Source organism: Amphibalanus amphitrite, unplaced genomic scaffold (assembly GCF_019059575.1).
Source record: "Amphibalanus amphitrite isolate SeventyFive unplaced genomic scaffold, NRLGWU_Aamphi_draft 001093F_arrow, whole genome shotgun sequence".
NCBI lineage: Eukaryota > Metazoa > Arthropoda > Thecostraca > Balanomorpha > Balanidae > Amphibalanus > Amphibalanus amphitrite.
The window spans coordinates 1-123,799 of record NW_024882587.1 but is presented as its reverse complement, the minus strand read 5'-3'; the positions used below and the strand labels follow the sequence as shown (position 1 = coordinate 123,799).

At 51.1% G+C, this 123,799-nt stretch overlaps 7 protein-coding genes and 1 long non-coding RNA gene across 15 annotated transcripts; 3 read left to right on the top strand and 5 right to left on the bottom strand.

Moving 5' to 3' along the window:
* Positions 1 to 6,000: 6,000 nt before the first annotated feature.
* On the top strand, positions 6,001 to 13,525 carry LOC122370047 (suppressor APC domain-containing protein 2-like). 2 transcript variants are annotated; one of them, XM_043345305.1, is made up of 6 exons: positions 6,001 to 6,094; positions 8,067 to 8,236; positions 8,674 to 9,380; positions 9,606 to 9,758; positions 11,880 to 12,146; positions 12,537 to 13,525. In XM_043345305.1, exons 2-6 carry the CDS (start codon positions 8,107 to 8,109, stop codon positions 12,660 to 12,662), a joined length of 1,383 nt encoding a protein of 460 aa, XP_043201240.1. In that variant the 5' UTR covers positions 6,001 to 6,094; positions 8,067 to 8,106; the 3' UTR covers positions 12,663 to 13,525. The 2 variants fall into 2 exon arrangements, with proteins under 2 accessions (XP_043201240.1, XP_043201239.1); XM_043345304.1 differs by lacking the exon at positions 6,001 to 6,094 and adding an exon at positions 6,203 to 6,345.
* Positions 13,526 to 14,042: 517 nt separating this feature from the next.
* Positions 14,043 to 17,157, bottom strand: LOC122370048 (RNA-binding protein 8A-like). Its single transcript, XM_043345306.1, has 5 exons — positions 16,896 to 17,157; positions 15,268 to 15,411; positions 14,906 to 15,042; positions 14,631 to 14,755; positions 14,043 to 14,295 (listed from the first exon to the last, which is right to left on the bottom strand). Exons 1-5 carry the CDS (start codon positions 16,954 to 16,956, stop codon positions 14,262 to 14,264), a joined length of 501 nt encoding a protein of 166 aa, XP_043201241.1. The 5' UTR covers positions 16,957 to 17,157; the 3' UTR covers positions 14,043 to 14,261.
* Positions 17,158 to 19,146: 1,989 nt separating this feature from the next.
* On the bottom strand, positions 19,147 to 27,851 carry LOC122370058 (intraflagellar transport protein 74 homolog). Of its 2 annotated transcripts, none has more exons than XM_043345320.1 (11): positions 27,733 to 27,851; positions 23,435 to 23,554; positions 22,800 to 23,037; positions 22,341 to 22,537; positions 21,836 to 22,012; positions 21,488 to 21,613; positions 21,022 to 21,174; positions 20,557 to 20,702; positions 20,031 to 20,187; positions 19,800 to 19,916; positions 19,147 to 19,623 (listed from the first exon to the last, which is right to left on the bottom strand). In XM_043345320.1, the coding sequence occupies exons 1-11, from the start codon at positions 27,811 to 27,813 to the stop codon at positions 19,420 to 19,422; spliced, it is 1,716 nt and encodes a 571-aa protein (XP_043201255.1). In that variant the 5' UTR covers positions 27,814 to 27,851; the 3' UTR covers positions 19,147 to 19,419. The 2 variants fall into 2 exon arrangements, with proteins under 2 accessions (XP_043201255.1, XP_043201256.1); XM_043345321.1 differs by lacking the exon at positions 27,733 to 27,851 and adding an exon at positions 24,869 to 25,061.
* LOC122370057 (glutamate receptor ionotropic, kainate 2-like) lies at positions 25,656 to 51,402 on the top strand. The gene is made up of 18 exons (XM_043345319.1): positions 25,656 to 26,608; positions 32,724 to 32,924; positions 37,506 to 37,664; positions 39,555 to 39,739; positions 39,976 to 40,136; positions 40,425 to 40,566; positions 40,979 to 41,146; positions 43,409 to 43,561; positions 44,455 to 44,664; positions 44,891 to 45,182; positions 45,469 to 45,607; positions 45,993 to 46,130; positions 46,393 to 46,447; positions 47,335 to 47,477; positions 47,935 to 48,164; positions 49,447 to 49,556; positions 50,084 to 50,239; positions 50,590 to 51,402. The coding sequence occupies exons 2-18, from the start codon at positions 32,837 to 32,839 to the stop codon at positions 50,782 to 50,784; spliced, it is 2,724 nt and encodes a 907-aa protein (XP_043201254.1). The 5' UTR covers positions 25,656 to 26,608; positions 32,724 to 32,836; the 3' UTR covers positions 50,785 to 51,402.
* A 65-nt stretch (positions 51,403 to 51,467) lies between these two features.
* LOC122370056 (plectin-like) lies at positions 51,468 to 60,290 on the bottom strand. Of its 2 annotated transcripts, none has more exons than XM_043345318.1 (8): positions 60,179 to 60,290; positions 59,359 to 59,445; positions 58,917 to 59,107; positions 58,322 to 58,450; positions 54,340 to 57,882; positions 53,027 to 53,203; positions 52,467 to 52,649; positions 51,468 to 52,230 (listed from the first exon to the last, which is right to left on the bottom strand). In XM_043345318.1, the coding sequence occupies exons 2-8, from the start codon at positions 59,399 to 59,401 to the stop codon at positions 52,108 to 52,110; spliced, it is 4,389 nt and encodes a 1,462-aa protein (XP_043201253.1). In that variant the 5' UTR covers positions 59,402 to 59,445; positions 60,179 to 60,290; the 3' UTR covers positions 51,468 to 52,107. The 2 variants fall into 2 exon arrangements, with proteins under 2 accessions (XP_043201253.1, XP_043201252.1); XM_043345317.1 differs by having other exon boundaries at positions 60,141 to 60,269.
* A 1,175-nt stretch (positions 60,291 to 61,465) lies between these two features.
* On the top strand, positions 61,466 to 73,936 carry LOC122370055 (multivesicular body subunit 12B-like). Of its 3 annotated transcripts, none has more exons than XM_043345316.1 (8): positions 61,466 to 61,738; positions 65,486 to 65,740; positions 65,994 to 66,186; positions 66,807 to 66,936; positions 71,645 to 71,734; positions 72,083 to 72,156; positions 72,511 to 72,620; positions 73,272 to 73,936. In XM_043345316.1, the coding sequence occupies exons 2-8, from the start codon at positions 65,633 to 65,635 to the stop codon at positions 73,311 to 73,313; spliced, it is 747 nt and encodes a 248-aa protein (XP_043201251.1). In that variant the 5' UTR covers positions 61,466 to 61,738; positions 65,486 to 65,632; the 3' UTR covers positions 73,314 to 73,936. The 3 variants fall into 3 exon arrangements, with proteins under 3 accessions (XP_043201251.1, XP_043201250.1, XP_043201249.1); XM_043345315.1 differs by having other exon boundaries at positions 61,724 to 61,765; XM_043345314.1 differs by lacking the exon at positions 61,466 to 61,738 and adding an exon at positions 61,795 to 61,990.
* On the bottom strand, positions 73,391 to 111,073 carry LOC122370054 (protein FAM102A-like). 2 transcript variants are annotated; one of them, XM_043345311.1, is made up of 8 exons: positions 110,994 to 111,073; positions 110,230 to 110,447; positions 104,132 to 104,252; positions 92,850 to 93,040; positions 80,976 to 81,085; positions 78,222 to 78,378; positions 75,740 to 75,918; positions 73,391 to 74,192 (listed from the first exon to the last, which is right to left on the bottom strand). In XM_043345311.1, exons 2-8 carry the CDS (start codon positions 110,373 to 110,375, stop codon positions 74,137 to 74,139), a joined length of 960 nt encoding a protein of 319 aa, XP_043201246.1. In that variant the 5' UTR covers positions 110,376 to 110,447; positions 110,994 to 111,073; the 3' UTR covers positions 73,391 to 74,136. The 2 variants fall into 2 exon arrangements, with proteins under 2 accessions (XP_043201246.1, XP_043201247.1); XM_043345312.1 differs by having other exon boundaries at positions 110,934 to 111,019.
* Positions 111,074 to 114,433: 3,360 nt separating this feature from the next.
* Positions 114,434 to 118,348, bottom strand: LOC122370053. Of its 2 annotated transcripts, none has more exons than XR_006254505.1 (3): positions 118,170 to 118,348; positions 116,253 to 116,393; positions 114,434 to 115,680 (listed from the first exon to the last, which is right to left on the bottom strand). It is a non-coding gene; the product is annotated as an uncharacterized LOC122370053 (long non-coding RNA). The 2 variants fall into 2 exon arrangements; XR_006254506.1 differs by lacking the exon at positions 118,170 to 118,348 and adding an exon at positions 117,446 to 117,952.
* Positions 118,349 to 123,799: the final 5,451 nt, after the last annotated feature.

Genomic DNA, 123,799 nt, shown 5'->3' with positions numbered 1-123,799 from the left:
GCCACTTTCGCCTCCTGCAGCTACTATTTTCTTCTTGCGCAAAACTGAAAGATTTTGCGCGAGCCTACGTCACACGTGTGACGTCATACGCCGAAGGGCGGAGCTTGGCACCCGACAGACCCCAACTGCGCATGCGTGGTGCAAAATTTTGCAATAGGATGCGCTGTCCGAACAGGGCTCTGCAACCAATCTAGGGATAGCGTAACGGTCGTCAAGTTAGATATGTAAGTGAATCCTAATCTATAATCTAAGATTCGGAATCAGGTGAGCCCCTACGATTTGGACCAAACTTGGTCAGTGGATAGTACGTAACGTCCTGATTACGATGCACCCAAAATCTAAGCTCGGCCCGCCATATTTACGAAGTTACGGATGTTTGAATTTCAAGGTCATTCGGGAGAGCCCCTGCGATTTCCGTGAAAATTTGTGTACGGACACTCTAGATGCTCCTCATTACGAATATCACAAAATTTAAGCTCGGCCCGCCATATTTACGAAGTTACGGAGGTTTGAATTTCAAGGTCATTTGGGTGAGCCCCTGCGATTTCCGTCAAAACTGGTATACGGACATATTACATCCTCCTCATTGCAAATATCATAAAAGTTAAGCTCGGCCCGCCATATTTTTCAAGTTACGGAGTCACAAAGTTACGGAATTTCAAGGTCATTCGGAGAGCCCCTCCGATTTTCGTCAAAATTTGTATGCGGACACATTTCATGCTCCTCATTACGAATATCGTAAAAGCTAAGCTCGGCCCGCACTATTTCAAAAGTTACTGACGTTTGAAACTCACTGAAATTCAAACATCTCTAACTTTTGAAATAGTGCGGGCCGAGCTTAGCTTTTACGATATTCGTAATGAGGAGCATGTAATGTGTCCGCATACAAATTTTGACGAAAATCGGAGGGGCTCTCCGAATGACCTTGAAATTCCGTAACTTTGTGACTCCGTAACTTGAAAAATATGGCGGGCCGAGCTTAACTTTTATGATATTTGTAATGAGGAGGATGTAATATGTCCGTATACCAATTTTGACGGAAATCGCAGGGGCTCACCCAAATGACCTTGAAATTCAAACCTCCGTAACTTCGTAAATATGGCGGGCCGAGCTTAAATTTTGTGATATTCGTAATGAGGAGCATATAGAGTGTCCGTACACAAATTTTGACGGAAATCGTAGGGGCTCTCCCGAATGACCTTGAAATTCAATCATCCGTAACTTCGTAAATATGGCGGGCCGAGCTTAGATTTTGAGTGCATCGTAATCAGGACATTACGTACTATCCACTGACCAAGTTTGGTCCAAATCGTAGGGGCTCACCTGATTCCGAATCTTAGATTATAGATTAGGATTCACTTACATCTAACTTGACGACCGTGATAGCGTACGTGACAGTAATGCAGGCCCATGTCGTCCCCTATCTCCCTGTGTGTCCAAGTGCATAGATGACGTCACACGAAGGGGCGGAGTCGGGGGCGGAGCCTAGCGCAACGGCCGCCATATTTGAATTTGTTTTATAAGAATGTTATCTATATTTTGGCTTTCAGTCAATTGTTATCGATAGTTTTATGAACGGTTAGCTGTAATATAAGTGATTTTTAAGGAAAAAACACATATTCTGCTTGCAATTTCGGTTTGAGTCCGACCCGCGCCTAGATTCGAGCGCACGACCTTTGGATCACGGTGCAAGCATCCTAACCACTACACTATCGCGGCGGCGCAGCGGCCGGCGGAAGGGAGGCTGCGGAGGCATGGGGGCTTTTTTACGCATTTTCGGAAAAACTAATGGGTGTAGTGAAAAACCGCTCTTAGATAATTCAAAGAAAAATGTCTCGTCTTTCCGATGAAGCACTTAGTTTTGTGCTAGCTCCAACAGAGTTTGTTCTACAGCGCTTCAAAAATCGCCCATTTACATGGGACTCAAACGGGGCTTCAAGACTTGCCCCCAGATGACGTCACAAGCTGATGTCACGATCAGGGCCCTGTTTCACCGGTGATAGCAGCACGCCACTATCAAATTGCGCGAGCTGACGTAATGTGATGACGTCATACTGCTGACGTAAGGGATAATTCTGGCGCACGATTGCCGCAATATTGTTTTACGTCATCAACTAAATGTTCGAAGTTAACGTCCAAATTTTCCTTAAAACCAACTTTTTTTTAAATACATCATATTAAAAAAATATATATATTGAAAATAAATATACTATCATGACTGCATAAACTCTTACTTTTAAAGGCTCATACGTCACTTAATGCCGCGGCCAAGGTCGCGGCAATCGTGCGCCGGAACTGCCCATCACGTCAACAGTATGGCGTCATGACATGACGTCAGCTCGCGAAACGTGATAGTGATAGCAGCGTGCTGCTATCACCGGTGAAACAGGGCCCAGGTAGAATCGCCGGACGACCCTACCTGGTATATAGGGCCTTGCAGTAATGGTGCAGCGGTTGCAAAATATTACATTGTTATCAAAAAAAAAAAAAAAACTGAACTCATTGTTATTCAAACGGTTTTTGCTTTTAGGGCCTTGTTAGATGAGGATGAGGTTAGATTAGATGAGGTGTTGATGAAGGCAGGTATTTTTTTTTAAATATTTTTTTGACAATTTTTTTGCCCTTGTTTTACTTAATAGCTGAACCTGGGACCACCTGAAGTCTAAACCTTATTTTATATAACATGTCAATGCTGATGCTGTCTTGAAATGTGAAATTTAGACAATGGTAATAGGAATAATGAATATCAATTTCACCAACAACATTTTAATCTCTAGGAAGTGCAATTAAAATTAAAATCACTGTCTGCCACACTGCTCCATCCTGGTCATGCAACCAACGTTCATGGGTGGTGTTTCACGGCAGATCACGCACTGCAGTGCTCAGCACTGCAGTGCGCTGCGTGTGTCAGAGCATTGAGTTTCCATGGCAGTGTCAACAAACTTCACTGTGACGCTAAGCTATGACAGCATCCCAGAACGCTAGCATGCTGCGGTACCAGCACCAGCAGCATGCTAGCAGTATTTGAACTCAAACCTCTGTTCTTGGTATGGTTTTTCAGAACCTTTTACTCTGTTCCAAACGCGATTGATCATAAACTAAGAGATCACATGCAACGTCATTTGAGTGATGCTATGGTATGCCGTAGCTACCAGTGCACACAGTGTCTGGATGGTGAAACAGGGCCATTATTAATCACATTTGCTTTGCTTTGTTTCAGCAGAAACCTGTCTGCACATGGGAGGAGCGCAACAAAAGCCCATCAAGTTCATGCATGGCAGCGGATCTCAACAGGAGAAAACCAGAAAGAACATGGATGCTTGTAGATTGCAGTTGTACACTGCTGCTATCACCTGATGTGTGTGGCTGGCATTGCTCCTGGCAAGAACCACCTGCAAGTGATGAGATGGTGCCTCAGTCGTTGAGTGTGCTGCAGTGTGAGAGGCGCCCTGATCTCTACTTTGTGATGGGTTTCCATTGGAGGTTCAACTGAGAAGTGAGAACTGACTGTGACCATGCTTGAGCATGCCAGTGGAGCTTTACATGCTTAGGGCAGCTTTTGAACAGATGCTGACCATGGCATGTCCCATCCAGTTATCACGTGCACAGAATGGTGGGGGGAGGGCAACTCTGGGCTCTTGAGTCAGCCCTACTGCACAGGGGTACAGATGGCCGCTTACGTTTGGTGTGTCCTGCACTGCATTATCAAGCCCAGTCTGCGCCACAGGCAATGGGTCGGGCTGCACTATATTAAAGGCAGACTATCTTGCAAAGGAGGCTGGCATCCTCTCCCATAATGACACACCAATTGGCAATCATCGCTGCGATGATCACGAGGGTGTCCGCTTATCTAACATGGTGAGGTGGAGAGCCAGTTCAAGCTGGCCTGAGGGATGGTTTTACTTCATCTGAGGCCCCCTTTCCCCGCCTGCCAGGTCCGGTCAAACGACCGCTTCACAGTGAACGACTTGCAGTGGATGCCGTCCCACAGCGCAACGAGCTCGCCGACCAGAGGCGGCGGCCAAGAGGCGCCCGCGCTCCCCCAGTCGACGGTCCCGGTGGACGTCGGCAACGCCCACCGCGCGACCATCAGATCGGCTCGCGACAGCGCCGTCGCCGACTGACCGCATGACTGGTATCTGTTCTTGATGTGGGACCGACTGCCACTGCCGGTCGCGGAAGGGCATCGCTCATCGGCCATCGACGTCCGCCAGCTTCGCGTGGGTCACTGTTCGGGCTGCCACCAATACACCGAATCGGATGGAACCCTGTCGGCGAATGCCGGCGGTGCCCCGACATCGACTGCGCGGCGGCCAGTGCATCGCGTGCCGGGAGGAGGCTGGCACCCCCGATCGGTCATTGGTCACAAACCGTGTCCCAGCTCATGACTGCATCCAGCGCAGCTCTGTGAGATGTTCTGCAGCTGCTGCAGTCTGCCGCGTGTGTTGAAAGAAGAATGAACATGAGAAAACCTCAAAACTTTATGCCTATTCGTAATTGACCAGTATTGGAATAAGTTTGGATTTTGAGAATTTGTGTCCCTGTGCTTGTGCCTGTGTGGAAAGGCATGCTTTACGGTGTACCATCTCAATGTCAAATCCCGGCTGCGCTGTGCGGATTTGTGCGGCTGCTGACAGGCCACCTGGGTGCCAACGTATGTGCGAATCCGCGAATACGTTGTGTTTCGTCAGTCAGTATCGTTCTGAAAATATTGACTGCAATAGGCTATATAGCGTATGACGGTTCAGCCCAGCAGTAATAACTGACCATTGATTGGGCGATTTTTGGGTGGTGGTTCGCTAATACATAACCTAAAGAGTGTTTTGCCGGAATCGTTTAGTAGCAGAACTGACCGGAATATAAGTAGAATGCAACGGTTTGAATCGTTAATTTGTTGAAACGATTGTTCTCTGAGACCACTGTGTAACTTTTGACCTGAGAATCACCAATTATAACGACAATGGGGAAGCAGTAGGCTGTACTGTAGAGTGAAGGCAACACTATATAGTTGGCACACTTACGGAAGCACACGACTTACGCAGTGGACATCTGCATCATGCATGTTAAGGTTTACTGGGAAGAGTGAGAAATTAGTCAGAATATAACTGACTAAGGAAAATAGGCGACATTTCCTATTGAGCTGGGGCGGAGAGGGGGAGGGGACGTGTGGTCAGCTATGCCAATAATTCATTCTCTTTATGCAGCTGTGTAAAAGGGCGTCCGTTTTTGGGTGAGACATTCCCCATCGGCCATTTCCAAGTTAAATCGTGGTGGAGAGTCTGGAGACCTCAGCCTCGGTAGTCAGTACCCTGCGCGCTGCGCCACCTTGCGAAACATAAAGCAGCAGTCCTGACATCTACAGGCGTGACTTTTCATGAAAGCGCGGATGTGTTCGCGCTTATGCGAAGAAAATTCTTCCGAGTATGGTTGATAATGAGATTAATTGTTGTCATTTATTTATTACTTCATTGGCAAAAGTACCCTAATAAATCGGTAAAATAGCTTGAACTGTATCGTATTTCCTTGGGAAAAAATGACGAACTCATCCTAAGACATCCAGATTATTGGATGCGTTCGTCAGTTGTAAGTAGTTCAAGTTTTTGGGAAAATTTGCTTGTGGAAAATCATAATATTTCAAAGATATGCCTATTTTCGAATAATTTATGCATTTATCTGCATTGAAAAATGATTGTAAAGCAAAAGTGCAAAAGATTATTGTCAACTTATTTTCTCAAATCACGATTTACGAACGCACAAAACTCCAGCTTTTAATTTAGTGCGTGTGCGAATTGCGGTCAAGAAAAAATATTTAAACTGTCTATATTCCTCTTAAAACAATGAAGGATGAATGAGGAAAACGCTGTTTTGAACAATTGTATATTTATTTTTTCTTAATTAAGCAAAAGTACAAAATTTTCAACTATTATTACATTTGCTCTCACAAAACCCATCACTTTTTAGCATGACGTCATGTCAGCCAAATTTACTAGCGCCATCTCTGGAGAGCATCTTTCGAAACCTCCAGACGATAGAGAGAGCCCTAAAGAACTCCTGTAGAATTCCGCATTTATTTTTTCTCCGTTGTTTTTATGTGGTAAGTGCTAAGTATACGAGGTCATCAGTTAGTGAAGCTTTTAATTTTGAATTTTTTCATCATGGTTTACGCACATTTACACTGTACACTTGCACACACAATCCAAATCATTTAACACACATTTTGGTCATTGCATTGAGCATTCTGGCTTGTTGTTTTGCTTGCATGATTGCTCTTTCTTGTCTGTTTTCTTGCCCAACTTGTGTATACTGTAGATGCGACAGCACATCTCATTTATGCAAGCACATCATGTAAGTTCTATCTCTGCCGACGCTTTGGGAGAGAGCTGCACCAGTGACTGCCGCTGATGGATGACATCCATGCCTCCATGGCCAGTGTCGCCTCCGCGCAGCGAACCCGTAACGTAGTCAGCTAGTGGACCGAACCAGCGACCCTATGAGGCGAGGCAGGAACAACACTGATGGTCTCTGGTTTACCAGGGAACGCCGAGGCGTCTTGATGAAGTGGCGCGTTGTCCCCGTAATGGGTCTGATGGTTTGGGTATCGACACAGTTTCACAGTACATTCACGGTCAGGAGGACAGGACGTTAGCCGTGTGGCGAACTGGCAGTTCGAAATAGGAATTACACCATTGAGCTTGGACAGCTAGGGGACTGGTGCTGAGGCAGCGGAACTGTCATCTCTGCCTCTCAAACTCAGATTTTAAATGGGCTCAGAAGCTGATTAAATGGTGGATTTTCAGCAGGGGCGCGGGAACTACTTTCCGACTGGGGAGCACACCATAATAGAGATCAACCTAGGGTACCCCCCAATCTAGTTTTCTCACCGGTTCTAGGCCACTTATTTTTCACCCCTCTGCTTTTTCAACAAAAAAAGAAGACATTTGCAAAAAAAGTGTCGTATTCCGTCTCAAAACTGTGGGGGCACCGCCCCCACGGCCCCAGAGTTGGGGGGCAAGCTGCCCCCACTGCCCCCCCCCCCCCCCCGGCTCCCGCGCCTATGATTTTCAGTGTGACTTTGCCACAACCATTAACCTTTATCTGAGTCTTCCTGCTGTCGAACAGAGAGGCTGCTGGGATTGGACTATTGTTCCAGTCAAATCCCAATGTCTGGGACATGAGCCAGTCTGGTTTTGAACTAATACGACGATACTTTTCCCACATCCAGTGGCCGGAGTAACAGTAACTTCGCGGCTCGCGCTCTCGTTGGAGTGGTCCTTGACACGATCGTGAAGGCGGACCACATTGATCTCACCTAAAACCCTCGAGCCTTTCCACTGTTGTCTGCTTGATGTTTGAGTGGGTAGTCAATCTTTGGGTGCTCGGAGTTAAGAAAAAATAAAGCCTTCAGTTTTCATTTCACCGGATTCGCAGGTGTTATCGTGTAGCGGTCGTTGGGCTGTCTTCACGACTACAGTTCCGCTCCATCATTACTGAGACTAGAGTTGCATATCTGCCGATAATAACTGAATGGCGTAAATGAGACCCAGAGGAGATTGCTTTTACCAACGGTAGATGATGGCCATTGGATTGACTTCTTCAAGCAAACTCGGAGGACTTGTATGATAATTGATAATTTGAGAACCAGCATGCAGGAAATTTATAACACACCCGTTTATGATTTTCCATCAGCTGGCCCAGCATTTATTCCATAAATTTATCGTTAATCGTCCGCCTTTACATCTTGCAGCTCGTGTCTACATGAATGCATAAAGTGCGTTGCAGCAGAGCAGTTGCTGGACCCAGCACTCCAATCCATACGGCATGGTCCTGTCCTTGTCCTGTGACGGCCGATAGATAGCATGTCGTCCTTCAACTCGCACCGCTCTGGGAATAAAATAAACAGTTCACACCTATTTAGCACGTGGAAAGGTAAACGACAAAAACTACGTTACCAACCACTGATAACTGTCTGTCCTTGTAGTCAAGTCAAGCGTATGTAAATGAATGCGACGTGTGCATGCAATATGAAGCCTGATCACACCTGGTGCTGTCCGATTTTCGGTCCACAGACTGTCAGTGTGTTGAAGTGGTCGCCGGATCCTGAGCAAGATGTCGGTGAGCAGCGGAGAAGGGGGCCAGGCGAAGCCTCTGGACGCCCTTCCAAAGGTCTTCGTGGACTCGATGAGAACGCTGTTTGATATCATGGACGACAAGCGCACCGGCTTCGTGCACTACTCAGGTGGGATTCTCATTTTGTTCATAGCAACCCTTGCATGACAATTTTTGCACCAGTTATCGAGCTACTTTTTATGAATTTTGCTCCGTTTACTAAGCACACTAAACACTTAATTTGGCATAATAACACTTTATGATCCAATATTTGGAATTATCTCTGGCACTTTCAGGTATACAAAAGTGACATTCTCGTTATGTAGAGTTGGTGCTTCTGGAAAAGTAAGGAATATCCGTACGTAAGCGTGTGTCACATCTGTTATGCCGGAGATGCACGTATACATCTCCGACATAACATATATCGGAAATGTCTGTTATGTCGGAGATGGATCGCTGGATCAGACGTGCAAATGTTTTCCATCGATCTACAAAACATGTGGATCGATATGTTTTGTTTTACCTGCGGCTCTGCTAGTGAGTGCTAACTGCGCCGTTTGCCCGCAGACATTGAACAGCGATGGAAAGAGGAGGAGGGCGCCAACGTGCCCAAAGGTGTGCTCGAGTGTCTACGCAAGGTGACGCCCGCCAGCGGGATGCTCTCCTTTGAGCGTTTCGTTGCCGGTCTCAAGATCTGTCTGCTGCGCAGTCGCGCCGAGGCGCTCAGCCAGCAGCAGCAGCAGCAGCAGCCGTCGCCGCCGTCCCAGCAGCAGTTGCCGCAGCAGTCCCAGCAGCGGCAGCCGCGGCCGCCGTCGGCGCCGGCCCTGGACCAGCTGTCGGGCGGCGCGGCGGCGGCGCCTCCCCCGCCTCCTCCCGCCGCCCGGCCACACTCGGTGATCGGCCAGCAGCGCACTCTGAGCATGCCGCAGCTGAGTGGAGCCGCCGGGGGCGACCAGCCGCCGCCCAAACCGCCGCGCGACCGCAGCCGGGACGTCGGCGGTCCGGCCCCGCCGCCGCCGCCGGCACCTTCAGCAGCCAACCTGAGCCGTACCCAGATCCTGACGGCGCTGCAGCGCTGGCACCGGGAGCGCGTACAGCGGGGCCGCGGTGACGGACGGGATGTGCTGCCGCCGGCTGACCCGCCCTCCAGCTCTGAGGCCGAGCACGAGGCACCGGCCGCGCCGACAGCCTCCAACCCGGCCCGAAAGACGGCCGGGCAGCGCAAACGGGAGCCGCGCCGACACACACTGCAGAACGGCGTCGATTATAACATGGTGAGCGTGGCTTGTAATACCGTTATTTAATTAGAGGCGTTGCGCAAAGCAGTGATATAATTTGTATTCATCTGTCTCTGCCTATGCAAGGATGATTTTTTTGCGTTGAATGGCATTTATGTTAAATGCTGTAAATGATAGTGCTTCCACTTCGCTTTGGGATCCGCGTATTGTGCATTATTCATTGCCCGCTGCTTACCTAGTCTGCGCTCTATATTTTTGCAGCTGAAGCGTATGAAGCAGATGGAGCAGGAGCGCGACACGCTCACCCAGGGTCTGAAGATGGTGGAGCGCGCGCGCGACTGGTACACCCGCCAGCTGGCGGCCGTCTCTGAGCGCGCCAAGTACCTCGGCCTGGGACGCGCCCACCAGCCCAGTGTAAGTCGCATGCCTGAGTAACGTTGTACTGCCGTTGTTCGCCGTTGTAACTAGAGGTGGAAATGAATATTAGTCATTAGTCAAAAAGTAGTCGACTAACGTTAGTCAAGCACTTTTTTAGTCAGTCAAAAGTCAGTCAACCAAAATGTTTGTTAGTCATTAGTCAGTCATAAGTCAATGATTTTGTTGCATATTAGTCGACTAATTTGTCGTGATTCGTGAGGTGACTTAACCCTCGCCCTGACAGGGGAGGGGTCGATGCGACCCCCCCCCTGAGTTTTTTTTTTGCGATGCGCGCTGAACTATTAGTCGGATCGTGCTGAAATTTTCAATAGCCTCTGGGGTATCCTTTGCACAACTTTTGCTAGACAAAAAAAAAATCGGGTCATGTCAGTTCACCGAGCTATGACGTCATAATAAGTACAACCTACGACCGTTTTTGACAAAATCGTACATACCGTAACTGGACGTGATCTCATCGACAAGAACGAAGCTATTCCGTGTGGTTTATGTCAGAATTTGACTGGACATGATCTTTACATTGTATATTGACCTTTCTAAGGTCAACCAAGATGATCTCGCATGTTCACACGCTGACCTCCGTGATATGAGCTGTGTTTAGTGTCCGTAGTGGGGTTTCTTGAGGTCCTGAATCCAATTCTGCGGTTCAATTTCCACCTAAACGCCTTCAAAACTGTTCCTACAAGTGGCAGTGAACTCCCCACTTCCCCAGGTCTCCGGTTGACGGGCGGCCGCTGCTGCTGCCGGTCAGCGAGCATAGCCTTGCGGCTTTTTGGGCCAGGTACCGTGGTACGTGACGTCATTGAAAGCCTTTTTTATCACCATAAAAAGTCATAAAAAGTCAACAATATGTAATTTTGCAGCTGAAGAATACGCTCTTCTGAGGAATACGCTCTTCGAAGTTGCAAGTCTCTATCTTTCATAGACGCACCAATGTTGACTCGATTAGTTGGAAAGCTCTCGATATTCGCAAACGTCCTCGCCAGCGGCGGGCGTGGCCTCCCATGTTCCCGGGGAATACGTCACGCCAGTAATGACTGAAATGCAGTCAACTATTCCTCATTTTGTTGCTAATTCGTTGCGAAACGCGTTCGTGAAAGTTTCATGACGCTATCTTTCATAAATTCGCCAATATTTGCTAAGTAATTTGGAAAATTATAGTTTTTCCACGAAATTTGACCTTTGACCAATGACCTGTCATAACTGGGTCAAATATTGACCCATGGTAAAAATATACCACCAATCGCGAGTACTCGTTGAGACCAATCGCTGGTCTTTGTTGCGAAACGCCACGACGCTTAGTTTCGAAACGCCAGAAGGATCGCATCGACCCCCCCCCCCCCCAGCCAGGCCGCGTTACGAAAAATGCCCTGCCAGGGTCGGGCGAGGGTTAACCCGCGCCCCACTGGGGGTCGCCGGCCGAATGCGCCCGGCTGGGGGATAAATTTTACCCCCCCCCCCTCCTCCCCGCCTGTTATCTCCCTAACCAGGCGTCGTAGCGGCCGACAAGATATCTTGCGGTGGCTTCGCATCGCCTTGGCCATAAAATGATTAGGGAGAAAATTTGGGATCGATTTGTGTTTTTCCGGTGTCGATCGGAATTATTTACGCAGTGCTAACAAATTCCGAAATTTAGTCAAATATTAGTCAAAATCAAGAAAAATGGCGTTAGTCATTCATTAGTCAATCAAGCCTTTTGAGACCAAAGATTAGTCAGTCAAAAGTCAGTCAACGAAAATTGTCATTAGTCATTAGTCAGTCATTAGTCAAGATTTTGGAAAACGTTAGTCATTTCCACCTCTAGTTGTAACTCCAAACCCATGTCACATGTGTTCCAAAGTACCCGATAGATTATATACCATTGACAGCAACATAATGACTTCAGTTTCCCCCTGTTCTCTGCCGTATATTAGCATGCCTTTCAAGTGCAGTCAGATTAGTTTTTTTTTCGCTGCACTGCCTTGTTAGCTGTGTTTTTTCTTCTCTGGCTGGCTTGTGAGCTGTTCCTTCCCTATCTGGCCAGTCTGGCAGTTGTTCCCCGTCTCCCTGGCCTGTCTGTTTCAATGTGTACTTACCACCTCCCATTGCCCGTCTCCACAGGAGCACACCACAGACGCCAATGAGGAGCGTCTCAGCTTCCAGACGGCGCGCATTCACGAGGTGAACCAGCACCTGTCTGCTCTGATCGACTCATCCCACCGCGGCTTTCCGCTGCACATGAACCTGGCACTGAGCCCGGGCCGACCCGCTGCTGCGGCGGCGGCGACGGTGGCAGCGGGCGGGGGAGCACCGGCTCCGTCCGCCACGTCACCGACCACGGAGCGCACCGTGCGCCGACTGCGCGCCCAGAACACCCAGCTGACGGAGGTGGGTAGCGGTGGGGACAGGACGGGACACTGAGCGTGACTGAGGTGGGTCTGGGGTGGGGATGGAAATTCCTACTGACTCTGGGTGGGCCGTGGTCGGGTCCGCCTGTGAAAACTGAACGCTCAATAAATAAGTAGAGGTGGGGCTGGTTGTGCTGCGATGGGGAAGGGCTTTGGGACCAATGTATAACTGACAGCTGGGGCGGCTGGGGAAGAGCACCGGAATGTTAGCTCTCATGATTCAGTCATGGGAGAAACCGATCGTGAAACCGGCTCTTTGCTCTATTGTGACATCCCCCTGGACCATTTTTCATTTGTGCCGCCCTTCTATCCATACCACACTCGTCACTCTCGCATCGTCCCCCGTGACACCTCCCCTCTCCATCAACAGGAGGTGGCCCAGAGGTCGGAGCGGATCACCGCACTGGAGCGGGAGAAGGCCAGCCTGATCCGCGAGCTGTTCAACGCCCGGTCTGAGCCGCGCCGGCCGCACCCGGATGAGACCACTTTGATCTGATCGAACGGCGACGGTGACGCTTCCTCTGTTTGAACCAGGTGGGCTCTTCGGCTGCTCGCCTGTTTTGCCTTAAGAATAGAACACCGATTCGAGAGTATGGGACGGTGGATAGAGAGCAGACTAGCTTCGTCGGACCATATGCGACTCTGCACTGCTCGCTGCCCAGATGAACTGTGCAGTCTTCCTTTTACAAGCGATCCCAGTCTTCCCGTCGCATTTTGACGCTTTTGATGTCGCATACTACCGCCTGCTTTAGATAACGGCTGAGTTCCAACAGGGTAGAAACACCCAGCGTGAAGGTAATTATCATTGCGGCATTGAATCTGAGAGGCATTTTGTTTGTGGTTTTGTGTATACGGCCATGGAGGTTGGGTGTATTTTCGCCATGCTGTGAGTGGATCTTCGTTAACAGAATGGCTGGGTCTACTAACGATAACGATGCTATTGTGTCTTTTATACGTCAGCCACCACCAGCGTGTTAGTTTGTCGTCGCTGGAATCGGGTTGGTGAGGCGTGCCGCGAATCTCATTACAAATGCTGCAGCTGTGTCAAACTAAAAACGACGCGAAACGATGTGATTGATAAGACGTTAGTGAGTATATCGTGTAGAAAGTGCCTTTTATTGTAGAACAGTAGCATTGGGACATAATTGTTCATAGTATTTCCGTGCGATGTCGACAATCATAGTGCCACAGATAGCGGAGGGCTGACCGCAGCTTCCCGCGATCGCATTCCATCAGTCATGTCTACATTCCGTCCGGCATTCCGCCACGTGCCGTAAACCCATTCCGTCCACTCCGTGCATGCCCTTTTGGGCTGAATCGTATGCTATTTTTGACAAATATACGCAGTGCAAGGTTTTATTTTATGGTCTGGTTTGGGGATGTTGCGTTGCGGTGATATACTCACTCAAATGTGTACGTACATGATTACGGTTCAGCAACGTTATGATAAAACGGGGTAATACGAAACGAAACAATTGTATAGATTAAATTTTCACTTATTTTATTCAAGATTGTTTATCGCGTTTCTGCTGAACAGGCGATTTGAAGATCACTTTTACATGCCCTTCAGAGGATGTAGCGTTTTTCCACATCTGCTGATCGGAAGGCAGCATCTATCACACGAATTCGAGAAATGTAAGTGGTAAAATAGGCAAATTCGAGCACTCATGAAGGGAAAGTCGATGACGAGCGGGATGGACGCGTGCCGCACGGCCATTGGGTCAGTCTGGAGGGAAGGGCAAAATCAGCATACGGTGAGTTGATCTATCCACTTATATTTCACTGATGAAACGGACTAGGGCAAGACGTCGCGCTCAGAAAGGCAACCGCACTCACAGTCACATTCTTTCCGTTCATGCCGAAATAAAAAGCTCGGTTGACAAGATGAACTCGTGTATTGTGTTACGTCTGTGCATCACGTATGAATGGAGAGCTATGAGCGAGGGTAGCAGGCGCACACTGCTTCAAGTCACGTGTACAAAACCAAAAATTGTTAACACAGCTCCCGCAGCCGTCACGAGCATACGGGCGGGCGAAAGGGACCCACTGCCCTCTGCCGACGGACCTTGGAGACTGACGTACCGGGGGTGGCCGCTCAGCGGCGCCTCCGGTCGCGATCCCGACGAACCCTGCGACATCACACGCAAAAATCAATGTCAAAGCCTTCTGGAAAATCAGGCTGCGATAGGAATTCAACGTTCGAAATCTAGAAACACAATGTTGACCAGTGCTGAATGAACGGGTGCTGAGAAGAAATGGAAACGAATAAAATACAATCCTACTTATTTCAATTCTGGAAAATATTATGAAACACATGAGCAACTGCGGTAGAGTTCTAAGTTATAGTTAATTTTAGTTTCATCGAGTTCCCTAATGTGTGCAACACTGATGCAGGCGAGTTTAGCTGGGGTTTAAATTGCCGGGCGCAGAGAAATTAACAGGTTTTATTTGTATCGACACTTACTTTTTCGGTCCTTTGACGAACGCCCAGTCGACACTAATGGTCTGGCCGAGAATATCCGTGCCATTCAGGGCCTCAATGGCAGACTGGGCCTCCTTGAACGTCTCGTATTCGACGAGCGTGTAACCCTGACAATTGAACACGATGCGTCGTTAGCACAAATAAAAGTGACACCAAATAAGCAAAAATTTACAAGCAGTACAACGTAAGCCAGCGTATCAGCGAAAACGTATCAGCGAGCAAAACCCCGTTCGATAACTGTCCACGATCGATCATACCTTTAAGAAACCAGTACGCCGGTCCATGTTGAGGTGAATGTTCTTGATGGAGCCAAAGTCGGCGAACTTGTCATGGATGTCGTCCTCCTGAGCCTCCTCGTGGACACCGGTCACAAACAGGATCCAGCCCTCCACCGCTGGAAACAGCAGCACAACGCTCACTGGACTGCCGTCCTCTGGACTCTGGAGTGATAACGAATCTACCACAATTAATAGTTTTGAACTTCAGTTCAACACCTCACGCCACATCCACCAGACATCAATACATCACCCATAAATCAGCAGCCCCCTGCTCCTCTCCACAGCTCCCCAACGCCTCCGGACAGACTAGCTAACAGCGTCTGACCACAACGGCCACTCACAGCGGCACGGCCCCGGCTCGCCGTCGTTGTCTCCTTCGACACCCTCGTAGTCGCGGTGGCGCGTGTCGTTCCGAGCCGCCCGCTCGCCGTCAAAGCCGCGCCCCTTCCGCTTCCGCGCCTTTTCCTTCAGCTTCACAATACCCTCTGTGAACAGGTTGGAGAGGGGGAATGACTCATACCCTCTGTAAATAGGATGGCATAAGGACAGCAGCACATCAAATGACAGTAAACAGCAATAGGTTAGCGAGTACAGGGCGACATTCTCTCCTGTTCATTGGCAGATCCAGAATGGTGGTTAGGGATCCTGTGGGGAGCATACCCCTCAAAAGGATTCTGAACAATCAAAGAATTCATGACATGACTGTTCGTATTACATTAGTCATAAGATGCATCTGAATTAATGAACACTGAAATAATAATTAGTTATCAAGCATAACATAATTCATATTCAAGAAAATTACATGAAATGCCTAGTGTTATGTGTAGGTCAAATAATCCACTTACTCTAATGCATGCAAAACCTTTATTATAGCCTGGCATCCCTAAGAAATAATTGGGTTCAAGTGCAACTGCCATTGATGCAAGAGCCTTCATATTTACCTCCAATTTATCTCAGAACATTTTTTCACAGCTTTCACAGATTCTATGGATTTTCTCCAAACTATGCAATTGAAGGGCAAACACATGTTTAAAGTTCAACTTCAACTCCATTCTACTTAGGTTTGCTAGATTATAATTTGCATTGGCACATCCAACAGAGTGGTAGCCAAAGGCATTAGCCAGTGAAAGCCAGAAAAGGCATCCAGTTTTTATATTTCAAAACTTCTTGTTATCAACTTCCTTAAACCAGACTATGCAATTCAAAGCTATCTTTAATTTTCCTTATCACATTCAGAATATTATTATCTAAGTGAGGGGAATTGTAAGTCTTCTTAAGTTACAGATGCTGCGCAAGGGCACATGAACCAGTGTTAAAAGGGATAGTCCACTTTCTCAAAATTGTTTTTTTTTTGCAATGGATTTATGATTTTTTTCTGCTCAAAATGATCAGGAAAGAACATAGAACCTGCTGATAAAAGAAATCATTTTCTATATTTTAATGTAGGAATGGTATATTGCGCCTAATATTGCTTGATGCGGAAGCATTATTACGCATTGACCAATCATATTGTGTAGAAGAAACCCATTGGCTGTAAGCAGCATGCTGATTGGATGACGATGACGTGGCTGCATTCCTCAGCAAGGCATGCATTCTGATTCCTCTGCAACTTGCAAGGCACTTCTGAATGAGAAATGGAATATCTTAGTCTAGGCCCTAGGGTGATCGTTGGGCCATAAAAGCTTCTGATTTGTGCTAGTCTCACCTCAAGCTATAAAACTGCTATTCTAATTCGAAACCCCATGGTAAAAGAGAACTATTTCCTTTAAGCCCCCAAAATCCAGTCACAGACCGGGCTGACGTTCACCATGAACGGAATTTGATTGGAATGGCTTTAAAGCTAGTATTACTGGTATGGTGCAGCATTTAGCACTCATTTAAAAATAAGCATTAACGTATTATCCAAAAAGCTAAAAGAAGCCACCCTAGGCACTTGCACTGGGCGTGATTGTGATGCGTGGAAACTCACGGTCTCCCTCCTCGTCCACCTCGAACTCTTCGACATCTTCCATATCCAAGACGTCAGCCATGATTGGCTTGAAAAGAGCGACTTTTTGGGAAAAGTTTCAACCAAAACACCCCAGCTTACAGCAATTTTTCAAACTTTTCCGATATATTTATTCACAGTGTCGCGACGCCGCATAACACACACGGCGCCAGGCACGGCGCTCGCGCGTTGAATTTGTCCTATACGCAACCGAAGTGTGACGTCATGACTAGTGGCTGGGGCATAATCAGCTGACGGCCCTGTGTTAAAGCAATGGGACGAAATTTTATCAGCATTTTTAGAACAAACTGGACCTAGTTAGATAGTTTGGGGGCCAGTTTCTAGGTAAACTGAGTATATTCTATTTTTCTACGCCCAAAAAATGCTATGTTTCAAAGCGGAAAGAACCGAATTTCGCGAAATTGTTACGGGCGGCGAACTTGACGCACCAAATACATGACCTTGAGATGCGAACTGTGACCGCGTCGGGAGGATTTTGATGCGTAAGGTTTGACATATTTGAGTTTGAGCTAGATAAATATTTGTTATTTGTAAAAAGCGAAGGAGAAAATTCACCATATAAGTTATTTTGAAAATCTTTTTTATTTTAAATCCATTATTTTAAACCTCTTGATCTAAAATGTTTTGTATTTCTGCGTCAACTTCGCCGCCAATTAGGTTTTCACGAAATTTTGTGCTTTGCGTTGTTAGATTTTGCAATATTTTTTCATAGAAAAATAGATCATACATCGTTGTCCTAAATTCAGCTACTAAAACTATCTAACTAGGTCCAGTTTTCTTGGGAAAGATCGGCAAAATATTGCCCCATTGCTTTAGCACGGGGCCGTCAGCTGATTATGCCCCAGCCACTTATCGTGACGTCACGACTTCGGTTGCGTATTCAAAAAAGTGACATGGATGACTGCTAGCAGCAAACGCAAGTAACTATAGCTACCTGAGCTCTACAGCTGACCACTATTCCACTGCCAAACGTGCACGCATACTAAAAACGGCAACCAGGTAGATCGGTGATTCGAGAAGAAAGCACTTTGTTTTCCTGTATATGATTTGATGAATATTTTGGAATGTGGTGACCTCAGGTGACCTTGAAACACAATCTAGACGCTTTCGTTTTGTGCAACTATCCTTTTCCATGTGATTTTTATAAGAGTTCGCCAGCTTTGCATATGGTGACCTTATGTGACTTCAAAAACCTCTAAAAGTCAAAGTGACCTTTCCACCTATTGCAGCCGTTCTTTAGCTCAGCAACTACCGGGTCGATGAAATTTTTTTTAGATTAAACGATTCCACTTCCACCGAATGCGTTTTAATCAGCCGTTTGAATAGCAAGACATGGTGAACTGAAGTGCTGAGTCACCTCGAAATGTCAACTAAACGTTTCCACTTCAACGCATCCTTATCGTCCTGATCGAGGCTAAGATCGCGACTAGACCATCCGAAAGTGACCGGTCTGCCATCATTTGATTCGCTGGATGCAAATCCATCAGCTCTTTCAACAATGCAGACTCAGTGACCTTGAAGCATAACTTTGAAGTCCATTCGTGCATGCATGGGCGTCGGACGAATTAACTGTGATAAAACAGCCAGTTGTGGTTACCTACAATACTTAGCTTATGATGACCTCTAGTTATCCGACCTCTGGTCTGACTTTGGATAAGAAAAGTACTTTCATCCGGTGTTGTACCTACTTCAGGTACTTCAGATGTTGTACCTAAAGTCACCGTGCTTTCTTCGAGACTGTATGACAGGGTATAGTATATTGAATTAGGCTGTATGATCTAACAAACGTCACTTTGTGAGATTAGAGGCTAGAGCCGAGATAGGAGCGAGCGTTCAAACGCCTCTCTTCCGCCTCCATCCGATACGATCGGGCCATCGCTCTAGGCGCAAGCTTACATCGTGCAGTGCAAATTGAAATAAATACGGTCAACGCTCGACAGTAGCTGGGCTGCTGAACTCTCAGAAGCGAATTTACCTAGCTCATAGCTGTATAGCATAGTTGTTTGGATTCAGGTAATATCAGGCATCAGCGATTAGCGAATGAAGATTTTGAGCGTTTATGTTCCCTGGTATATACCGTATGTAAGTAGCTTACGAATACGCACATTGACCTTGCTGTGTCGACTCGCATCATTATTATATCTTTCTTCCATATATCTTGTAGGCATATATAGATGGTAGGTAAGGTATACCTTATCGATTTCTCTACAACAAAGCCAATGAGCCGGATGTATTGTTCAGAGATCAACTTCGACATACAGCAACGGCATACCCGACAGTCCACGTATCGGTCCATGCATCAGAATAGTCATGGAAGGAACATATAAACATGCTGCTTGGCACAATAACAAATTCGCGCATACAGTCACACTCATGCATCAAGAGGCACATATGGAAATCGCAACATGGTTGATTCCCATATTTTCCTGTACCGCACACATCGGTCATCCATTGTGTAGCCCTGCAGTGATGCACCGATCACATATCACGTCGGGATCTTGTTGTTCTTGATGAGGTCCACGAGCCGCTTGTTGATGTCGGCGCAGACGGCGATGGCCTGGTCGCGGATCGGCTCGTACTCGCCGAGCGCCCGTCGGTCGGCCGCCGTCTCTTGCAGCGCGAAATTGTTCCCCTCGATAGTGGCCAGTTTGCGCTCCAGCTGCGCCAGCGTTGAGAACGTCTCGTCGCTCTGCAACACGCAACGGGGCGTAAGTACGCGACCGGAAACGTTTTAGTACGATGAGTTTCATCTCGAGCTATACCATCAATAAAAGATGTTGCATTAGGAGAGATCTAAGGCTGTTTGACAATTGAATGTGAAACGTTGGATAAAATATGAACGTTAGATTCAAACTTATCACTTACATTTAGCTTGGACTGCATCTTCTTGTTTTGGTTTTCGGCCGTTTCGCACTCGGCCCGTGCTTCCTTGGTCTTCTCCGTCAACTGAACATGCTCTTGATGAAGTCCTGCCTGGCGAGCCTGCTCAAACAATATTGGGTATCAGCGGGTGTTCTTTTATTTTTAAGAGGCAGCGGATACGTCTCGGAAAACATCTGATTACAATGTGATTTACCTAACAAAAATGTAAATTACCTGACACTCCCTCTTAAATCCGTCCAGATCAGCGAACTTTGCGGCATCGTCCTTCATTCGTTTGATGCTGTTTTTCAGCGAGTCTATTTCAGAGTAGACTTGCATTTCGACTTCGTTCAAATGCTGCCATTCTTCACTGTCAGCGAGCCCTTGGTCCCTGCGGACGAAGCCGACGCCGACATTCGCTCAAACCAAGGCAGATACATGCAACTCGTGAATACCAAATACGGGACACTGAGGAGGCTGGTGACAATCCACAATACGTCTTCAGTATTCATGCCACCGTGACGGTGCGAATGCGAAAATATAACAACAGCCAAGCTGCCGGGTTCAATAAAACAGCCGATACACGAAGTGCGAAGGACGTACTCATAGTCATAAGTTATATAGCATACAATATAAGCACGAGCCCACATCACAGCGTAGCTCTACATATGAATGTTGCATCAGATAGCTACAACAGTCACGATAAAATATCAATATATTTTAGTCGCAAAGCGAATATCTGTCTGGGTGAAGTACTCACGCATTTTGGTCGGTATCGGACTTGAGACCGGTGCTGATGCTCTGAAGCAGTTTGACTATCTCCAGTTCCGTCTGGAGCACCCTCCGCTCCTCGTCCGACTTGGCCTCACTGATCTGATTCATCAGCTTCTCGGTGTCTACCGAGTCCTGTCAGATATAAGAGGAGTACGTCAGCATTTGATCTTAGGTCGGCTTCGGCCCCGCCTGATCGGCTTCAATCTATGGAAAACGAATAAAAATTATTTGCGTGAACAGCACCATAGGCTGCTCTATATATGTAGACTGTAGAGAAAGAGGCGTCTGACATAACATGCCGATGGTTGGTTGTAAGGCGGATATGGTCGAATCGATACTAGAAAGTAAATAAGTCAGTGAAAAATGAACGGCACACAAAGTTCACGAGACCATCACGCATAATCCAGGGGCTAGCTGTCCACTGGCTGCCCTCTAACGGCATCGGGCTTACCTGTCGGGCCTGAGTCGCTGCAGGAGGGGCGTCGTCGTCTCCTTCATCCTCATCATCCAGGTCGTCCAGCTCGTCGTTGGCGTTGGAGATATCCTCGCAAAGAGCAGCCACCTTCCTGTCCATCGTAGCAATGGCGTCGTTGTTCTCCTTGACCTAAACACACATACACGGAGGTGCCAGTGATATCAGGTGAACCGTGAACTTTATGAAGAGAGCAAATTTACATAATTTTTTAAGAAGTGAATTTTGATATGCAAGAGTTAAAAGCGTCCTTTTAGATTCAGCTTTGTTGAACCAAATAGTACATACTGTATGTATAAGCGGCTGTAAGCTGTGTATGACTGTTCAATTCAACGAATCGCCCAGTCGGGCAAGTTCGATTGAATGCGTCTCTGCAAATTCTTAAATGGGTGACGCCGCGCCATGTGATAGATCGAAGATATGATCATGCTCTTTATGGACAAACCTCTCTCAGAAGTCTCTCTCGCTCTTCGTCCGGAGTCTCTTGACGATCTACTTGCTCCTGCAGCTCAGCCTTTTTCGCCTCTAGCTCCTCCAGCTTGTTGTACAACGAGTAAGCCTCGGCCTTCATCTGCGGTAAATACGTGTTCGTTGGTCGATGATCTCGAAAACTAAGTACTAAAAGATTAATCCGAATATAAATTTTTGGCAGACACGTTTGCACCACATCCATCGCTATTGGGGTTCCATTTACTTCCGGAAATAATTGGTGAGAGACATTTGTATGCGAGTGAAATGCGGTAAGAATCACTACCTCAAAAGAAATCGACGCCATATTAATTCATGGCATTACCGAAGAAGCGTTAATGATGTCCATGTTTTTCCTTATTTTCAGATCCTCGTCGTCCATGAGCTTCGCAATCTTTTGGATTTCTGCTTCAGCGTTCGCCGTCTTCTTCTTCAATACTGCGAACTTCTCCTTCATTTTCTGAGACATTTCGTTGAAGACCTTATCGATGACGGCTTGCTCCTAAAAAAATTTCATTGTTTAGTGACAAGCGGCCGTCGATATACACAGTATGTACATTAGAAGGTGATTATAGAGCAGGGTTTTGATTGCCAACAAATTCAGTGCACATACATATTAAACAAAAAAATTTGTGCAAGTTGACAGCTTAGGTACACCTCCTTTTCCACTTGATAAGACTATGAAACAATTCAAAATTATTTTTTCATCATACCCCTTTACTTAGTCCCATACATAGATGCTAAAAATGAAAGACACGCGTCATCTTCAGATTCAACTTCATCAATGAACCAGTTGTCGCTATAAGAGAGGGACCATAATGATAACACACCTTCTCTATATCCCTTTCAAGCTGCATCCCCTCATCTTCCTTTTGCTTTCTGGTGAGGTACAGACTGTCAACTTGCTTGCGATTCTTCTCATTCTTCTCGTTCATTGCTGCCGTCTGTTCATCCACCACCTGTTTTTCCGAGTCCATGTTCATGATTTCCACTAGCGTGTTGTAGTCCGCCAACTCAGCCTGAATGCCTGTTCCGTCAACAGCGAGAAACGGTCAGCGTTTCGAGAAATACGAGATCAAAGCTGAAAAGTCAACGTCTCAACTCAACATGGTGAGCAAAAAAAAGAACATAACGTAACATGGATATCCATGACTAGTGAGAAAGAAAGGGGGAGCGAAGGGGGCAGATAAAACAAGATGAAATAAATGGGTTGCTGGTCGGTATCAATCATAGCACTACCAGTCAAACGAAAGGTAATTCTTTAAAATAGCATAACAAAGATAACTTGCCGCTCAGTTCGTTGGCCTTTTCCTTGGCGCGTGTGTCGTAGATGACGAAGTTCTCCTGGTCCTGTCCCATTTTGTCACACTCTGCAGCCATGCGTCGTATCTCTGTGGTCATCTCCGTGATCTTGGTACGCAGTACTCCCATGAAGTAGGATTTGTCCATAACGGCCCGGTTGCGACCTCCAGTGCCTCCAGTCTTCAGACCAAGTCCTCCTCGTGTCATCGGTCTGCCTCCTTCTGCCTGATGACGGAAAACACATCGTTTAAAGCATCAACATGGACAGAACATTGACACAAAATCGCCATAATCGGCACTGTCCCAGCACAAACAGCACAGTCGCTGGCCTTGTTTGGAATGTCATCGACCACCGCTATCTCAGCAAACACGTGAGTGAATAGTGAATTGCCGCGCCGACTGAATGGCAACGAGAGACATCAATGCGAGGATAAACGTCGGTGATAGGCACGGTTACTTCGCAGAGACAAGACGTAAATAATTCTTGTCTGCCACTTGGTACGATGGTTTGAGCTTTTAGGTATATAAAACGGTATGTGTGAATCTAGTCCTTCGCTCATGCACTTTTAAGTGAATGTCAGGTAACGGTCCAGGTTGTTGGTGACCGTCCTGCATTACGCACCCCTCCTCCGAAGCCCCCTCCTGCCGCTCGCTGAGCGCCAGTAGCCAGCCGCTGACCGGCGGTGGCCAGCCGACCAGCAGCCGTGCCCTGGCGGGCCTGCGTACTCGGACGCTGCGCCATCTGTTGGTCAAAAACAGCAAAGGTGACGACTCGGGACCAAAGTGCAATACGGAATAACGGTCAACGAAGAGCAATCGTTGTCGATTAAAATCAAAGAGACTTTTCGGCGAAGAATAAAGACAACGAAGTTAGTACACCGGCTTATGGACGTGATTAATCCTTAACCCTCGCACGACCAGGCCATTTCTCATAACACGAACGACCAGGGGGGTTGTTACGACCCCCCCCTGGCGTTTCGAAACGGAAGGTCGTAGAGCTTAGCGGAAAAAACCAACGGATTGCTCTTAACGAGATCTCGCGATTGGTGGTATATTTTTTGGTCCTAGGTCAACATTTGACCTACTTTTGACCGGTCAAAGGTCAAATTTTCGGAAAAATAGACTTTTTTCAACTTTCGGCGGCGATTGCGGCAAAACGGTGGGAGATATCGACTTGAAACCTTCACTATCGTGTTCCTTGATCAATTCTCTATCGTTTGGTATGTATTTCGTTTCCCTAGCTCTAAAAATGGCGCGTTGGGAGCGCCGGAAGTCGGCAAGGTCACAGTCGGCGGCAGAAATTCGAAAAATCAAAATTTAAATTTTTGAAATCTGATTGTATTTTTGGATTAGGGAGGTCCATTTGCTCCCTATAGAAGCTAATATTGCTGCATATTCCCATTGAGGTGACAAGAATTAGCAAAATAGTGGTTCGGACGCTTTTCAAAAATAGTACCGGACGCTGTTCCTCTTGTGACGTCATAGCTCCGTGACCTGACCTGACCCGGTCAAGTTTCTTATACCATATGATAGCCAATACTTGCCCCAACATGCATGGGAAGTTTCATCACGATCCATCAACCGATGTCCGTACCACCGGCAGGAAACCTCGGGCGTTGGCACTCAGTTTGTGAAAATCCGGCCGGAGGCTGTTCCCTTTGTGACGTCATAACTCCGTGACCTGACATGACCCGATCAATTTTTTTTCGGCAAAAGATGCGCAAAGGTTGCCCCAGAGGGTATTGAAAATTTCAGCCCGCTACGACAAGCCGTTTAGCGTGCACTTTGAAAAAACCTCAGGGGGGGTTGATACACCCCCCCCCCCCTAGGCGTTCTAGGGTTAAGTTTAATGCTGAGAAAACTAAAGAATGATAAGAACAGGAGCTGAGATGCAAGAGTCAACAGCCGATCACAACCACATAACTACCTATCCAATTAACGTGCACTGCCAGTGCACATGGTAGTTAATTATTTGGCTAAATCAATTTGTTAATTTATTAATTAATTTCGAGTAAAGTACTGAGTGAGTGTTGTAGGTGTGAACCTAGCTGCTTACCTCGGGTTAGCAGCTTCGCTTTTATGAAATACAAGCAACTGGCTTTTACATAAGACTTATGCAACATTCAGCGATTTAATGTGCTGTCTTCAATATATTTTTACGCTTACAATACACAAATTAACAGAACAGAACGGCCCAGAGCTTCAGCGCCCGCGCCCCGCCGCTGAATGAAGACGCGTGGTTGCTAGGCAACAGACGCAGCTCTTTCAAGGTTGTTGAATTAGCACCGCCCTTACTCCGCACGATTAAATTGCAGCTAAAAACAGCGTGCGACGAGTAAACGTGTTAATTGATCGGTTATGGGGTTATGGTCCATTCCAAACGTTAGAAGTGCGACTATGGCTAAAATATGAAAGTAGATACTTGCTACCCACTTCCTACCTACCCACACAACTTGAAATGATTCATTTAACATTTCGTCAACCATGGCATTGACATACAAAATATGCGCTCCGAAGAGAATGCAAGGCATTTTAAAGACATTTTTAGAATTTAGAGTGGGCGCTTTGCACCTCGAAAATCTTACCCCAATATTCTGATAAAGATCTACCAGTAACATTTTATCTTAGAATCGACAGTACACACAATCCGTCTCGCTGTGTCTCGTCTCGTCAGTCAAGCGTCGTGGCCGTGTCGCCCCGGGGGCTCAGTGACGCCTCGACCTCCGGCACTCCTGATGTAAACAAACAGAGCGTATCGCCCGGTCAGTCGTATGGCGCGGGTCACTGCCGTCCGCCCGGCCCTCTCCTCTCCCCGTCTCGCCATGAGCGAACACCAGCCTACCGACGGCCGTCCCCGCGCCCTCCGTCTGCCCCGCCACTCGCTACTGGCCTGGACTTTGTCAGCCGACAGCCATCCCACCAACCATGTGGCCATCTTCCGTCTGCCCTCCATCTACCGTCCGTCCACCTGCCGCCCACCGTTCGTCCACCACCGTCCGTCCACCGCCCACCGCCCGTCCGCTCTCCACCGGTTTCTGTGCTCCGTTTACCCCGGTCTACGCTTAGTCCACCCTCCGTAGGCTGTCCAGCTTTTGCGCCGTCCGTCCACCCTTTGTCCACGGTCTGTTCCAAACTTCGCCCGGCGCTTTATTACGTCCACCATCAGTCTGCCTTCCATCTCTCTCCAACCTCCTTCCATTCTCCGCTGTCCCTCCGTCTATCCCTAGCCAGCCCTTTGCCCCCTCTCCTCTGTCCACTCTCGGTCCACCATCCGTCCACCTTGTGTCCACCCTCTGTCCACCCTCCGTTCATTCTCGGTCCACCTTCCGTCCACTGTTTTTCCACCGTTGGTCCTCTGTCCACCCTCTTTCCACACTCCATCCACTCTCCGTCCACAGCCACATCCCGGGCCAGCCGACGACGTGACAGCAGGCCCAATCGAGGAATTAGCGCGGCCTGCCGGAAAACTAATCTTCCGTACGCGAGGAGCACAAAGGTGACGGGCTGTGACACCACGACCACCGACGCCGCCTTGTCCGCCGCCGCCGGCCGGGGGGCGTCCAGGAGCGACGGCGGGGCGGCGGCGGGGTGGCAGCGGTCGCTCCTTCGGCGGACGGAGCTAGGCGGTCAGTGCCGCTCGGTGGCGACTGGGAGCCGGAGGGCTCGCCTGGGGGTGGAGCGTGTCGGGCGAGGAGAGTGGAGACGTGTGGTTGTGGGGAGTGGTAGGCGAGACGGTGATAAGAGCTGGACGGTAGGAGTGGAGGTGACAACGGACTGAGAGGTCAGATTGGTAGAGGTGAGTGAGGAATGTTTCCGTGTCGCACCATGACATATAACTTGCGGCAGACCGGGTGCGATGGCCGTAGTCGCTAGATACACGTACGAGTATTAACCCTAGAACGCCTAGGGGGGGTTGTATCAACCCCCCCCCCCCTGAGGTTTTTTTCGAAGTGCACGCTAAACGGCTTGTCGTAGCGGGCTGAAATTTTCAATACCCTCTGGGGCAACCTTTGCGCATCTTTTGCCGAAAAAAATTGATCGGGTCATGTCAGGTCACGGAGTTATGACGTCATAAGAGGTACAGCCTCCGGCCGACAGTTACCAAACGTGTGCGCCGAATCCCTAGGTTTTCTGCCGGTGATACCCACATTGTTTGATGGATCATGATGACACTTCCCATGCATGTTGGGGCAAGCATTGGCTATCGTGTGGTGAAAGAAAATTGACTGGGTCAGGTCAGGTCACGGAGCTATGACGTCACAAGAGGAACAGCGTCCGGTACTATTTTTGAAAAGCGCCCGAACCACTATTTTGCTAATTCTTGTCACCTCAATGGGAATATGCAGCAATATTAGCTTCTACAGGGAGCAAATGGACCTCCCAAATCCAAAAATACAATCAGATTTCAAAAATTTAAATTTTGATTTTTCGAATTTCTGCCGCCGACTGTGACCTTGCCGACTTCCGGCGCTCCCAACGCGCCATTTTTAGAGCTAGGGAAACGAAATACATACCAAACGATAGAGAATTGATCAAGGAACACGATAGTGAAGGTTTCAAGTCGATATCTTCCACCGTTTTGCCGCAATCGCCGCGGAAAGTTGAAAAAGTTTGATTTTTTTCGGAAAATTTGACCTTTGACCGGTCATAAGTAGGTCAAATGTTGACCTAGGACCAAAAAATATACCACCAATCGCGAGATCTCGTTGAGAGCAATCCGTTGGTTTTTTCCGCTAAGCTCTACGACCTTCCGTTTCGAAACGCCAGGGGGGAACAACCCCCCCCCCCTGGTCGTTCGTGTTATGAGAAATGGCCTGGTCGTGCGAGGGTTAATATTTAAAACGTTTTGTAGAAGCGAAAGTTTTTGGTTGAGTTTTAGCACATATAATCGTTATCTAACTAGTAACTACGGATACTTACCAAGCGATGTATTATTCCGGGTCGTGCTCTCTGCCCATCTGCAGAGGACGGCTTGCTCTGATACCGGGACAGAACGCCCATTTTAACTTCCTTCGTCTCTTCCTTTTAGTGAATTTTCTGTAAATGAGTCATTCATTTTGTCAGCCGTGTTATGGAAACAAGTGTTCATCCGTGGGATAAGCATGCACAAAGTTGTGCGTTGTTGTCCAATATCCATTAATTTGCGAACCGGAACAATCACGAACTTTAAACGTTTATAAATGGGGCAAGTCCTGCAACACTATATGGATTAGCATATAACGACTTATGGTCCAAACTCTCTGCAGTGTCCAGATATGACTGAGATGGTGCGAGCATGCGACTCGCTGCGGTGTTTAGTGCGATGAGCAGTGATGTCAGTCGGCCCACAAATAGTGGTCTGTTTATTAGACAGTCGGCAGTGTTTCTGCGGGAGTCGAGAGCTCACTGCGCTGGGGACCCACGGCTGTCGTGATACCGGCTCTCGGCTCATCCTTCTCGGAGGTCGTCCTCTATCGCGATATAAGACGGATACTTGAAAAAGTCAATCGTCAGACATCGCCGTAGGCCAGTGTTTCAGAGTATAGCTATGCCGTAGGGCGTAGGTATCTCATTAGGCATTGATGTTAATCTTTCCTATTTTCTTATGAGAATATTTAGGTATTTACACGCAATGATAATCATTGCTAATGCCTAAAGTATACACGTAAAATTGAAAGCGTATGTTCCTGCTCATTTTTATATGTCTCGTCCCTTTAGAGAGTTCCGTTAGGATAAAGTACTAAACTTAGAGAAGTTCTGAGAACATTCATGTGAATGAACACGGATACCAAGATACATGAACCTGAGCCTGGCATTAAACCGACCTCGGTGGTGCATTGGTTCTTTGGTGGACAGCTCGGGCGATTCGTTTGTGACTTGCGTGATGCTCGTTTCGAGTTCTTTTGTCTATCGCTGGCTCACCGTTTACTTTTAAGCTTAACGGGAATGAATGTATTATGTAAACGGTCAGTTGCACGCGTCTGCACTGAGCTGCGCCGGTCGTGACCTCGTTAATCAGTGACCTCGTTATGCATATCTCAGCGACTGAATCGAGCAGCTTTCAGCCTAAGCATATCGGTAATATTCCAGGCTGCCAGTGCCGGCCATTGGCCATTGCGACTTATGTGATAAGTGTACGTGAGTCCTGTTTGATGGCTGCCCAGTAAACTTAATACCACTACGTGCGACTTGGCCGAAAACATTTGTTTTCACGACCTCGGTCCTTGTTTATTTTCCTCCTTGCTTACCGGCTAAGGCCCGGGTGGAAAATTCAGCAAGGACAGCAACCATGAAACCTTAACCCGGCAGGCGGTGGGCCTACCAGCCACCTTCCGCGCGGTGGGGGGGGGGGGGGCATTTTTTTGCCCCCCCCCCCTATCTCCGAAACTACTGGACGGATCCGGAAAATTCAAACGGCGTTCGATAGCCCTGTCAAATTTGTCGAAGGAAACCAAATTCCATTGACCTCGGGGTCACCGATGACGTCACAGGTCAGGTCAAAGATAAAATGTTTCACCGTTCACAGGGCTTCTAGGGAAAGCGCTATAACACCGAGTAAAACGCATTTTGTCGAAAATCAGCGATAAGGCGTCAGTTGTCTAGTACATATGTTGCTATTAACCCTCGCCCGTAAACGGCGATCTGCCACCTTCGCCCATGCAGGGGGGGGGGGTTGGTGCGACCCCCCCCCCCCCTTGGCGTTTGAAAACGGAGCGTCGTAGAGCTTAGCGGAAAAGACCAACGGATTGCTCTCGCCGAGATCTCGCGATTGGTGGTATATTTTTTGGTCCTAGGTCAACATTTGACCTACTTTTGACCGGTCAAAGGTCAAATTTTCGGAAAAATAGACTTTTTCAAATTTTCCGCGGCGATTGCGGCAAAACGGTGGGAGATATCGACTTGAAACCTTCACTATCGTGTTCCTTGATCAATTCTCTATCGTTTGGTATGTATTTCGTTTCCCTAGCTCTAAAAATGGCGCGTTGAGAGCGCCGGAAGTCGGCAAGGTCACAGTCGGCGGCAGAAATTCGAAAAATCAAAATTTAAATTTTTGAAATCTGATTGTGTTTTTGGATTTGGGATGTCCATTTGCTCCCTATAGAAGCTAATATTGCTGCATATTCCCATTGAGGTGACAAGAATTAGCAAAATAGTGGTTCGGACGCTTTTCAAAAATAGTACCGGACGCTGTTCCTCTTGTGACGTCATAGCTCCGTGACCTGACCTGACCCGGTCAAGTTTCTTATACCATATGATAGCCAATACTTGCCCCAACATGCATGGGAAGTTTCATCACGATCCATCAACCGATGTCCGTACCACCGGCAGGAAACCTCGGGCGTTGGCACTCAGTTTGTGAAAATCCGGCCGGAGGCTGTTCCCTTTGTGACGTCATAACTCCGTGACCTGACATGACCCGGTCAAATTTTTTTATCAAAAGATGCGCAAGGTTTGCTCCATAAGGTACTCAAAATTTGGCGGCGCTGCGCGCCGCCGTTTTTGCACTATTTCCGAAAAACCTCAGGGGGGGGGTTGCACCAACCCCCCCCCTACATGGGCGAGGGTTAAAGGTCACTGGTCATACCAGGTCAGGTGACAGGTCAGGTCACCAAAGGTCACCAAGGGTCACCACATGAGCCCAACTTTACTAAGGTTATGTGATGCATGTTTTATGACCAGTTTTTCATTTCCAACTCAATGGTGTTAGTTATAAGACCATCAGGTACGGTTGAGGTCACTTTCTGGTGGAGGTCAGGTCAAGGTCAGGTAAAAAAGGTCAAATTTCAAAGTTGATATTTTTGCATAAAATGGGTATCGATTCGATGCAGCTCGTAACGGGGAGTCTAATGTTGGTCTTTGTTTTGCGCTACGAGGTCTGGAATTGCTACAAATCGAGTTTGAAAATTTGACGTCATCAATTTTGAACAGATTTTTCGCTATAACTTGGCCAAAAAAAGAGGTATCGATCTCAAAGTTGGTATGTAGATAGAAGGCGGTAGGGACTATCACATATATTCCGGTTTTTTCGAAATTCAAAAAAAAAATGATTTTTTGGCTATTATATTCAAAAATCTATTTTTTGATTTTTTGGGGGTCAAAATCCAAAAAAATCGAAAAACCGAAATAGCAGTTTTGTGGGCCTTTTAATTCCACACCTTTTATGTCGAAAACGTTTTTCTGTATCTCTAAAGCTGTAGGCCTGACAGCTCTTCCCGCGAAACCTTTTTTTGGGTCGAAAATGGCAAAAATGACGTCACTCTGACGTCATTAGCGGCCAACCTATAATAGCCTTTGGAAAAAAAATTGGTCACCATGTGCGCTAGCTGCTCCCGGGAGGGTACTGAAAGTTTGGTGACGATCGGCGCAGCGGTTCTCGAGATATATTGAAAAAACTAAGGGGGGGGGGGGCAAAAAATGCCCCCCACCACCGAAGGTTTACCCTCGCCGGCACAGGCCATTTTGAGTCCTTCGACGGCACAAGGGGGTTGGTACGACCCCCCCTCGCGTTTGGCCCCTGATGGAGCTATAGAGCTTCGCGAAAAAAAAACTAGCGTGTTGCCCGTCACGAGACGAAGCCAATGATACCCAATTTTAAGGTCCTAGGTCATCGGTTGACCTTCCAGGTCAGGTCAATGACCCAAAATCGGGAATATTGGGACCTGTTAGAAACTCGTAAAGCATGGCTGCTAAGGGGTTTTCCGGGGTGCTGATCACGAATATCGTGTTAGTTTTGATCACAGATGATGTCGTTAAGCGTTTAGACCAGGTCGGGTCAGGTCAGGTCAGGTCAACCGGTAGGGGTCGTGACGGGTATTCGTAATACGTGTCAACCGCCTCTGACAGCTTCGTAACATGTTACGAAGGCACCAAAACTACTTCGTAAATGTTCAAATGGTTGCTAAATTCGAATTCAGCTCCAAAAACTAGCCTAGAAACATGTAAAACTCGAAAAAGTGAACCGAGGTCACCAAAGGTCAATGACCTGACCTGTCCTTCGGGTGACCTTGACACCCACCCTTTTGTATAGGAGCAACATCAAATCACATGTTTGAATGTTTGAAACTACGAAAAGCTTGCAAACGCGCGGCTAATGCGAGCCGACATACGCCGAATCGCGATTTCGGCCAAACATGGTCACGGAAAAGAGGTCACAGGTCAAAGGTCATTGGGGTCAGGGTCATGAAATTTTGAGGGTAGGTGTAAAATGATCAATGCGAGGGTACTGAAAGTTTCGTCGCGATCGGCCGCTTTTCACGCGAGTTATTCGCGAAAAACCTTAGGGGGGTTGCATCACCCCCCCCCCCCCCTCCTGTGCCGGCGAGGGTTAAAGGGGTAGACGGATAATAAACAACAAAAAAGGCACAAATGACGCTTCTCCTTCTGACATCGTAAAAGGTTACTTAAGCTGTTTTGATCATGTGTCAAGTCAAGCATAATGCCATCTTTTCGAGAGCACATACATGATGGCATCGGTACCTACCTCGGATGTATAAAGCACATCCGAGTGTATTGTACTAAGAGCTGAATTAAATTTTAGTGCAACATGCTTAGGCAACAGGGGCCGGGCCAGTGGCCAGGTCAAAGCTATCTTTGGTTACGGATTCGATAAGGTCATATGTGATGATTTAGTCCCGAGCTGTGGTCTGATCATTAGACTGAACTATTCATATGACTTTTATTTATCTGATCGATTCAATGAACGTCGAACGATTTATGTATGCTGATCGCTAAAAGTGTCAGCACAGACCCTTCGCCTCTCGGTTATAGTTTAACAACTGCTCCTGCAGCTGTTGCCAATTTTAACCTCTCGTTTCCTCAGCTCCCTCGGAGCCCCGAGATGCAACGAATCAAGACGTTATTGTCGACATTTCATGCATTCTGAGCTCCTGAGTGCGAGACATTCCGGACTGATTTGAATAATTTTCCGGCAGATTCCCCGAGAGTGGAGGGAGAGAGGAGACATCTGGGGTGGTGCGCGTCCGTCGGTCCACCGGCTCGAGCCCTCTCGGGTGACCGGGAGCGGTGCAGGTGGTGAAACAGCACCATGGCGTGCTCGTCACTGGTGCCACTGGTGCTGCTTCTGCTGGTGCTAGAGCGTCAACTGTCGGACGCCACCAACACAATCACAATCGGTAAGTGGGCGGTCAGCTGAAAATATCGCAATAATAAACTGCTAGATGTTCTTTGTTTTTGCCTATAGTCAAACTGTGAGTTTGCTCACATATTTTTGCTAGCTGTTCATTCCAGGATATTCCTTTCCTTGTAATTACTTAATTCATCGCGCTTTTCCATTGTTTCTTTCAAGCTTCCAATGACTCCGATCTTCTACATCTTCTATGTAGCGACAGTCGCCAGTCGCCGCCCCACTCCGGTCCCTCCTGCTATACCCTTCCCGTCCATCTGACGCCACCTCATCAAGTGCCATCCACGTCCAGTGCCGTCTCTGCCGACCACCATCGACGGGGCGTGACAATATCCTCCCCTCCGCCCCTCCCCGTCCGCTCCATGCCGCGTCGACGTCGTGGTTCGGCCGCAGGGACCGAGTGTCGAGGACGGCGGGCGGGACGGGTGCCTCAGGGGTCCGACTGCTGAATGATCCATGGATATAGCGGCGAGACAAGTAGGGCAGAGACGGCCTTGGCACTGGCCCTAAGCTATTGACCATGACAGGGGGAGGATAGAATCGTCCACTGTCCCCAATCCGTCCCATATTGTGTATGGAAGAGGCGAGGTGAGGTCGGAGGTCGTGATCACCCAATATTTACACCTCAATGCCCCATTCTCCAAGAAAGGGGAAACGGGTCGGGAATTTCCCTTTGATCCTGTCTTATCTAATGTAGCAAAGGGAGAGCTGATCAAAGTGTTGACTACTCTTTAAGGGTACAGCTTTCTGTTTTCGTTCGGAGTTGCAACTGTAAAACGTAGGTATAGCACAGTTTCAATCTGAAGCCACAAACGTGTCAACCCAGCTTCAGCTCAAGCTTCTAACTCTCCTCCTCGGTCCTTTTCCAGAACTATGTAAGCCCAGTGAAATCCTCTTTTATTGGCGCGCTCAAATGAGACAGTAAAGGCGGATAAGTCGGCCACAACAGAGAAAGCAACTGTCCTCTTATTTGTTCTCCCTTATTGGACTCGTCTCTTCGCGACTACAGATGTGAAGCTTTTTCTCATCACACCGCACACCATATTATCCCAAATCCCCAGCCGTCGCCATTCCGATCGGGAACCGTCTTCTCTGGTCGTCGCAATTCAGCGCAGGTCGTGCCGGACCCAGAGGGCCGATAATTCGGCGTGAAGAAGTGGTCGTCCTCGCTTCGTTAGTGGCGAGCGACGCTGACGGCCGCCGCCGCCGACGACGACGGAAACGGCCCGCCGGCCGGACCCGTCGCCGTCGGCGGGAAATCTGGGGAGCGGGCCGGGGCTGAGGAGAGACGAGACGGCAGGAGGAGAGAAATCGGGGAAGGCAGATAATAAAATGGGACGGCGAATGAAGTCGAGAAAGAAAAAGAAGATAAATTGGGGAAGAAAGTTCGAAAAAATGGACTTAAAGAATACCTACGTAGACACATTATGCTTCTTTAGACATGATTAAATATAAATAAATAAACACGCGATATAAAGACACGATAAATAAACAATAATGATGAATGTATTTTCATTCACGCTTCCAGATAACTAAAGCGACCCCGTCATCCTGACTTGTTAAGTGGATACCAGAACAACGTTGAACAATCCGTGCAAACAAAACGTTCGCTTGAACGAAACGCTTTTCAACTATTAAAGAAGTGCGCTGCAGACCGGCGATCTGCAGAGCGAACGTCAGCAGCATTTTGGTGTAGCTTCAGTGTCGAGTATCATCCCATTTTCGAGGGCTGGCTGCGGCTCGGCAGCTGCCCCAGGATTCCCAGGACTGTCATCGTGCCGGTCGGGCTCAACGGCCGTAGCTTGACGGTCGGGGCTCGGTCGGCTGACCGGTCGCGGCTCGGCAGGTCGGTCACCATTCGTTACAGCAGCTCGGTCACCATTCGTTACAGCCGTCAGCACCAGAAGTCCGGGTCGCGCATCAACACTACACAAAACTTTTTGCCGGCGGCCGGGCGGCCGGGCCGACACCATCTGCGAGGATCCATCATCTCGGTGGCAGCGGTGGTGGCGGCGGGGATGGGGAGGGACGCCTGGGAGTGGGGGAGGGTGCGGGGGCGCCGCTGGCGACCCGGAAAACATATGCACTGGGGGGTGGTGAGCCTGGCATACTTAGCACCCGGGCGTAGCAATATGTGGGTCGGGAATCGTGTGCCGGCGATCGAACAGTGCGAGAAAAGGACACTCCGCAGACCAGCTGTGTGAAGGGATGAAACATGGCATGATGGCAGCACGAACCCATAACTGACCCAGAGATCCAATTATGTCATTCACTGTCCCTGCCTCCACTAACACCCTACCCCAGTTTTCTCCGTATTCCACACGCTTTTTGCTCCGACCGTTCGTCGAAATCAATATGGCGCCGGCGACTGATCTCTGGAGGCCGCTCGCTCGGTCCGGCAGCTCGGCCCGTCAGCTCTGCCGGAGCGGTCCCCAGGGAGCTGCGGCAGCTCGGCGCTCCCAGAGGCTCCGAGCTGCGCCAGCCGAGCGGCGAATGAGCCGCTATCGCCGCTTCCGCGCCGACGAGTTGTTTTCCATTGATATGGCGCCTGTTGGGACTGGGGCGATGGGCTGTCTGTTGCGCTGCGCAGTCGTTCCGTCTCCGTTTGTGGACTCTGACGACCAAGAATAGACTGCTGTGCTGGTATTAAATGCAGATTTGATGAAGATGCCGTTAATATTTGCTTTTAGATGAAAAAATAACTGACATCGAAGTAAATAAAAAGAACGTTTATCATGCACACATAAAATAAATGTTGCAAGATATACCTAAAATATATAAGCTCAGGTCAGCTCAGCTCCTCCATGACATTAAATTTTATGGAGGGCTCTTCGTGAAATAAAAACAATTTTGGCCACAATGTCATCATTAGTGGAAAGTGAGAAAGTGAGCATAACGTTTAACATGATCGACGGACGGTTAATTTATAGTTCTTAAGTTTCACTGCGTACAACTCGTGTGAAATAATTGCATTATAGATAAGCTTCACTCTATCACCGATTATGACATTTTAGATTCGTTTGCATGTTTGTCAGAACTAGCAGCCTTTTCAATCCGCTTCTGACGTTTTTTCCTTCATTCCTCGCAAGAGTCGATTCCGGCTCTCTTATAATACCCATCCCTTTTCTGCAAGTCCATTTTCCAGCCCCCCCCCCTCCCCCCTCGACGCCTGCATTCCTGCACGAGCAGTCTTCAGGGGACTGTCAAAGCGTCTAAACCAGCTCATTCCACTTTATTAGACTTAATCACCCAATTTCAGCACTTGGCTTCGCGTAATTTACGCAATTCACATCGGAGACTGCATCTGACGTGCAGCGCGTTATCCAAGCTATCCGCCTCGTTACCCAATTAGGGACTGGGGCCCTTCTGAGAAACACAGGCGTCCATACGGAATACTTTGTTAGGATAATCGGGTTAGTAGTCTTATTGGTGTTCGATGAGCAATGATTCTCTCAAGTGCATCTGTAACGCAGGTGCGTGGCTGGTTTATTTTTATACGGAACACATTGATCTAAGTTGACGGCGTGTATGTCGATATATGTCAGCTATTCAGTTGGCCTTGGTCTCCCGTCTCCACTTCTTTGCAGAATGCCGATGTGTGACCTTCCGTCACACAGTAATTACGCAATGGCCTGACCCGTTTCTAATACTGTCCGGACCTGGTGCAAAACATGGTCATTTGCATCTCCGACCGCGATACCAGTGATCTGCGCGTTTGTAGTCGCAGCCCAGATCCGTTATTCACATTACGATAAGTAGTGCACGTGTGCACTCTCTGGGCTGGTCTGTGACCGTCCACGCGCCCGTGCTGGTCCGATATGTGTTCACTGTACAGCAGCCTGAGCCGGCAGGAGCGTGTGTCGTCCAGACTTTGTTTATTTCTCTCACACGAGAATCGCGGCTGGCTGGGGGGGGGGGGGGGGACGGAGCACGAGCTGAACTCAAAAACAGCCGCGGAGCGAAGATGACGTAGGTACCTACTACCTATGTACCTAGATAAAAATGTGTCGCTGATGCCAATCATTGGATGCCAATCGCCAAAAGGCCATTGCTTCTTGCGACATGCGCCTACCTGCATGCCGAACGATCTTGTTTATTTGTAGATGTGTGATTATGAAATGAATATCCAAAATAGTTTCAATAATGTAAAACAATCACAATATGCCAGCCTGCTGAGCTTGGAAAGCTGACTTTACGTTTTTATACCGATGTCTTAGTTACTTCTAACCAACGTTTCAAAGACCTCGTGCCGGTCGGTATCTGACTCCATCGTTAGGCTACTGAACCTATTTATCAACATGATTCTTGGCTTAGTGTCGGGGTCAGATAAGTTTGTTTATAGACAGCGAGTCAGGGCACGGCATGTACCAATCCGTATCTCCGTATGTATGGGGAAGGAAACTGACCAGGCAGTAAAAGCATCGGGTTATTCACGATATGGCATCCAGGTACTGTGCTCGCGCTTAACAGGTAACGTCTGTATTTGTTTCAGTTTTAATGGCAATGAACACTGACTGCCGTTGAGGTGTGCCATTCATGACGTCACCTCACGTGTCTGTGCCGCCCCCAGGCGCGCTGTTTGACCAGTACGAGTCGGACCCGGCGCGGGAGCTGGCTTTTCGGTACGGCGTGGAGCGGGCCAGCAGCAGCATCAAGGCTGAGGGCACCTCCATCGTGCCGCGGGTGGAGCGCGTGCCCGCCAGCAACGGCTTCCAAACGGCCAAACGAGGTAACGCACCGTCCACACTAATAAACGGGGTAAAACGGTTTCCCACATGGCAAAACGGGGTAAAACAACGGCCACAAGACCAAACGAGATAGCGCAGCGACCATACGACCTAACGGAGTAAAATGTCGGCCTCTGGCCGAACCAGGTAACGATCCGTCCACACGGCCAAACGGGGTTACGCACTGACTACACGGCCAATAGGGGTAACATGTCAAATACGCGCCCAAACGGGGTAGGTAAGCCCTCTTCATCCCGATTGCACGAGGTAAGATGCCGCCCACATGGCCAAATACGTCGTCCACTCCAGAAGTTTTGAGACTGGCCTCGCAAAACCCTTATGAACAGTGCTAGATACTTGTTGTTCTCACAAGTCCCTACCACAGTTGTTATAAACGTACTTGCGTAATTTTGCTTTTCTACGTTGCAAAAGACGGCAACGGTGTCACCCTGAACATGGCAAGTCGCACGCGGCTTGTCACAGTGACCAGTGTAGAGCACAGTCAGGTTGTTCATGTGAAGACAACTTGGAGGGTCGCTGTGCAATAAAATTTTGGGATTAGCTTGGCAAAAATGCCCGAGAAGCATAGCAAATTGACTCTAAAGTGACTTGAGACGAAAGCTCGATGTATTTTTACCATCATGAGACCAAGAGACAGAAGGTCCAATGAAAACGCACTGACTCCTTCAGACCCAATAAAGAAAGGGGCGCAGGTCCACTGGGAAGCTCAAATTAATCCCTTACTTAGAACAAAAAGGCAAAAACTTGAAACTTCATAACATGGGTCCCCTAAACGGCCAGATGGTCAACAAGGAATGATTCGTGAAGGTTCTGAGGGAGTTGAGAAAGAGATTTCGCCGCAAGAGATCGGAACTCTTCAACTGTGGCCAGGGGCTCCTGCACCAGGATAGCGCACACACCCACAAGTCCACCATGGAGACGAACTATCTGACACAGATGAGCGACAAAACCGTCCGTAACCTTCCCACTGTCCTGATCTGGCCCCCGTGGCTTCTGGATGTTCCACAGACTGACAGGGAAGCTCAGGGGCGTCTTTCGGAGGATGTGGAGGAGATGAGTGAGGCTGTGACAGAGGCCCTGGGCACCTTCACTTTGAAGGCCTATCAGCAGGCCTTCAGACAGTGACAGGAGCGCTAAAGCAGGTGCATTAGACTCGGGAGGTTCCATTTCGAGAGTCATACAAGTTTCATGCTTCTCTGAAACAGACAACTGTCTCTACTGAAAAAGTCTCAAAACTTCTGGAGTGCACCACGCACTTACCCTATTTGTGATAAATCCCCTGAATGAAACGCTCCGTCGCTGCAGCCATTGCATCGGGCAGCAGCTTGCAACAGCCCAGCCATTTTCAGCAGTTTGTATTCTGATGAAAACATTTGTGTTAGCAGTCCTAATGAAATGGCTGGTGGCTCAGACAGAGGTTGAATGACTGCCATAAGTTGCCGGATAGGATTGGATTTAGTGTTGTTACGGTGCTCTAGCAGTTTGCAGATGCGAAGTGTCATCAAGGCATTTCAAAGGCTCTCGAGTTTTAAGAAGGATAGTCAGCTTGTCGTCTGTGACCTGTCTTATTTCTTTAAGACCCCGACGTCATTCTGGACCCGTCTATCATCTGACGGAACTCGCCTGTCCTTTTTAAACTCGTCTGTCTTCTCTTTGTCTGTGTGACCCAGCTGTGACCCTTCTATGACCCATCTTAGGTCGTCTGGTCCACCAGTGTGACCCAGTTTTGGTTTGTCCTCTTTAATCCGTCTATCTTCTGTCGTTTGTCGCCTGTAACCCGTCTGTCCCATCTGACTCGGACCCGCCGTCTGCCCGGTAGTCTTGTGTCGTCTGCGACTAGTCAGGTGACCCTCCTGCTGTCTGTCCGACAGTGTGCCACCTTCTGAAGGTGGGTGTGGGCGCCATCATCGGGCCGGCCACCGAGCCGACCGCTGCGCACGTTCGCAGTCTGTGTGACACCAAATCTGTGCCGCATATGACCACCTCGTGGCGGTACCGGCGGCGCAGCGAGCCTTTCTCGGTCAGCCTGTACCCCCACGCCGAGACACTGAGCCAGGTGAGATAAGGTCGCCGGTCAGTAAATTCAGGACTTTAGTCAGTATGAAGGTCACAATGAAGGTCACATCACAATGATTTGCTCCAGATCTACGTGTAGGCATGTATGTACTTTTGCCGCTCGGGACTGGGATGTACTCGATTTTAGAATGTTAGCCATATAACGTTGCTTACTTTTTCAGACTTTGGTCGTCGTCCAGCTGTTCCCAGCTAATATGCAATATCGATTCGTTTCAGACCTACGTCGATATTCTGGAAACCCTGCGATGGACTAAATTTCACGTCCTCTATGAGGACAACAACTCTCTAGTCCGTCTACAAAGGGTTTTGAGAATGATGAATACAAATAATAAAATATCAATGACCGTTCGACAACTACCGGCGAATATGGATTACAGGTAAGAATGAGATAATTAATTAAAAACGGACGAACCTGGCCTCCCCAGAACCATGCACTTATTAGCGGACACATAACACCAGCCATGCGTACGCAACGGATCCTTTTATCGACTAGGGACTAGGGTCATTGGTTTTACAAACGTCATATTTCTTTGGCATGTTATTGTACCATGCAGTTTACACTAAAGACCTTACAATCATTTATTTGGCTTCTCTCATTCGTTTCCATCCGTCAGACTTCTGTCAACAATCCAATGAATGTCGTTTATTTTTCATTTTCCGTGCAGGATGCTGCTGAAGGGAATTCAGAACTCCGGCGGCACCCATTTAGTGGTGGACTGCTCTGCAGAGAACATTTACCAGGTGCTGAAGCAGGCGCAGCAGATTGGCATGGTCACCCGCTACTACCACTACTTCTTCACCAACCTGGTCAGTAATGATGGGGAGTGAGGCCTAAGGCGCACTTCAGGCCACACAAGTATTCTTATTCTGTTTTCTGGCACCTAGATAGTTATAAAATGACGAAATGCATGTGCTCACTCACTCGCAGATCCAGGGGGGGGGGCATTTAGGGCCATGGCTCCCCCCGCCCGTTTGCCCCCCCCCCCCACCCGAGTTTTAACATTACGCCTATGGCGGTGCATGGAAAGAAACGGACCTTTTCGGCCATTTGCCCCCCTTCCCTCCCCCAACATGTCCGGCTGGATCCGCCATTGTGCTCATTGATGTGATTTTATGAAGACATAGAAGCGAAACATAAAAAAGGGTAGAAGAATCCTCTTTCTTAACGGTTTTGTATTTAGTGTATGTGCTCAAATAAATCCCATCGTCTCCTTGGCAGGACCTGCACACGGTGGATCTGCACGACTTCCAGTTCGCGGGCACCAACATCACCGGTCTGCGGCTGGTGAACACGGACGATTATGACGTCATCAGGCAGGTGCAGAGCTGGAAGGAGGCGGAGGCACTACGGGGACGGCACGTGACCGTCTCCCCCAGACGGCTCAGCGTGAGTGAGAGGGAGGGAATGTGGTGCAGGGGTATACGGAGGGAGGGGTGATGAACAGTGAAAGCTACACTATAAAGAGTCTGTATGGAGGAAGTTTTTTTTCGGTGTGAGATGATGCTTCAACAATTATTGCTACTTTTTATATGAAACTATCACTCTATAGTAGCAAAGAAATGGCGCGGCGATGGCATATTGGCAACTGCACCCCACTCACATGCATTCCAGAATCGGAAAATCGCAGGAGCGGGCGGCCGACGGCCGACACCCATCTTACCATGCTAGCCAGGCTAGTCAATCGACATAATTTAAGACAGTTTTGATATTCCGGAAAATTGGATAGGATCAAAGCGGTAAAGTCGCAGAAAGACCGGCGACACCGGGGACTTACTTGATTGAAGTTGCGTAGCTCCTCGTCACCTGTGTTGCTCCAAGCGGTGTCCACTCGCCTGTGGATACACTCGTGCTACCGTCCACAACCGATTGACCGGTGTCGAGAGCCAAATATTGAACGAGTGAATGGAACCGAAAAACTGACTGAGTCGAATATGCCTAACTCCAAACGAATCGCTCGCCTGAACCGAATGCCTCACTGGTCTGCGTCGTCGTTGGTTATATAGAGGTCCCTGGACACACGGCTCACCTGGCTCGGACAGAATCACTCGCTCGAATCGAATGCCACGCACTCGGCGTCGTGGCTGCTTATGTAGGGGACGGCGGCCCGTATCGATTGTCATCGACCGGCGTCCGGCTCACATGGACCGAAAGCGACTTGATGAGGGGTCGTACGGGGGGAGGGGGTGCGGGGTGCGGGGGAGGTACCGTTCGAAGGGCGGGGTACGGAGATTGGGTACGAAGGGAGGGTACGGAGGGAGGAGTATGAAGGGAGGGCCTGTGCAGAGGGAGGGGCTGTACGTGTAGTCTGTACGGAAGGAGGTGTTGTTCGGAGGGCTATTGAGGGTGGGATATCCCACCGTGAATACGTAACGGTGAGCGGAATACAGTAACGGAGAGTGGCCCAGAGGTGTGTTCTGGGCAAATATGACTTTACAAGTGTTCAGCTGTGCCACTGAGTCAAGCCTCAAACGACAGAATCATCACGACATATGTAAGCGACGAAGCCATAAACAGTGAACACGAATTATGTATTCACAATAAGCGTGCGCTGAATAACAATTGAGCTGTAGTAGGTAACTTTGCCAACACTACCATTTTCAAATCTTGACAATGCACTTTATTCCCGAGCCGAGACCTTCTCCCTCACACCCCACGTCAGCTGTTTTGGGACCCAGGTCGCCGTTTTGGGGCGAGTACGCGACGTCGGCTGGTGCTGGAACGCCGACAGCCTCTCCAATATCGTCGCTCGTCCATTGTCTGGCCGAGACGTCTGCCCGCCGCTGGCGACAGCAGCTCTCAGCCCGGCTTTATCGGCAGGCCGCCGTCGCCGTTTTCTCCCCGCAAACCGGCGCCGCCGGCCGGCCAGCCCACCCTCGACCATCGGCGGTCGATGCTGCTGTATCCACCGGCTCACCGGCAGAATTTCGGACGTTCCCGGCCTCCCGGGGTGTATGGAGCACCCTGTCACCGACCGGGAGTGCTGTCCGTCAAGGTGTCAGGCTGTAAAACACCGCCCGATGGTCGCCGGACACTCCATAAAATCGGCGTTATGATAAACGAATAACCCCAGTTTGAAGCATGAATGTCGCCGACACGAGTGGACTGGTGGCTGGCTTTGATTTATGGGCCAGCCACTGAAGCTAGGATTGGGCGATGGTATACGACTTGGAAAATGTTGAACGGCCTTTTTTGCTCCTTTGGAACCGCTTACAGTTATTTATTTTCGACGGTCGGATTCCGCCGAATCGTCCATCTAACTCAATCTGAGGCCTAAACGACCGTTTAACGGCCTGGGGCTGGTCGCGACGGACTGACCTTTGCAGACTTTAGTAGAAGAGCCTGCAGAAAGGAGAGTAGCCTAGCCCTGTGGATTATTCTCGGTCACTGCCATTAAGATTATTAAAAAAAAAAACGTTTTATGCCGTTTTATACTACATGCCATTAGTATGCCTTTAGTAGCTACCTCATATTACTTTGCTGTTGAATGCAACAAGCATAACGTCAGTTCGTAAGGCTAAGGAATCTGTGCTATATAGCTGTAGCCCTCAGCAGACTTGTTTTTCAGCCAATTAACGAGATGTTTACCGCCATAGATACCGCACTATGACTGCTGACAATTCATCACGCCTCTGATGTGCGCTGTTACAGACGGAGGCAGCACTTCTGTACGACGCCGCACTGCTGTTTGCCAAGGCCGTCGATGACCTGCACGTGTCACGTGACATCCGGGTCATGTCACTCAACTGCGACATGGACGACCTCTGGCCACATGGAGAGAGCGTTCTCAACTACATGAGAAACGTGAGTGTAATTCTAATGACAGCCCAGGCCCCAGACTATGATTAATTATGTAAGGTAGGTATGTTCATTTTAGAGACGCCAAAATATTCAGAATAAACGATTGCCATGTTGCATCGATGCTTGCTAATTCAATCATTGAGAAGTAGTGTGGATATGAAAATCCAAACGCACACCCTCGCACATAAAACTTTCCAGCCATTGTTACAAAACATGGTCACTTATTTCGCCAAGCGTACACCATGGTTACAAACCATCCGTCTTTGAAATCTGTCTTTATCTGATTTGCATAGCATGCAAATATGTATCAATAATGCACACCGCCATGTGCTACGTCTCAAAAACGGGATATGGATGAGGTTTCTTCCTCCAATATTTCACATAATCCAAGGATTTCGGTGCTGTTCTCGAGATATGGGCGCTGCTGGTGTGGTGACTGGTGTGATAAATGGGATTTAGAGTGTCTCATTACGGTACCAGGATGAGATAAATGGGACAACTCAAACTCAAAAGGAGCTATTTGACTTGAGTCGGAACAATGGCTGCAAGCTGAAAACTGTTTCAAAGAGATGATACTGAGATATTACTCAGATATGGGCGGTGCACAGGAATAGTTCGATCTGCATGCAAACGTTTCAGCAGCAGACGGATAGTTTAATTATTCTCTATATTTCTATCCGACCTTGAATTGTTGTCTCATCGCTTATTTTCGGTAGTCATTAGCCGACTTCTGACTTTTTACGCACGAAACCCTATGTCGGAAGTTCAAGCCGTGGCATGGGACACTCTGCTCCTCAAGAACAAGTTCACAGTCTATCCACTGACCTATTACACCCGACGTCCTCAGCTGAAGCTTTAGAAGCTAATCCCTGACATGACTCACATCACACCCCCAGGTGGAGGTTCTGGGGCTGACGGGTCTGGTGCGGTTCGACACCACTGGTGTGCGCTCCCACTTCTCGCTGGATGTGGTGACGCTACTGGACGAGGGCCTGGTGCCGCTCGGCCGCTGGACGCCCGAAGGGTTCAGCGCCTCTGGTGCCGACAACAGAACGCGCGTCGTACCCAGCATCAAGAACCAGAACCTCACCGTTACAACTCTGCTGGTGAGCTACCGTGATAATTGTAATATAAATGTTAGTTTTATTTATTGATGGTGTAATTAATGTTATTATTTGGTTTTACAATTTTACATGAGATATATTGCAATAAGAAGGCTTTGTGTGGCCCGCTCATATGTTGCGATCATATTTAGGTTCATTCAAACGCAACTACCTCCTTAGAGACGGGCTAAATCTCAGTTGTTCGGTTGTGTCCCTATTTACTCCTCAGAAAGAGCCATACACCATGCTCAAGGAATCATCTGAGGAACTGGAGGGTAACGACCGATACGAGGGAATCTGCGTCGACCTCATCGAGGAGCTGGCGCAGGCTCTCCACTTCAACTACACCATCAAACCGGTGCCCGATAACGCTCCGGGCAAGTACGACCCCGAGACGGGCCGGTGGAACGGCATGATTGGCGAGCTCCTGGAGGGCAGGGCCGACCTGGCCATCTCCGACCTCACCATCACCTTCGAGAGGGAGGCCGTCGTCGACTTCACCATGCAGTTCATGAACCTAGGTCAGTCGGGGAACGATGCGGCGTCGGTGGGTGATGGTGGTGATGATGAAATGTAGCGAAGTGAAGACCATTGCGTAGTCGATTGAGACAGTCTATGAAATGTTAGCTCAAAATGTCGATCTCTTCAGTCAAATATTGGCCTGCATTTTTTCATGTATGTACATGTTTTGGACGCAAAGGTCATTTGAAAAACAATGTAGTACGGCCATTTACATCTCCCTTGCATATGTTTACAACTTCCTGGCGCTATGTTGGCTTATCAGCAGTGATTTCGTTTGCATTTCAGGCATCAGTATTTTGTACAGGAAGCCGACACGGGAGCCTCCGTCACTCTTCTCCTTCCTCTCCCCTCTGTCTCTGCGTGTCTGGCTGTATATGGCGGGCGCCACCATGGGCGTCTCATTGCTCATGTTCGTCCTGGCCAGGTATGAAACGCAAACAGCTCGACTGTGATTGGAAATGTCGTGGACAAATGTTACACAGCAAATATTACATAGCCGCCGAGAGATGGCGCCAGTGGTAAGCGCCTGCAACTAGACTGCGCCGCCATCCACCCGGAGCCGTGCGGCACAGTATACTTTCAGGCGCGTACTACTAGCGCCATCTCTTGACGGCTGTGTGAAACTGCGTAATTTTGACTTCGAATCACATCTTATGCCAGCAAAACATAGCTTTCTCTTGCGCTGTCATTCAAATACATTGTTTTCAACTAACTTTATCACAGATTATCTACACAATACCAATACAGCCTCAACGGCCCATTTGATGCCGCTATATGTAACCAGTAACCACAGCACTTTTTCTTGTCAGGTTCACACCGTATGAGTGGGAGCCCCCGCACCCGTGCGCTCCCGACCAGGAGCAGCTCCAGAACAACTTCAACTTCCTCAACTGCATCTGGTTCTGCATCGGCTCCCTTATGCAGCAAGGATGCGACTTCTTGCCGAAGTAAGTGTAGTGTGTCGTTCGAACGTGATTGTTACTTTTTGGTGCGATGAAAATTTCGTGGAAAGTTTTATGCGCACTATGCCCATTGCCCCGACTCGCTACTGCTCTGCTCTATTAGCTCTGCTGCTTTTACTTACATAGTCATGGTGATAATGGAAACACTTGCAGTTACCGGAAGACGATAATGATAATTCATTTAAATGAATTTGCTATCTAGTTAGATTTGGCATAACTAACTTAAATCGTTCTTTTCATCTCACAGGGCGGTATCTACTCGAATGGTCGCTGCGATGTGGTGGTTTTTCACTCTTATCATGGTAAGTCCATTCAATTGCCTATCTCGATTTCTAGACACACTAAAGCATATGTAATGTATAGGAATTTTTCTCTCGCAATTTAATTACCAGTATAACGCCTTTTGGGGCGACTAACGGAGCGAGCGAGAGGGTGGGCCTTGCACGTGCGAAATTTCGAGGGGGTACCTCCAACTGACTTGTGCACGGCACTCTACTAACCGGTCTCTAGCGATGTGCCAAATTTGAGCACAATCGGCCTAGCCGTTGTCGAGATCTGAAAGCGGCACCCTGCTCGTGCGCACGTGCAAAATGGGTCCCAACTGACTTGTGCACGGCACCCTACTAACTGGTCCCTAACCGTGTACCAAATTTGAGCGCCATCGGTCCAGCCGTTCTCGAGATCTGGAAACGACCCCTGCACGTGCGCACGTGCAGCAGCACCCCAACTCTGGCACATGGATATGCACTGCCTAGTGGGTGCCTACCTACATGCCAACTTTCAGCGCAATCGGCCAAGTAGTTACCGAGATATTGCAACAATTACAAAACTGACACCTCTTCGTTTTGCACGTGGCACGTGCATAAGGGGTCACCCACATGCATCGGGAATAGTCCAATACTTGGTAGAAGGAATGAAGCTACCCTACAAAAATTACCGCGTGTAAATCGGTCAAGTGGTTGCTGAGATATAAGCCTCGCAAAAGCGTCCGCACGGCCGGCCGGCCGGCCGGCCGCTCATACTCAGAAATTTCCGTTAATCTAAGGAAAGACTACGCTCGCTTCGCTCGCTCCGTAACAAAAGCTATATTTGAGGGATTAGAAAACTCAAAACAAATAAGAAACCCCAGCCGGAAACATGCGTAGGTGCCAGTTCCCGATTTTCACCGACCACGGTGCGCTGCCTACAGATATCTTCGTACACTGCCAACCTGGCAGCGTTCCTCACGGTGGAGCGACTGGTGTTCCCCATCACCTCTGTAGAGGACCTGGCCGCGCAGAGCTCCATCAAGTACGGACTCTACGAGAGCGGTTCCACGGCCACCTTCTTCAGGTCAGCACGCAACGAAACCCGGCTGTGACAACGGTGCATCTATATTCAGATTATCCGTGTGAAAGACTGCCGTATTTTCTGCTCACGAAGGGAAGTCGAACATTGGCAGGGAACATCTGCTGAACCATAGACCCGTGCCCATAAATGCAATTATTGCGAGGAACAGCTGCTGGCCCGTAAACCTTGTATGCCCGTATGCCTATGTACCTATGTACGGGTAGATCGACCTCTGTTTAATAGATATGCATCGATTTATGATATTACGTACTTTGCATACGGTCGGAGTTTCAGCTAAGACATCGCCACTCAGCATTGCGACTCACTGCTCTCCTAACCCACACCCTGAGTTAGTAGCGCCTGACCAGCCTGGCAAACGCACAATCCTCAACGCTTGACCAGCCTGGCAAACGCACCATCCTCAACGCTTGACCAACCTCTGTCGAATCACCACATCCAGGACCTCCCAGATCGCTCCGTACAACAAGATGTGGCAGGTAATGGAGTCGCAGTCTCCCACCGTGTTCCACGACACCGAGGAGGGCATCCAGCGCGTCAAGAACGACAAGGGCAACTTCGCCTACTTCATGGAGTCTTCGTCGATCGAGTACCACGTAGAGCGCGACTGCGAGCTCTCCCAGGTCGGCGGACTGCTCGATAACAAAGGATACGGCATCGCACTGCCGCCAGGTATGTGATGGAGCGAGAAAGGGGATCAGTGGTACTGAACTGACCTGTTGTGAGTGCTGGACTCAACCGGCCCGGACTTACATGATACTCGGACTCGGCCAGTACCAAATTCGTCATAAAAATGACCGGATCACCGCTCCTGCTACCTTTTCTAACCATTAACACGCCTAACAACCACGGGCATTGAGCGATGAGCATGGTGTTTACACGGCACTGTATCGTTGTGGTAACTGCTACTGCTCCGCTTCCCGTTACCTAACAGTCTTCGGGCATCTGATCCGTGTCTGACTTCTGAGACCTGAAGGCTTCTGGCTGGGGCTTCCCTAAAAAGTTGGTAGATAAACCGGGCCAGTCCCACTAACATGTCTGTACTCAGCGCTACTTACTAATCTGACCTCTGCCATAATCTGCTTGCCCTGTCCTCTGTCCTGACCGCCGTGACCTGACCTCGGTCACCTGCCGGTCAGGCTCGCCTCACAGGGACCGGATCAGCTCGATGATCCTGCTGTTCCAAGAGAAGGGAGTGCTGCAGCGACTCATCACTCGCTGGTGGAAGGAGCGGCGGCTCAATGATAAATCCGAGTGCAAGGTAGCTCTGCAGTTCTGCATTCGTGTCGGGTCTCAGCGGCAGCCTGATCGCCGCGCCGTCACGAACTGCTTTCGTCCTAGACAATTAGTGTTGTTCGGTAGTTTGATGTAGCACAGCACACCCTTTGGTTCGTCACCTTTTCAGCCTCCAATTTTGTACGGCCAGTCCTAGCGCGAATATTTTTGTTTGTCCGTTACTCTTTTATGTTTGCATTACCGGATCATCATGCCACTACTTTGGTTGACTGCATTATGTACGTACCTTGGGTGCCCTATAAAGGTTCTGGTGTTGGAATATATTGCGCTGTTTTCAGTTTTTTTTTTTCACAGGCGCCCGTTTGCCACCGCTATTATATCGATATGTTTTCAGACTTTCAAGAAGCAGTTGATTGATGTGTAGCTGATGCACATATGTGCAATGTGTGTGTTTGTATACTGTATTGTGCGTATGTGTCGCTCCTTTCAAACTATATAGTTAGTCACAAACAGCAGTTTCCAGTTCCTAAATATTCTATGTAGTTACATACTCTCCTTCTTAGATTGCACGGTTATTATTTGTGTTCACTGTTCTTTGCTCAGTAAGAATGACTTGCCCTCGTAAGATCAGCATGTGCGCGTATGTAGCCTGCCCCCGCACGGAGTCTACTCGGCTCAAACAAGCATCTGAACGTGCTGCATCCCTTTCTCTGTGTAGATTCGCCTTGGACCAACCAGCTCAACGAGCGGCTGGTCTACATGCAGGAACAGGGCAAGCTGGCAGAACTCAAGAACAAGTGGTGGAAAAACGACGGTGCTCAGTGCTCTGTACGTATTTGCGTTTTACGGCTCGTTGTTAACGGCTGACAACCCGTGGTTATGGCGTACAACTCACGATGTTACATAACTCACAGTTCATGGCTTACAGTTCACGGTGGCGACAGTTCATGACCTGGCGCATACAGCTGTGATTGATTGCGTCTCACAGCCCACAACCCCGTTCAGTGCTAATAGGCCCACGGCTCACAGTTTTGTTCACGACTTACTCTCATGGTCTACAGCTCGATATGTACTATGTACTCTCCTCGATCATGAATCTGAATCGCATGCATACTGGATACAGCAGACAGTATCTGGTTACAACAGGTCATCGAAATAAAAACCGACAAGCGAAGAGCGAAGTAATGTAAAATCCCACGCACTCTAAAACCAGACGTTCAATTTGCAGAAGGTAGTTGTTTCGTAACTCGATGTGGCTTAACCATCGACTGTCTCCTTTCCAGTGTTCAGGGCCCACCTTGATACCGACACCCGAGGCCTGACCTGCCCTCCCTCCCTCCCCTCGCCACCGACAGGATGACCGTGGTAGGTCCAGCTCGGCGGCCAGCGAACTGGACCTGGAGAACGTGGGCGGAGTGTTCGTCTGCCTGATGGGCGGCATGGTTGTGGCCACGCTAATCGCCGTCGTTGAATTCATCTTCCACCTGCGGGACCAGGCCTCCGACGATAACGTGAGTTCGCTAGTGTCAGCCAAACTGTGCGAGGATCGATCATTCTCCAGAAGCGACCAGTGTTGCATGGGCCCTTGAGATCCACTTTGCAGTGAAAGTATAAGTATAGGCGATCCGTTTTCATTTTCCAACGTTACGCCTACGGTCTTGACGGTGATTCTCAAAGTGTTATTCCTTGAGTTTGTTTTCTATCTGATGGCTCTTGGAAATAGTTTCGTTTGCCAATTGCCACACGGAAGTCTTTCTGCTCTGTGTTCATTGACCTGGGAACCTGTCCCATCAAGTGTCCAAACGTACTATTACCTTCCTGTGTCAGGAAATTTGACCTCTAACCGTCCCCCACCCCACAGACCTCGGTGCTCTCCGAGATGGGCCGCGAGCTGCGTTTCATCCTGCGGTGTCACGGCAGCACGAAGCCAGCGCGCGCGCCGCCGCCGGCTGAGAGACGCGGGTCCGGCTCTCACGGTCTGGTGGCTTTCAACGAGGCGGCAGCGCGAAAACACACCGCTGCCTACGGAGACTTCGGGACACCGGCTGTCTCCTGACCGGCGGCCAATGGCGTCAGGGGTCACTGACAGATCAGTCGGCTGGTGGACCACTGACGGGGCCTTCAATGGAATCAGAGGTCACCGACAGATCAGCAGATGTTACTGAACAATCAGCAGCATCACTGACAAGTGGGGATACCGAGAGCGGATGTGGAGACTGACGTTCAGTGACGGTGGCCCGCGGACGCCAGTGACTCGACCTGGAAGAAACACAGTTCTTTGGCCAACGGCCGTTTGAACCTTGCCGCTTGCGTATGTGTGGTGTGAGCACTCAATGGACGGGCACAGTGCCCTGGCGATGGGTTTACTCTGTCATATGTGAGCTCGGCCGCCGACGGGCTCAGTTGGATCCCTGCTTGCGCCAGATGGAGCTGGCCAGTGGAGTGCCGGATGATTGGGTGTATGACCGAATGTCAACTTCGGGATAAAGACTGGTGTTATTGTAGGTCACAATGCAAGAGTTTCTCCATAAGATATCTCGATTTACGAAATGCGTTGCTCGTACATCTTTTTGGATGTTATTCTTGTAGTTGTAGTGCGTGTAAGAATACCTGTTTCCTGTAGTGCTTTGCATGCAGATGTAATAATAAACCTGGCGTTGCGCTTGGCGATTTCTCTGCTTGTTTTACAACAAAATACGCGTATTGATATTGGGAAAGGCCCCTGTGGGTACGCACCACTTCATCCAAATTTATTTATTGTCAACAGACGTTTATTTTCTTCTATGAATGAATCTATCGGTTTACTAGTTTACCGTCACTTCCCTCGGGCTAAAACAAACCACTTTTTGGTGCGTTTACATTGGCTGTGATGATCATTACACTCATGCCGCACGCGTTATTTCCTAAATCTAGAACCGTGAAGTCGTGAATTAAAACCGTGAAATCTTAAACCGTTATGAATGATTTTCTGTAGGTCAACATTTCAAACAAGGCGAAGCTTACACAAAGCCAGCTTGTTATAAGTGAGATCACATGAAAAATCGTGGCCGGGTCCCAAATTATAGGGATTAACCAAAAAATAATGAGTGGTTTTTCTTCGATAAAACCGCACACTCACAATACAGGAAGAGCGACGGAAGACGACAGAAAAGACGAGGAAGACCGCACGCTCGACTACACTATCCCACGTTGGACGCACTCATTCACAGTAACGCACGCACACTCATCGGTACACATGGCATTAATCACTTTGTCCCACTTGAAGTGAGTTTGACACGTTTGACTCCGTCCAAATCCTCACCTTACTTCTGCTAATGCGAGACAGCAGTCTGCTGCAGTGGGCAATGGGCAACGCGGATATTGAGCTGGGAAGACGAGCTTAGGTAAACTTGAGCGAGCCACGAGCTGACTTGAGCGACGAGCTGGCCGCGACTGGGGAGCCCATGGCGCGGTTGGTGGAGTTCTCCTTCAGGGGGGTGACCGCGAGAAGCGAGAGGCCATCCTGGAACAAAGCAAAGCACTGCTTAGGAGATGAGCTCCAATACGCGAGCCACAGCAGCTGGGCATGACTGTGGTCTGTGACATTCCCTGATGCACTGTCAATTGTGATGCAGGAGCGATTGAGCAGAACAAAGACCGCTGTATCTCCAACAAATGTTGCGGGTCAGTCATGACTGACCACCCTCCAGTTTCACATAAATATCAACAATCCGTCTGACCAGTGACCACCATGCTTACCTTCATATGCTGCGGGTCCGCCACTGTGCGCGACAGCACGTCGTAGCTGGCGGCTCGCGTCTTGGACTTTGAGCTGACGGTGGCGTTGAGCAGGGTGGAGTTCTGGTCGCCGTGCAGCCGGTCCTCCAGCTGTTTGACCAGCACCCGCTGCCGCTGCACCTTCTTCTCGGCCGTGGCCAGACTCTGAGGGTGAGGAGAGGGGTGCTTCTCAGAAACCGAGAAGGTAGGGCGGAGAGGGAAAGAAAGGGAGAGAAAAAGAGCGCTGGTCGGTTATTGAGGAGTTTGGGGTACTCATCTAAGAAATAAACAAACAAATGCTAAGAAAAACTGCGGCAGCTGAAGACCCGACAATCCCTCGGTAACCCGGTAATCCCGAGACCAGTTGACGAGCCAGTTCGCAAAAATAAAGCAACGTTAACAATTATTATTTTCACGTGACCTAGTAAAGTCAAGCAGACAGCTGTCATATGTCAATCGACCATTAGACATTCCGACACGCTAGCCGCCTCAATTTGCTGGCCCGACATCTAGCTGCCTACTGAATGCAACAGCTGACCCACCTTCTTGAGCTGCAGGTTCTCCTCCTTGAGCTGCATGATGTGATGGATCTTCTGCTTCTTATTCTGGTGTCCGAGCAGCTGGGAGTACTGGCCGGCCAGGCGCTCCAGTTCGGCGCGGGTGCCCTCCGACTGCTCCAGCAGACAGCGCCGCTCGGCGCGGTACAGCTCCAGCTGAGTCTGCGGGGACGACAGACCAACGGTCAACATCGCATACGCAGCAGACACGGTCAACAGATAATCCACGGCAGACGGCGCCGCTCGGCGCGGTACAGCTCCAGCTGAGTCTGCGGGAAGACGGACAAACGGTCCACATATGATTCACAGACCAGACAGCATACAGACACATTCGAGCAAGTTCTTAAAAACTGCTCGAATGTGTAGGATGATGTGATGGACTACAAAGTAGCAGTGCATCGGCTCGGACGATTCATCCATAGCAAACACTGTTTATTCAAAAACACATTATGAAAAGCTGTCCCATTGCCCAATTGTGCGGAATTCTGGCAGTGTCCATTATATAGCTCGGCTTGTATAAACGATAAAACGACAATATTCCTAAAATCACGGCGGAATGTGGACCAATACCCGTTAGCTCTGTCGGAATCACCCATTGGTCTCGCTGACAGTGGGGCGGACACCATTATGGCAAGGGGTCACCATTACGTCCTCGGCAGCATCATTGACGACTGTCTGCTGTGCCAGCCGCCTAATGGGCGCCATCGAGACGACCATTATCGCAACGAGAGCGGCGGCAACGGCGATGGATACCGGCGGCGAGGGGGGGGGGGGATCGGCCGAGATTGAGGATAGATATGAATGATGGGGAATGGGCGTTGAAAGAGAAAGGGTACCGGCAAGAGCGTCACATCTTATGCCTACGTAACGAGGAATGAGAGAAAGGGTTGAGTTAGGTTAGGTTATAAGAATATCAATGCATAGATAACATAAATCTATGCATATATGCAATAATGCATATGAAGATGAAATGTGATAGATGATTGGCTGCACTGTCTGTCGTTACTTATTGACCAATAATCACATGCAGGCTAAGACCTGCCGGTGGCCAACGGCAGCAATCACTATTCCACTTAGTAGCAAATACACTTTCAAAAAGAAGAAAAAAGTCAACGACCGCAGAGCCAGGCATTCGGAAGTCGAAAAAGAGGGCGACACCGCAAAGATAGTACTCAAGTTAACAGCCACAAAAACGGAGACAAAGTTGTTGACAGATTGATGGTCCACGGTCGTATGCCGTCAGTCAAACACATCGCACCGGCGCAATGTAGTAGCTGATGAGTGATGAACCATCTTACCTGGAACGGCTCCACCAGCGCGAATAGCTTCTCGTACTTGTCCTTCCACTCGCTCTGGTCCTGCTGCTCTTGCAGACGGTTCTCGGCCTCGGCTCGCGCCTCAGCCTGCGCGCGCACCTCTCCCTCAGCCTTACGCAGCGCCTCCTGCAGGCGAGGGACCTCCTGGGCCGCCTCGCGCAGCGCTGCGTCCTGTCGGTACGCCTGCTGCAGCTTCTGGCGCATGTCGGCAAAGTTGTCGTACAGCTGGGAGAGGTCACTCTCGTGGCTCGCCTCCATCTGCGCGAGCCTCGACTCCAGCTCGGTGCGGGCGGTGTCAGCGGCGCGCCGCGCCTCCTCTACTTTGTCCCTCTCCTCCCGCACGGCTGTCAGCTCGGCGTCAGCCGTCTTCCTGCCCGCCTCAGCCGTCTCGGCACGCGCGCGCCACTCGTCCCGCTCCGCCAGGACGGAGGCGGCGTGACGCTGCTCCTCCGACACCAGCAGACGCGCCACGCGAGCCTCCTCCTGCTGGGTGGCAGCCCGCTTCAGCGCCTCGGTCGCGCGCGACTTCTGCTCGACAGCCGCAGCCTCGGCAGTGGCCAGCTGGTCTTGCAGGTCACGGGTTACCTCGGCATTCGCGGCGATCGCCTTCTCTCGCTCAGCTTCCAGGTACTCGATCGAAGAGCTGGTCAGTTTAATTTCGTTGCGCAGAATGGTGCACTCCTCTGCGGTTTCCCGTCTCGCTGCCTCAGCTTTCTCCAGCCTAGTAGCAATCTCCTCCCGCGCCGCCAGCGCTTCTGTAGCCTCTTCCTTCCTGGCAGCCACCTCGGCGTCCAGCTGCTCTTTCAGATCCGCCGCGTTCGAGTCTTTCTCATCAATGATTTCCTCATACAGCGACTTCATCTCCTCCATGTTCTCCCGCACGCTCTGCACCAGCGCCTCGGCCTGCTTGTGCGACTGAACCGCCTCGGCGTTCAGCTTCTTCAGCCGGTCGACCTCCTGCTGACGCTGCGTCAGCTCAGTCTCCCGCTTGACCAGCTCGTCAGCGGTGCGCCGCAGTTCGGCCGCCCTCGTCTCCAGCTGCTCTCGGGACTCGTCACAGACCCGGGCTAGGTCCGTGTTCTGGGCGCGCAGGTCGGTCACTTGACGGCGCGCCTCAACCAGCCGGTCCTCGCGTTCGTTCAGGGCGGTCTGCAGCGCAGCGTTCTCCCCACGGAGCTGAGTCAGCTCCAGGCGCGCCGCAGCACCGGCCTCCTCCAGCTCCTCACAGCGCTGCTGCAGACGGCCTGTCTCGGCAGTGGCGGAGGCTAGAGCATCCTCTCGGTCGGCCAGGGCGGCACGCTGTTGTTCCAGCTCGCTCCGCAGTTCCGTCAGCGCCGCCTCCTGCTCATCGCGAGCGGAGCAGAGCTCCCGCAGACCCACCTCTTTCTCCGCCAACGCGGCGGTGGCCACGGCCAGTTCCTCAGCCCGCGCCGCCGCCTCGCTACGGAGGCCATCCACCGTCTCTGTCAGGGTCCGATCAGACTCTCGCAGTTGCTCCAGTTCGGCTCTGTTTCGACTGTCGTCAGCCTCCAGGTTCTGAACTCGGGCCTCAAGCACGGCAATCACGTCCTCCTTCTCGCATATCTCAGTCTTGAGGCCACTGAGCTGGTCGTTTTTGTTCCTTAGCTGTTCCTCATGCTCTGCCACAGTGCCGCTCAGTGCCTCTACCTCGGCCGTCCGGCGAGCCACGCTCTCGGAGCTCTCTTGCAGCTCAGCGCGAGCCTCCTCCAGAAGAGCTTCGGCGGTGTGGCGACGCGTCTCAGCCGTTTCCAGCTCCTCCTGAAGCCGCGCCGCGCGCTCATCTGCGATGCGTACAGTGCGCGCCAGCTCTGCTCGGGCCGCGTCCAGCTCGCAGCGAGCATCGTCCAGTTCGGCCTGGCGCTCGGCCACCGAGAGAGTTAACGCAACCTTCTCACGCTCGAGCAGGGCAAGCATCTCTTTCCTGCCACCGTCCAGCAGCGCCAGTTCTTCGGCGCGCATCCGCTCCGCTTGCACCTCCGATCGCACGTGCTCCAGCTCTCGGGACGCCTCCTGGATGGCGGCGGCCATTTCGTCGGTCCGGCGCGCCATCTTCTCCAGTCGAGCCTCCTTGTCTCGGCGCGCCGCGTCCAGCCGCCGGATGGCGCGCTCCTTCTGAGCCACCGTCTCGCTGAGCTCGGCGGCGTCCTCAGCCGTCAGCCGCCGCTGCAGGCCGGCGTACCACAGCTCCGAGCGAAGCGTCTCGGCGCGCTCCGTCTCGCCGCTCAGCTGGTCCGCCACCCGTCCCAGCTGGCCGCGCGTCTCAGCCAGTTCCCGCTGCACGGTGGCTCGCTCGTCAACCAGCGCGGCGGCCGCCAGCGCCGACCGCTCCGCCTCGGCACCGAGCTTCGCCAGCCGCGTCTCCAAGTCAGTGCGCTGGGCCCGCAGCTCCTCGGCGGCCGCCTGGCTGCGCTGCTGCTCGGCGTCCCGTTCAGCCAGCTGGCGGTGCAGCTCGGCGCGCGCCGCCGCCAGCTCGTCACGCTCCTGTCCGAGCGCAGCCAGACTGCCGTCGAGCGCCGCCAGCTGCAGCTCGGCCTCGGAACGCTCCGCCTGGGCCGCCTCCAGCTGGGCGCGAGCCTCTGCCAGCTGCGCCTCCGTCTGCTCAGCCCTCTGTCGGCCCTCGCCCTCACGCTCCTCAGCCTCACGGCTGCGCTGACGTTCGGCGTCCAACTTGTCTCGCAGAGCGGCCGCCTCCCGCTCTCTGCTCGTGATTTGGTGCGAGGTGCGCTGCAGATCGGCGTCTAGGGCGTCACAGCGGCGGCGCAGCAGCAGAGCCTCGCGCTGACTGTGCTCACGCTGAGCGCGTCCCTCATTGAGCCGCTCGACTGTGTCGGTCAGCTGGTTGAGCAGGTCATCGCGCGTCTCCTCGAGGGCGTGGCGTTGCCGCTGACTGTCCGCCAGGTCGGTCTCCAGCACCGAGAGTCGGTCGGACAGACGGCAGGCGTCCTCGTGGGCGTCCACCTCACTCTCCCGCGCCACCTGCAGCAGCAGCTCCAGCTCCTTCATACGCAGGGTCTGGCTCTCGGCGGTGCGTTTCAGCACCATCACCTGCTGTTCGAGCTGCAGCCGGCGGCGGGCCTCCTCTTCAGCTGTCTGCTGGTAGCGCTCCAGCCGGCCGGCCCAGCCGTCCAGCCGCTCCAGGTCGTCACAGACAGCCAGCAGCTGCCCGCGTGCCGCCCGCTCCTGCTCGTCCAGAGCTGTCAGACGGGACTCCACCTCACGGCAGCGGCATGCTTCGCGCTCCTGACGCTCCACCTCAGCCACTAGGTCTGACACGCAGGCCGCCGCCGCCTTCTCTGTGTCCAAGGCCGTCTCCGCCGCGGTCTGCGCGTCCGCCGCCGGCCGTTCGCCGCTCTCAGCACCCGTGCCGACGGGGGACGGCACGGCGCCACCGCCGATCGCAGACAGGATGACGCCGTCCGATCCCACCGGGTGCGTCACCATCGACGCTGTCAGCTGACTGATGGTGTCCAACAGGGCGGCGTTCCGAGTGCGCAGCTCCGCCACCTGACGACACGACAAGCGACAAACTGTCATGGCATGAGCCGAACATGATAGAGCAAGCAAAAAGGATAGCGGACTTGTGCAAAACAGACGTGGAAATGACAAGGACGGAGGTCGAGCACTCACTTAGCTATTCACAGCAGCACACACATGAATATGCACTGCATGAAGTTCTGTGCTTTTTAGTCCGACACTACAAATAAAATCTTAAGTTAAGCTTGCTTTAATTTGATTGCAAATGTTTCAAAAGGTTTCAATTAACATTTGACTCAGCTATCAAGCAACGATGATTGCCGAAGTCGATAAGTCGATGAGACACAGTGACTCAACCATAAAATGCCTATTCCATCACGTTCTCTAAAAATATCGCCACCAAACGAGTACAATGCCCAATAAACTCCTTGTCAGGATGCGCCCATATGTGCCGCCGTTGTTTTCTGACCTCAGCCTCCAGCTGTTGGACCGGCGAGCTGCTGCCGCCGTCGGAGCGCTGTGACGAGTTGAAGCTCGGCTGGGACAGCTGGCTGGTCTGACCGTTCGACTGAACCGACTGGTGGCGACGCACAGAGCCCTGTCCGGGAGACAAATCGTACCGGGTCAAACACCGAACCTTGTACTTGACAACTAACAATAACATAGGTGCGATGTGAAAGCGTCCTGTCTGTGGCAAAGTGGCGAACGGCACCAAACACGATTCGAGCACGACACACGCCGTGATACAAACGCCGAACGGGGTCAAGCAAGATGTGTCCGTGACAGAACACCGAGCGGCGTTAAATACCGAGCCCTGCCTCTTACAAAGCACAGCACGTCGTCAACCATAAAGTCTTCTCCGTGACCGACACAGAGCGGTGTGAAACCTAAGCCCTATCCGTGACACAACACAGAACGTCAACGGCAACGAGCAAAGAAGCAAGCCGGTGAAACAACATTCAGCGTTGTCAAACAGCCCTGGTCATCAGTGTTTTCATATGATAACCCTAACTTAAAATTGAAAAGCATAGCAGCTTCTACGATAAAATAGTTGATGTACCCACCGTGCGTCTCAGGACCGAGGATCCGCCCGCCCGTTTGCTGGGCGTCGGCGGCAGTCGCGGGTCCTGGTACTGGTTGGGCGCCGGCGGCACGAACTTGGGCTCCACGAAACGGTTCGACTTTGGCATGGAGAAGGCGCCAGCCGCCGAGCTCTGGCCGCGCGGCTCGTACTGGGTGGGCGCCGGAGCGCAGCCTGCCGGCACGGCGGACATTCCGGTCAGACGACAAATACACTGCCATTGTTTCAGTGATGTTCACAATGTTGAGTGAACAAAGTTCTGAACATGGTGAGAATCGGACCGATCACTGCTTTATCGGACCGATCAGTGATCACTGGCGATGATGTCCATGATCATGAAGAGTCAAGAGATGAACTCTGACTTGAAAAGGCATGAATCTGGACCTGTAAAGGAGGAGTAGGGTTGAAGTACTTTTATTACTCACCAACTTCATCATTAAACCTCTTCACTGGTGCTTTTGAAAACATTGCAGCAGTTTATCCACAGAACTTGTTCTTAAGTCCTCTGGATTCTGAAACAAATACCATGTCAGTATCAGTATCAGTCATCTTCATATGTATGCACATGCATAGATTAATGAAATACCTATTGCAAACAGAACTCAAACTATGAGCTTAATTTACAGCAGGGGGCTGTTCACGGGCCCTGTGTGCGGTCGGACCGCACACAGCCTCCAAGCTCCGCCCACTGCGTCCCTACGTCAGCCTTCCGTCACCGCACACAGCGACCGCTGTGGCCGGTCGGGACTGGCCACAGCGGACCGTCCACCGCACGCAGCCGTGACGTCAGAACCGCCTGCCCATCCCCTACCCCCACGCCTGCTGGACGCACCGCACACACCGCACGCAGCAGTGTGCGGTGCCCGTGAACACCCCCCAGTTCTGAGCTATTTTCTGATATATTTAAAAGAACCCTGATCCTATCAGAACTGAAGTGAAAGAAAGGAATCAGAAATATTGATATTCATAAGTCAGCAATTAAGCAATTTCAATTTCCATTTTTTATCAAGCATTTTGATTTCACACTTTGCATGTCCAGAGATAGCAAGAAAAGCTGTATATTAATATCAAAACAAGAAATCACAGGCTGGGATTTGAACTGTCGCAAAATGAAGCCTGAACCAAAAATAAAAAAGAACTGAGTTCAGGATCAAGGACCAGTGACAGTCGTTTCAGTTTGAATTCAACCCCGTATAGTTCACCCCACCTTGTATATGTAACAGAAAATAGAAACTGTAAACGCACACCGCTGATCATCAAACTGAGACGGGTGCGCAGCCGCAGACACAATACAAATCGAAACGGCAGCGCGACTTGAGCGCGACCTTACGACGCGACGCTGACGCAGCGACGACTTGTAAACACTTTCAAAAATCGCTCTGCAGCCGTTACATCAGAGGGGTGTTCACGGGCACCGCACACTGCTGCGTGCGGTGTGTGCGGTACGTCCAGCAGGCGTGGGGGTAGGGGATGGGTAGGCGGTTCTGACGTCACGGCTGCGTGCGGTGGACGGTCCGCTGTGGCCAGTCCCGACCGGCCACAGCGATCGCTGTGTGCGGTGACGGAAGGCTGACGTAGGGACGCAGTGGGCGGAGCTTGGAGGCTGTGTGCGGTCCGACCGCACACAGGGTCCGTGAACAGCCCTCAGGAACTTCTTATAACATAGGATGCACGGATATTTGAAGATGATGATGTCTGATTTGTCATTTTTCATTCTAAAATGGGTTTGAAATTCTTTTAAAGAACAAAAATACATATAAAGTGAAAGTAATCTCAAGTGCAACACAAATAGCCAAAAAATAAAGTTCGTCTGATTAGAGCAGCAATTTATTTTAAAATCGAAACCGGCTGAGTTGTTTTCCCTTAAAGGAAATAGTTCACTTTTTAACATGGGTTTTGAACTGGAATAGCAGTTCCGTAGCTTGGGCTGAGACGAGCATAAATCAGGAGCTTTTACAGCCCAACGATCACCCTAGGCAAAGATATTCTATTTCTCGTCCCGAAAAAGGTGTCTTGCGTTGAGGATGTGTGCCTTGCATATATTCGCATCCAGTATGAAAAGAGCATGGGTCCCGAAAATTCTTCAGAAACTAGTGAAATTATCTACGAGAACTCAAGAGAAATTCTCGTACTGATCAATAAGGACATTCAGCAGCAGCAGATCGCCCAAATGCCGGTGGCCGCGATAATTTCTCTAGTTTCTGAAGAATTTTCGGAACCCATGCTCTTTTCATACTGGATCGCCTGTGCCTTACAGAAACTGAAAAGTTCTTCTTATATCAAAATATAGAAAATAATCTTTTGTTATAAATAGGTTTTATTTTCTTTGCTGATCATTTTGAACATAAAAAATCATAAATCCATTGCAAAAAAAATAATTTCGTGAAAGTGAACTATTTCCTTTAAAGAAAAATATTTTATGGTTATTTTTAAAAATTTAAAAAAATTAGGGGTCAGCGAGTTACTAAATAAAATATTTTAGGAACCCTTTGTTTGCCAATGTCATAACATGGATGAAATTCACATCAGTCTGCCATCATCTGCCATGACCCATGATGTCTGCTGTAAACGTGAAATTGCATAATAACAAAGTTAGTGAATTACCGTTGCTTACTTTTGACTTTGCTCTGGAACAAGTTTTGATATAAAATCAAATTAACACAACAACACATCACAATAAGTAATAACCAAGATTCTTACAGATCTTTTATTCATGATGTCATTTTAGCCTTCAAGCCACTGTTGCACTTTAAACATAACCTTGAGTCAAAATTATCACAAATTTTGCGAGAAGTGGCGCAGCGGGTAAGTGGCGCGCGTTGTGAGAGGGGGGTATGCATCTTTTTTGTTAATTTTGATCTTTTCTTAGAACGGGTGAACGTAATGTGGGCTAAATCCATGTGCCTGAACTCCATGAAAAATTGGTTAAATAACACATTGAATTTTTCAGTTCTGGCCTTTATTGAATTACAGTATGACTGCTACTTCCAGCATTGGCATCAGCATCATGATCACACGCCTTGACCTTGCCTAAATCAACATATCTCCATCATCTGTGTGGGTGATTTGGGCAATTTTAGGGAAATTTGATACTCCTTCTTAATTGCTCAGTTGTCAAACAATGGCGATAATGCTGAATTTTATTCGGTTTCATGAATCTGAGCCAGACAGGAAAAAAATATGTACACAATGCCGAGGCCCTGTTTCACCGGTGATAGCAGCACGCTGTTATTCCATTTTGCAAGCTGACGTCACACTTCTGGTAGTGTTGGAGGAATAGGCTTGTTGACATCTCCATGGAAACCCAATTTGACACGTATAATAGCAGCGTGCTGCCATGGATGAAGTATTCCTGGATAGGACACTCCCTATTCCCCAACACTAGCGCCGGCGAACAAGCGGCCGCCCTGGTGGCGGAGCTCCGAAACATCTGCGGCGAGTGCGCCGGCGGCCGCCGCACCGGCTTGCGTGCTAAAAACGCGGTAATGGAGGGCGAAATTAGCGAACTTTAGCTGATAAGACACAATTTCAGACACTTTAAACATAATTTTTAGTCCTTTCTTATAATTATTATGGCTCCATTTAGTCACTATCACTTACGGAATCATTACCTGATGCCCATAAACTGAGCCGGTATTCTTGACTTCCCGATGCAATTTATCATCAAATATAATCGTTCCTCGGCAGTCAAACAAGTTCCTATTGATGATTGGTACAAATATCAACTTATTTTCATGTTATCGCATAAAACTTAACTTTATTCCAACATTGGCTCTTCGGCTGTAATCACGAACCCTTACTTGTCAGCAGAATTTAAGCAACTTATTAAATCAAAACTGGGAAAAGAATATTTCCATGACATTCCTCAATTCCTGTTCTACCTGGTTCACAAAAATTTTCATCAAAATCGGTTATAGGTAAGTAATAAACGACAAAAGTATACAAAAAGACACGCTCCGCCCATAGCCCGCAATGCTAAAATGACGCCAGCGCCCTCGCCGTCGGGAAATCCGCCGCCGCCGCCGGGTGGTCGGAAAATCGGCGGAGTGTCCGATCCAGGAATACCTAATCCATGGTGCTGCTATCACTGGTGAAAGCAGGGCCCAGATCAAGATGCCTCAGAGACTTGGGGTGGTCCAGAGGTGCTGACGTAACATAGTATTTTCATTGTAGGCCTGCTCTGAAATTCAATACCGTAAAACGGGGCTATAAGGGACAGGTTTTGACTTTGACAACCTGTCATTCAAAGGTTATTGCTTACACAGGCTTCAAACTTTGTCACTTTTCAGGTCTTGACTAGGTCTGTCTTTTGGCATAATATGCATTTTATTGGTATCATAGATGTATGATTTTTTTTTATTTTTGTTGCTTGTCCCTTATAGCCCCGCACCGGGGTTTTAAGGGACGAGCACTGTTAGGGCCTTTTAAACTCTAGTAGCACCATCAAATGGGCTTTAAGGGACACAGACTATGTTTTTAAAAATGTTTACTGCTTTCCTGTGCAAAATATTTGTTTTTTAAGTGCACATACAATGGATTGGCATCCATCAAAGTTTCCAATGGAGGACGGAAAAGGTAACTTCCTTTTTCAACATAAATACCATAAAGGAAACTCAAATATGGAAACATAATAATGTGTTATTATCAAAACACAAATGATATGAGTACAACCACTTGATAATGAGGCATTCTCCTGCCATTCTGAACTCCAGAACACCATCCACCAGAAGACTGCAGAGAGTCTCTGGCAGCTCCTTGGAGCTGGAGGTGTTTGATATCAGCTCACTCATTGTATTCCTTGACCTCTTTGATTTCCATGATTCCCCTGGTGAGGTATTTGGGTTCTTGGATCTTTTGCACAATGTCTGAGAAGGGGTACACCACAGGACATCCTCTGTCCTCTCCAAGGAATGTTGGATGGCCCGGTTTTCAGGTAGCAGGTGCCTTATTGTGCCTACATGACACTTTTTGGGATCCCAAACTTCTGCTCAGCTACCCTGAAAGGCATCCCTCTGTTCACTGCATCCACAGCTTTCATGATTACATCTTTCGAATATGTTTTCCTTGTTTTAACTCCTCGCTTTGACTGGTAATGACGGTGTCCCTTAAAGCCCCGTTTTGACATCAAAATCTACCTGAAACAGAAAAAAGCGGAAATGAGGATGAGGCAAGGAGGATACATGGATGTAATTTCATGGGCATCTTCAGGATACATGTGGTCATTGACTATATCTTAGTGAAGGTCCCAGAGTCCGTGGTTGTGTTTCCACAAGCAAAGTTTTCGGGGTTACAATTTTGTTGCGAATTTGGCACTTTTTTCAAAAGCTCATAGCATGAGAACAACAACAAGCATCTTGGAAATGGTGATGTGGCATGCATGTCCAGACATCAGTGTTTCATATTGTATATCTATTTCCTTTTGTTTCTCGTTCACTGTATTACCCAGATCCCTCAAAACTTTTTCCCGAAATTTGTCCCCTATAACCCCACTGTCCCTTATAGCCCCGTTTTACGGTACCTTCATGGAATTTTGTGTCAAATTGTTGGAAGGATCTGCACAGAAAGTAAGGACTTATTTCACATTTGAGCCAAATTTAATGTACTTGCCAGTTACCACTGACCTGAGATCATACATAATATCTTTGTCATGAATGCCAAGAAGTTGGATAACCATTAACAAAAAGACTGAGTTAAAGCAACTTGAAGATAAATGCTTTACATTACAAGCTCTTCCAAATAAGATATGTAGGTCACCACTACCAGACTGGTATGTGGATACAATCCATAAATATGACACATTTGTGATTTGGGCATGCCAGGCATTGCTTGTTTAGCTTATCTTCTTCCCAATTGCCACTACTACCAGCTGTGGGCCTACAGCACAGCTGGCCAGCTGTGTTGCCAGCTACCCAGCTTCCTTGTGTCCACGTGTGCTGTGTGCTGTGCTCATCCGCCGGGGATCCTGGGCTAGCTCGGCTCTATGCTGCGGTCTTTTGCAGTGGTGTTGAATTGCAGGGCTGTCTTATGGTATATAACTCCAGGACTCGCATAACCATTGGGAGTATCGCCCGGTATAACACCAGCATGGGATCATAGACAATCATTCGGGACACTTAGCTTCGATGATCTAACTGTCCTGGATGCAAAACTTTGATGTACCTCTTCAGCCGCCTCAGTGAACCAGCTACCTCCCAGACGTGATCACATGTTACATTACACTGCCTGGACAGGTCCCTCAGGCCTAGTTATCTTATTAGTCTTCTTGAGCCCAGCAAAACCTCCCTGAAAGACAGTTCACAATGTCAGTTGCCTCACTTGGGTATGGTCACTAAAGATACTTCAGCTGTCAGCAATCAGTGTCAAGAGTATTGTATAAATACAAGTCTCACACACAACCATCCTATACTTATTACTCATTGCTATCAACAGCTGATTGATAATCACTATATATGCAGCGTAATAACTTCTGTTGCTCTGTTGATATCACTATCATACTTACATTAGTAGTGTGAATGCATCACCAATTACCTACCAATGCCTGGTATGTTTCAGTGCTCACATTTCCTGACATCGACCATTAGAAACGCTGAGTGACAACCCAAAGGGCTGTCATCTGGTGTCACCTTTACCCACTGCTGTCTGGTGCCTGCTGCACCCGCTGGATAGGTATCTGGCAACTGGCCGGCATCCTGTGACGTCATGTACACGGGCGACCTGGTGTCGGCGCTGCCGCTGCCCGACGAGCGGCCCGTCACCTCTGTGGCGGTGGTGGAGTCCGTCACCGGCTGCCCGCCGGGATTCACAGTGGTGAGCTGAGAGCATTGCGGCGGACTTGGCGCGAAGGCTATCTGATTGAGCCCTAGATCCATGATGTAACTGATAGGTAGTGTGCAGTGTTAGCCTCTGGATTATTATTCATTGTGTGTCATCAGACCACGACATGAGCTAAAGTCATCTCAAGTACCTAATACCTACAATGATTTGTGTTCCAATAAATTCTGAAGTGTAAATTTATACCAGCTGTTGGCGCTCTTTAACCTGACTGGCCTGAACCCGACAGGTGGCCAAGACCTATGACCAAGACACAGACGCTGACCTATGGAAGGATGGCTTCTGGCGGCGCGAGACGCGGTACTTGTGCCTCTCCAAGACGGAGGGCAACAGCGGCCATGTGGTGGAGGACGTGGCTATCGTGGGCGAGCGAGACATGCCGCCAGATAGGCACACACCCATCCCGCACACCACTGATACAGGTGGGTGGGAGTTGTGTCTGCCGTCTGGTGACTCAGTAGTCAGTACCAATGCTGGTAGGTGAGAGCCGCCTCCCCCATCCCACACGATGCTTATACCGGTGGGTGAGAGCCGGTGTCCCTCTTTCTGCGCGTTTCTGATTTCGGTGAGTTATGACAGTGCCCCCCCCCCCCGCTCCACATACTGCCGTTACTGGTGAGTGAGAATCCCATCCTCCTTTACACCGCTGATGCTGATAGGTGAGAGCTGCAGTGCTACCCTCATTTCTCATACTACATTCCGCATTTACCGATTCTGTTGGATAAAAGACAGGTCTTATGATTCGAGAGGTTGCAGGATCCTATGGCAGCGAATGCCATCGGTGACATCAAAATGTCCAATTTCGTGTTAAGCGCAGCTGCATGTGGGGTGTTTACTGAGATATTTGTAAAAAGAACGCGGCATTTTCTGATGCTTCAGTTAGCAGTTCCTGGCCAATGTTTATGACGATGAGAGATTAAATGAGATGAAACGAGATATGATATACTATGTGCCGCTACTCACAACTTTTTCTCTGTCCACCTCGACTACTCCTCTGCTATTGACGTGGCCTCTTTGACAATCACACTCTTCCTTCCTTTAGGAAGCCGCGCCTGGAAGAAGAAGCAGATCGTGTACAAGGTGTCTCCTGCCGAGACCGCCATCCGATTCGTGGTGGACGTGATCGTCCTGAGCCGGCAGCGCTCCAATCCCGACGGGTTCTCACTGATTGGGTAAGTAATGGTACGCTCCGATCCCGACGGGTTCTCGTTGCTCGGGTAAGTAATGGTACGCTCCGGTCCTGATGGGTTCTCGTTGCTCGGGTAAGTGGTGCTTGGTCCAGCCTCCAACCTTGACGACTCTCACTGCTTTGGTAGGTAGTAATATGACCGAACCCTGACGGGTTGCCTTGCTTGGGTAGGTACTAGGTATATAATAGAACGCTCCAACTCTGACGGGCTCTCGTTGCTCGGGTATCTTAGGATCCCACGCCTCTGAACCTGACGGAATCTCACCATAGGGACGGTTGGTTCAAACCGGTGAGAAGGAATTTTCCTTGGTCGGGTAGGTCATAATCGGTTTTACTTTGAGTCTGATCCCTACTGCTCGGTTTGGTTATGGTCTGAACTGATACTTTCCGCGGCTCCGGGATGGTTTGATCATACGACAGGAGATCATTTTTTTTTCAGACGTTTTTGTATTTCACATTACCACAGGGTACATTTCGATGACACACTAGACACTACCACTCATATGCCGTTAGTGCTTTGGTTTTGCACCAAATATTTCGCCCCATGGAACCTCGAAGTCGCTTGGGGCTAGCTTTCTCCCATTCTCGATGAGCTGGCCAAATACGCTGGATTTTGATGAAGAAGCTGGTGGAGCTACTTCTGCGTCTACGGCTGAGTCCGACTCTTCTGCCGGGCCAGACGCGCGTCCTGCGACACACCCAATGTGATGGGGACCAGCTTCAGGAGGGGCTGTGGCGAGGATAGCGGCGGAGTTTCCCCGGATGATTGCTATCGAGACTCTTTGTAGAAGCCAGGACACTTCTCTGGGGTCCTTAGTCGCCGCAGAAATCCGACCGCCGATATCCCGAAGCAGCTTTGACCCTGCTTCTCCGACTACGCCGGTAGTCTCCACTGCTACTGGAGTGAAGATGTAGCGGTCTGCAAGACTGGCGTAGCGCATGCGCTTCAGGTTCTCGGCGGCGTCTGCAGCTGCGCCGGGATCCACTGCACACTTCACCACGTGTGACTCAGCAAACGTGTCAACGCATGTGGCGTCCCATGTGAGGCTTCGACCGGCACTGAAGGGGAACGTTGTCAGTCCGTCGGGGCGCCTTCCATCTCCTCTGTCTAGCCCCACAGGTTCTAAGACCGATGGTACGCCAGCGCTTGCCAGTGCTCGTTTAATGACGTCATTTAGGGCTGCGTGCCGTGGGAAGCGACCGGCGCTCTTCTTGCATGATAGGCCGTGGTGTCCCAGCCTGTCCACAGGGCATCCACATAGCTTGCATTGGTGGGGCTCACAGATGGGCAGGCCTAGTCGGAGGGCTACCGCTATACGAATGGTCTCGTCATCAATGTACAGTCCCAGGCTGGGGATTGGAGGTGCTTGCAGCCAGGCTGCAGTATGCGGCATACAAGCAGCACCGAGACGAGCGCGATGTATCTGATTGGCTCCGGCGATCAGGCGGTTAGCGGTGACAGTTGACGCGATGTCGTCCCAGGTCTTTTGGAGGCTGGCCGCCGGGCGTTCTGGAACAGTCTCGATGCCAGTTGCAGCCATGAACTGCTCCGTGGCTGGTTGCAGTGCCGCTGGCTCAGGGCCCGTGAAGGTTGAAGGGCAGATAGATAAGACCAGCGGTGCTGCTGCGGTGAGAGACGACAAGTAGCAGGGCAGAGCGAGAGCGTGCACGGAGCGCACGCCGAGCCCGCCATGCCTCTGGGGCAGTGCAGCCTGCTCCCAGGCCTCGTCTGTCAGTGCCACGTTACCAACTTCCTGGAGCGTGAGACGAACTGTGCTGTCGATTCGGGATAGCTCTGCAGGCTCCCGATAGGCTGGCGATGAACGTAATAGATATTGCACTCGCGGGGCAGCTACGTACTTCGATAAGAAGAACAGAGCTGTGTGTCGATCGAGGAGGCGGAGTCGACTGCACAGCAGTTTGATAGTCGTGTGGGCTGCTCTGACAGAGTCGCCAAGCCCAGCCTCGTGTAGCGGTGAGCCGAGCAGTGTGAGCTGTTCAGGAGGGGTGGTTTTGATGCCGGCGAGGACTGACGAGATGGTGCTGATAACGCTCTGGCCTTCGGCTGGAGTGCCACCGATGGTGGTTAGCTCGCACTTTGATTTGTTTAGTTCTAGGCCGAGCTTTGGAAGTTCGGTACATAGAGTTCTAAGGTCTTCCTCCACTGTTTCCACTGGTCCTGCAATTGTGGCATCATCCAAGTACCAAAGGTTCAATGGAGACTTCAGGGATCGCGCGCAGCCATCCACCACCAGAGCGAAGAAGGCTGGACCCAGTGGATCACCCTGTTGGACTCCACAGCTGGACATGATGACGTGATCTCCGAAGTGGAGCGGCGATGGAGCGCTGTAGGCTTGATAGGCAAGCGGGTATACCTCTGGGCAACGAGTTCGTACCGCATTCAGCATCTGGTCTCTTCTGACCGTGTTGAAGGCATTGGATATGTCCACTTTGATAACCGCTGTCGGGACTGACACATCAGAAGTGAGCACCTCACGGGTGGCGTGGACAGCCGCCTCGCAGCCGAGGGGTGTGCCAACACCCAGCTGAACTGGTCTCAGCTCTGGGCCGATGATGCTGGCCATGTGATGGGCTGCCATGCGACTAGCTAGTCGGCGGTAGACACTACCGATAGCTATGGGTCTCAGCCCTCCATCCTTCTTCCTTAGGGCGCAGAGTGTGGCTCCGAAGAAGCTGTCCCGGGCATGATCCGGTACAGCACCTCTGAGGGTCATGTTGATAAGATTCGTGATGGATTTTAGGAGCCGTCTTCCTGGCTCGGTGGCTTCTGCCGAGGTGAGCTGCTTTAGGTGCATGGGTCGCATTCCGTCCAGACCGGCTGCAGATCCCGGTGGCATGGTCCTGATGGCAGCCTGAACCTGCTCCTCGGTGACGGTGAGGATAGGCAAGTCCGACGTGTTGGGTGCAGGAGGGAGGACCTCGTCAGCGGGCACTGGTGGATGTTTCTGTTGCAGAACACTCAAGACCTCGGGAGAAGCCTGAGTGAACTCTTCGGTAGACGTAAGGATGCGGAGAGCGCCTTTGATGTCTTTATCTGCGCATTTCCCATGGACTCTGCGAGCAACCGAATCATCACCGGTCTCGCGACCAGGCTGAGTTGACGTCATAGATGTCAGCCGTGCAGGTGGAGGACACGACTGGTGGTTAGCGTTGATGTCATTGATTTGCTGCTTGATAGCGCTGACGATGGAAGACCGTCTGCCCTTGTTGGGTGCTCGAAGAACCACAAAAGCGAAAGACAGAAATCGCGACCATGTTTCAAGGCTGGATTCTGAGAGAGCTGTGTCTATGATGGAGGATAGGGCATCTGCGACAGAGGCACGAGCTGCCTTGGGAATCCGCTTCACGACAGGACAAGAATCACGCAGTTTTGCCAGTCTTGAATGTAGTTCTGTAGGCGTAGAGCCATCGGGGGACGGTGACGGTCGTGTACCTTGTGTAATGGTATGCTGTGAGAGCTGCAATCCGAGGTTGACATGGTCTGAGCGACAGTTCCGGCAGTGCCAGACCGGCAGTGTCTGCGCTTCTTTGACCTTCAGGCCTGCGCACGCAGTGTGCCATCGCGTGCCACATGCGGAACAGAGGATGGCCGCCTTCCTGGCCGATAGGCTGGTACAGCCACCACAGCTGCCCGCAGACTGAGAGCCCAAGCTTGGAGGCCCGCTGACATCGGCTTCTGAGAAGGCGCAGGCCATGCTTTCCTTTGAGTTGTGAACGCTGTGTCTTTGGCGTATTTCCCGGACAGTCCATGAAAAGGACCATTCGTGATCATCTCTAGGTGGAGGCCGATCTGTTTGCATGTATTTATCTTCACTTGTTTCTGCCGAAGTGGCAAGTGGCAGTGCATTGAAATTAACTGATAATACGCTTTGATGATACGCACGAGAATAACCGTCAAAAATCAAGAACACGTGAAAAGTTCAGGCAGGCTAAATTATTACGTTTGGGCGCAAAATATTACATTTTTAACTGCTTATAACTATCCAACCGCTCACAGTTTTAATTAGCAGAAAGTATCTGAATGATCTACGTTAAATTACGAACATACGGTACATATTTTTACCGCATGACACATCCTATCTTAGGTAAAATACACCAAATCACGGAACACTGTCAAACACGTCTAACCCAAACCAGACTATCCGACCGACTCCGACCAGACTAACCGCAGGTTGTTTGAAAAGACAAACACTATTCGTTAGAATTGTGTTTTTCTATTGAAAAACAACCGGAGCGGTCCTTCTCCGGGCTATGTTTGCAAAGTTGGCCTGAGATTGGGGCAACTTGACTCCAGGAGATCATCCCTGCCCGGGTCTGTTATGGTCTTCACTCGCTCCTAGCCCAGGGATTGTCAGCGCTCTGGTAGGTGGCGTTGTCCAACTCCGTGGGATTTTCACTGCCCGGGTAGATGGCGGTCCCTACAGGCTTCAGCCTGGGGTCCTTGTACGGTACCAACTGAGGACGGCTCTTGAACTTGCTCATTCACTAAACTTTTGTATTTATATAAATTAAGTCCGAACCGTTTGATAGGAAGGATTCACAAGGATAGAGCCACCGCTAAGCGAAGCTTGTTGCGGAGCCCCTTAGCTCACATTGTTCCCTTAGCTGAACGGGCCAGCCGTGCGTTGTGTTCACAGCTGGGAGCTAACGATGTCCTTTTGTGTTCACAGGGAGCTGAACGGCCTCACCGTATGCTGCAAATACGGCACCAAGGCGCGGACACCGCGACGCTCGGCCCCGGCGCCGCCCCTGCCATACACGTGAGTACGACAGCAGTGTCAGCCGTGGTTGCTGTGACATCAGCTGGGGTACGCAGGCCCCCTGCACACGGGTTTGGGTCTGCGCTATCCGGTAATCGTACCTCCGCGAGGGAATAAGTTGGACAGTATACCACCTTGTTTTCCGTTCAGTATTCGTATTGTAGGATGAAGTTTGTCGCTTAAAATGCCAAAATTAACGTTCCTTCTAAAAAGTCCACTTAATCACTTCTCGCTCCATTGCTGGCGCTGCCTCGTTGACTTTTACTTAGTCATCATTCATTTCCGAGCCGGTCACCTCCCGGCCTTACTAGTGCGGCAGTAACTAACCGACCCTGACTCGTTCCCCAGGCCGTCCCCCGGCAGCAGCAGTAACGGTCTGGCGACGCCCAGCACCACGGATACACTCACTCAGGCGCACGGAGGTCAGTGCCTCTGACGGGCGGTATAATCTCGTGCGGGTCAACTTAGGGCGGTGCAGTTTCTGACAGATGCAGGGAGGTCAGCTTAGCACTGCTACTTTGATGTCTGTGTTCACTTTGTGGCCCAAGTTTGGGTGTTAAAAGGTAATATTTTCATTGAGTAATAACTGCTCGAAACTCGTTATGAAAAAGATTAACAAAGAACATACCTTGCAACCATTTCGATTGCTAGATATCGTTTTTAATATTTGAAGTGTTTGCCATGCACAATTTATTGGTCGTCATTTTAGTATTCGGTGCTTCGATAGAATGATTTCTACAACCGTCATGAAATAATATGTTTGCTGTCTGTGTCAGGCATTGAGGGAGTTCCCTTTGTGATCAACCCCAAGCTGAGCAAGTCCAAGGAGTTAAAACACTTCACTTTGAACACCAGCTCAATGACACTGGAAGAGCTGGAAAACCTGGTGAGTGGCTGGCGAGCCAAGTTTCCAGTGCCTATTTACCGTGGTTACGTCAGTTGCATTACAATTTACATTGTTTCAGATATCGTTAATTCCTCAGGGTATTATCGTCCCTTCGAAAAAAGACATAATGACTGTGGTGCGATGGTGCATTGCTTCACTTTTTTCTCTACTCAGTTGACCTTCAAGTCCGCATTCAAGCTTCTCGCCCCATCTAGATATTCGCCGTCTATCGGTAACCTCTTTCATGCTGGAAACGAGATAAGGAAACTGTTCATTTATCAATATTTATTTACATATCAGTGGGATTGTCAATATTAAAATGATCAAACTCTGATTGAATGAAACCGTATGGAATTCCCCCCCCCCCCCCGACAGGCTTTAAATGTTGAGGTTGCAGGTGGATGTTCTATGGCACGTTACCTAGGAACACGCCGCCTTGCCCTTTTCCTCTGAAAGGGTTGGCAGTGTAAGGGCTTCGAGACATTGTTGGATCTCCTATCCGATTGGCGTTTGTAGACTAGGGTCGACTAGATCTCGTCCCATATTTGCTGGCGACTTTTATATTCAGGAGTTAGGGTGTCGTCAAACACACCAAAAATAATTTCCTTCAGCGAATTGTGCATGTTTCTAATCGTGTCTATCCATTGGCAGACCAACTACGATTTCACGACGGAGTACGCGACATTGCAGTAGGCTCTCCCGACACCTGTGACCCCGCCCGCCGCTGTCCAGTCGTCTCCTCTGCAGCACCAGCCGGTCAGACACTGGAGTCTGTCGCGCGTGCGAGTATATTGTACGGCAGCACGCGACATGTGTGATATATACACAACAATTGGGGGCGAGACGGTACGACGAGACAGTCGGCACGAAGCGGCGCAATCCGCGTACACTGCATACTCACCGTCTTTGGCACGGAGTTGACATTCGGAAGCGACAGTAACCACTGATGGCAGGCGCTAGACGATGCGTCGGGCGCGTGCACCGATGGCCCCACCGTAATGCGTGTAAATGCCTCGAATCTGTACACAGGCCTCGCAGGCACACTAAGCACGGACAAATGCCATTGATAAACGGATAAAATAGCGTAGACAAGAGCAGCAAAATGGAAAACTATCGTCTCGAAGACGGGGCAGGATTGCGAGACGCGCGCCGAGCGTCCGCCGGGGAGGGTGTGACGCGCTTTCACGTCACCGCCATCGCGCGAGCACGCGGGTGACGCTTTGTCCAGGACGCCAAGATGTATGACGTGCGTCAGGCTGGACCCGATATGATGTGTGATCTTGTGATGATATATGCCAATATACTACGATGAGCGGTCCGGCGTGTCTTCCCGAGCCCGCGGCGTCTCGCTGGCGGTTCGACTCCACCCCGGCGGTGGTAAGGACGATCACCGACCCGTCCTCACCCACCCACCACCGGGCGGAGCCGCAGCTGCCCCTGTCTTCTCACTGGCCACGGCCGGCCGGCGCGCCGTACACGACTAGATGGGCTCTGACAACGGGTGACACCGGCGTCCCTAGCTGAGCGTGGTGCTGCCGTCCCGCGCCACGAACAGCTGCAGGCCGGATGACGCTGTAAAGAGACAGACGGATAAACGTTAGAAACGACAGTCGTAACAGTCAGTGGATAGTACGATACACACACAGTATAGGGCGGACAGGACTGCGCACAGACAGACGAGCAAGCGTCAGAAACGGCAATCGTCGACGGACACGCTGGGAACACGGCGGGGTGAACACACGATCCGAACGGAACAGACGGAAATCGCATGGGTTTACGCCGTATTTATAACCGGACACGGCAAATATCCAAGAGTCATAATGCAGTTTAGGCATCAATAAATCTGCCAGCACCCCACCCACGCACTAGGCATGCACCGAGCGATAACAGGGGACGGGGCAGCCCTAATCTATTGCCACACGCGAGCACTTTGGGTGGCCGTCGCCTCTATCCGAAACCAGCTGGGTGGCTGATTCACTCTGTCACCACGGCGCCGTGATAAGGTCAATGGTCCATAAAACAGTCACCAAGAGAGCCACATGGACAGGCGTGAGAGCGTCCCACGTGCCAGAGCCTGACAATCTCCCGTCCCAGGGCGTCCTATGTCCCCAGCTCATGCCTGGCAGCATCCAATGTTCGTGGAAGATTGGCGGTGGGTGATATAGTAGGCAGCGCTGCGCGGTCCCCATCCCGTCGGCGACCCAAATCACGGGTTTACGAGCGACTCTCAGGTCACAGCGCAGTGAGTCTCCAGCCGGAGTTCATGCAGGGATTGCAACAGTTGGTAACACGAGGACAAGTTGACAAATACATCTTGTTTGGTAGGCGGCAGACCAACGACAATACGCCACAATGAGGACAACGTCGGGACACGAAAGCACCACCTGTCTCTGATTAGGATTGGTTTACATATGCTGATGTAGGGTTCATCAATTCAGGCTCGCCTCGGGGATCCCGCAAGGCCGAAATCGCATATCGCAGAGCTACTATTCAGTGAAAATATGCAGTTGCAGTCGCGTAAGATGTGTTGCCAAGGATGCTCGCATAATGTGGAAAACATACTACGCAGTACGCTGCGACCTCATTCCAACACTATCGCTAAAAATACCATATTCAATTATGCGACTTCGTTATTTGAAATGATATCGACGCCATTGCGCAGCTCGTCTCGTTTTTTGGTCAGTGCAATGCCCCTAAAGTCGGTAATGGGTCCTATCGATTGGATGTCGCAGTTATCTACCCTTTCTTGCGGCTCTCCCTCGTAATTCAACTTCAAGGTGGCCCGAGTAGAGGTTGATATATCTCTTCAAGGTGTAGGCGTGACTGCTGGGGTCAGTATGTAGCCCCCTACGTCGGTGTTTAGTCTCTGAGGTTAGTGTCTATCCGCCAGGTCGGCGTACCATTTCCTGACCTTCCCACCCTTCCCCCAGCACTCATCCTCTGCGTGGTCCGAGTTGAGGTCGGTGACAAACCCCCAAGGCAGGTGTCCAGCCCCCTGGGTCAGCGTCCCCTTCCCCAGCTCACCCTCTGCGTGGTCCGAGTTGAGGTCGGTGTTTCGTCCCCCCCCCCCCAGGCATGTGCCCAGCCCCCTGGGTCAGCGTCCCCTTCCCACAGCTCACCCTCTGCGTGGTCCGAGTTGAGGTCGGTGTTCTGTAGCAGGTCGTTAATGACGTCCTCTGGGTTGACCCGGGTCGCGTCGAACCGGCAGCTGGCCGCCGCCTCTTTCTTGCGCCGCTCGCTGGTCGCCGGCCGCTCCATCGAGTTGTAGTCGGAGAATGCCGAGCCGCTACTGGCGTTCCTGAAGGGAATAGAGTGGGCAGTCAGGTGGACATTCCTGTCGAAAGGATGAAGACGGTTAGGGGTGGTGTGTTGGTGAGACTGAAACGGCTGGAAGCTGGGTGTTGGTGGCCAGCCGAACCGGGAAAAGATGGCGCTGCCGCTCTTTACGAAGCGTTTGGGAATCTATCAAGCTTGCGCTATGGCAGGTATGCAAGTTATCCGTCTCAACTACTGCTGCATTTTTGATCGTCCAGTTACTAAGTCAAAAGCTTGTGTCTAAGCTCTACCACGTACGAGCGATTCAAGGCTTACCAATCAGCGCTGCGTGCTTACATAATATGTGACGCCGGTTGGCTAAATCTCTCGCAGCAACTGTTATCGTTCTACCCTGACAGTCACCACTCTGAGATCGGCTCGGACGAATGTCCTGAGCACCTGAGCCGCTGTCACGTTCGACAATGTGAAGCGCGCCCTGTGTCTGGGTGCCATATCACTGGAGATTGGTCAATCGGCCACGCCGCGGGTAATTGAGGTCACGGGGAGTGTCGTCGCGTCGCGGACAGTCCACCCCTTAGATTCATGAGCTGAACAGCGACCGGTCAGCAACAGGGCGACCTGGCGGCTGACACTTAAAGAAAGCCTGATGCTTCACAATTAAGCGTATTCGCTACGTGCGCACTGCGCAATGCCTGCGATTAAATAGCAACTTAAGCAGTAAGAACCGAGTGCTAATGGAAGCGCGTAGCCCCGACTTCGAGTCAGCACTGGGGAACGACACGCTGATCCTATGCTTAATACCTCTGAATAACATAGTGCCGCACTCCCTGGCGTGATAGTAGCAGGACTCCATCTCAGGGCCGGAATAAAACTAGTGGTGCTTCGCGACTCCATGAATACACAATCAAACCGACATTAGCGTTGGTAATTCGGATTTGTTACGTAAACACAAGGGGTCAAAATGCTAACCATGAGCCAGCCCCACTTCACAGGACTAGGTACCCAGAGCTTCCTGTGCGGCCGCCCGCTCGCTACCCCACGCTCGCATGGCTTACTGAGCATCACAGCTCCATGGCCCCGGCTCCGTCTGCCGCGCCATTAAAGGTCCCCACCCACCAGTTGCTTCAAAGGTCTAACTGCAGCCGACACGCCACATGTGGCCCCTCCATCGTGTAACGAGACAGCCTTGAACTAACGCCGTCCGGCAAACGCCAGGGTTGTGTGCGGGAAGGGTCGCTTCACAGACGCTCGGTGGGTATCTTTGTGCGATAGTCGTGGGGGTATTTTAGGAGCTACACGCTCGTATCTCTACGGATATACTCGCATGAAGTTCATCGTAAAAACAATATACAGTGTTTTGTGTAGCTTCTAACAGGACGAAAATAAACCTTCATTGACATTTGACCAGGGTCGCACAACATGCCATACATTCCTATTTTCGTCGACAGGTTGCGCAAGTCCGGACGCACACGTCCCATAATGCTGTCACTACCCAGCGGAGCACACAAACAGCCCCCAACTGGGGCGTGCATCGCTGTGTTTAGGGTCTGTCCCCGGGGAGGGACGTGGGTCCCTGTATTTCGGGCCTGTCCCCACTGTCCCCTGGGTGTGGCGTGGGTCGCTGTCTTTAGGACCAGGGGACACGACGTGGGTCCCTGTATATCGGGCCTACCCCCTACTGCTCCCGAGGTGCGGCGTAGGCCGCCGGGTTCCCAGCCGCGTCACAAGTGTGGGCGGTCGTGGAGTGGGGGTGGGCCGTCGGCCGGTGGCTATTTCGGGGCCGCCGGATGGGCCCGACCGACAGATCTGACGTGGCAGCCACAGACAGCCGGCGGGCGCTCCCACGGACCGGCGGCGCAGTCAGCGTTCCCGGTCCGTCATCGGACACCGTCAGCGCCGTCATCAGCGCCGTCAGCACAGACGGTGAGCCGCGGGGCACCGGACGTCACCAGCCCGGTGACCTATCCTGGTGACCTATCGACCGGTGACGGGGACAGCCGGGCCCTGACATTCACATGGCTAACGAAGGCGGGCGTCGAGCACCGGTGTAGGCCGCAGCGGCGGCATTAGAACAGCGACAGGCTGCCGAACGCGATAGAGTGACGATAGGCCAGCGGTTTGTGACAGATTATTAGACGCCCGACATTTGATGGATTTGACCATTATAACCGGATTATCACGACCCGCAATCTAACAAGTCACTAGGAAGTGTCAGGCGCGATAATGCGCTGTGGGGGAGGCGCCATAGGAGAGCCGTGACGGGAGCGAATTTGGAGATGTGTAGGAGGGGGGGGGGGGGGGGGGGGGGGAGGGAGTTTTCCATACCTGAGGTGTCCAAGCTCGGAGCCGCTGCTCTGCCGGCTATGTGACGGCTGCGAGGCCAGGCTTCCGTACCCCGACTGGCTGCTCGAGTTCCGTGAGTGGCCCGGCAGGCCAGCCTCCGAGGTAGTCTCCAGATCGGTCACAATGCCCGCTCCGTCACCTGAGGGACACACAAAAACGTGGTGAGAACGAGACAAAACCAACACGAAACACGGATACACATAGCACGACGGAGGCCAGGTCACAGCCCACCAGCACGGCGCAGCTATTGCCGTCAGTCGAGCGGCGATGTTGAATGGGGCGCCATCCGTCCGCCCGTTAAATGAGACGAACTATAGCACTACTCAGCCACATCCAGCGTGAAATATGGCGTAACTCGCCGCCTGGCAACACACCCAGCTAGATGAGGCAGCTGCGGATGTGCTTTGGTAAAACAGATGACTGGAGCGAGCCGCCCGGGCAAGCCACACGATGAACACACAGCAAAACACGTGCCGCTCGGCTGACTGCAATACACAGAACTGGACGCCTCGTGAGATTGACCCGTCGACGATGGGTCACAGTGTCAGTTTATAAATAAAGAACTCTACGAGTCAGTGGGGCTCCTGAGTCATAGGGTATCTATCGTACATTTCCGGACCATGGAGTTCATCCCTCTGAGACACCCGACATGGCACAAGAGGCCAGCGTGCACCCTACTGAAACATACACACATCCCGTCCCAGATCTCAGCAGCTGCGGGCTCAGAAGGTCCCAGGCTTCGCTCATGCTCTCACCTCACTGAGCAACAATAACAAACCACTGCGTTTTCATAACAAACACACCCGCATCTGCCAATCTCCCCGCCTCCCTCAGAGGGACGGCAGCGTTCCAGGAACAGTATGCACGCACGGCGCTGCCAGCGGCGCCGGGCTGGCCGACCTCGCGCTGACACCCCTCCCCCCCCCTCCACTGCGCGGCTCTGGTCACTGACCGACCTCGGCTTTTGCATCTCCTGTCCGATCGCCGAAGGCCACCCAGGCTCTAGTGATAGCCCGTGGACCCTCACCGCTTGGTGATATGGTGATCGTTCGCCGTACAGAGCCGAGCAAACCTCAGATGGATCTCCGATCTGCGCAGAGCTGCGCCACACCGACCGCCGCAATCCGTCACCGGGGTACGGAGCGCAGTGTGCGGACTGTGGCTATGCAGCAGCGGTCAGCTGACCGGTATCCGATGACGCGGCGGCCGCCGAGCGCGCTTCGCATGGCGCCGGTACCGGCCACCCGATCTGGCCCGGTGCACCACTCGACCGGCTCGATACGCCGCTCGGTTGGCTCGAAGCCTCGACTCGAATGGTGGGCTAGTGCAAACACGGCCAGTCTGCCTGCCCCATTTGGCGCCGGACTTGCCAGTAACCAGTATTCAGTAATTACGGATCAGCCTCCATTTCGAGCTACGGATCTACGCTGAGTACTGAGCTGGTCAGACTACTCTGGCAAAGTCTAACCAGTCCCGAGGCGCTACGCAGCATCACCAAAACAGCGCAGAATTTCGCCCGCATCTACCATCCAGCCTCCTCTGCAAGCGACCATGCACGTCCTCGACTGGCTCTGTCCGCTCCCGGTTCCTGTTCCGCCCCCTCCCCTCCCCTCCCGGGGGTGACCCGTCCCCATGGTCACCACTCGACAATGGTTCGGTTCGGTGACGTGACATTTGCTGCTAGTGCTGTCGGCGTCCGGCGGAGATCCGGGATTGAGCGGCGCGCGTCAGAGCGAGCAGCCAGCCACGCCCGGTTCGTCACGCTCGGGCGGACCGCGTGCGCACTGAGCGCGGAGAGCGAGCGATTACGGTCGAAGCGGTGTTCAGAGGTTGCTGCTCTACCAGTCCTGGCGTATAGGCGGTCTAAGAGCTGCCCGCTGCAACGGGTAGGCTCACAAATGTCAGAATTCGCAGTATGGGATTATACTGTAGTGCGCTGCAGCGGCTCCCAGATACGTTGGTAATGCCACCCAAAGACATTCACCATGCCCTTTCGATATTCCCTACGACGGGATCCCTAGCGCCGGGTCCCTAGGACCGTGCTACCTCGGACAGACTCCCCAAGCCCGTGTCGAGGCGGCCCGACCGACCACGCCGCGAGATTCCGAGCTGCACGATCTGCACCAAACTGGTTCTCTCACACTAATTAAGATCAAGTATGCAATTAGCCCGCGGCAACACCGCGACTATCTCACAAGTCGGACAAATTCCAGCGACCGAAGCCGGTCGCGTCTTTATCGGACGGCCTCAATGGAGACCCGGTATCAATTCTCGGCGAGATTATACTCCTAAAACCTGGCCACTGACCGGTCGACGAAGGACAGCATAAAAATGGAGGTCGGCCGACGTATAACCGGTTATTTTAGTAGAGTCGCGCGATAAAAACGTCCCTTGAGCCGGTCTGACAGCGACTGTGTGGTGCGACGGTCGGTCGACGATCAGCTCAGTTTTGGCGGACGGACACACGACTCGTGTCACCCGAAAGCGGACAGCGGACAACCGACAGCGCAGCAGACATAGGACAGAGGACAGCGGACAGAGGGAAGCGCACAGCGGCGCCGCCTGGCTCGCGTCAGGGCTGAGAGTGACCGATGGCAGCTCTTCGGCCACTGTCCACCGGTCATGTGGCTGGCTGCGTGCCGATCGTGACACGTCACAGTGACACCGCCGTCCGAGAGCGTCACGTCACCGGTCACATGCAGCACGTCCGAGAGAGGGAGAGAGGGGTACACTGACCTCTGGCCTGGTCGGAGGGAGGCGCGCGGCCCGCCTCCCCCGGGGTGGATGCTTCTGATGCTAGGTCACCCGACTCGCCGGGTAGGTGATGAGCTGATCGAGGTGTTAGCCTGCCGACAGAGAGGGAGGTGGTCACAGAGAGCTCATACAACGCACGGAGGAAGGCCGATAGAGGGGCGGAGTATTCTGCAAAAAGACAGAAGAGCGCTCGTATACACAAAAAGGGAGTGTCAACGCAGTGCCAGAGTGAGCGACTGAACGACCTGACATAACGATCCATGAGAAGCCCATCGTCATAAGCAAACGTCATCTGATCACATCACGCATCAGTAATTATCACACATCCCGTCATACAACCACAACACGCTCAGAGGTCACTGTCAGACGCCGTCACCGACCAACCATCCATTCCGTCCTAACCGGACTGGGGACAAAACATACAGCGTCGGCTCTCAGAGACCGGACCTCGGGCCGACAAAAAGACCCCCGACGGGCCCGGAGAGACCGCACGGTGGCTCGGCATGTCATCGACACTGCTGTTGGACAGCGCTACTGGCGGCCGGACGACCCATGGTGATACGGTAGGTCCACAGGGACGGGAGGTTAGGTAGGCTCACAAAGAAGGCTGACCGGAGGGGCTCACGGAAAAAGAGACACGACAGGTTCAAGCAGAAACTAGTGGTCCACAGAGACAGAATGCAATACCGAGTAGCAAGAGACAGGGGCACGGTGGACTTACAGACGGAGACCCCATGAGCCCACGTATCGACGGGAGGAGGCTGGGTAACACAGACGGAAAGTTGATAGAGATGGGAGACATGGCTACATATCTCACACAGACGGGAGATGCGGAAAGCCGGCACAGCTGCAGAACCAAATGCGATGAGAGGCGATTGACCCCACCAACTACAAGACGGATAGACAGCTTCCTGTACTAAGCTATCGCAATGTCGTGCAAAACAAAGAGCTTGCCGAAATAATAAATAAATTTTGCGGACATAAACAAATTTTGGCATTGCAACCACAAAGCAACCAGCGATAAGCTATGGAATAGAGACAGCAATTGTCGACATCACCATGCCTACCACGGTTCTTCAAAGGACCACGGAAAAACGGGAACAAAAACAAGTCACGGAATTAGGGATTGGCAGGCAAGACATGCACGTCAAACAGTGTCTATGACTGATGTCTAGTAACCCTATCATAGCGGTAAATCGAACAGCGACTGTACCATGCAAGCGACAGTGAATAAAGTGAACGTCTTGTGAGCGCCAGTCGAGGACAGGCTAGCATTAGCCGGTACTAGGCACGTAACCGGACTTTTTCACGGTGCCGACCGCTGCCTGACGAGTTATTGCAGGCGAGAAGATGCCTCGAACACGTTTATTACCATAGCGCGCCCATGGTCGACGTAAAAATTATGCGAAATTGCATATACATGTGCCTGTTCACCGGCCAGAACCTACGTCCTTGGCCAGTGCCAAGGAAATCGGGCGATGGGCTAGGTTGGTATCTGGAAAAATTTGCCCGATGCTTGCACGGGGACTGAGGCGCGCGTGCCAGTAATGTTATCACGGACAAATCGACAGTTGGTCGTAGCGTGAACACAGGGCGTGGTGTGGCGACAGGCCACCGCGACACGTAATAATCAGTTCACAGCGGTGCCACCCGAACAGACGGACTGGAGCCGGGACTGGCAGGGGGCACTGACAGCCACGGCAGCACTGGGTGTGACACGAACCGGTCCACTGTAAACACAGCCGGCACGGCTGGCCACGCGGGAGGCCACAACTGGACAGAGTTGATCAACACTGGTCAGCAACCGGTGCCCGAAATGGTCACCGGGAGTTTACAACATAGGAGCTGACCTGTGGTCGGTGGAGTAATTGGATTGCATCAAACTGGTGAAAATAATTAGGACTAGAGATCAATGCATTCACTCATATAAAACTATAAATTCTAGCCATGGATGCCAACAAGAATATGTAACCATCTAGCAGCATCAGTCACCACATGAGCCTGAATAGTGTTATGACTCGAATCACTTGAACTCCTAGCTCCGTGCCTGACTGATCTCCGAAGCCCAAAAGCCTAGCCATGTTCCGGCAACGTGCTCTCGCATCCATTCTCGCTCCATTCTTTAGGCTCACTTCTCACCCGTCCTAAAATCGCGGGCGGCCTTCGTGCCTAACCACCCGTACCCCGTATTTTCCATCACATGTTCGCAGTAACTTTGTCTCGACATCAGTATGCAGTGCAGGTTCAGATCGCCATCCACCATTCTGACTCGCGGCAGTGAATGTGACTGTGGCTGGAGTGAGCCACAGTGCCGGGCCACCGCGTTCGCGATAGGCCGCGTCTGGGACTCTGGTTATCACTGAAACGTGAGTTTGTGACGGCCTCTTACCTGTGTCGATCACTTGTGGATGGTCGCACTAGTTAACAAATAGCAGAAACACCACGCTACGGCAGCTTAACAGGCGCAGGTACCGCCACGTCGACAGCAAAGACGGAAGCTTACGACCCTGTCGGTTATCATAAGCCTGCTGTATCGATACGGTACCAAAACCGCAAAATTGTACCCATACACCGCCTGAGGTTTGGTGGATTCCGTATGTCGCCAGTGGTTTTGGTCTGTGTCGCGGTGGATGGCCGTTGACCCACCCTCTGTCCACCGCGGCTGGTCCGAGTCATGACTCTGACCGGGACTGGAGAGGGGATAGGAGTCACGACTGACCGCTGACCACGAGAGTAGGTACGCTGACCTCAGCAATCAGCGGTCAGCGCAGCGGTCAGCGAGACGACGAAACATCGACTCTCAACCATCAAGCCGCCGTGGTCAGCTCCAGCATCCGTGTGCCACACCGCTCGCTGAACCAAAGACGATGAGAAGACGCCCGGTTCCCACCCTACTAACATGACCGAGACACGGCGGCGGGTCGGGGCCGGGCGCCCTGTGAGGTCGACTCGCCCACCGAGCGATAACCGAGCGGTCGCAGGGCACCTGCCGCAGGTCTCGGGTGGCTCGGCGTGGCTGGATCTAGGCCGTCGGAGCGGGCGTATTGGCCGTGTCGGCCAGCTGGCCCCCTGCCCAGCGGCTCCAGGCCACGGCGACCGGGCCCGCGAGCGCCAGTGACCCAGTGCCAGCTGGCCGGGCTGCACCAACACCAACACGGCCGCCGCGCGGACGCCGCAGGCAAAACAGCCGCGCCGGGCGTCCGTCACCACCGGCAGAGGTCAACCCCGTCCCCTACCCTGCTGGCAGGTCGGCCCGCTGCCGACGTGGCGACGGTGCGGCGGAGTGACAGCGCCGCAGCCCGCTCTTATGAGCCGTCGGCAGTTAATCACAAATGCGTGAGCCTGCACGCAGCCGTGCAAAGGCCGCACGCCTACGCACGTCCGGCCCGAACCAAGACCGAGTGGCTGCAGCACCGCACCGGTACCAGTACACGCACAAGTACCGGCAGCACGGCATAGAACAGCGAGACAGAATATCTAAAACACAGCTGACAACACAGTACCGGTATCGGCGCCAGCGAAGACGGAGGGGAAGGGTTATGTCCGTGTCGGGGTGTGCCGCTAACGGACCGTCCGACGGGGAAAACTGGAGCTGACGGTCCTCGGTGGTCGCGCCCGCCGCCGGTACAGAGCCGGTGTTTCCCGTTCAGAAGGCCGACTCATCGCAGGACGATGCGACGAGGACTGACCGACGAATGTTGGTGGAAAGATCGGTAGAACCATGGCCAGGACCAGCCGATGAATATTTGTAGAACAGATCGGCGAGACTACGGCCACAGTGCTGAATGAGTCTGAGCAGACGGTGCTCGGAATTCTGCTCTAAACAAGACCCGTGAGAGACGGCCAGGGATGTCCGGTTTGGGTGTAACTATACTGCGGAAGGGATTGGAGTCGCAAATACGATAAACAAACACTCATTCACTAGTGTTCCCAATACCGTCCGGTTCATGTGATTCACGAAGCGCAAGGAAGTAGCATCACCGAACACGAAACAGGCTTTCGACTGATTTAAGTTATAAACGAAAGTTGACGGTATACTATCAACACTTCTCTTTTCACTTTTTCAATTTATTGTACTGCAATAAATTGCTACTAAAAACTACTTACTGAAAACGTTAATCACAGCAGTTGCAATAATTATTCTGTGGATAGCAAAAGCTCTTATCAGCGAATGTACGTTGCGAGGCTACCTCTCGGCACGACCCGGGCACGACATAGGGTTCACTGCAGTGCACACTGAACAGGGCGTGCGGGCGTGCACCAAGTCAGTCGTGAGGCCCGTCAACAAACTGGGGCAATTCCAACGGGACTGGCCACGAGTGCCTGTCCAGTGGACTTTCCCAAAATGGAGGTTTGCGCAAACACATATCGTGCGCATATGCTCCACGAACTCAATCAACTAGCCGTTCCCGCGATCATTTTTTTTCAACACCGCACGCAAGCTGTTGAGGAAGTTTTGTCCACAGCGATGGCAAGCCCAGACACCACTTTAGTTTAGTCCAATTACGGGCCAACAGGCAGCCACACGAAACTAATCTTTAAAAGCCGCAGGTCTGGGTCTTCCGGCAACGAGCAGAGATTCTTGTAATTTTGGGTCGCATACCGATGCACGTAAAATTCAATGCCGACGACCCAAGGTAGACAGGGGAACGAGGACAACAGGAAAACCAACCACCGACCCTTTCACTTCCAGCGAATTTTATCAAGATAGCGCTGGCCCGTCCCTGAACAGGTCCATGACAGAATATGCAATCGGGCGGTGACTTACAAAAACCAATCGTGCGGAAATAAGGAGGGTGAGGGACGAAGCGGAGCTGGGTCCAGTAGCCAGCTGGGACCTTCGACTACTGAGACCGGAAACAGCGCGGTTACCGCGGCCTTGGTGTCTGGGTCGACAGATGTCGCGGATTTCGGAGACTGATTGACGGTGGCCAGTACGGCATTACATTGGCGCGGGACTATCACTGCCTTCCGCGCGTTTGACCTGGACTTGCCTTGCTTACCGGATGGATTGTCTGCAGGATTGGCCCCGCAGGGGGTGGCAGTGGCCTGGGTCGCTGTTGGACTGGGCTCCTTGGGCCCTCGCCCCGCGGCGGCCCTGGCCTCGGCCAGCAAGGGGAGTAGCGCCCCCTCGGCCCCAGCTTGACCCATGCTTGCTTACGATTTGCTTTTGATCACTGGATGGACAGATGGTACGGCCCGACTTTTCTTGGTTTCCGTGGTTTTGTTTCTCTTGAGCGGTCTTTGTTTGCTTTTGCTTTGCTTCTCACCGGATGTCTGCGTTTCGTTCGATCACAGCTTTCTGATTCCTTTCCCCCTTTTTTCGTTGTTTTTTGCACCCGCAGGAACACAGCCGAGTTGGGCTAGTGTAAGGGGAGTGGCGTCCCCTCGGGTACCAGCCGGTTTTACTAGGCTAGGCGAGCCGACCCGTACCCCAGGACAACGGGATCCTGGAGGTTGAGCCCCCCACCGTGCGGAGCCAGTCGCGGTGGCTGGGCAACACGCCTCTTTGGCCCTGAGTTCTGTAAGGGCGGGACACTCAGTGGGGCGCCGCACTTGAGGAGCCATTCCCAGTCGTGATGCCGCCGGGGGTGGTGTTGGAGAGGTGTCGCCGGCGGGGTTCGGGCACTTGTGCTCGTCCTCCGTCGGTGGGACTGATCTGTCGCTGCCCCTGGCGGTGACTCGGCGAGGCGTCAAGGGAGGAGGCGGTATCCGACCGTGGGGGGTGGTGAGTCTCTCTCTCCCCCTCGGAAGGTGCCGCCAAGTCCCGTACAGTCAGCTCGGCCGTCCTAGGCCTTGTAGCGGCGCCGTTGCGGAGCGTCGGCGGCCGAGCTGGCGGAGACCAAGCACACTTACATGGATGACCGGACCAACCCCCCTTCCCCTCAATCCAACCCCTCGGCTTCGGCCGATTCTCGCCCGTTGGCCTCGGCCGGCGGGCGAACGTCACACGAGAAGGTTCCTCGAAACCCAAAGATCCTTATCCTAAGGAGCAGTGACAAACAGCTGGGTGCGCTGTCCCCCTTCCAACGGAAGGACGGCTGCGACCGCCTCGGCAAGATCCTCCGCTGCGATCGGATGCGCGATGGGGCTTTGGAAGTCGAATTCGAGAAAAGTGAGGAGGCTGCAAAAGCCTTAAGTGCCACCCGATTTGTGTATACCGAGGGACGGGCCTCCGGCAGGAAGCTGGTCTCTGTCTCTCTCTCAGTTGAGCCGCACAGGTCAAAGAACTCGAGCCGAGGGGTCATCAACTGCTTTGACCTCAGAGACGTGAGCAATGACGACATCGCAGACGGCCTCGCCGACTTTGGCGTCACAGCAGCACACCGCATCTTGGCGAGGAGAGGCACGGTCCCCACGAATAACATTATCTTAACCTTTGACTCCACCGACATGCCGAGCGAGGTTCGCGTGGGGTACGTGAGGGTTCGTGTGCGACCTTACGTCCCGGCACCCATGCGTTGTTTCCGCTGTCAACGTTTTGGTCATACGAAGGACAACTGCCGAGGCAAACCCGTGTGCTCCAAGTGTGCTTCCCAGGACCACACTGACGACACGTGCAGCTCGGAAACCCCTCGATGCGTCAACTGCGGAGAGGGGCAGACACCGCACTCCGCGTATGACAGGTCCTGCCCTACATACGTCAAAGAGAAGGAGATAAACACCATCAAGGCTACCAGAAATCTGTCGTTTAAAGAGGCCCGGGAGGTGTATAACCAAACTCACCCGAAGACCTCGTATGCCCAAAAGGTGAGAGTGACAAACTCAACCGATGCCTCCCAGATGAGTGTTGCACAGCTTGTGCAGCTCCTCAAGCGATTCGGCCTCACTGTCGTAGCCACTGATGGCTCAGCGGACCCCCCGGCGCCTCGTGCGCCGCCGAGCGACACGGAGCAGGCTGCTCAGGAGTCAGTGTGGGGTCCACCCAGTCCGGCTCCAGCCGCGAGTGGAGACGAGTGGACCGTCGTCCAGCGCCGACAGGGTGGTCGGCGCCCCCCGGCGCAGGGTAAGGCGCCACCCACCCCGCCCCGCCCCCGACCGTCTACGGCGGTGCAGGAGGCTCTGCGGCGGGGGGAGGAGGAGAGGAGGGCGCGTGAGGCGAGGAGGGCTCGCCTCGTCCAGAAGGCCCTCGAGGCTAAAGAAGCCTCGTCTGCCGACTCCGCCTCCGGGAGTGCCAACGCGGCCGCCGCCGCTGACACCCCGGAGACACCTGAGGCGGGGACTCGGCCCATCATGGGTCCCCCGCCGCCTCCTCCACCTCCGCAGCGGCGGCCACCACCGCCGCTGCCAGAGACGCCTGTGTCGAGGACACAGGCCGCCGCCTCGACATCTCCGTCGGGGCGGCAACAGTCCTCCGCGGCTCCAGGGCGCCTCGCCAAGCGGCAGACGCCCCCGAGCTGGTCGCCCTCGGAGGGTGACGCCCCTCGGGCGAAAAAGCCCCAGCAGGGCTCGAGCCACGCCCGATCTGCCTCCGCTGAAGGGAGGCTTCACCGAGAGGGCTCGGGGCACCCCCGCATCCGTTACGGGGGGAGCGCCTCCTCGGAGTTAGAGGACCTAGTCTAGTCTTTCAGTCTAGTCATTTCCTCTTTTATCCTTTTATCTTTTTCGCGCTATTGCGCTTTTTTACCAGGTGCATTTCTCTCGGTGTTTTTTACCTTTTTTGTGGTCAGTCAGGTATCTGCGTGCGCCTTTGCCTCATGTTATACGCGCCCTTTTTGCGCCTTTTTAACCACGCCTTTTATTCTACAGTGGAACTGTAGAGGCCTCCGGGCCAACTACCAGGACCTACAGTCTCTTATCCGTTGGCGCACACCCCTTGTTTTAGGTCTCCAGGAGACCAAGCTTGCGCCAAATGTCACCCTTGCCATCAAGGGCTACTCTGTTTTTAGGAGAGACCTGGACACCCCTACCATTGCCCATGGAGGTGTGCTTCTGGCGGTTCACCACAGCGTACCTGCGCGCCAGGTGCCGCTGCAGACTCCCCTGCAGGCGGTGGCCGCCAGAGTTGATTTCAACCACCGGGAACTGACTGTGTGCTCCTTATACCTTCCACCAGGTATAGCGCTCCCGGTGGTTGAGCTTCATCGACTTGTCGATGAGCTTCCACCTCCGGTCCTGGTAGTCGGCGATTTTAACGCCCATAGCCTGGCGTGGGGATGCGACACGACTGGCACTCGTGGTCGACTTTTAGAATCTTTTATCCGCGATGAGGCGCTGTGTATTTTAAATACAGGACAGCGCACCCATTTTACAACACCCTCCGGTCAAACATCGGCTCTGGACCTGAGCTTAGTCAGTCCGCGGCTAGCTCAGCTTTTTACCTGGTCCGTCCATGACGACCCACTCGGGAGCGACCACTTCCCAGTGTGGCTGGAGCACCAGGAGTCCCCAGTGTCGGGCAACCGTCCACCTAGGTGGAATGTTCGGAAAGCCGACTGGGGCGAATTCCAGGCCGCTGTAGAGGCCTCTGTTTTAGCCAGAGCCGACGCCTCTGTGATGTCTACAGAGGATTTTACATGTTTACTCAATGACTCCGCAAACGGGTGCATACCCAAGACGTCGAGTCAGCCTCGTCGTCCTCCGGTCCCGTGGTGGACCAAGGAATGCGGAGATGCGATTCGTGCCAGGAAGCGCGCTTTTAGAAAGTTTGACCGGAGTAGTACTACTGAGAACCTCATCGCTTTTAAGAGAGCGCGGGCTTTTGCCCGACGCGTTTTAAAGGAGGCAAAGGCTGTTTCATGGCGCACTTATGTAAGTTCCTTAAACCGTTTTACTCCTACGACCCAAATATGGGCACGCATGAAGCGCATTGAAGGCCGGTTCAGCTCTGTTCCGCTTCCGGTTTTAAGAGTGAACAACACGGACATATCTCACCCTTCAGACGTCGCAGAGACGATAGGTCGTGCACTCTATCAGCGCTGCCGAGGAGAGCCGTCCTCACGACCTGCACCAGCCGCCGTGGACTTCAGCACAGCTGAAAATTTGGTGTACAACGAGCCTTTCTCTATGGCTGAGCTCACGTCTGCCATCAGCTCGTTGCGCAGCGTCTCAGAAGGTCCGGATGCTGTCCACAACGACATGCTCCGTCATCTCCCAGCAGTTGCCCTCGAGGCGCTGCTAGCAACCTTCAATTCGCTTTGGGAGACTGGCACTTTCCCTGAGACCTGGCGGGAAGCCACTATCATTCCTATCTTGAAGGCTGGCAAGTCGGGACATGACCCTCTCCATTATCGGCCCATCTCTCTCACATCATCGCTATCAAAGCTGATGGAGAAGATGGTCAATGTGCGTTTTAGCTGGTTTCTGGAACATCATGGTGTTTTTACAAACGCCCAGTGCGGTTTTAGAAAGCACCGCAGCCCTGTTGACCACATTTTAGCCCTTGACACCGAGATACGCACCTGTTTTACTGAAAGGAAGCACCTTGGAGCACTGTTCTTTGATATTGAGGCGGCCTATGATACAGTCTTACGACACAGCATACTTTTCAAAGTGTATAAGTACGGCATACGCGGCCGGATGGGCCTCTTTATCGAGAACTTTTTATCGGGTCGTCGGTTTAAAGTCCGAGTCGGTAACCAGTTGTCTAGCAGTTTTATCCAAGAGAATGGAGTCCCTCAGGGAGGGGTGCTTAGTGTGGCGTTATTCGCAGTGGCGATTAACGATATCGCCGATGATCTCCCGGTCTCTATCGGCAGATCGCTTTTTGTTGACGATTTTGCCATCTGGTTCGCCGCTTCCAGCGCTCGGCACATGGCCAGACAACTGCAGCTTGCAGTCAGACGGCTTGAGAGATGGAGCCGTGACAATGGTCTCCGTTTTTCAACGAGGAAGACTGTTGCCATGCATTTCTGTCGCCGCCGCTGCGCCGACCCTACATTGGGTATCCGTCTGTACGGACAGACGATCCCCACGCAGCCGGTGGCGAAGTTTCTTGGTATGACGTTTGACGGACGTTTGACGTATAAAGAACATTTTAGAACGCTTCGGGAACGATGTTTTAAATCCCTGAACGTTTTAAAGTGTGTTGCCCGCACATCATACGGTGCGGATCGCAAAACTCTGCTCCTCTTGTACCGGTCGATCATCCGATCGAAGCTGGACTACGCGTGTTTTGTTTATGATTCTGCAAGTGAGTCCAGCAAGAAGTCCCTGGACGCAGTACATCACGCTGCGCTCCGCGTTGCCACCGGGGCTTTCCGCACTTCTCCAAAGAGTAGTCTTCTGGCTGAAACGAATGAGCCACCTCTAGCTATTCGTCGCCAGATGCTGGGGATGCGTTACACTTTGAAACTTCGCCAATACCCAACGCATCCGACGTACCCGTACGTCTTTTCACGTCACGCTACTCGATCTGACGGGAGGGTACGACCGTCGTTTGGAGAACGCATGGGAGGTCTTTTTTCAGCTGCTAACATATCCTTGCGTGGCGTTCGGCGTACCTGGGACACGCCCCCTCCACCCTGGAAAAACGCCAATCCGCAAGTGGACCTCTCACTATCGACTGTTAAGAAGGACAACTTGTTGCCTGCTGAGGCGCGAGCCAGAGCCTTAGAGCACATTGCCGTTTATGATGGTTTTATCACGGTTTATACAGACGGCTCGAAGACAACCGAGGGAGCGGGCTGCTCTTTTGTCGCTGGTCGTGACACCCGCTCGTTTTCTCTGCCACCTTCCGCCTCGGTGTTTTCTTCAGAGCTAGTCGCTATAGAGAAGGCTTTGTGTTTCATCGAGGTTTCTGGCAGTCCCTTTTACTTGATTTTATCTGATTCTCTTAGCAGCTTATTGGCCTTACGTACTTTTAACTCAGTTGACCCCATCGTGCGGGACATTTTAACTCGGCTTACGTCGGTGGAGCAATCTGGAAAATCAGTCCGTTTCTGCTGGATTCCCAGTCACGTCGGCATTGAAGGCAATGAACTTGCTGATGCTGCTGCCAGACGCGCCGCCGCAGCACCCTGCACTCGGCGCTTGCCTCTGCCTGCCCGGGATTTTTATCCGCTGGTGCGACCCTTCATGCTTTCAAAGTGGCAGGCAGAGTGGGATTTGTGTGTAAGGAACAAGCTGAGAGAGTTGAAACCAACTCTAGAGCCTTGGCAGTCTTGCCTGCAAGGCAATCGTTTCCAGGAAGTGGTCCTCTGCAGACTCCGTATTGGTCACACATACGCGACGCACAGCTATCTCCTTTCAGGAGGTGAGCAGCCTTTGTGCAACAGGTGTTCCGTGCCTCTAACCGTCGCTCACGTTCTTTTATCTTGCCCACTCTTTGAACGGAACCGGACACGCTACCTGGGCTGTATTGCTCCTGGTACCACTATCCGCCACCTACTGGGTGACGAGTCACCCTGGGTTTTATCCGGCAATATTTTTTCCTTTATCCGTTCGGTCAACTTCCAGGTGATTTACTCAACCTGACCCAATTCCTCTCTAGTCTACTTGTCTAGTCAGTTGACTGTTACGACGCTCTTGCGTTGTTCTATCTTACCTTGCCGTTTTTATCAAGTCTTTTACTTTCTTAGCCTTGGTATATAGAAGGTCTCTTGTTTTGAAACACTTGTTTTATTAGAGTGACGTTATGGGCGCAAAATGACCTTCGCAGTCGGCGCGCCCTAAAGCCCCAATAAACAAACAAACAAACTGCCTTCAATAACTCGCCACGATACAATCATGCGACATAACATGACGATGTTGCGATCCAGTACCAGTCACATGCAATACAGCACCACTAATCCTTACCAAACACGCCCAACCGAAATCAGATAAAAATACAAGTCACAGCACATCTTCACATCCACCACCAGACAATGCCACTATATCCCTCCCAACCACAGCGCCCCTCTCTCCGCGTGTACTCACGTCCTGAAGCATGGGTCGCCACTGAGCAGCGTGGTGGACAGCACCACCTTCAACATGCTGTTGTCCTGCCGGTGTCGCAGGTCGTACCCCTGCAGCAGGTAGCGCCGACACTGACCCACGCCGCCAGCAAACTCAGCCAGGTCGATATCGGCGAAACCGAGCTTCTGGTACGAGCGGCCGCCCTTGGCCTCCTGTGGAGAGAAGAGGACGGGTCAGATGTGGAACGACGGGTCCAGTTGGGGGAGGACGGGTCAGAAGAGAAACCAGTTAGCAGGAGGTCTGGTGACAATGGGTCAGCTAGGAAGGACGGAGACGTCTGGTCTGCTCCTGACCCGTACGCATGGGATTTCAAACAACCGAAATAGCCCGATCTATTGCTTGCTGACATTTTATCAGAGACAGCAGCGATACATCAATATCATTTGGCGCCTGTAGCCGATATGTTACGGCCCAGAACACTATGTGACAGCGATGGGAACACAGACCATGAGAACAACCGCCTGAGCTGCGTGCGATCGGCTTTTCTGGCGTAACGACAGCTGGCCCGTTCTCGGAGAGCCATGGTCGGAGAGGCGCCTAACCTTGAACTGTCCGTCGAGACGCATTGATTTCCCACGCCCACTGCAGCCAAATCCGTCCAGCATGCTGCTGGTTTACCTGCACAACTCCGGAGAAAGTGAACGCAGAGGTCAGGTCTGTCGGCCAGCTTTGATCGACATCTGCTAACAGGTGACTCAAGGCCCCGCGCACGTCCGCCGCCGATGGCAGCGTTATTAAATTCTCAGAGCCGCGCGTCGCGTTATTAAATTATGTATATGAGCACTACCAAGAACAAATAAGGCTGATATTTCAGCCCCGACGACTGGCAAATTAGTCCGTCAGGATAATGTAACGCTGCAATGTAATCACGCCAAGGCTCTAATGATCACCCCAGTTGTCAGACACGCGGCTGTTACACTGTAACTCCAACCCGGTGAGCCGAGCTCAGCCCAGTCTTTTTCCCCTTCAACAGATACTTGTCTAACGAGCACCAGCCCGGTGCGTGCCATCCGACCCCAGTAGCGCGCCATCCGTGTCGAGGGCAAGCCGTCCTCCAATTAATCCATCCGCCCCCTCCCTCAGGTGTGCTTAGAAACGGACGTGGAGCAGTTTGGGCCAGGGTAAACGGACTCGCTTACAAGACCGTCCCAGCAGGGAGCCTTCGAAAACGCGCCGTGGCAGTCGGTCGTTTCCCGAACTGTTCCCAAGGTGAGCGTTCGGCCTGTTTAGACTACCGTCGCCAAGCGTACACCGACAGCGCCAGTTTAGACACAGGGAGAGTTTGGACTGGTGAGGAAGTTGAACACCTGAGCTTGAGCAGCTCCCGGAGATGCAACTACGTAAAGCGGCTACGGGAACTGAGCAACTGCGCATGATCCACTTCAGAACTAGGCGAGTGAGTTTGGGTCGCTTCTAGAGCGGGCTGTAGGTGCGGATTTCGACAACTGAGTCGTGGAGGAGGGCTGGAGGGGGGGGGGGTCGGCCTGCCAGGAGGGAGCGTCCCGGCGGCGCCAGTGTCGTCGCTAGGGACCAGGACAATGGTCCAAACAATAGACCGAACTGGCGGCGGAACGCGGCTGAAGCAGGGTCACGCGTGAATGGTTCCGCCGACCGGGGCGGACTCACAGTCGGGGGCGCTCGCCGGCGCCGGGCGGAGGTCGCTCGGATGACCTCGGCCCCGGCCGAGACCTGGCCGGCCGCCGCCGCTCGGCCTTCCCCCTGTGACGTCACGACGCTCCGCTACACGGTGGCGTGCAGGGAACAGTCGCGTGCCGCCTTATCGCTGGCCGACGCCATACCCGACACCCGCCGCTCCCAGTTCAGCGATACCAGCTCCCATCGACGATCCAGAATGGCGATTTTTCTCGCAGCTGTTTACCCCGACTGTGCAGCCAATTGAAAGAATCGGCGCCGCTTGCAGCCGGGCCGCACGCCAGGTTGGACCGGCCCGGCGCCGGCGAGCGGGGAGTCCAGCCGGTCTCGTGCCCGTCCAGCCAGCGGTCACTCGCCATTGGCGCTCACAGGTTTCCTCAGAGGCTCGTGCAAGTCGGCGACCTTGCCTGTCGGGCTGAGTCGCGCCGCACCGGACCGGGCCGGCCCCAGTTGCGTAACACGTTGTCCCTGCACACTGCACCTTGCAGGTTCATAACCCCACCATGGCAAGACGCCGTCAGACTGGAAACGCAAAGTCCCAGCTGTGTAATTCTCGGATTCTGCAGTAACCAGCTGCCAAAAGACCGCTCCGACGACTTCCCTCCCTTTCCCCGTCCCACCTGGACCAGACCACTGTCGACCTGTCCGACACAGAGAGGGTACCGCTGATTAACAGGCACCAGCCGCCGACAACTTCGGAAAACATCACACAGCTCGCGGAAGACCTCTCTCGGTGCGAGCAGCTCGGGGAAAAGGTCGCCATGGTATTACCATCTCGGCCACATCAGAGAGACTGGTTTATTGCCAGATCACCATTCGTGGAAGGAAGACTGTGGTAACGATCAATACTAACCGGCTAGTGAAATTTCCCAACGCCAGTCAGCATGAGCGGGTGACGGTCCCTAATGCCGTCACGATCCCACATCACCACGCGTCGGCACGTTGTCATCGTACCGGATCACGTCACGCTGTCATCGCGTCACGTCACGTTGCCATCACGTCACGTCACAGCTGACCACCGGTCATCATCAGTCAGAGACGTCGGACGGTGAGACGCACGATGGGCACGCACACCTTTCGCCGACCGTGCAGTGATGTCATGCCGCGCACTCGGCCCTACGTCATCGCTGTCATCGGGATACAAAGGGTAACCGCTGACGATGTCACGGGAGTGTTGTCGGACTAGGGTGCATACTGCATGGGCTCTTGGGCCTACAGCATCCAGGGGACTTACTCTAGGACTTATTGAGCCACCTTCGTCGCCGGTTCGTGGTTCGTGTTGGTTTCGGCGATTGATCGGCAGTCGTCTGTCGCGGCGAGCGCCCAGACGAGAGAGCGGATGTCGGGTGAAGGGCCGCCCGAGCCCGTCTCCGCTCTCCGGGACCCAGGGTAACGGATGGTGCCTCTCAGACAGATTGGGAGAACGTAAAACAGATGCCGCCGCCGGCGCGACTCTCTCTCGGAATGACAGAACAATGAAAACAATGCCAGTTACGCATTGTCACGGGATTGCACCCGTCACTCTCAGGTTTGTAAGTAAGCTGGCGATGAGTTGTACACTCAACAAATGAGCTGACAGGCTGATAAATGAATCTGGATCATCACTGACGACAGTTGCCAAATAGTGCCGACAGATTCTCTCACGATATTAGTTATCACATGTGGTAAATTCCTGTGAGCACTGGTGATGACGTCAGCAGGAGCGGCACTGACGTTAATGACGTGAGGGCGGCACGTCGGAAATGGCGAGATGCGATAACACGGCTCGCTCGATACTGATAACGAAAACAGGACGGCTGCTCAAGCAGGTGGAGATGCTGGAGCAGGCCGTCACCAGGTTATCAGAAATCGTGGTAAGGGGATTTCGTTTCCGTGGCACGAATGAGAAAAATATCTTAAATGCTGATGCTGTCAGTCAAGCGCTAGAACTTAAATATCACACACCTCATACATATCTGATAGCTTATGGGACTTCACCCACACATTATCGCATCAGCGCAGCTCGAATACCAGCGCGCCCTTGCGATTCGCGCACTTCTCGCGTTCGCCCGCACTAAAGCTCCCACATTCCGCTCAGCCTACGTCACACACTCACGTCATAAGCGACGCCGCCTCCTCACGGTCACGGCTATTCCGGCGCCCAATGCGGCCCGGGGCGGCCCGGGCGAATCTCCACTGTGGTGGCTCAGCGCAGCTTGGTGCCGCTGGGGGTCGCCGGCCTTCCCACGACGGTAAGCCGCCGTCGAAGGTCGACCATAGATGAGGCGACGCCTTGGAGAGACGAGCGAAGACGAAAGAGGAGCCAATATGGCGGAGCGACGAGCTAATTGGGAGACGAACTGTCATCTCTTTTTATAAAGACACCAAAGTTACTGGTAAATGAGTGAACTCGATGGAAGGACGAGCTAGCAAATCGAAAACTGAACAGCGTCTCCAAATAAAAGGCTGCACGACAGAGCTAAAGTTTCTTTGGGATAAACTCATAAGGTTTGAAAAGAGTTAAACTATGCAAGCAAGAGTCGAGGACCTAAAGAGTTCTTGAAGTGAGCCATGGTGTTAGGGAGACGACCAGACAGCTCGGAAGAAACAAATACTAAAGGCGAACAACCTAAGAAGAGCCCTGACGATAAGATGAGGCGAAACCGGCTGATGATAAATTGAAGACCATCAGCCCCTGGGAGGCTGCAAGAGCGAAATGTCTCTGGCGGACGCAGCACAGCCGTCTGTCGTCACAGACCATATGAGACGGAAACGAGCCGGCTGGAATGGGAAACGAGACGAAAACAAGCTACGACGGACCTACTGATGGAGAGGCACGGCTCACGACAGACAGCCGGTACGTATGGTCCAATAACGAGAGCTTCAGCGGGAACTGAATTATTGGTTCTAGTCCGGACAGGGAATTTCAGTTATCGGAAGGAGGCAATTTGCTATCCAACGTTCTCCCGCCATACCTCTTCATGACAGAATTGAAGGGACATCAGTTTGCTAGGCGGGTGGGTAAAATATGGCCGAATTAATAAACGCCGACATCGTGATGACAATCGAACCTCAAGAGAACTGCACCTGGTTCCCTCCCAGCTCGATCAACGGTCAATACTCCCCATGAGCGGCGGTAAGGTTCAAGATTATGAGCTCATCGATCTAATCAAAGACGAGCGTTCACGGGAAGACCGATAGCCAGACGAAGGACAAGATCATTCGCCGACAAAGTGGGCCATTGTTCTAGAGTGACCTTGCGGCCGGCTCTCAAAGAAATGACGTGGCGAACTTTGACTGCAGATGAACGCTCACACATCTAAGCTCAGGCCATTCCACTCCACGCATTACGATTAATCCGAACTCAACAAGATCACCGTTGTGCGGCAAACAGCCGTTCTAAGAGAGCTTTGGGCAGGGGTCAGGTCAAACACGCCTTTCGCCCCAGGTGACTATGCGCACTTCCCCGACAGTTTTAAGCCTATCAACCGGCCAGGACGGGAGAACCGAACTACAGCAGCAAGGACTATCGGTGACCACTGGACCGTTCGACTGACGACGGCCGGACTGTAGCCCTCGGCATGGTAATGACGCCATCCTGAGGCCGCCATCGACACGTGCCGCCTGACGGCGTCCGCCGGCACCGGCACTCCCACGCCGGGTCGTAACGGTGATCTCGCGCGGAGACCAGAGGTGCTCCCAGCGCTGCGGTGACGTTCGTGGTGCGGCTGAGACTCTCCCGGCGCGGCCTTGCCTCTGGTGGTCGCCTCCACACCGCCGTGCTCGCCCCAGTCGGCTGGCTCCAGCACACCCCGCCCAGAGACCGTTAGGGTGCCGCCCAAGCTCAGATGCTGGCTGTGTCGCGCTCGCAACGGGATGCGTCGCTGCACACTGCGGATGTCTCAGGGGTTTTGCAGCTTGCAGCGACAGAAACACAAACACCAGCGAGACAACGAGCGGACAAGAACGAATCAAAGCACCGACTTTCAAATGACTCCGCCTCAAATCTAAGAACTGTTGCGGAGTCTGCCGCCTTGTTATTCACAGCTGAAAACAAAGCCCGGAGTGTAAGCACCATGCGGTTCGGCCTTTGAGTCCTTGGAGATTCCTCGATCAGAGCCGTGTGTAAATAAACATCTGGCGAGTGTCCGGGATGTGTTTGCCGTTCCGCGAAGGTTGTATTTGCTATTACTCTAGTGTATCCGCTCGAGTTATCTCAAAAGCCGCTAGACACTAACGGTAACCTATCAAGCTGCGCTGCTAGTCGGAACTCTCGAGCACAAGCATTCCAATCCAAACGTGATCTCTTGCCATCCTGCAGTCTAGTCGGGTCGACCGTGCTCTCCGCCTCGAGCTGAAACCTCCACAACTCAATAAGACACGTCCCATTGGGCACAGCGGCTTCCTTCAATGCCTTCATTGGCTGTAGCGGCACCGTCTCTCAGGACAACGGCGGCCGGGGCCGCGGGCGGAGCCGAGGGCCCGGCTCGGCCTCGGCGGACGCCCACACGGCCACATTCCCGGTGCCAGTCGACCGGAACTAACTGGTCGAGTGATCGGCGGTACGGCGGCCCCGTCAGCACCGCCGGCCCACTGATCGGTGAGCAGCGGACACTGATACGGCCAGCGGTCAGCGTGGTCAGAAGGGGCCAGTCAGCGCACAGACCGGAATGGTCAGATAGGAACACGGTCAGCAGCGCGGTCAGAGTGGTCAGACGGGGCCAGGTTAGAGTGGTCGGACGGGGCGCATCAGTGCGACCGGCAGGTCAGGATGGGTCAGGAACGAGGGGAGGTGAATGGGAGCACGTTAGCTGGCTTGACCAGTTGGGCAGTCGGAGCGAAGGCAAGATCGGATATACCGGTGATAAGACTTGATCCAGCTCTGCAGAAGTCGCCGACCGGACCCAGAGACTATAGCGGGCCCCCCAAAAGCCTGGAAATAAAGCTCTGAATCCAGCAATGCTTGCACAGGTTCACAGCTATAGGCATTAGACACGACAAGCCCATAGGCCTAGGCACGGCCGTAACTCTTCAGACAAAAAAAAAAAAGCGGAACGGAATATCATCTGTCTAGCCCTAAGCGAAATGTTTTTGCCAAGAGGCACGTCCACTTCGTTAGCATAAATCTGTTAGCACTGCATTCATAAGAAGTTATCTTGCATTGCACTTAATGAAGCCAACCAGTCGAACCGGGACTATGCAGCCAGCCAATCGTACTCAGAATCCGACCTCATTTCACGCCATGCAGCAAACATACATCATTAGCATATCTTCTGCCAGCCGTCACAGAGGAACGGCTTCTTCATTACATATGCTGGGGAGCCTGCCACGCCCGCAATAAACATTACATAAATCTGCACTCGGCGTCTCACACTCTCCGTCATAAACATCCTGCAGTGCTCACCCGGCGCCCCCCACGCCCTGCGCTGGTGACAGTCGAGGACGCTGCCCGCATGCCGACAGCCCCGGGCCGGGCCGGGTCGTGTGCCGAGCGCCCCGGGCGGCTGCACCCACCCGCTGACGTGCCGTGTCACCGTGCCGCCGGCCGTGGCGCCGGGGCCGGGGTCGGGGTCGAGGTCAGACCGTCAGCCGGCGCGTCACGCCAGTCACATTACGTCACGACACGCTCGTCAGCCGTCATGTCACGGTTGGAGTCGACATGCGGTCAGCCCTCCGTGTCGGTACTGACGGGGTGGCCGGCTAGCAAACCCAGTGGCAAACCTAGTCCAAATCCCCTGCAGAATCGACACAACTGACTACCGGCCATCAATGCCCCAGCATCGCTCTGGCCCTCTGCTATTCCACGGCGTTGCAGCACCCTGATCCGAGCGCCAGCCGACATGCTCCGGTTCGACCAAAGTTCAAACGCCTTTTGGCCCTCCGGTCCCCTGCTATACCGGGCGTCCCAACATAGCTCGCAACCACAGACATCCGGCCGATCGTGCTCCCGTTGTCGGCTGGCGACTAGGCGCGCGCCTCTGACCGCCACACCGGACTTCCTTCCCAGCTGCCCCGCCCCGGTCGGCCCGCAGCCGCGCGGGCAGCACAGACCGACCGGAGGCTGCTTCCGTCTGGCCGGTTTCACCGGATTACAGCTACTTGACCGAGTCCGATCATAACACAACGCTCCATATCGGGCTGGGCAGTACGGCAGCTCAGGCCTGACCGGCTCAGCACGCGCTGACCGCCCTCCGCGGCCGGGTCAAGAGAGGATCATCCGGTCAATGGGTCAGTCTCGGTCCTAGTGGGTTTGGTTGGGTCCGCAGCGGTTCAGAAAGTTCGTTTACAGAAAGTAGGAAAACAGGCAGCAAGATCTCACGACCTGATCGCCGACCTACTCATGAATAAACAGATGGGACTCTTATCCGTATTCCATCTCTGTGCTCACATGAAATTTCATCCAGGAGAGCGTGTTGTAGACAACAGTCATAGATACATCCGGAATAGCGATGCAAAGTGCAAGTCCCTTACTTTGCACATATAAGAAAATCATATCGCTAGGCAAGCATGCCAAACATTTTCAATGGAATTCATATACGCAGCAAGCATCCCTGACAAGGTTCACCCCTCACCCGGTAAGGTTTGATCCATTTACATCGTTGAGATTCACCAAAATGAGGAAGCTACGACTGGCGACTGCACAGGAGCCGACGCACTGTTCGGCCTCCAGTACCATAGCCAACAGACACAGGCACATCATCCAGCACACTGGCAGTGTGTCAGTGGCGCACGGGAGCCGACACCAGGCGGTGTGGCACTCCGCCACTCCGGCGGCTGTGAGCGTGAGTCAGCGTCGCGTCGACACCCCACGGCGCGGCGCGGCGGTCTGCCGACTACCGGCACACGACACTGAGCGGTTCACGACCATCTGCTGCCAACGGAGTCCTTTCGCCTAGAGAGAGAGAGAGACACAGCGCAGACATGTCGAGCCGACGGGTGGACCGGCACACAGATGGGCCAACGCGTCCCGCGAGACCGGGATAGGCCGCCAGAAACGTGCCAGGCGCTTCTAACTGGGGAAAGCTGCGGCGGGGCCGCGCAGCCGGCGTCGTCCGCCTGGCGCTATTGGTCGCGTCGTTTCACCCAGAAAACGAGCGACTCTGGGAGACACTTTCTCACGTCCCATGGCACGCTCAGCTGTTGGGCAATCTGAAAACTATTAACACTATGCATTCCCAAGGGAGGAACGCGGTTGGCAAGAGTAACCGAGTTCGAGCTCAACTTCCAACCACATGTCAGGTAATTACATAACCCATTGGCACGTGGTTCGCTTCCTGGCCAGACGTCGCCTTGCGAAATGACATCGTTCGTTACGACATCGCCTCTTGGGACGCCACTTGATCCAGACTCCCTCACGACCGGCCAGCGGGAGCAGCCAATCGTAGAATATCTGGTCATCTTCCTGGACCATATGTCGAGGTGTTCTCGGGAGCGTCAGGTAACGGGGAAGCACCCGACCCACGCGGGGCGGCACACCGGGGCCTCCCACGTTGGTCGATGCGTCACCAAACACTCGCGTCACTGCTCAAACAGCTCTTCGGGGGATCGTGTCGGAGAGCGTGTGCCGATAGCAAACTACTCGAGACAAGTGCTAATACAGCGGACAGCCATGTGCTCCAGAAGGTCGCCAGGTGACTGACTGGTGCAAAGCAGCTAGCCTGCATTATGACAGTATCACATAGCAGATATTTCAGGAATTCGATAGGAAAATGGTAACGGGACTGCACCTTGCCAGCAAGTATTTTCACAAGTCAAAACATCGCCAAACAATGTCACCGCACTGGGGGAACCAATAACAAAAAGTGCCGGTAACGGCAGTAACAAGGAGCTGTTAATCGCCCTTGTCGCCACTCGGCCTTCATATTTCTCGACCACCACAGCGGTGGTCCCGAGCAGACCCGTCCCACACCGTTGCCGCCACACCCGGTCTTTGTTTACAGCGGCCCCAGTTCGATCTTATCGGAAACACTGACGTACCCGATCACCGCTACTAAAGGGGCGTCAAAAGATCGTCTTCCTTGATTTGGATAGCTCCCGAACAGAATCGCATATAAAGGAGCCGACAAATACTGCAGCGTTTCACGGACTGGCAGGGATATCCCCACAGCACAGCAATATTGCAATGGTGCTAGATGTGCGCCTTGAGGCATTATCTGATGAATAGAACTGAGAAGGGACTAAACACGGCAACCATTGCTGAAGGCGATAAATAAAAGCAAATGGCGGCTCAAGGAGGACGGCCAAGCCATCGCCGTTAGTATCTCGCCAGTTGTTTCCTTCGTACAGCAGGTGTCTTCAGTCTCAGTCACCGGCCATTTCAGACAGGACCAAGAATGGAACGAACCGGGACTGCTACCGCGTGAGGTGAACAAAGGCCCAGTTCCGTGGCCGTCCCAACCAGACCCGGCCATAAAAGAGAAACTGTCCATTGACACGGGCGGCTCCTGGCGTGCGACCGGACCAGATGGACGACTCGCAGAACCGGCCGGTCGCCGGCCGTTGGGAGAACCATCCGTCAGCCGCAGGCCCGGCGAACAAGGCGGTCTACCGGTGCGTCTCCATAATACCCACTACGGAGGGTCCTTGGTAGTCTGCTCAGTCCGAGCCGATGCGGGACTGCCTTATACGCGCTGTATAAGCCGACATTGGCCTTATACAGCGGCGACATGCGACCCGTTATCCTCTCCCGATGGTTCTACCGTCCGACTAAATCTCAATCACCTGGCACTGACAGCTCAAAGACTGCCCCTGGATGGGCCTGACAGACCATCCCCCCTCCGTTAGCAGCTGAGACAGTTGGCAGCTCCCCATACCCCCCGGAACTGGTTGGCACCGGTTCTCGGGTGCGGTTCCACCTGTCGCAGAGGTCACGTAACTAGCCATTGGTCGCACGACACTGCCTCGGGGCACGCTCCCACCGCGCCGGTCACGAACCCGAGCTCCCGGGAATGTATGACGTCATTCCAGCCAGGGGCGCGGCCTTCAGACGAACCGCGGGCCGGCCCGGGCGCCCCAGCAGGTATTGATCACACGGCCGTGACGTCATCCGAGGGCGAGGCGATATCACCCGGGGGTGACGTCATCAAATGAGAGGAGAGCACGTGACTGCTGCATACAGCCGGCTCACTTTGGTCGTAACCAAATAGAACTGAGCGGAGCAGCGTGTATGACGTCACCCACCGCTCCTCTCCGGTGGGTGACGTCATCCGTGTCACGAGGGAGTGACCTCACCCGACAGACTTGTAAGACGTCATACAAGGAGGGATGTCTCATCTGGGCTGGATGGAAGCCGCCAAGCCAGAAGTAGTGCCGGGAAGCTGAGAGGATCGTCTCGGCACCAGGTGTTACGCCACAGATGCCACTTACAGAAGGGCCACACACGTTGGGAAACATGATGTTTTATGCATACGCTCGGAGTGTTTAGAAAGGGGCGCTTTACCGGTTCTTATCGCAAGTTTGGAGGATTTTCATAAGAGCTTCTGGTTTCGCGTTGGACCAACGCTACCTGAATGCGAAGCTAGGAATTAAAAGTTACCCATACCCGCTTTTTGGATTGGTAAACCAGATCTGAAGTGATGGGGTGGACACAAGTATGAGAAGCGCGGACCCACCTTTCTGACGGAGACCCGGCACACGCATGAGTCGAGCACTCCCGTGCTGCAGGGCGCTGTCATCTTGGCCGTGAACGACATCCGTGCGTTCCACTTGACCATGTGGTCGTGCACCTCTTCCCTGCAGAAACACAGAGGGAGATGTCATAAATGTTGGTTCAATAACGTCATTCATACTGTATTGCATAAAAGCAAACACAAGACCACATAAATCGTAATCCTCGGGTTAGGGTTATCGATCGTAGGTTCTTAGATGTCACAAACGTCCGTCATAAATATTGCAAGCTCAAGAGCACGTCAATCACTAAAAACACCTGCCCACACCCATCAAAAACGTCACTTCACATCCGGCACAAACACCTGCTCACGAACTTTGCAAGTTTCGCCCACCATCTACACGGGTGAAAATTGTTTAGACGGCACCCCTAAGGCCGAGCAACACGGTAGCAACCGGATCTAAGCGAATGGCGTGTCTAAAACACGACACACACGGTTACTATCTAAAACGCTGTAACCAACCGTCCTAAGCTGCTCCAGCCATGTGTTATTACGAGCGAGCGTGAAGCGTGAAAGATTGATAGTCCCAAATCTCAATATTAGCATTCCAGGAAGGCCGATACTGAAACGGCTTCGGCTTCGAGAAGTCTATCCTCGGCCCGGACCCGTATATCGGTTTAACAAACAGTGAAGAGGCTCGGTTCGCAGCCATCACTCCCGCTCACCGTTTCGCTTTCGGGCTTAGACCGTGACCGTAGCAACGGATGGCGAGAGGAATGAGTGAGTGAATGAGTAATACAGCAGTGGAATGGTGAGCCCGGTGAGCCCACCCCCCAACCCAGCCAGCCTGCCCAGCGGGAGGGCAGGGGTGACACCTCACGGTGGGAGGGAGGCTGGGACACGTCATCGGTCTCCAACGTGCCGCGCGCCTCCAGTGGAGCCCCACCAGTGGCATCATACCAGTCAGCAAACCAGCAGAGGTGGACAAACCACGCGCCGGAGCAATGGATAAACCACGACGGACCCGTGACCAAACCCTTGACGACCGACCCTACCAGTGACAGCATACCAGTCAGCAAGCCAGCAGAGATAGACAAACTACGCGCCGGACCAATGGATAAACCACGCACAAACTCGTAGCCAAACCCAAGACGGATTATTATACATGCCAAGGATTGACAGAGAGCGATCGAGACATAGCGCGCCTCCGACAGCCCAGAGCATCGTCAGCGCCCACCTCCGCGAGGGACCTCCGCAGGGCGCCCGAGTCGCGACCACCCGCGTACCGCACCGTCAACAAACACCCACTCCGAATCCAGATCGGCAGCCGCCAATGAGGCCATGTTTGTTATTGTGTGGCGCACCATGCGGCGGCCACCCTGCGGGGCAGGCGAGGCGCTCGGATAATCCACTTCTGATCTTATCCGTCTCCGACCCGGGGATCCGTCCATCACAGGTCGGTGGCGACTGGCGGGCTGCGTCATCGGGCGATTGGCTACTTAGCGAGATGATAGCTGCTCGGCGCCTGTGGCGACCGACGGCGCCAGGAGTGGCCATGGTCTGTCAGCTGGTAATGCAGCTAATGGCCCAGTGCGTGTCCGGGAGGAGTGTTTCCGGGAACGTTTCCTGGTGAGCCACAGGTAGCTCCGAGACATGGAAAAAATATAAGAAAAAGTTACCAGATGATTGCACTTTTTTGCTGCCAGCATGATCCCTTCAGATGCATGGCTCGTTGGAGTAAATCGTCTTCGACTTTCAAGAAAGAAGTTAAGAAGCTAAGTTTTTATGATCGTCATCAGACTTCTCGTTCCCGATCAATGGTCTCTGATCAATTTATTCGCGGAACGATCTGGACCTGTCCTTGATCTCCAATGGACCGCCGGGATTCTGTCGCCCCTCTCGCCAGTCGCTCTGTCCGGCCGTGACGAGCGGCGGACAGCGCGGGCGCCGGCCCTGTCGTCCGCGATCAGCTCCACCGGCTGACCTTGCCACCTACCAAGGTCGCTGGGACGGACGGACGGAGCTGCCGCGGCGCCGGCGACAGCACGGAGTCACGCAGACACGACTCCGCCGCACTGCTTCAGGGGGCAACACGACTAAACGTGCTAGACAATGGATCTGCTCTGGGTGGCCGATGACAATCCATACACGATGCTGTTATTCACCGCAATCGGGCTATGCCGCCTAAACAGCCTCGAACGTCACCGCTGTAACAGCTTTCCTCCGATTATCTCTTTCCATGGTTCTGAAAATATATCCAGATGCTTGGAAACCACTTGAAAATATTTATCCATATCCTAACAGAACACAGTCCTACCAGAAGCCACCGAGGAACCATCGTGCCCTTGCCAGACTCGCCAAGACGTCACTCACTTATCACTCTGCTGTAATCGCGGTTGGCACGCTCTGGGCACCACATCAAACACACATCATCAGTCGGCAAAGCATGCCGCAATCGCAAGCATCAGACTTGACTACAAGCGAAGCGGAACGCCCCACCGTGCGTCATTTCCGAAAAACACAGCCAACCTCGTCCATCCTTCGGTACAGCCGCGCCAATGTGGAGGCCGCGTCGTCTCCGAGCTGTTTGGGAAGGTCAAGTGGCCCTTGGTGTGTGCCGAGTGAGACGTGGTTCCCGGGACGAACTGGTCCGGAGGCTCGAGCGAGGCGCTCGTGCCGGCTTGGGAATGTGGTCTGATTCACAGTGTCAACTGTCAACTGCGGTCTTTACCAAGGACTGCGGCATAACACGACGGATCAGAGTTGGAGAAGAGCCGTTGTCCACTGTATTTCGACGAGAGGCATGGATGGAGAGGCACCAACCAAGATGGCTACCTCAACGGAGGAGAGGAAGGTGAGGGGTACCGAACGTGATATTTTGCAGTTTCCCGCTAGCACCGATTGCAAAATCGATTCGTGCACTAACCGGCAAAACAGCTGTGACCGTACTCGTAACAACCTGACCTACGCCCGTTATCTCGTCGTTCACACACGCTGCCAGAGCGGTGCAGTCAAACAGACCGAGAACGAGATAACCGCGTGCCAGTCTCCGGCGGACAGATGCCGCGTCACCAAGACCGGTTTTTGTCGGCATGCCTTGTAGTGCAGCTCTGATTTCAGCACAACATAACGACCACTTCAGGGCAGGGATGTCGTTCTCAAAATGGCGATGAAAGTCCGTGTCTGAAGCAACCGACAAAGAGACTCCGGCGCCCAGCAGCCATGGCGCACAACGTGTCACACTACTGGTCATGGCAAGTAACACAATACCTTTGTCCCGGCATGTTCGCCACTCTGCGGCGTGACAAACCAGCTACTGTGTGCAGTAGGCACAGTCCGATAACTTCGTGCCCTGTGACCTGAAAGCGATACAAATCCTGGACTCTGTGGCTTACGTGCAAGTGCACACGTACGCCGGACAACAGCGTTTGCCGGGTCATAAAAGGGTAGCGTTTCGCAACATACTGAAAGCCATCATAGTCCGTGCCTCTTAATTCTTATGCAACACCGACAATCACGCACCAAAGACGGTAGCCGTCAACAGGCTCTCGCTCGCTCCCCGATTTTAGCGGGCGTTGGGACAGAACTAGCCAAGACCGGTATGAGCCGCACAGCAGTCGCTAATGACCAAGGACGGGCGCGACGGTAACTACCAACCAGGAAGAGCCCACTGCACTTGCACACGCCACACCGGTCTGGCAGCAGTAGCCGCCACAGACGGAGCGCTTCAATAATGCATGGCGCTGCTAATGAAACATGAAAGTGGGACTGAGGGGCGCTGATCGGTCGGTCACAGGTCACTCTGATCATCGGCAGAGTCGAACCGCAGCGCGCCCGACAACAGGACTGAGACCGCTGACCTAGCTGAGGCGACAGGACTAACGGAAGCAAAACTGGACCAAACAAAATGACCGGCCAGACAATCAAAACCGATCAGAGGACAGGGTTGGCAAGACGACAGCGTTGACACGAAGGCAGAGCTGGCCCCAAAATAGCCGCCGGCAAAGCTGGCCTGACAACAGGGCCGACGCGACAGCAGGGACGGTATTAGCACAGAACTGACCTAGGCCAGGGGCTGACCTAACAGCAGGACTGATAGTTGTCGACCCCACCCGAAAAAAGAACATCGCGGCAGGAAGATCCCCAACAGCACGACCAGTCCGGCGCTGGGCATTCAACAGAGCGACGAGCGGAAAGCCTCCACTGTACCTCATGACCCGAGGGTAGCCAAAACGACAGAGCATTGATGATAACCAGTGAAGGACAGCAGTGCATGAAAGGGCGGCACTGCAGCAGTCGCAGGGGCGGCGTCCTAAACAGAGGGTGTTAGGCATCCAGCCGAGCAGAGGAGCGAGGAAAGCAGAGGATCGGTTATCACATGGCCGGAAAACGGACAGTGATACATAAATGTGTGGTAAAGGAGGCGGGACACGATCCGTCACAACTACATCAGCGCTGTAATTCAAAGCCAATATTTGGGCTCATGCACTGGCCACGGCCTCACCGCCTACACATCATTCGCAGGCACAGCTGCCAAGAGCTGTCTGGCCATTCAGTTCTAAGCACACTGCCCGTCCTCCCGCCTGAATCTCCGCACATCAGCCGTCTATACCGTTCATTTGAATTTGTTTTCCTCTGCCCGGCTGCCAGTCTATCAATCCATGTCTGCGAGCCGACGTACCTCTACTCGGCGTGGGAAGGGAGGGGTGTCAGTCCACAGGGTCGTCCGAGTCACGGGTGACCCCAATCGGCAGCTGGCGGGGCCACCAAGCGGCGCCCAGGGCCGACGGATTTGACCCCGACCTCGACCGGCGGCCGTCTGGGGCGACGACGACCGTCGCGGCCGCTACCCTCCGCCAGAGACAGCCTCAGATGATCAGTCTTTCCGTCCACGCAGTTGGGCTGTACGCCTTACGGCCAATAACAACGCCACGTGCAGCTATCAGTCCAACTCGAGGTTCGCAGTATCACGCCACATGGAGTGCGCATCGCAGAATTCGGAGATACTTATCAAATTACTCCGGTGTCTGTATTACATAACCCAAGATACGAGCTACGAATCCCATGACCCAGGGCGGAGAATGCGCATCCCATCCCATCCCATCACTTGAGGCACGGGTCCCAGCATCACGGCATGAATAGCAGCACCAGGGCATGGATACCCGAGTATCCATAATCGGGAGTGGGACCACCCTTCTCAATTACTTCCCCACTGACCAGCAGGCCCCACACCAGCTCCTGCGGCGGTGGTTGGTCCCCCACAGCGCCGTCAGCCCACAATGGCGCAGTGACGCCGCCGGACAGACGACGTGACAAATGACCCACCGGGCGGCACCCGGACCGCACGCTGCCAGCGGGCGGGCGGTCACCGACGCAGAGGTGCCCCAGGCAAGGTCACAGTCAGCCGGGGAACCTGTCAGTTGCGGAACCGTCGGCGGTTCCTGAGAGACGGCGAGATGTTGGTTTTGTCGGCCGAGTTTGGGAGAGGGAGAACCTGGGTCATCAGTCATTCTCAAGACTATAAGACGCTGAGTTCACTAATGCAGATGATAGGAGGTGCATCTCAAATCAATTGAAAACTGAATTGCTAGTTTGTGCCACCAATTAAATTGATCACAATTCGCGGTGGCTACGCAGTGGCAATGTGTCGTATACGTCGTCGTGCATACTCGACGACGATCGACTTAGTCGCATATCCAAATTACCATTTCAATGTAGTTTTGACTTAACACAATGGAGATACTGAACACTGGAACTTATTGCAAGCACATGCCAACATCGTGTGACCTCAACCTGGGGTCCAACCAACTCTGTGATTCCCATTACAAATTCAATGGCAGAAAATGTCTCTTTAGAGAAGTTATTATGTGATAAAGCATATGGTTATTCATCACTTAAATGGGAACTTTTGCAAGTGACCTCATCTTAACCAGTTGTCACTTACATCATAATGGTGGTCCTTGTCCTCTGGATTATTGAAATAAAAACATTGACCTGAGGTAAAACCTTTCAAAAATATGCATATTTTCTGCCATACCTATTGTATTGCACGCATGCAGAATGAGAAATTGATGCAATTATATCAAACTTTAATGCCTCACCTGGTAGAGTGATCCATGAACTTCCCACCATCCAGTAGATGCACTTTGCAGAAGAGTACAGCACTGACAAATGGCACTGCCGTCAGCTCCTCCACTTCAAGGTCCACCTGGAACTTGTACTTCTTCTTTTTTGACATAATATTCATTGTTGCTTGAATGGTTGCTGGATTTTAAAACAACAGTTCCTGACTGATAAACTGCACTGTGTTGGTGTAAGCCTGGAATAGAAAATGAATTTCAATGTCATTTCCTCATACAATGTGCATCAGACACAAATCACAATGCATCGTGGGAAGGAAATATGTTGAGGCACAAATTGAAATGCAGGATAATATGAAAATAAGGGCATTGCATTAAATTATAAAACATGAAAGCATATCCTCAAATCTCAATTCCACACAGCAAAAATTGAAATTAACTTGGTGTGTAGCAACTAGCAAGTGCCATTTGTTGACTTCAACTGAGGCTATCACTAGGATTTGCCTATTTAAAAATTCTTAATCCAGAATTTCAGTCATTACAAGTTGACGATCACAATCAATAATTATAAACCACCCCAACCCATGCCAAAGTCAATTTCAATTCAAGAGTCTGAGTTGATATCACAGACTGAGACTCGCGGTGAGTGAGAATACATATTGATGACAGAGAAAACGTAAAGACAATTCTCGGTTGTAAGCAAACACCTAAACACCTTCACTTACTCAGTATCACCAAAGAAACACTGCAATTAATCCAGAAAAGCACAACAGTAGTGTACTCACCTCACGGTAGCCGCCTCACGAATGACGCCATGACGCCGTTTTGGATTCCATCCACTCTGCGACACGAAGCACGAAATAAAGGAAACGTTCACACCATCCCAAACCAGTAGATAGCCAAGATCTCGCCTAGATTTTTTCGCCAAGCGAAATTTTCATTGACTATTTTTTCTTCCAAGAGCTATTTTTAGCAAATTTTTCTGAAAATTGCTTGATGATTATTAATGATTATGCTCATAAAATGAATTATCTACCAGCAAAAAAAGATGGGATATCAAAATTAGTGAAAATGTGAACTGTTAGCATTAAGCATTCTGCTAAAGCACTTCATTATTGGAAAATAGTTTAGTAGATAGCTCTTTCCTTGAGATTTGATTGAAAAAGGTAAAATCAACGGTGTGATTTCATTTATCGTTCTTGCAAAATGCTTGAAATTTAAGCCAAAAGTCACCTAGTATAAGCCCAGTATAAGCCTAATGACAGTCTAAAATATGGTAGCAAATGGGGATATGTCGGAGATGCGCCATAAATGAAAACAATCCCTTCCATTCGCAAGTTGTATGGGTGAGTATGATAGAATGTATGATAGAAATAATAAATATTTTATTCTTCGAAAGTTTTGTTAGATACCACAAGTCCTACCCAGATAGGTACATTTTTTGTTTCCTTACTGAGTTTTGGCCAGGCTTGTTTTACTTACACACATCATTTCAACTTAAAGGAAATAGTTCACTTTCACGAAATTATTTTTTTGCAACGATTTATGATTTTTTATGTTCAAAATAATCAGCAAAGAAAATAAAACCTTTTTATAACAAAAGAGTTTTTTTCTATATTTTGATATAGGAAGAACTTTTCAGTTTCTGTAAGGCACACGCGATCCAGTATGAAAAGAGCATGGGTCCCGAAAATTCTTCAGAAACAGAGAAATTATCGCAGCCACCGGCATTTGGGCGATCTGCTCGATCTGATAATGTTCCCCTGAATGTCCTAATGGGTGAGACTAAATGCTTACTTCGAAATCTAAGCTGCGTTGCGGCATTGGCGGTTATGTGCGGCGTGTATGCCGCATGATTAGTAAGCGGCGACCACTAAATTAAAAATTCAATAGCTTCGACCTGTTTTCAATGGATAACACTGCATACCAAAAATGTCCATCGCTCTCGTCATAGGATATTTAGATTTAAATAACTAACTTATCTACATCATTGTTTTGAACCAAATTAATACTCAGCCGCGAACGTATAAGGTATAACCCCTTGCCGTTTCGCTCCTGATCAAGCTAGAGCTTCGCGGAAAAAACGAGCGTGTTGCCCGTGACGAGAGAAAGCCGATGATACCCAATTTTAAGGTCCTAGGTTATCGGTTGACCTTCCAGGTCAGGTCAATGACCCAAAAGGCGGGAAAATTGGGACCTGTTAGAACGTCGTAGTGTGGCTGCTATGGGTTTTTTCGGGGTGCTGATCACGAATATCATGCTAGTTTTGATCACAGATGATGTCTTCATTCATTTAGGCCAGGTCGGGTTAGGTCAGGTCAGGTCAACCAGTAGAGGTCCTGCCAGGTATTTGTAGTAGGTGTCAACCGCCTCTGACAGCCTCGTAACATGTTACGAAGGCACCAAAACTACTTTGTAAACGTTCATGTGGTTGCTTAATTCGAATTCAGCTCGAAAAAACTGACCTAGAAACATGTCAAACTCGAAAAAGTGAACCGAGGTCACCAAAGGTCAATGACCTGACCTGACCTTCAGGTGACCTTGACACCCACCCTAATGCATGGGGGCAACATCATATCACATGTTTGAACGCTTGAAACCACGAAAAGACTGCAAACGCGCTGCTAATGCGAGCCGACATACGCTGAATCGCGGTTCCGGCCAAACATGGTCTCGAAAAGTAGGTCACAGGTCAAAGGTCATTTGGGTCAGGGTCATGAAATTTTCAGGATGGGTGTTAAATTGATCAATGCGAGGGTACTGAAAGTTTCGTCGCGATCAGCCGCTTTTTAAGCGAGTTATTCGCGAAAAACCTTAGGGGGGTTGCATCAACCCCCCCCCCCCGTGCGGGCGAGGTCATGTTTTGATAGCAAGACTGAAACAGACTTTTTTGGGTAGCCAGGAAATCGCATGCCAGAGCCTATTCAAATTCTTTTATCGGCCTTTATATGCACCAGTCGCATACAGGTACGGGATTTAGCATACGATTTCCAGACAATCGAACGACTGTTTGGAGACAACAAAGGAAGGAATGAGTGAGTTAAGTTGAAAGTATTAATTTGGTTCAAAATGATGATGTAGATAACCTAGTTATTTAAAGCTGAATATCTTATGACGAGAGCGGTTGGCATTTTTGGTATGCAGTGTTATTCATTGAGAACCGGTCGGAGCGTTTGAGTCTTTAATTTAGTGGTCGCCTCTTACTAATCATGCGGCATACACGCCGCACATAACCGCCAATGCCGCAACGTTGCTTAGATTTCGAAGTAAGCATTTAGTCCCACCCGTCCTAATTGATCAGTACGAGAATTTCTCTAGAGTTCTCGTAGATAATTTCTCTAGTTTCTGAATAATTTTCGGGACCCATGCTCTTTTCATACTGGATGGAAATATATGCAAGGCACACATAGATATAAAGACTAGATAGGGCACCCCCATGTCGGGAGCGACTCGCGAATACGTAGCAGCGGCCGCCATGTTGGTGAGGGCGAGAATCTGCGGCGCTGTGTAAACACTATGGGAAGACGGGGGTGTTTGGGACAGATTTTGTGGTATTTTTCGACCGAAAAGTGTTAATCTTTTTTACCTATGGCATTCTTTGGAATGAGTAGATTGTGAAACAACGGCAGAAACATGTGTATTTATAGTAATGTAATTACATCAGCCCTAGACATATAGCCCTGAAGACGCTGATAAAGGATATGCGGCACCGAAGGTAGATGCAATTGGCATGCTAATTTAAGATTAAATTCGTTTCCCATTATGGCTACCATACTTTATATCTATGTATGCAGTATGCAATGGACAATGATCGACAATAAGTGCAATTTTAGCCCTCACCCGTTCGTAGTTTGTCAGCGTCTTACGAGTAGGGGAAGCCAGGGTGAACGCCGAACGGAGTGCTCCAGCCGTTCGCCCCTCGACGGAGCAAGAACGGAAAAAATAGGTATGCTGTCCGCGATGTGAGTAAACCAGTGATACCAAATTTCAGGGTACTAGGTCAACGGGTGAACTCAGAGGTCAGGTCAAACACTGGAAATCGAACCAGTAAAGTCACTGGAGTTTGAGATCTTTCGCTATAAATCGACCAAAACGCGTGAACTGTCGGCGAAATGGGTTACATCATTCCCAATCAACCTCATCTCGAAATCTAGCGAACCGGGTCACATAAGGTCATACAAGGTCAGCGACCTTAGATGACCTCGGATGGCCTTGACACATGGCGGGTCATGTGAAGTGTATTTATGGGCGCCGATCTCGAATCCCGTGTCAATCTTACTTTAAAAAATGATTTGCGGGCACAAATCCGCAAACATAATTAAGAATTACGAATGAAATGAGCAAGATGCTCCGAAAACTGCCCATATGAAGCGCAGCCTTGACCTCGAGGCAAATGCACGTTATCTAGACATCAACACTAAAAAAAAACGCATGTAAAATGCATAAACATGCACTAGAAGGCAAGGAAATTCACCCGGATGCGGCAAATCGCAAAATCCGCTTATTTTAGACGAACATGACCTGACCCGAGCTCCGATGACCCATTCCTCACTTTGAATCAATCCGCGCCCCCTACAGGCACCGACATCGCCCTTGCAGACAGCACCGACGATAGTTGCACAGGCACGTGGCGAGCTAGTGTAACTGTAGCCGCGCCTTCAGCCACGAACACCAGTTTGTGCCGGATCAGCCAGCCACGGAGCAGAGACGGCCGGCAACGAATCGGCAATTAACAGTGCTACATATCGACACGGTCACAAGAGGCGAGGCGTTAACCCAGCGCCCACTGCATTGGTCGCCAGTGGACCCACTCAGTCACTAAGCAATCATCGACAAAATACGTCTTTTATCGGCCAGACATTGATCTGTTCATTAATATGAAGTGTCCATCCAAATCCACGCTATCCGCCACACAGCAGCTATCGACGGTAGATACCCACTCCAGCGGCAGCTGGCCGCGACTCACTGACACCGGCTAGAGACAGCTGACCGCTGAAATCACCAACACTTCGGCAGGGTATGAGCGGGTCTCAGTCAGATCCCAGGCATGTAACCCGTCCCCACCTTAGCTCATCTGGCAGAGATGATGAAGAGGTGGTAAAGCTGTGTCATGTCGTCCGGCTGGATGTCGCTCACCAGGGCCTCCTGACAGGTGCTACAGCTGACAGAGTCGAGCGCCTTCTTCACCACGAACCCTGCGATGTAGGTGACGATGTTGCCCACCAGACGACAGCCCAGGCTGGAAGTCGTGCTCCGTGATGATGTGGAGTGCCGTGGCACCGTTGTCTGAGGTGGTGGAGGCCGAGGTAGTAAGGCTGGCTCCCCGTCCGCTGGTCGTGTGACCGACTGCCAGGATGCTGGTCGGGTCGAGGGCTGCCACTTTCCCTGTGCTGCCGGGCCGGACGCCGCAGCGGTGGAGCAGGTGCCGGAATATCCCGCAGAACTGTGCGGCACTGGGGTTGTTCCAGCCACCTGGAAGGTTCGATTAGTATCAATAAAATATGGCTAATAGTGTTTAGTGTTAACATACGCCAGGCACAATTGTGTTGTATTTGTTGTTAACACATTGTTGACACACACGCACACGCACACACACACACACACACACACACACATGTTGGCAATGGTAAAGCAGTCTCCGGGCATTTGGTAATAATTTTTTGCACTTATTCTGGTTTTAGTGACTGATGGGCCTTTACCCACGCATGACTGGAGGGTGGGGCTCTACAGAGCCCCTCTCCCGTTTTCTGCAATAAAATATTTACATTTATATATTGAAAAAATTAAAATATATATTTGTTGCAATATTTCTAAACCACTAGACGTGTCAATACGAAACTTGCAGTACCTTCGGCTGCATCAATCTGAAACATTTTATAGAAATAAAAATTGTGTAGCTACCATAGGTCGGCCGTAAATGACGTCAGAGTGATCAGTGAAGTCATATTCTGCCAATTTTGATGCAAGAAATTGAACTACAGTAATCGCTCTCGGTGACAGATAACCTGTAACAATATAAAAAATCAAGAGTCTGTAGCTTTTACTTGCCAATGCAGGGTGATCTCTTGACTCTTGAGCCTCATCCCTGGTTTGTCAGCAATCAAATCCTGCACATCTATTTGGCATCTTGATTCTTGAGAGACTGAGAGGCAAATTTCAATTTCAAAAGATACTAGTCTTTAAAGCTGAAACATATTAACAGTTAGTCAGATCAAAACAAGGCCTGTAGCATACAAGTGTAGGATACTGGATTTGCACAAAGTACTCACTACAAAATACACATAGCAAACAGTGAGATTACAGTCATGGAAAAGCATCAGGTTTTTAAAATAATAGTTTACACAGACTTAAATACAAGAATTTAAATGAGCTTCAAATAAAATGAGAAGTGGAGTGAAGTACCTAACAAATAAGGGTATCCATAAATCTGGTGCCACCGTCGGCACATAAGGTTGGTAGGTTGTAGGTGGGTAGGTTGTAGGTATGGAGGTTATGTAGGTTGAGGTTTGTAGGTTGTAGGTTAGTTAGGTTAGTAGGTAAGGTTAGGTCAAGTAAGATTATGATTTTTATCTTCCTTGGACTTCATATTTACTTGTTAGCACTTAGCATTGATGGTAACGCCAGATTTACTAATACCCTATTTACTGATACTGATAACAGGTGAGCCAAAAGAGCATGAAGTGTAGTTTAAAGGGACCCTCCCACCTTAACATTAGATTTGAGTTGAGATAGCCAAAATGGGGTCCCTGGCTCACAATTACCGGTTTCGGCACTCACAACATCGAGAAATGCCTTAAATCGGAAATATTGAATTTCAAAATTGCAGCATTTTGATTCAGAGGGGCTAATGCTTAGGTATACCCCTCTGAATGTGTGACGTCAGCGCAGATATCTAACGATTTTCAAATGTTTGACTAAAACGTTTTGTAGCACGCGGTGGTATATGCTATTTGCGCGCAACATCTGCCGCAAACGCCGCACTTCTAAAATAAAGTCGCTAGAAACAGCGGAGATCCCAAAAAAGTAAACAAAAGTAAAAGTCTAATATCTTGAAAACCGGTGAATATTTTTCGGTGAAATTTGGTAGATATTCGTTTTCGCTCTTTCTGAACCGAGCGACATCACTTTCATGCCAATTCATAAACTTTTTTGAAGGTGGGAGGGTCCCTTTAAGCTTTACAATGTGAAAACTAATTAGGTAATGACAATCTGAGTTTAGGTGCTCCAACTAACGCACATTTTTACGTCACCCCTGTGCTGTTCATTATTGGGATCAAATGTGCGACACGGTTCACTGGTGCAGATATCACAACGTCTGGCATTTTCACTATCTATCAGCTCTGGTTGAGGGTGAGCGTGGTATGCCACTGCACTCTGAACCCAGAGCGGATAAGAGCCCCCGAGGCATCTGGCATAGTGCATGGATTTTTCGTTTGGCACTGAACTACTATTTAATACTAACTGATGACATTAAGTAAAGTACTTATTTAAAACCTATAATCATAAAACCTTCTTACTTCATAAATATTGTCCATTGAAGGCAACAGTAGAAAGTGAGCAGGCAAAGCAAGTGTAGGTAATGAGTCTGCTTTCCGCTGCCAATGTTCTGGTACCTATCTAGGTAAGCTTTCTTTGTGAAAAATCATATGACTGATGCTCTATCCATGCAAGAATAATTAATGGATTGTGGTGTGCACAAAAAAAAAACATGGGAACTGAATTAAACCTAAAACAGGCATGCCAAGTAAATCTACCTTTGGTGCCGCCTATTCTTCATCAGCGCAACAGTGCAACATGTCTAAGGCTAACGTAGCCAAATTACAATAGATAAGCATATTTCAGCACTTGTTCCACAATCTACACATTCCAAAGAATGCCGTGAGCAAAAAAGATTAGCACTTTTCGGTCGAAAAATACCACAAAATCAGTCTCAAATACCACCCTCCTCCCGTAGTGTTTACACAGCGCCGCAGATTCCCGCCCTCACAAACATGGCGGCCAGTCGCACGCACTAAAACACTGCCAATGTCCCATCTAGTCTTTTATATCTATTACCGGGGTTACATGAGCGATCCGTTCCAAATACGCACTACGCTAATGCGCATCAGCTCCCCACAAACGTATCTACGGCACCGGTTACATGAGACTAATTCGTTTTATCTACGTCAAACGGATCTTGTTTGGCTCACCCGGGCTGACTCCTCGACGGCCGGTAATTCGCATCACAAACGGAATAGGATTAGCGTACAGTCATGGCGCAGTTGCGGCATTTACCGGGACGACTGAGCTAAATTTTAAATACTTATATCATTTGATAGGCTCAAAACCATTTAAAATTAACATGAAATCAAAAAATGAAAACAAAGTTTTCTTGTTTTAAGTCAGTTGGCACTGATTCGCCATGCAGCGACAGCAGGGTGGTCAGAAAAAATTATCTATCAAAATATTTCATTCATTTTATTTCACATGCAAAGACTAAACCAAAATACCAACATTTTTTTGCTATTTTCTACGAGGCAGCCAATAAAAAAAATGCTTAGTATTTTGCATTTTGACGCTTCCAGTCAGCAAAAAATAGTTCTTGTGAAATACGGCCCGAATCGTGTGCCTCGGACGTTTCGGTTACATGAGCGATCCGTTCCAAATACGCAATACGCTAATTCGCATCAGCTCCCCAAGAACGCATTCAGTGCACCGACTACATGAGCAAATTCGTATCAGTGACGTCAAACGGATCTAGTTTGGCTCTCGGCCCGATGCGCATTACAAACGGAATAGCATACAAATGTGGCGCACTTCCGTAGCAATAGAGGTGACTAAATTAAAAATTTATTATCTTATGTCTTTTTTGCATTTAATCTGCTCAAAACATTCTCAATTAACTTAACAAAAAAAAGTTGAACAAAAAGTTGTCTTGCTTTGACTCATTGGGCAATTGCCTCTCTTGATTCGTCTGTAGTGCTGTCAGAAAAATGTTTCAACTGAAATTATGTGGATATTTACTATTTGGTTTTCACTATATTTATTGTTGAAAACTTATCAAAATACCGACATATTTTTTAAATATTATTTCAAAAGAAGAAAATGAAAAAAATTACCTATTATTTTGCATTTTAATGTTTCTTTTTGCGAAGAAATAGTTCCTGTAATACGTATCTTGGTCCTATTCGCTACTAAGCCTCTTTCCCAGCGGATTTTGTTCGGACCGCCGATTCGTATTAGCAGGTGGATACATGAGTCGGTAGTACGCTCCTGATTCGCATTAGCGGTGAATCCGATCGTGATACGTATTTGCTTTGCTCATGTAACCGCGGATCGGATCGCCGATTCGTACTAGCAGGTGGCTACATGAGTCGGTAATGCGTTCCTAATTCGAATTAGCGGCTAAATACGTATTTACTGTGCTCATGTAACCCCGATATATGAAGGCACACATCCTCAACGCAAGACACCTTTTTCGGGACGAGAAATAGAATATCTTTGCCTAGGGTGATCGTTGGGCTGTAAAAGCTCCTGATTTATGCTCGTCTCAGCCCAAGCTACGGAACTGCTATTCCAGTTCAAAACCCATGTTAAAAAGTGAACTATTTCCTTTAAGAATAAATCTGAATCGTCAAAATAGTACCTATGGATAGTCATAGTGTGATGTCTGCCAATATCAGAACATAAGTTATGTCATGCTGTAGAACTTGCATAACAATGCAACATATCATTATTATGGAGCGAACCGCCTACTCGATTATGACCTCGCATTTCACAATCGCATGGTGATGGAAAGTGAAGTTTTCCGAAACTTTGCTTGGACGTTGCATAAGTACCTACACATTTTGATATCATAAGGACTAGGACATGGCTGCCAGGTGCCATGATTGACATCATCATAATTCATAGAATGTGATTTTACACTTACAATATCCATGTATTTACAGAAAACAATTTTAAATTGAATGCTTAAGTGATAAGAGAACTCGCAGAGCGGGTTTCAGAAGGAACTCGTAGTCAAACTTTTTTAAACAAACTTTATTCTCAGTCACTTGATATTCAAAAGTCTTATGCCTTGTACCATTTGCTAAAATTCTGCCCAGTGCTGGAAATGAGGCCGCTTTCTGGTCCCGGTGTTTTATTCTCTGGTTGGGTTAGCCCAGTCTAGCGCTTAGCCTTTCAGGACCCTCTCAGAGCCGCAGTTTTTTTCGCCATTTGGCCCATTCAAGATGCAAAGTTGATGATCACATGAAGTTTATTTGGGGCCTCTGAATGTACGACTTCGAAATTAAAGGGACACTCCCACCTTAACATTAGTTTTGAGTTGAGATAGCCAAATTGGTGGCCATGGCCTGCAAATACCGGTTTGGGCACTCACAACATCGACAAATGCTTTAATTCGGAGATATGGAATTTCAAACTTGCAGATTTCGGATTCTAAGGGGCTAGTGCATTGGTATGCCCCCTTAGAATTTGTGACGTCAGCGGAGATCTAACGATTTTTAAATCTTTTACTAAAACGTTTGGTAGCACGCGGTGGTATATGCTGCTTTGCGCGCAACAAATGCCGCACTTTCAAACAAAGTCGCTAGGAACAGCGGAGATCCCAAAAAGTAAACAAAAGTAAAAGTCTAATATCTTGAAAACCGGTGAATATTTTTCGATGAAATTTGGTAGATATTTGTTTTCGCTCTTTCTGAACCGAGCGACATCACTTTTGTGCCAATTCATTAACTTTTTTGAAGGTGGGAGGGTCCCTTTAATCGATTCTACAAGACCTTTTTCTTTCATCTTCATGCATAGGTACATTTAACATAACTCCAGACTAGGCTGATTTGGCTGGCCCTAAATAAGCTTCGTGTGACTATTAACTTTGCATCTCGACTGGCGTGAGCAGTGAAAACAACCGTGACCCTGATTGGGTCCCGAAAGGCTAAACGCTGGACGGGATTAACTTGCCCGCAGAATAAAACGCCGGGACCAGAAAGCGGCCTCATTTCCAGCACTTGAGAATTCACAAGTCACAACTGCTATCCCGGATTAAGGAAGGTCAGTAATCAACAGTGGATCTAGATTGGTGGGCTTTATTGTACCAGCCAGCTGAGAGTTGGATCCACCGTCAGACATTGCCTATGAGGCGGTTAGTAGATACCACATTAGTTTGTTAGGTACTTTTTGTGTGGGGAGGCATTTGTGACATTTATGTGCATTATGTAAGAAAACATTTTGTCAGAAATTTTAGAACATACCTAATACCTATAATGCTAGTAAATTGAAGGACTTCTACAGGCTAACAGCTCAGTAATAACATCTGACCAGTGTGTATGAAAGTTATCCAGACATCTATTTTTCCATAGCTGTTCCTAGTGCACCATTTCTTTTCTGATGCTTGAAGTGGGTAAATTGAATGAATATGTGCTTGTGGTATCGGTCCTCACTGCAGGAGTGACCTGACCTTGCATGGTGACCTTTGCTGTGAGTTGGGGTCGAGTCACCACTGGGTTCACTTGGCAGTTTTCGTCCAAGGCAGTGCCAGGAAAGGAGTAGGTACATTCTCTCCTGTTGTAGCAAAATTGCATGAGGGTGGCATGGCGACATCTATGGTGGCATGGGCTAGAGGATGGTCTGCCAGCAGCTGAAAATTAGCAGCAGCCAGTTGCACATCTGCATGAGCCCTGAGGCGTTGTAACCTGAGACTATGGTAGTAGACTCAGCCCGGCCGGGACAGCAAAAACCGCCGTTTGCCAAGTGGTGAAAAGAGTTATTGAGATAGTGACAAGGAAAAGACACGAATCAATGCGCAAACTAGCTCGAATGTTAACCAAGGCATGTAATAAGAGGTCCCACATCATGATCTATCGCTACTCGAGTTACAACTTTGTTTGCTACCATTGAAACGGAAAAAGATAACACAAGTGACGGGAAATCAACCAGCTCACCGCCTTTAGCCTCACACAAAAGCACGTCCACTGGTTGGAGCAAGACTTGAATAAAATGGTCTGATCTGATGGGTCACCGCGAGTTGTATCATCCTTTGAACCGTCAAATCTGCCGTGTATGGGCGGCGAGAGGCTCGAAAGTACCGGCCGTCACCAGCGTCAAACATCCGGCCAAGATCCAGATCTGGAGCAAATTCAGCTGCTGTGCGATGTTCCATTTGCACATAAGGTCACAGGAAACCACCATCAACGTGTATTACCCGAGCAACATTCTGGTCAACGAATGTATGGATGCGCTCAGCTGGACGGCACAGGGGGGCTCGGTTTCTGAACGCGCACCGATGCCTGATTCAAGCCACGCCGTCTTCACGCGGGGCGGCGCGCCACCTCAAAGCCCTAGAAGAATGACCGAGAGAACCTCCTATCATTCTGGGCTAGTGGGTTTGACTTAGAAATAGCTCCTTTCCCAATCCAATCAAAACTTGTGGGCTATTGTCCAGCAGGAGGCGAATGAAGAGTCACCCACCACCAGCATTGCCCAACTGTAGTCACAGGTCAAGACGGCGTGGCGTTGGTCCACATCAAACTCAGTGTGCTGGAGAATCCAGTGGCTGGAATGCTCCAGCACATTTGTAATTGTGTTCGTATGAAAGGTGGCTATATTGATATTGTCATTAAAAGGAAAAGAACGAGTTTGATTTGTGCTTCTTAATTCCAGTAGGGTGGGGTCAAAGATGTCCGGATAATTTCGTTACACCCTGTGAGTTTTTTTAAAGATTGTTGATCAGTACCTAGCAGTTTAAAAAATTAGTAGCCCAGCTCCGCGAGAAAACTGTCAGTAGTTTGCACAAGTGTCCCATATGGAAGTGCTGCACCTCATCACCCGGGCCAATTAGCATTTATGATGTCCAGTCCATGAATGGCTGCTGCATGCACGTTTATCCAGTTTTGTTCCCCCTGTCATAGGTCACTGCAATGGCACTGAGACGGCTGGCTGGTAATCTGGTGTCTGCGGTCCGACCGCTCAGCCTTCAACTGGCCAGAAACTACCGTGCGGCAGTGCTTACAGAGTTTGGCCGCCCACTCCAAGTGCAAGACCTCGAACCAAAGGCACTAGCTCCAGATGAGGTGAGCGCACTCAGCATATTTTGCATCTTAGCACACGGCTTTGTCTGAACACTTTTAACCCTTCCAGGAATTCTTTTTGAAGATCGGGTGGTGGGTCCGTTGTGTCTTTCGTATTAAGAGCCGCTTAGATTGGCATCCGGGCCCAAAGCCCAACCAAAGAGCCCAAATTCATTCGGAAAATTGCTTTTCTCAAACAATAATAGGCAATCGAGTCCCCTCGCCCCAAAAGGGATTGTTGCCCAGGCCGAGCTAATGCAAGCAAAGCCACGCTCGATCGTTGCAGAAAACAGCTCTGCCTCATCCTACGGGTGAAAAAGAACCACGCTGGTTTTGACATCCCGTGTGGGAATTGACGTGACGCCATGCCGAAGTGTTGGGAGCTCGTGGCAGTGTCTGTCGTGTGTATTGGTTTCCGTTACTGTTTGCTTATATTGCAGCGCGCTACACGATCTTGCTCAAAAGTGCATGCGTTTCGTATGGTATGACGAAAACTAAAACAATGAAGTGTTAATAGTTGTGTATTGACAAATGACAAAAGAAAA

What these genes read in the sequence shown, in the direction of transcription:
- LOC122370047 (XM_043345305.1), top strand. Translation starts at nt 8,107, where the DNA reads ATGTCGGTGAGCAGCGGAGAAGGGGGCCAGGCGAAGCCTCTGGACGCC. An exon ending in ACGGCGTCGATTATAACATG is followed by an intron (nt 9,381 to 9,605) that starts GTGAGCGTGGCT and finishes ATATTTTTGCAG; the next exon opens with CTGAAGCGTATGAAGCAGAT. An exon ending in AGAACACCCAGCTGACGGAG is followed by an intron (nt 12,147 to 12,536) that starts GTGGGTAGCGGT and finishes CTCCATCAACAG; the next exon opens with GAGGTGGCCCAGAGGTCGGA.
- LOC122370048 (XM_043345306.1), bottom strand. Translation starts at nt 16,956, where the DNA reads ATGGCTGACGTCTTGGATATGGAAGATGTCGAAGAGTTCGAGGTGGAC. An exon ending in GGCGTACTGGTTTCTTAAAG is followed by an intron (nt 14,756 to 14,905) that starts GTATGATCGATC and finishes TTCAATTGTCAG; the next exon opens with GGTTACACGCTCGTCGAATA. An exon ending in TTCGTCAAAGGACCGAAAAA is followed by an intron (nt 14,296 to 14,630) that starts GTAAGTGTCGAT and finishes GTGATGTCGCAG; the next exon opens with GGTTCGTCGGGATCGCGACC.
- LOC122370058 (XM_043345320.1), bottom strand. Translation starts at nt 27,813, where the DNA reads ATGGGCGTTCTGTCCCGGTATCAGAGCAAGCCGTCCTCTGCAGATGGG. An exon ending in CCGGAATAATACATCGCTTG is followed by an intron (nt 23,555 to 27,732) that starts GTAAGTATCCGT and finishes TTTGACCAACAG; the next exon opens with ATGGCGCAGCGTCCGAGTAC. An exon ending in CAGCGACTCAGGCCCGACAG is followed by an intron (nt 20,703 to 21,021) that starts GTAAGCCCGATG and finishes TATATCTGACAG; the next exon opens with GACTCGGTAGACACCGAGAA.
- LOC122370057 (XM_043345319.1), top strand. Translation starts at nt 32,837, where the DNA reads ATGGCGTGCTCGTCACTGGTGCCACTGGTGCTGCTTCTGCTGGTGCTA. An exon ending in ACGCCGAGACACTGAGCCAG is followed by an intron (nt 39,740 to 39,975) that starts GTGAGATAAGGT and finishes GATTCGTTTCAG; the next exon opens with ACCTACGTCGATATTCTGGA. An exon ending in ACCAGGCCTCCGACGATAAC is followed by an intron (nt 50,240 to 50,589) that starts GTGAGTTCGCTA and finishes CCCACCCCACAG; the next exon opens with ACCTCGGTGCTCTCCGAGAT.
- LOC122370056 (XM_043345318.1), bottom strand. Translation starts at nt 59,401, where the DNA reads ATGTTTTCAAAAGCACCAGTGAAGAGGTTTAATGATGAAGTTG. An exon ending in AGAACCTGCAGCTCAAGAAG is followed by an intron (nt 52,650 to 53,026) that starts GTGGGTCAGCTG and finishes CCTCACCCTCAG; the next exon opens with AGTCTGGCCACGGCCGAGAA. An exon ending in CGGACCCGCAGCATATGAAG is followed by an intron (nt 52,231 to 52,466) that starts GTAAGCATGGTG and finishes GCTTTGTTCCAG; the next exon opens with GATGGCCTCTCGCTTCTCGC.
- LOC122370055 (XM_043345316.1), top strand. Translation starts at nt 65,633, where the DNA reads ATGTACACGGGCGACCTGGTGTCGGCGCTGCCGCTGCCCGACGAGCGG. An exon ending in CCCGCACACCACTGATACAG is followed by an intron (nt 66,187 to 66,806) that starts GTGGGTGGGAGT and finishes TCCTTCCTTTAG; the next exon opens with GAAGCCGCGCCTGGAAGAAG. An exon ending in GACGGGTTCTCACTGATTGG is followed by an intron (nt 66,937 to 71,644) that starts GTAAGTAATGGT and finishes TTGTGTTCACAG; the next exon opens with GGAGCTGAACGGCCTCACCG.
- LOC122370054 (XM_043345311.1), bottom strand. Translation starts at nt 110,375, where the DNA reads ATGAATATTATGTCAAAAAAGAAGAAGTACAAGTTCCAGGTGGACCTT. An exon ending in TCCCTCCGACCAGGCCAGAG is followed by an intron (nt 78,379 to 80,975) that starts GTCAGTGTACCC and finishes TGTGTCCCTCAG; the next exon opens with GTGACGGAGCGGGCATTGTG. An exon ending in CAACTCGGACCACGCAGAGG is followed by an intron (nt 74,193 to 75,739) that starts GTGAGCTGTGGG and finishes GTCTCTTTACAG; the next exon opens with CGTCATCCGGCCTGCAGCTG.